The sequence below is a fragment of the Pongo pygmaeus genome, chromosome 12 (assembly GCF_028885625.2).
Source record: "Pongo pygmaeus isolate AG05252 chromosome 12, NHGRI_mPonPyg2-v2.0_pri, whole genome shotgun sequence".
NCBI classification, from domain to species: Eukaryota; Metazoa; Chordata; class Mammalia; order Primates; family Hominidae; genus Pongo; species Pongo pygmaeus.
Genome location: NC_072385.2, coordinates 62,390,511 through 62,508,976, shown reverse-complemented (window position 1 = coordinate 62,508,976; position 118,466 = coordinate 62,390,511). Strand labels below are relative to the sequence as shown.

Below are 118,466 nucleotides of genomic sequence, written 5' to 3'. Positions count from 1 at the left end.
AATATGACTGACCGATATTAATATTAATATTAAGTAATTGCTAATAAAAAGTTTTCAGATTATTAATATTAATATTAATTATTGGGAGCTAATATTACTCTTTTCTAATGAATAAGATCAATATCAGTTATTAATATCAGGCTTCATTAATCATTAATATTAATCATTTATTGTGATTGTTAGTATAACTAATATTAATTATCATTATTATCGGTATTGATTTTAAAAATTATATTATCAGTTATTAATATTGATAATTATTAGTGTCAATTAATAATTAAGATTATTAATTGCGGTAAGTCACATTGCGCCATTCCACCCCTCCCTCGGCAGCTCGTTTACGACCCAAAATGGGGATACAAATGCCCCTGAGAGAGCAGCAGTATACTGGGATAGATGAGGATGGTCACGTGGTGGAGAGGCGTGTTTTTGGCTACCAGCCCTTCACCTCCGTCAACCTTCTCAACTGGAAAACCAATACACCGCCTTACACCGAAAAGCCACAAGCCCTAATTGATTTGCTCCAAACTGTTATCCAGACCCACAACCACACCTGGGCTGACTGGCACCAGTTGCTCACGTTCCTCTTTAACAGCGAAGAAAGGCGGAGAGTCCTCCAAGCAGCAACTAAGTGGCTAGAGGAATATGCACCAGCTGATTATCAAAACCCCCAAGAGTATGTAAGGACCCAGTTACCAGGAACCGACCCCCAGTTGGACCCACGTGAAAGACAGGATATACAAAGGCTAAACCGAGACAGGGAAGCTCTCTTGGAAGGATTAATGAGGGGAGCTCAGAAGGCCACAAACGTTAACAAGGTCTCTGAGGTCATTCAGGGAAAAGAAGAAAGTCCAGCACAATTCTAGGAGAGACTGTGTGAGGCCTATCGTATGTATACTCCCTTTGATCCCGATAGCCCTGAAATCAGCGCGTGATTCACATGGCTTTAGTCCATCAAAGCGCAGAAGACATGAGAAGAAAACTGCAGAAACAGGCTGGGCTTGCAGGGATGAACACATCACAATTACTAGAAACAGCTAACCAGGTGTTTGTAAACAGGGATGCAGTAAGCCGTAAGGAAAACGGCAAAGAGAATGGATGTCAGGCCCGGCGAAACACCGCCGGCGAAACACCGACCTGTTTGTTAGCTGCAGCAGTCAGAGGGGCCCCCCCAAAGAGGCAAGGGAAGGGTGGCCCTGGGAAAGAAACTCAGCTTGGCTGTCAGAGTTTGCAGCATAACCAGTGTGCTTCTTGTAAGGAAATAGGACACTGGAAGAACAAATGCCCTCAGCTCAAAAGAAAACAAGGTGACTCAGAGCAGGAGGCCCCGGACAAGGAGGAAGGGGCCCTGCTCAACCTGGCAGAAGGGTTATTGGACTGAGGGAGACCGGGCTCAAGTGTCCCCAGAGAGCCTCTGGTCAGAATGACAGTCGGGGGTACAGACATTGATTTTCTTGTAGATAGCGGTGCTGAACATTCGCTAGTAACCACCCCGGTCGCCCCCTTATCCAAAAAGACTATTGATGTCATCGGAGCCACGGGGGTTTCAGCAAAGCAAGCTTTCTGCTTGCCTCGGACTTGTACTGTAGGAGGACATAAAGTCATTCATCAGTTTCGGTACATGCCTGACTGTCCCTTGCCTCTTTTGGGAAGGGACTTGTTCAGCAAGCTGAGAGCCACTATCTCTTTGACAGAGCACGGCTCTTTGCTGCTAAAGTTACCCGGAACGGGAGTCATTATGAGCCTTACGGTCCCCCGAGAGGAGGAATGGAGACTTTTCTTAACTGAGCCAGGCCAAGAGAGAAGACCAGCTCTGGCTAAGCGGTGGCCAAGGGTATGGGCGGAAGACAACCCTCCAGGATTGGCCAGTTAAGACTGGGGCCCAGCTGGTTAGGCAATAACAGGACCTGGTCCCCAGAGAAGCTCTTCAAGGTACCCAGGTCCGTCTCAAGCACCTAAGAACTTTTGGAATTATTATTCCTTGTCAGTCTCCATGGGACACTCCCCTCCTGCCTGTTCCCAAGCCACAGACCAAGGACTACTGGCCGGTACAGCATTTGCGCTTGCTTAATCAAGCTACACTGACTTTACATCCAACAGTACCTAACCCATCCGCATTGTTCGGGTTGCTGCCAGCTGAGGACAGCTGGTTCACCTGCTTGGACCTGAAAGATGCTTTCTTTCCTATCAGATTAGCCCCTGAGAGGCAGAAGCTGTTTGCCTTTCAGTGGGAAGATCCGGAGTCAGGTGTCACTACTCAGTACACTTGGACCGGGCTTCCCCAAGGGTTCAAGAACTCCCCCACCATCTTCGGGGAGGTGTTGGCTCGAGACCTCCCGAAGTTTCCCACCAGAGACCTAGGCTGCGTGTTGCTCCAGTAGGTTGATGACCTTCTGCTGGGACACCCCACGGCAGTCGGGTGCGCCAAGGGAACAGATGCCCTACACCGGCACCTGGAGGACTGTGGGTATAAGGTGTCCAAGAAGAAAGCTCAGATCTGCCGACAGCAGGTATCTTACTTGGGATTTACTGTCTGACAGGGGTCGGAAGGCAGCCCGGGATCAGAAAGAAAGCAGGTCATTTGCAATCTACCGGAGCCTAAGGGCAGAAGGCACGTGAGAGAATTCTTAGGAGCTGTGCGGTTTTGTAGATTGTGGATCCCAAACTTTGCAGTATTAGCCAAGCCTTTGTATGAGGTCACAAAGGGGGCGGGGACCGGGAACCTTTGGAATGGGGATCCCAACAACAGCAAGTCTTTCATGAGTTAAAGGAAAAACTTCTGGCAGCCCCAGCCCTGGGGCTACCCGATCTGACAAAGCCTTTTCCATTGTATGTGTCAGAGAGAGAAAAGATGGCAGCTGGACTTTTAACCCAAACTGTGGGGCCCTGGCCGAGGCCGGTGGCCTACCTCTCTAAACAACTAGACGGGGTTCCTGAAGGATGGCCCCCCTGTTTGAGGGCCTTCGCAGCAACTGCCCTGCTAGTACAAGAAGCAAATAAGCTGACTCTTGGGCAAAACCTGAACATGAAGGCCCCCCATGCTGTGGTGACTTTAATGAATACTAAAGGACATCATTGGCTAACGAATGCCAGACTCACCAAGTACCAAACTTTGCTCTGTGAAAATCCCCGTATAACCATTGAAGTTTGCAACACCCTACACCCCGCCACCTTGCTCCTGGTATCAGAGCAGCCTGTCGAGCCTGATTGTGTAGAAGTGTTGGACTCAGTTGACTCTAGCAGACCTGACCTCCGGGACCACACTTGGGCATCAGTAGACTGGGAACTATACGTGGATGGGAGCAGCTTCTTCAACCCCCAAGGAGAGAGAGGTGCAGGGTATGCAGTGGTAACCCTGGACACTGTTGTTGAAGCCAGATCGTTGCCCCAGGCCACTTCAGCCCAGAAAGCTGAACTCATTGCTTTAATTCGGGTCTTAGAACTCAGTGAAGGTGAGACTGTAAACATTTACACTGATTCTCGGTATGTCTTTTTAACCCTTCAAGTGCATGGAGTGTGATAGAAAGAAAAGGGCCTATTGAACTCTGGGGGAAAAGACAGAAAATATCAACAAGAAATCTTGCAATTATTAGAAGCAGTATGGAAACCCCACAAGGTGGCAGTTATGCATTGCAGAGGACACCAGCGAGCTTCCACCTTGCTGGGTTTGGGGAATTCCCACGCTGACTCAAAGGCTCGAAAAGCAGCATCTGCCCCCTTCCGGGCATCAGTGCTCCCTCAAGCACCTGATCTTGGACCTACTTCTTCTAAAGAAGAAAAGGACTTTCTCCAGGTAGAGAGAAGGACAAGTGATGGAGGAAGGATGGATTCGGTTTCCAGATGGGAGAGTAGCTGTGCCACAGTTGCTAGGAGCTGCAGTTGTACTGGCTGTGCAAGAAGCCACCCATGTAGGTCAGGAGTCACTGGAAAAGTTGTCAGGCCGGTATCTCTACATCTCGCATTTGTCAGCCCTTGCCAAAACGGTGAGGCAGCGGTGTGTTACCTGCCAACAGCATAATGCGAGGCAAGGTCCAGCCGTTCCGCCCGGCACACAAGCTTATGGAGCAGCCCCCTTTGAAGATCTCCAGGTAGACTTCACAGAGATGCCAAAGTGTGGAGGTAACAAGTATTTACTAGTTCTTGGGCGTACCTACTCTGGGTGGGTGAAGGCCTATCCAACATAAACTGAGAAAGCTGGTGAAGTAACCCCTGTGCTTCTTCGAGATCTGATTCCTAGATTTCGACTGCCCTTATGGATCGGCTCAGATAACGGGCCTGCATTTGTGGCTGACTTGGTACAGAAAATGGCAAAGGTATTGGGGATCACACGGAAACTGCATGCCGCCTCCCGGCTTCAGAGTTCCGCAAAGGTGGAGCGGATAAATCGGACTATCAAAAATAGTACTCTTGTCTTCCCCGCTGGATATTTAAAACAACACCATGAGGGGCGTCAAACCACCTGCTAAATTTGAGGGAATGTTATCCTCTCCCCCCTCCCTCCGGCCCCGGATATTAGAGACAATAACACAGGGGTAATGTACACCCACTGCTTTATTGGGAGTAATATCATCCTCTCCCTTCTTGGATATTAGGAACAATATCACACTGTGCGTGTACGCCTGTCGCCAAATTCAATGGAATGTCATCCTGTGCCTCCCTGGATATGACGAACAATATCACGGGGGATGTACAACTTCTGAGGTATTGGGCGTGATATCATCCTCTCCCCTCTGGAAGTCAGGGACAATATCACAGGGGGGTGTACACCTTCTGTGATATTGGAAGCAATATCATCCTCTTCCCTGCTGGATATTAGAAAAAAAATCACTCATGGTGTACACCCACTGTGATATTAGGAAGAATATTACAGGGTGTACACCCACTCTGACTTTAGGAGAAATAGCTCCCTAAAATGTCACAAATAATATCACAAGGTATACAGTAATATCTCCCTAGGATATTACAAATACTATCACAGGGTGTACACCCACTGTGATAACAGGAGTAATACGTCCCAAGGATACTACCAATATTACAAGGCCGTACACCCACTATGACACAGGGAGTGATATCTCCCTAGGATATTATGAATAACATCACAGAATGTACACCCATGGTGTGCACCCACGGTGATATTAGGAGTAATATCAACCCAGGACATAACTAATAACACCACAGGGAGTACAGACATGATGTACACCCACGGTGATGTTATGAGAACTATCTCCCTAGGATAATACCAATAACATTACACAGTGTACACACATGGTATACACCCACTGTGGCACTAGGACTAATAACTTTCTAAGATATTACGAATAGCATCAGAGAACATAAACACATGGTGTACACCCAGTGTAACTTTAGGTGTAATTTCTCCCTAGGATAGTACGAGTAACATCTCAGTGTGTGCACACGTGGTGTACACCCACTGTGACATTAAGGGTAATATCCCCCTAGGATATGACGAGAAACATCACAGGGTGTCCACCCATGGTGTACATGCACTGTGATGTTAGGAATAATATCTCCCTAGAATATTATGCATAATACCACAGGGTGTACAGAAACTGTGATATTAGAGGTAATGTCTCTCTAGGATATGATGAATAATATCACAGGGTGTATACCCACTGTGATACTGGGAGCAATATCTCTCTAGGATAGTATGAATAATATCACAGAGTGTACACCCACTGTGATATTAGGAGAAATATCTCTCTGGGATATTACGAATTATATCACAGAGTGTACACACATGGTGTACATCCACTTTGATATTAGGAGTGATATCTTCCTAGGACATTACAAACAACATTGCAGAGTGTACACCCACTGGAATATTAGGAATCGTATCTCCCTAGGTGATTACAAATAATATCACAGGGTGTACACCCACTGTGATATTAGGAGTAATATCTTCCTAGGGTATTATGAATAATTTCACAGTGTGTACACACATGGTGTACACTCACTGTGATATTAGGAGTAATATCTACCAAGTAGATAACAAATAACATCACAGGGTGTACACCCACTTTGATATTAGCTGTAATATTTTTCTAAGCTGTTATAAATAATGTCACAGGGTGTACAAATAGGGTGTACACTCACTGTGATATCAGGAGTCGTATCTCCGTAATATATTATGAATAATATCACAGGGTGTACACCTACTGTATTATTAGGAGTGATATCTCTGTAGGATATTACAATTAATATCACAGGGTGTGCAGCCACTGCGATATTAGGAGCAACATCTTTCTAGGATATTACAGACAATATCACAGGGTGTACGCCCACTCTGATGTCAGGAGCAATATCTCCCTAGGATATCCAAAATAATATCACAGGGTGTACAATCTGTGCCTTCCGGGTTCTAAGGGATTCTCCTGCTTCAGCCTCCCGAGTCGCTAGGGTTACCCGTCACCACGCCCAGCTAATTTTTTTTATTTTCACTAGAGACGGGGTTTCACCACGTTGGCCAGTCTGGTCTGGAACTCCTGACCTCAGGTGATCCGTCAGCCTCGGCCGCCCAAAGTGCTGGGATTACAGGTGTGAGCCATGGCGCTCGGCCAAGAGTTATATATTCAATTAATTTGGAAACACAGCTCCCATATTTGAGTGTGCATGCACTTTTATGAAGAAATGATGTCAGAAAACCTAAGGATGATAATAAATACGAAAAGTAACTGGCATGTTAAAAGGTCTTCCGATTAAGAACTATAAGGTTCGATTTCGTTTTTAGATAATGCGGTCCTAGCTCTTGTATCATCCTTTTACATATTCTACATCAAAGGAATTTGTCGCATGGTGTCAGATAAAACAGAGTGTATTTCACTGCTTCTTAATTTCTTTCAATTAGACTGAGATCTTTTTCTTAAAGAGAGAAGAGCATCTTCATTGCATTTTATTTTTTCTGGAAAGAGTATTTTACTGAGATCACGGATTTGTTATATATTACGTTTTGGTCTTCTAACATTCTTCAGTGGATTTTCTCTAAAGTAGTATGTACAGAAGGAGTTGAATAGCAAAAAAGTAAATCATGTAATAATTCTGAGATTTTTGGGTTTGTCACAACTGAGAAATATTGCTGACGGTGTATGGTCCTCAAGTGTGAAAATGTTCCTTGTGAATTGCTTGCATCCAAAATATACACACAGCATTAAGGGCTGGTTTTTATCTTTTATTTTTCCAATCCTCTTTTCTTCTCAAGGTGTCCAAGTCACAAAGAGCCACGGAATCTCACAGGTGTCTGAGAATTCCTCCTCCTGGGACTCTCAGAGGATCCAGAACTGCAGCCCATCCTCACTGGGCTGTCCCTGTCCATGTATCTGGTCACGGTGCTGAGGAACCTGCTCATCATCCTGGCTGTCAGCTCTGACTCCCACCTCCACACCCCCATGTACTTCTTCCTCTCCAACCTGTCCTGGGCTGACATCGCTTTCACCTCGGCCACGGTCCCCAAGATGATTGTGGACATGCATTCGCACAGCAGAGTCATCTCTTATGCGGGCTGCCTGACACGGATGTCTTTCTTGGTCCTTTTTGCATGTATAGAAGACATGCTCCTGACTGTGATGGCCTATGACCGATTTGTGGCCATCTGTCGCCCTCTGCACTACCCAGTCCTCACAAATCTTCACCTCTGTGTCTTCTTAGTTTTGGTGTCCTTTTTCCTTAGCCTGTTGGATTTCCCAGCTGCACAGTTGGATTGTGTTACAATTCACCTTCTTCAAGAATGTAGAAATCTCTAATTTTGTCTGTGAGCCATCTCAACTTCTCAACCTTGCCTGTTCTGACAGTGTCATCAATAGCATATTCATATATTTCGATAGTACTATGTTTGGTTTTCTTCCCATTTCAGGGATCCTTTTGTCTTACTATAAAATTGTCCCCTCCATTCTAAGAATTTCATCGTCAGATGGGAAGTATAAAGCCTTCTCCACCTGTGGCTCTCGCCTGGCAGTTGTTTGCTTATTTTATGGAACAGGCATTGGCATGTACCTGACTTCAGCTGTGGCACCACCCCCCAGGAGTGGTGTGGTGGCGTCAGTGATGTACTCTGTGGTCACCCCCATGCTGAACTCTGTCATCTACTGCCTGAGAAACAGGGACATTCAAAGTGCCCTGTGGAGGCTGTGCAGCAGAACAGTCGAATCTCATGATCTGTTCCATCCTTTTTCTTGTGTGGGTAAGAAAGGGCAACCACATTAAATCCCTACATCTGCAAATCCTGCCCCTTAGTCACATTATTGTTGTTGCTTGATGGCTTTTATTCCTTTCCACGTTTCCTATGTGAATATTGCTTTCATCGTTATGCCTTTAACTGGAATGGGTGAGTATTCTGGGATCCTTTGTTTAGCATAAACCTCATGACTGAATCCTCTATACCTGGCGGCCTCCTTTAGTTTCTGACCAGTAACCCTGTCATCCAGGTGGAATCACAACCATCTTTTTATATACAGGAAGTCCTCACTTCATTTTGGAATTCCCTGAAAATTGACTTTCTGGAAGCAATGTACAGCAGGTCCTCCAACACCATTGTTGTGTTCAAAGTTGTTATGATGTTGATGAGGAATAAGTGGTTTCACTATACACAATTTTGCTTAAAGGTGAAGTTTCCAAGAGACTTTCAAAGACGATAAGTGAGGACATACTGTACATCAAATTCATATCCTCTTCCAGAGTTCATGTGGAATTTCTCTATAAACTGCTTCTAGAGAATCTATTTAGGCAGGTTATGTGTAGAGATCCATGTCACCGGTCCTCAAGCTTGTCTTTGAATCAAATCACCTGGGGAGCTTACAAATGATAAGGCCTGGGTCTCATTACGTGACAGTCTGATTTACTTGCACCTGTGTAGGTATGTGGATTTTTTTTTTTTTTTTTAAAAGCACCAGAGGTGATTCCAATGATGAAGTTTTTAGAGGCATCAAGCTCCAATAAGTAAGAAAAGAAGTTAATTGTAATTTGATTTCTTGAAATATTATCTTCAAATGCGTTGTCCTTCAACACCATACAAATTTTTATCATGCTGTTTTTTCTTACCATTTAGCATTTTCTTTTTTCTTTTTTTTTTTTTTTTTTTTTTTTGAGTCAGAGTTTCACTCTTGTTGCCCAGGCTGGAGTGCAATGGCACAATCTCGGCTCACTGCAACCTCTGCCTCCCGTATTCAAGTGATTCTCCTGTCTCAGCCTTCTGAGTAGCTATTACAAGCATGCACTACCATGCCCGGCTAATTTTTTTTTTTTTTTTGTATTTTTAGTAGAGACAGTGTTTGTCCATGTTGGTCAGGCTGGTCTTGAACTCCCGACCTCAGGTGATCCGCCTGCTTCGGCCTCCCAAAGTGCTGGGATTACAGGCGTGAGCGACCGCGCCCAGCCACCACTTAGCATTTTCATTTTACATCTGTTGAAGTTATGAATTTACTTACCCATTGATTTCTGCTTTATGATACACTTGCATATACATAAAATGGGAAACAGAAAAGAATAAAATGGGCACAGTATCCCTAAAGTTTCACATTCTGAGACATTTGAAAAATATTTGCTTTTTTGAAATTTGTTTCAATTAAAAAACTGGTATACACACACAATGAAGTATTATTCAGCCTCAAAAGGAATAAAATCCTCTCCACTGCAGAGAAAATGGATGAGATTGCAGGTCTGTATATTAAGTGAAATAAGCCAGGCACAGAATGACAAATATTACATGTCCTCACTTATGTGTAGGAAGAAAAAAGAAAATCTTGGCCAGGTGTGGTGGCTCAGGCCTGTAATCCCAGCACTTTGGGAGGCCGAGTCGCACGGATCACCTGAGGCCAGGAGTTCGAGACCCGCCTGGCCAACATGGTGAAACCCCATCTCTACTAAAAACACAAAAAATTAGCTGGGCGTGGTGACACGTGCCTGTAGTCTCAGCTACTCGGAAGGCTGAGGCCCAAGAAGCGCTTGAACTCGGGAGGCGGAGGTTGCAGTCAGCTGGGATTGTGCCTGTATGCTCCAACCTGGGCAACAGAAAGAGACTGCCATCAGAAGAACACCCCTCCAGGTCAATCCTTGCTCTCCCTCGAGGCTTCTCTTAAAGTGCACAGCCCTAACTGGGGCGGGGTCCTGAAGGGTGGGGAGAGGAAGGCCCGCTCCCTGGAATACACACTCGATCCTTGCAAGTATCCACTGTCAGGTCTCTGAGCTTGATGCTGTCATGTCCCTTGACACTGCTTCCGGGGCTTTTTGGTGGATGGCTTTTGGGGTGGAAGTGGCAGCCCCTGCTTACCAGCCATCATGCTCACGTCCGGGATCTCAGTCCTCTGGGGAAGGTGAGGTGGCTTTTCCTCAGCCAAGGCTGGGATCCTCAGTGGGTGCTGGTTCATCTGACTTTCCTCCCAATGGGGTTTGAAGGTGGAGAGGGGGACAGTGCCTGGGCCACAAGAGAGCACAAGACCTGGCTTCCTGTGGAAGATGCCCACTCCACTCCCACTTTTCATGCCTTCAGAGCCCAACTTGTACCACTTCACAGTTTTACCAGGGTTCAAATACCCTCCTAGTTTGGGACTAGAACACCTCTCACTCTCCAAGCCATCCTCCAATCCTGCCTTTTCCACTGCTTCTCTTGCCTGCTCTTGCACACTATGACTACATCCTTGCCCCACCTGCCCCAGTCAGGGGACTGCAGAACTGAGGGCAGATCTTGGGTAAGGCCCGCCTCTCCTGCCTTTCTTCTCCCAGTGCTCCAGCTGGGGGTTCATGACTGCAAAAAAAACCCATTGTGTCAACAACTCCAATGGCCTCCCTTGATACAGTCCATCATGTAGACAGATGCAGGATGTGGGGAGGGCCCATGAGAGACCCTGGGTGACACCTCCTGGCCCTGGTCTGGCCCCAGCCTGGGTCTGGAGAACTGAAAGCCACCTGGCTTGTTTTCCACAGGGGCCAGAAAAGGCTGGAGCAGCCAAAGTCTTTCGGAAACAGTATCTGCGGTATATTCAGGGCTGACTCAGAAAAGAAGGTAAGGGAAAGAAAGAGTGGAGGGCTGCCAGCACCACTCTCCTACGCTGCCAGGCCTCAGCTTGGTGCATCTTCCTGAGGCCTTCAGAAGTGATGAGCGGCTCCAGGGCATGGATCCTGCCGCTGCTGCTTGTCCCAACCTGAGGGAAACAAAGCCCAGGCCTAGGGCTTTGGTATGAGGCATGTGGGGAGTTGAAATTTTGTGGCCTTTGAATAGGATCCAGTATTAATCCAGTAATAATCCAGCCAGTGGATTATTAAAGAGAAAAAAATCGAACAAGAATAGAAATTACACTTCTAGCTGATTTATCCTTAAAACCTGGCTGTGGGATTATTGAGCTGATACAGGGACTCCAGGGCCATAAAGTGGGTGGCAGCCTGTAGATCTATGTTCACTTCCAGAGTTTTCCAAACTGGATGGAAGAGAAAATCTGTGGTGTGTGTAGCAGGGAACATGTATTAGGGACTCAATACCACTTGAGAGACCAGACTACATCTGTGCAAATAACCTTGTTTCTTTAGCCATCAAACAGGAAAAAACAAGTTTCTCTCCTTTGGGGCTTTCTGAGCCTCAATGTACTGATGGGCAGTAGATTGTGTCTCTCCAGGGTAAGGGTGGGACAGGTGGATTTGGGAAGACTCAGTGTTCCCAAGGAGCATAAGAATCCTGTGTTCTGGAGATACCCATTAATATCTCTTGAGGAAATACTGGGAAACACTGCCGAACTGATCTATGGATCAGTTTAATCCATTTTATTAATAGCTCATTTTATTACTTGCAGTAACATATAAATCCTGCCCTAAGTTATTGGAAGACAATTTTATAAAACTGAAAACTAAACATTTCCCCTCCTAAAAACACTCAAGTCATATTACCGATAGCATGGATCACTGGGTTCGCTCCCTCAGCCTTGCTCTGGGCCCCCTCTCTGGAAGAGATTCCTTCACAGAGTGACCAACTCCTCCCATTTTAAAAATGGAAAAGTCCTATGTCCCAAGAGCCCTCCTCAGTTCTGAGCAAACCAGACTATTGGGCTCACTCTCCTCTAGCAGGTACTGGAAGAGCCAGGACTGGCTGCAGTCAGCCCCAGGAACTCTCTGAGACCTATAGGTCATGATGCAAGGGGACTGGTATCACTGATTAAGCTACTGGCCGGCCTGTCCTCTTTCTTCTGTCCAGTGTCTTGCCTGCAGGTCACTGTCCAGCTCTCCTGGGCAGGTGAAGGGAAGGAAAGCTGCCTGGCCCTGCCCACCACCCACAAGCACCCAAGCATGACACTCTTGAGTTCCAGCTCTGACCCCGTCTCCTGCACAAACCCCTCCTCCACCCCACCCTTGCTTCACTCCAAGTGCCCTTCCTGCTCCTTCTCTCTATGCATTCATTTCTCACCAGTCTTAAGACTACTGCCTCCAGGAAGCCTTCCTGATTGCTCCAGTCCATTCTAACCCCTTTCTTTTCTAGCCTCCCAATGCTCCCAGCTGGTTGACTCTCCCAGCCCCCCTTTCTCACTTTCTAGCTTCAGAGAGTGTCAGAGAGGGAGTCATGCCTGTAAACCCAGGATTTTGGGAGGCTGAGGCAGGAAGATTGCTTGAGGCAAGAGTTCAAGACGAGCCTGGGCAACATAGGGAAACTTTGTATCTATAAAAAATTAGCCAGATGTGGTGGTGTGCACCCGGAGTCCTACCTACTGGGGATGCTGAGGTGGGAGGATCACTTGAGTCCAGGAGTTCGAGTCTGCAGTGAGCCATGATCACATGGCTGCACTCGAGCCTGGGCAACAGGGGAGGAGGCATCCTGAGAGAATCAAGTTAGATGGGAGCAGGCTTTCGCTCATGTACACACGTAACTGTGACGGATGGAACTGCTAAGTTGGAAAGGGGTTGAGAACCCTCAGGATTCTGGGAGGAGGCACTCTGGCTGGAAGTAGAGTCTTCTGGGAACCTGGTAGGGAGTGACAAAGCCAGTGGAGACAGTTGCCTGGAGAAAGTCTCACAGCCTCTGCTTTCTTCCTTCCCCCAACAATCCTTTCCTCCACCCACCAGGGACTGTCCCTTGTCTCAGCAGGAGCTCTCCCAGAAGCTCTCACTCAGCACCAGGCTTGGGCTGCTTCCCAGATGCCCAAAGGCAGATGGGGAAGGCAGGTTCCAGCCAGGCTCAGCTCCAGGAGCTGAAAAGAAAGCTCCAGAAGTGACTCTGTCTTGCATTCTTCCTTAGGCTCAAGGATTCGCAGATAAGGAGCCATGACTTTATAACCTTTATGTAGAGTATATAGAGATGTATATGTGTGACTATGTCACTAAAAAAGGCACTACATCCATTCCGTGGAATTCTAATCAGCAATGAAAAGGAATGACTGCTGAGACGGGCAACAAAACTTGGGTAAATCTCCAGAGAACTAAGATGGGTAAAAAAAAGGTTACATATTCTATGATTCCATTTATAATTTTTAAATTCATTTTTATTTTAAAATTATACAGGGAGATGGGGAGATCGCTATGTTGCCTAGGCTGAACTTGAACTCCTGGCCTCAAGTGATCATCCTACCTCCCAAAGGGCTGGGATTGCAGGCATGATCCACTGTGCCCAGCCCAATTCTATGTATATAACATTCCTGAAATGACTAAAGTTTGGAAATGAGGAGCAAATTAGTTGCTGCCAGGGTTCAGGGCAGAAAAGGGAGTTTGAGTATAAAAGGAGGAGAACTGGAGGAATACTGCTGGAGATGGATTCCAGCTCGGTATCTCAACTGCGGTGGTGGATACATGAACCTACACGTGTGATAAAACTAGAACTAAACACACACGTATTTATAAAAATGGGTACGACAGGCTGGGCGGATGGCTCACACCTGTAATCCCAGCACTTTGGGAGGCCGAGGCGGGCAGATCACCTGAGGTCAGGAGTTCGAGACCAGCCTGGCCAACATGGTGAAACCCTGTCTCTGCTAAAACTACAAAAATTAGCCAGGCGTGGTAGCACGTGCCTGTAATCCCTACTCGGGGGGCCGAGGCAGGAGAATCGCTTGAACCCAGGAGGCGGAGGTTGCAGTGAGCCAAGATGGCCCCACTGCACTCCAACCTGGGCGACAAGAGCGAAACTCCATCTCAACAAACAAAAACAAAAAATGGGTACGATAAAAAATGGAGAAATCTGAAAGACTGATGGACTGTATCTGTTAATATCTGAGTAGTGATATTATAGTTGTGAAAGATGTTACCACTGGGGGAAACTGAGATCTCTTTGTAGTATTTCTTTCAACTGTAGTGAATCTAAAATTATCTCAAAAAATTATAATTTTTTTTTTCAAAAAATAAATACAACAAAGTGCAGTGGCTCACTCCTGTAATCCTAGCACTTTGGGAGGCTGAGGCAGGAGGATCACTTGGGGCTAGAAGTTCAAGATCAACCTGGGTAACAATGCGAGACCACATCTCTACAAAAAATTTTAAAAATTAGCCTGCTGTGCTGGTGCATGCTTCTAGTCCTAGCTCTTTTGGAGCTGAGGCAAGAGTATCACTTGAGCCCAGGAGCTGGAGGCTACAGTGAGCTATGATTACACCACTGCACTCCAGCCTGGGACACAGAATGAGACCCTATCTCTTAAAAAAATACAATTTTGTAAAAGCGGGAACTATGGGTTCCGCATACTTGCTAATGGGCAAGGCAGAAGCCTGGAAGAGATCACCCTCCCTCTATCCCTTGCCCACCGTTTCCTTGCAGCAACTTCACAGGACCTCTTCCGGAGGAGGTCTGTTCTGGAAAAATCCACCCCACTGCTGTAGTTCTTTGCCTCTTTCTTCTGGGACACACAATGTTGGTAGCTCAGTACTAGAGCTCCATCTAGAAGCCAGATAACTAAATCCTGATAAAGGAACCAGACAGGCTCGGGAGGGGAGGTCCGTGAAACTTATTCCACTGGTTTTACATGGCACAGAATTCATATTGGTTCAACCTCACAGCCCTCTCTCCATGTACACTTATTTTTGGGTTTCCTGCTACACCATAGCATAGGAGACGTCACAGTTGGTGCAGGGCCCAATGATGGGATTCTGATTATTCAAGCACCATTGTCCTAATATTACCATCATTACCAAAAGCGTCATTACCTAATCCATCATTAGTGCACATAATTCACAGGGTGTTGTGGCAATCTGGTCCCTAACCTCTGAGCATTTCTGCCACTATAAAATGGACATATACTTTATCTTACAGAGTGTTGTATAGTTAGGCACTATGAAAGACATATAAACATCCCTGACACCTGACAAGGAGACACATTCCCAAAATGGCAGTATAGACTGGGCAATTGGAGGGCTCATGGTACCTTGGGAATCTTAGGAGATGTCAGGAGACCATGTGGGAAATGCCCCAGTGGGAAAACTGTGCATCTCAGCAGAGGCTGGTGGATGCCTCTCCACAGTGCTGCTGCAGTGGTTTAACCCTGGCTGTCACGTCACCCTGGTGAGCCAAGAGGAGGAGGACAAGTGTTGGACCTAACTTGAAACCCGAAATGACTGAGTTCACCTGTAAGTAATTAACTAGATTAAGCTTTTCTGCTTTTAGGGAAGAGTGGAGGATTGAGTCAGAAATCAAGTTTAGTTGTAGAAAAAGTTATCTTTTTGTACCCGAGTTTGCAGTCTGTAAAACATTGGAGCCGCTACACAGATACACACTTTTCATATACAGTGCCTGCTTAAACACTGATATACACAGACCGTGGGCATTCTCACGGGCATATACCCAGTGGTGTGCTGGTAAGTGTTAACAGCCAGCTTGCTGGAAAACAACAATAACAACAACATAAGTTGTAGCTGTTACTGATTTCTGTGGTGTAAATACTCCCACCACGGTGATTTCAAGCTACCAACATAATTACACCTCATGGAAGATGGACAGTTGTACATAAAACTGGGTCTTTGTGAGCTGTGTGAGCTGGCTCCAGCATAAGTTACAGGTGCACATTTATGCATCTGCCTAAAGGTGCCTAATTATGCAGGCTTGCTTAGGTTTCTTCAAGAACTGAAACGTTAATATGAAATCTGTAGACACATTAGTATAGAAAAATACATGAGGACATCATCTCAACTATATGCATCTGTAGACACATTCAGTCACTTAGAAACATATACAAAGAGAAGTTCGAATATATAAAAAAATACACACCTACGCATAGACTGATACAGGCTAGGACACACATATAAACTCACACATAGACACCCACATGCTCAGAAAACAAGAGGGAGTAAACCAACCAGATTTGCTCGGGTTGCTGCCCTGGCCTGAGGCCCTACATCCCTCAGAACAACTTAAGATCAAGGCAGGTAAGGTCCCTCTTTTTCTTTCAGTTCCCTTACATGGCTGAAGAGACTTGAAGGACAGAATGTTTACGCCAGCTGTCTACAGCTGCCTCTGTGCTCTGGAGACCCCATGCACCCCTCGTCCCTTCTGGGTTGGGCCTGGCAGTCCCGTAGGCCGTCTTTCCCTTGCTTTGCAGATGCCAGCCCCAGAGTCCCACCTCCACCCTTGGTAAGGAAGCCCCTCACCCCTGCCTCTTTCATCGTGGGAAAGTGAACTCTAGCCTCTCTCTCCTTCCTCATCCCAGATCAACAGCAGATGTTAGCGTGACCCCCTCCTGGCTCCCTCCCTGTGACTCCAGCTCTGCCCCCCACCTCCACCTCTACCACTTGCTTGTTCATCTCTCACCTGGGCCAATGTCCAGCCTTCTAAGTGTTTCCCTTCTCCAAACTCTCCCTTCCTATTTGTCACCCTATAATTAACCTGCCAGATTATCTTAAAGCACAGTGCTGAGGTCACACATGTACTGGCAACTTCTAATGCAAGACCGACTAGGGCTAGATCTCTTTGAGGCTCCCTGACCACATGTCCAACTCCTCCTCCCTCAGTTCACGATGTCACTTCTCCTTATTTTCTCTTTCTCTTCCTGATCTGTTCTGTAAATTTAGTTTCTGCTGAGGAATTTGCTTGCTCCCTTCTTTAGTTCAGATCAGGCATTTGCTACCCCTCATGTCTGTGACAGCGTGTTCATAGTTTATAAACCACTCTCAAAGCTATTTGTGGAGTACTGAGGTTAGCCCTGGACATACTGTGGTGAGTAAAAACAGATGTGGCTGTGTTTCATGAATAAAGTCAACAAAATCTGTTGAGGACCCTGACCAAAAGTCATCTGTCCCAAAATCCTAAGTGGATTTGCGAGGAAAGATACTTTCCCATTGTCTCTCTTACCACTCTTCCCCCCGACTCCCAAACTATGGCCTCCCTGGGGTCATAGAAACAAAGTACAGAAGACAGAGAAGACGACTGTGACTTGCAGATTCTTAAAGAACTTTATTAAACTTGTGAGCATCATAGAAGCAGCTACTGGGATGTTGCAAGCCCAGTGCAAACTGGTATACCTTGCTATATTGCAACATCTTGAATTTCCTTCCCTTTATATTAACTACCCACACATAATAAGCCACATCTATTATTTGTGTGAGCCTAGGCTTTTTACTTCTATTTTAGAGCCTCTCGTTTCCTCATTTGTAATATGTGATTAGAAATCTGTCATTCTCGGCCTGCCACAGTGGCTCACCGTTATAATCCCAGCACTCTGGGAGGCCAAAGCAGGCGGATCACTTGAGGTCAGGAGGTTGAGACCAGCCTGGCCAACATGGTAAAACCCTGTCTCTACTAAAAATACAAAAATTAGCTGGGTGTGGTGGCGCATGCCTGTAGTCCCAGTTACTTGGGAGGCTGAGGCAGGAGAATCACTTGAACCAAGGAGGCATAGGTTGCAGTGAGCCGAGATCAAACCACTGCACTCCAGCCTGGGCCACAGAGTGAAACTCTGTCTCAAAAAAAAAAAAAAAAAAAAAAAATCGGTCATTCTCATAAGGTTTTTAGGATGATCAAACAAGATAAAGGTACATAAAAGAGCTCTATAGAATTATAATGTACAAGGCCGGGCACAATGGCTCACGCCTGTAATCCCAGCACTTTGGGAGGCCGAGGTAGGCGGATCACAAGGTCAGGAGATCGAGACCATCCTGGCTAACACGGTGAAACCCCATATCTACTAAAAATACAGAAAATTAGCCAGGCTTGGCGGCGTACACCTGTAGTCCCAGCTGCTGGGGAGGCTGAGGCAAGAGAATGGCGTGAACCCAGGAAGCAGAGCTTGCAGTGAGCTGAGATCACGCCACTGCACTCCAGCCTGGGCGACAAAGCAAGACTCCGTCTCAAAAAAAACCAAAAAACAAACAAACAAAAAGAATTATAATGTACAACATAAATGTATTTTATTTATTCAATGCTTTTTTTTTTCTTTTTTTGAGACAGAGTTTCACTCTTGTCGCCCAGGCTGGAGTGCAATGGCACAATCTCGGCTCACCACAACCTCTGCCTCCTGGGTTCAAGTGATTCTCCTGCCTCAGCCTCCCAAGTAGCTGGGATTACAGGCGCCTGTCACCACGCCCAACTAATTTTTGTATTTTTAGTAAAGACAGGGTCTCACCATGTTGGCCAGGCTGGTCTTGAACTCCTGATCTTGGGTGATCCACCCACCTCGGCCTCCCAAAGTGCTGGGATTACAGGCATGAGCCACCGCGCCCAGCTACTTTCTTCTTTAAATCAATTATATGGCCATTATTTATTTCATAAATAGGCACTCAGTGACTTTGAAATATTATGGTCCAGATAGAGACAACTGGTTGTACAACAGAAATATGTAGGTCAAAATTTTAAATATTCTAGTAGCGACACTAAAAAATATAATAGATTGTCAAAATTAATTTTAGTAATCTATAATCTTGATCTACTACATCCAGAATGTTATCATTTCAACATGTGATTCATATAATAGTGACTAATGAGGTATTACTTACACTCTTTTTTTGTACTAAGTCTTTGAACTCCTGTGTGTATTCTACATTGACAGGACATCTCATTTTGGACTAACCACATTTCAAGTGCTCAGTATTCACACATGGATACTGTGCAGGACAGCACACACTAATTGGTAACATAAATACAAGTTAGTGAAGATTTGTGAAGTACTTTATGGTTTCCAAAAGTCTTTTGGCATTTAAATCTTGCATCAGCCCCAGCAGGTGGATGCTTATCATTTCCATTTTGTAGAGAAGAGGCTGCAGCAATTACCTGTAGGTCACCCAAGCTCATCCAGCTAGTAAATGGTGAACTCAATTCTTGTCTTAAACCTGGGCACTTTCCCTTTTGCTTGCTTGCCTAAACAAGCAATACAAAGACAAACTTAATATTATCATACACATACGTCCCATGGCTCATTGCAGTAGTACAGGAGAGAAACAATTATTTCAAAATCCACCTACAATCTAGTCTCCAAAAATCCTGCCCAGTTTAATTGCACCACAATCTATTAACTGTAATTCTAAAAACATGTGTGTTGGATAATCTTCCAGCTCTAATGTGCTGTGAATTAAAAAAATGCCGTAGGCAGGCATAAAAAAATCCTACCCTCCTCTATTATATTCTCCATCTGATATAGAATATATGATATACACATATTCTATAAATGAATACATGATAGAGTCTATCATGTAGTGATTTACTTTTTACTTTTGTGAACTACAACGTGGTAGGGTAGGAAATGAGAAAGCTTAAAAAGCCTAATTTTCTCACTAAAGCATAACCAGACACAGCAGCCTATTAGGGGTTTCTCCGCCAGAAGATGGCAGGCAGTCAGGGGGGACAGAGTTCGACCCGCGACAGGCCAACTGATTTCCCCAAAGAAATGCCAAGGGCAGCTAACCGCCCTCCTGGCCCTCGAAACTACTCCTTGAGGGCCCAGAACTTCCCGGAGGAGCCAGACGAGGCCCTCAGGAGCCACAGCTCTCCCTGACTTGGCCTGTATTTGCACCCCTAGGGATCCTATTCCCTTTCCCGACGCAGTGCAAGGAATAGGAGCGGAATGGGGGCTGAAAGGCAATAAAAACTTGTAAAGCCGTATCTGCTAGTTCTCTCGGTGGGCTATGTTCCTGCAAATATCCTCCACAAGAAGTAAAATGGGTGGCTAGGAAGAGGTTAAGGCTCCCTCCTCAGGGCTGCCGGGACGGCCTCGAGGGCTTTTCTGTTTAGGTCCCAATTCCTCCCGGATCCGTACATTCACACGAGCGCAGGGCAACAATCTGAGCGAGTGTTCGTGTGTGCCCGTGTGACTCGCCATCGCATGGCAGATGTTCAGTAGAACATTACAGTAATTTCTGTTACAGGCCCATGGGCGCAGGTCCCTGAGCCCACAGCTTCGCGGTGGTCTGGCCGAGCATGCGTCACAACCTACGCGGCCAAGAGCAGTGCGCACGCGCAAAGTAACACGGGACTGCCAGCAACTTCCGGGCGTTTGCAGGCAGGGCAGTGACGTGTCCTAAGGGTCCGACCGACCTAGATACCCCTCTTTGGTTCCTCCTCTTGGGATTAGTGTCCATCTCTGGAAACAGGATCCAGGAGGACGGGAGGGGCCGCTGCGGACCGCAGTCGCTCCACCTGGAGGAGACACCAGCTATCTCTGGAGACAGCCTGAGGGACGCAGCGACCCACGGCTCCTACCGCCGCCCCGCCTCGCGCATGCGCAAGCGCACAGGGAGTCAGCTGGCTGCGCGGGAGGTCACGGGAAGCGGGGCGGTGCCCAGACAGCTGGAGGGAGGGAGGTGTCAGGCGGGGAGAGACGCAAACGGCGGGACCAGCAGCGACGGTAGCAGCAGCATGGCCGCGATCTGTGGGGGTGTAGAGGGGTGAGTGCGGCCCGGCGGAGGGAGCCTGGGCCCGAGGGCGGGGCGGAAGGCCGTGGCCAGCCTGGCAAGCTGGTGGCCTTGATCCTCGGCGTCCGGGCACTTTGGGCGGCGGGACCTTGCGGAGAAGAGGTGTGTGCACGCGCAGGGGCGCCCTGGAGCGCACGGCTGTATGCCTTACGGGGACTCTGCCTGTGCAACAGCCACACCCCGGGTTGGGGATCCTTTGTGTTTCTTGGCGGAACCACGCCCCTTTCTCCCACGAAACACCCACTCCGCTGTCTTCAGCTGGAGAAGCAGCTCCTTTTTCCTATTCCTGACCTCGGACAGAGTTTTGCAGAACAGGTGTCAGGTGTGAAATTGCTGAGCGCGGGCAGGGTGGGGAGTGGGAGTGGGAAGAAGCGGGACAAAGATCTTGGCTGGAGGTTATCCGGGAGCTGGAGCAGCTGCGAGCCAGAGTACTAGGTTGTCCTGATGTCTGAAAACCGCTCCATCCCTGTTGGCCTTCCATGCTGCTTTCACTAGATTGCATTTTTCTGCTCAGAAGCTTGTTTACTGAACTTTTTGTAATAGCTCTGCCCCTGGGTATGACTATGGACAAGATATTTACCCTCCCTGGGCTACAGTTACCGTATGTGCAAAGTGAGGATAGGGATAAATAAGATCGCTACGTCCCTGCCAGTGGCAACATTCTGTGAATCTGAGTGTGTCAAATCAGGGAATAATGGGGGTCGCTGTCCTCTCAGCCAGGGCACTGTACTTTTGAATCTGTGATTGTTTTCACTTCTCTGGCAGCCACACCCCACTGCTGATTCACAGACCCCAAAGTCTTTTCACATGAATTGTTAGAAATGATCTTTCCCATCCTGTATTTGTAGCACTTAAAAAAAATAGTATAGGAGTCTGCATTCATCCTTGTTATAGTCATCTGTAAGATATGACCCGTTTCTTCCAGTTCGTCGACATTCTTTTGGATGTGGAATCTGCCACCTCATGTATTAACTACCCCCTTGAAATTTCATGTCCTCTTTGAGTTTGATGAGCGGTCTTCAGTGTCATCTTCTGCCATTCCTAAAAGTAATGATCAATAAAGAAACATATATCTCATCACCACAGATCTCCCTGTGAACTACTGTGACCCCCAGTAATCAACATTTGAAGGTTTAGTTGCTTAAGTATGTATGAAGTCACCCTGCCATCTGGTCAGCATTTCTAGCAAAGGTGTCTTGAAGACCTTGGCAGCTGGATCTTGAAAGGCAGTCTTTAGCTATTGTGAGGGAAGCGGAGAGATGTGCCATTTTTCTTAGGAGTGTTTGCTGAGCATTGCCTGTGCCAGCTCCTGTGCTCGTTCTGAGAGGGTAAGTAAGTGATCGGGAGCTTGACCCAGTGGAGTTTGAAGTCTAGTGAGAGGCGGACACAAAGCCTCTGAACACACTCTTCATACAGAGGAGACTTTAATAACTTTGGAGGCACTGTGAAGGTTTAACTAACGGAGACTTAACTAATTCGTTGGGGTGGGCCACACCTCAGAAAAGGTTTCGAGGACTAGGTGAAGTATAAGTAGAGTCTTGCAGGATAAGGAGGACATCCCCAAGGGAAGAGGAGTGAGAATTATGTTTCAGTTAAAGAGCACGCAAACGCTGAACCACAGAGGCGGGTTTGGGAGTGGTGATTGAGTTTGTTGAAGCTGTCTCCTCCATCACACTGGGCTCTGCCAGTGTGGACAGCACAAGCTTAGCTCTCTCTGCGGGTTTTTCCGAGCAAGATCAAGTGCCCTCTTGTGTTCTGTAGGGGAGGCACACGGTCCAAGGTCCTTTTAGTCTCAGAGGATGGGAAGATCCTGGCAGAAGCAGATGGACTGAGCACAAACCACTGGGTAAAAACCACACTGAGGGGATCAGAGGGCTTGGTTCTGATTTTATTCTCTGTAATTCCTGTTGAGGTGGTGGCTGGGGCTCACAGAGCAGCCTGTGGGGGCAACATAGCTTCTGTAAGCCTTTGTAACTCCTTCTTCCCTTGATTGGGGCCAGCTGATCGGGACAGACAAGTGTGTGGAGAGGATCAATGAGATGGTGAACAGGGCCAAACGGAAAGCAGGGGTGGATCCTCTGGTACCGCTGCGAAGCTTGGTGAGTCTGGGGTGGAGCCTGGGAATTCAGCCATCAGTGACACTGAGACAGCTAGCAAGTTTGGACTAGATGAGTTTGATGACTGTAGAGGGAAAGACTTCCAAGACTTAGTCCCTGGTGTCAAAACTGTCATAATCTCACCCAGTCTCATGGCTTCAGTTGCCACCTACAAACTACAAATGTGTTGGAAGAGCACAGGGCTTTGGAGAGCTGCTGAGACCTTGGTTTGAATCCCAGCTTTGCTGCTGAGTATCTGCGTAACCCTGTGTAGGTTACTCATCTTCTCTAAGCCTCAGTTTCCTCATTTGGAAAATGTGAATAGTAGCTACCTCAGAGTTGTTGGGAAAGTAAAATGGCATGATACATTGCAAAGTGGTTAGTATACAGCCTGACCCATAAGCACTCACTAAATGTTAGCTATTATTACTCCTGGTTCAGATCTTTCTCCCAAGTTGCGGTAGCTCCGGCTACTCCCTGGACATATATGTGAGATGTTCTGCAGACACAGGCAAACCCCATGTATGCCAAACCAAGCTTACCTCTCCATCTCCCCTCACCTTGCCCCGCTGCCTGATCTTTCTGTTAAGAGCACTACTGCCCTTCCAAGCTCCAAAGCTGGCATTGTTGAATCCCCTCTTTCTTCTGTCCTCCCCAGTCCAGGTTGTTCTTATAACCACAGCCTTCTGAGGGGTCATTGTGTGGGGAGAAAGGAGGACTGAGGCTGGGTGAACAGGGTATGGCCAGATGGGGAGAACAGGAATCAGGCATCAGGAGGGGGCGGGGGTTGAGAAAAGAGCTGGGGCTGGGGCTCTGCACACTCGCTCACCTCCCGCGTGGCCTAGGGCCTATCTCTGAGCGGTGGGGACCAGGAGGACGCGGGGAGGATCCTGATCGAGGAGCTGAGGGACCGATTTCCCTACCTGAGTGAAAGCTACTTAATCACCACGGATGCCGCCGGCTCCATCGCCACAGCTACACCGGATGGTGAGGAAGTGGAGGGAGGGGTGAGAGTGAGAACTGGTTTTTTTGGGAAAGCCCCTTAGATATAGCTGACAAAACTTGTTCTGCAAATATCCAGAAGGCAACTCCTTCAGTAGTTTAAGTCTCTGCCAGAGCCAGGACCAGGCAGCAGGAGGGAGGGCAAGAAAGGTCTCTTGATGGGAATCAAGGAGTGGGGTCAAACATATCTCCCCTGCAGATGAGGGACCACCTGGGGGCGGTGTAGTGAGGAAGGCAGGCTGGGGGAGCCGTCAGTGCTGAGGAGGAAGTGGGGTGGCCCTGTGATAGTGTAAAGAGTGTTGGTGTCATGGGATTGGTGTTTGAATCCCAGTTCCTGTTTTGCCTGCTATACCATGTTGGCGAAGTTCCAAAACTCTGAGTTTCAGTTTTCTCATCTATAGAATAGAGGTAGTTGTATTCATAAGATGGTTTAGGGTATGAGTGAATATCACTGTGAGAACAGGTCTAGCACAATCCCAGTAAAGCAGGTAGAGTCACTGGAAGACCGGCTGGGCAAGGAGCCACATTCCCTCTAAGAGGTGCAGGCTTGCATTTCTCTCTGTCCCCCTAGATGAGGGCATTATGGTCTTAGAGTTTTTCTGAGACCCAGGCCCTCACCCTCAGGCAGGAAACTAGCTGGGCTCAGTTTTCTCCTCTACAGGACTGGGTGGTGATTCCCTTGCCTGGGGCTGGTTTCTGTCCTGTCTTTCCACAGTGGCAAGCTGTTGCTCTGTGCCAGGCCTTGGCCACACTGAGCCTCCTATTCCCTTTCCCCAGGTGGAGTTGTGCTCATATCTGGAACAGGCTCCAACTGCAGGCTCATCAACCCTGATGGCTCCGAGAGTGGCTGCGGCGGCTGGGGCCATATGATGGGTGATGAGGGTTCAGGTGAGCTCACTGACTGGCCCAGCTCCAGGTCCTGGATCTGCTCCTTCCTTCACTCCCTGTCTTTCTCTCCTTACCCTTGGCTCACTGAGCCCTTGGGGCTTCCTGGGGACAACTCCTGAACCTGGCCATTCCATGTGCAGGATCATGACTGAGATCATAGAGGTGCAAATGCTGGACGAGCTGCTGACCCTGCTCTCCAGCAGTGACTTGCACCCAGGACTCAGATTCATCCCTCAGCACAGGGGCCTGTCTGTGTTGACTTGCTGTCCTTAGGGAGGAGTTGAAACTGAGGGTAAGGCCATAGATGCCAGGAGATGCCATACCAGTCTGCTAGGGGAAAGGGTGTAGAAGCCCTTCCAACATCACCTCTCTCTAGGTAGTGTGTGCATATTTTCATAGGGGCCCTTGAGGTCCAGTTCATGGCAGTGACTCCGGTGGTATTTGTGACAACAGACTGACCTTGTCTTATCCTTGGGTAGGAGCTGGTGTGACACAGCCTCACCTATTCTGTTTTCCCCCTCCAACTTTCCCTTATCTTGGTCAGTCAGATACAGTTTGATAGAGACCCTCCCACCCCCCTCTCCCATCCCCTGCCACCCCTGGCTGGGAATCAGGAAACCTAATTTGTATAAAACTCAAGCAGATCACTAACCTGTCTGGATCTGAGTTTCCTTCCTCGTGAGCTCAGGATGACTGCTCCCATCTTCTTAGCCCTCTCTGCTCCCTGCAGCCTACTGGATCGCACACCAAGCAGTGAAAATAGTGTTTGACTCCATTGACAACCTAGAGGTGGCTCCTCATGATATCGGCTACGTCAAACAGGCCATGTTCCACTATTTCCAGGTACTCCTCCTGCTCCCAGTGAATGTGCGCACCTGGGGTAGGGCAGTGAAACACTCCAAGTAAGAGTGGATGCAGGGGAGGGCCTGGGCGGGCCGGCAGGAAATAGGATGAGTTGTGGGTCTGAGTTGCAGGGTGAAGTCTTAGGTGAGGACAGGGTGCATTCTAGGAAGTGCATTCTAGGACAGGGCAGTGCATTCTAGGAGGGTGTCAGTCATGAGGAAGAGGTGGTTTGGGGACAGGTGATTAGCCAGACATCATTCTTGGGCAGCTAGAACCTGCTGGGAGGTGAAAGAGATGGCATTCTAGGCTAGAATGAAAAGTGCAGGATGAGATCACAGGGCAGAGACAGCAGGTAGAGTATGAATGCGTGCACTGGGCTGTGAGCTGCTTCTGGCCTGGATGGGTCAAGAGAGCCCTTGAAGAGGCGGACAGGGAGAGTTCTGGGGGAGATGCATCTTCCTCCTCTGGGCGTTGGGGATTGACTCCTCCTTGTCTGTGCTGTGTTCATTTGTGGTAAGTTAGGAAACACCTGCCTTTAGTGGAACCAGAGGTAAAAGGCGGGAGAGAAGGTGAAAGGGAGAGGACAAGGTTGATGAGTTTGATAGTTACCTGTGAGGCCCAGTTAGTCTTCCTGTCCAGCCATTTAGGTGGGCTGGGGCTGGGACCAGGACCAAGGAAGGAAAATAGAGATGCTAGGAAGTAGGGCCTGGATTATCAGGGCTGAGGGATTGATGATTAAAGAGGAGCCCCGGCTAGGCCAAGGTGAGGAATAGGAGGGGACCAGGAAGAGAAATCACTTGATGAGCAGTTGTCGTAGGAAGTGCAGTTAGTAACTATTAAGCTATCCGGACTCAGCCAATTGGTTCCAAACTCTACTGATATGTCTACTGCTCCCTCTTCTATCCTTTAGTCATTCTTACAGGGTTGTTTCAAAGATCAGATGAGATAGTATATAACATGCTTACTACATTGCTGTAGGTGCTCAAGTTTTACCACCCACCCCCTCAGACATTTACTTAAAATGTATTCTGGGGGCCAGGCACGGTGGCTCACACCTGTAATCCCAGCACTTTGAGAGGCCAAGGTGGGCGGATCACTTGAGGTCAGGTGTTCAAGACCAGCCTGGCCAACATGGTGAAACCCCGTCTGTACTAAAAATACAAAAATTAGCCAGGCGTGGTGGCGGGTGCCTGTAATCCCAGGTACTCAGGATGCTGAGGCAGAGAGAATTGCTTGAACCTGGGAGGCGGAGGTTGCAGTGAGGTGAGATCACACCACTGTACTCCAGCTTGGGTGACAGAGTGAGACTGTCTCAAAAAAAAATAAAAAAAATATTCTGGGGAACCATTGGTTCCTCAGGACCTTAGAGGTGTTAAAGATGTATAAGTTTGTTGGGATTGGAAGGACCTACCTTCTGTGGTCAAATAAGTTTTGGGAGAAACAAATTGATTTCTTGATTGCAGGACTTCTCAGAGCCTTTAATTTGCTAATGTGCATTGTGACTCCCCAAGGGAGAGTTACAATATGCAATATTTCTTGGATTCCTTTGACCAAAGAAATCTTTTCAAGAGCACCCCAACCCAGCTACTCAGGAGGCTGACGTGGGAGGATTGCTTAAGGCCAGCCTAGGCAACAGCAAGACCTTGTCCCTAAAAAGGAAAAAAAAAATTACAAAAAAAGAGCACCTCAAGAAACTATAGGAAACACTTTGGTGAACACAAATCTGTTCTCTTTGCTGCCTTCAAACTAATCTGTAAGAAATAATGAAGTCCATGTTAGGGAACACAAATAACTTTTCTCAAATGAGAAATCTCAAATCTTTGTACTTTGGAGTTAAAAAAAAATTCTTCTAGCTTTTCCAACAGTAGAGACATTAGGAAGGCCAACTTTGGTGGGCAGATTGGGGATTTTCCTTTGCTTCTGATGACTCTCTTGTGCCCTTTCTCCTCTCAGGTGCCAGATCGGCTAGGGATACTCACTCACCTGTATAGGGACTTTGATAAATGCAGGTTTGCTGGGTTTTGCCGGAAAATTGCAGAAGGTACTGGAGGTGGGGGGTGGGGTTTTATCTGGCTTTGTTCTCCAAAGATCCCCAGTTGGGAGATTGAGTGGGGTTCAGACAGGACTGACAACAATTTTCCTCTCACCAAGTGACCTCAGTTCTCTGCCACCACTGGCCTTGGTGGTGGTGGTGGGCCTTGGGTTGGAGGCAGAAGGGCACGTGGGTCGTGTTGACAGTTTTGTATTACCTGTGTTTTTTTCTTTAATAGCTATTATGGCTTGCGTAGGCTGTATACCTGTTTCTGAGGAATTTATGAAGCAGTTGTCCTTTGGACAAATCTATAAATTTTTTCCTAGCCAATTATACTCAAAGAACTAGGGGATTATAGAGAGGTTAGGCATATTTTGTTGGGTGTCAGGAGAGCTGAACAGAGGGCTTGTATATCTGTACATTGCTCTTTCTCCACTGTGAGGTCCATCCTGCCTTAATTTGGGTTCCTGTAGCCTCAGGGCATTCTAGGGCTCTCTTAGATCCTGCTGGACTGAGTCCCCTCTAGAAAAGAACCAGGAACATGCTAACCAACAGCAGACTGTTAGAAGTCGGTGGAGGGCACTGACAGGAGTACCAGCCAGCTGTTCAGCTAGGGTCCTGGCTCCCCAGAGCTGACAGCCTCATAGGAACAGACTTACAGTAACTCAGTGTGAGCTGGATGCATACTAGGTGCCAGTACATTCCTTTAGTGGGTGCTGCCCTCCCTTCCTGAGTTGGGGGCCTGAGTGAGCACCTCTGTACAGGGCACCCCTCTACAGAGGGAGGTAGCTGGTATGTTTGTCAGTGGAGACTTGCTTCTCCACCTGCCACGAGGCGGGCATCCACCCTGAGTAGACTCCTGCTAGCTCAGGGTGCTCCCGTGATGGCTGCCTTGCAACAGAGAGAGGATAGCCCAGGAATGGCAGCTCCCTTCTTTCTCACCAGTTCCCTTCTTCCATCCTGCCTACCCCAGGTGCTCAGCAGGGAGACCCCCTTTCCCGCTATATCTTCAGGAAGGCTGGGGAGATGCTGGGCAGACACATCGTAGCAGTGTTGCCCGAGATTGACCCGGTGAGTTGAGGTGGGAGTGAAGGTGGGGAGCTGCTGGGTGAGGGGTGGTCCTTTCCCACTGTGGATGGGACTATCCCATCAAACCCTGTGTAAATTGGATACTATTTTAAATGAACTTAGGGTCTGAGAAGCATTCTGCAGAATGTCTGTAACAAAAAAGTTCTTTGGTCAAATGCCGCCCTCTGTAACTGGCCTGTAATCTGTATTTATATATGGTAAATTAGTTTAATGTACGTGTGTGTGTGTGTGCTGTCCCCTTTCTTTTTATTTTATTTTTTATTTTTTTGAGACACAGTCTCACTCTGTCAGCCAGGCTGGAGTGCAGTAGCGTTATCTCAGCTCACTGCAGCCTCCACCTCCCACTCTACCTCCCAGGTTCAAGTGATTCTCGTGTCTCAGCCTCCCCAGTAGCTGGGATTACAGGCGCGCATCACCATGGCCGGCTAATTTTTGTATTTTTGGTAGAGATGGGGTTTTGCCATGTTGGCCAGGTAGGTCTTGAACTCCTGACCTCAAGTGATCCACCCACCTTGGCGCAAAGTGCTGGGATTACAGGCATGAGCCACCGCGCCCAGCCTGTCCCCTTTCTTTCAGTTAATTTTAGTTCAGTCATGTTTCTGTTCATTTCCCTCACTTCTGTCTTTCCTTCCTCTCTATTGTTGCATAACGTTTTTTCCTTCCTCTTCTCTCCTTGGCATGTATGAATGTCTTCTGTTTTCCTCCCTTTTTTTTTTCCCCTTTCCTGAGTCTGTCTACTGTTTCTTGGCTTGAGGGCGAGTAACTGGGATAGGGTGGGTTGGTCATAGGAAACTCCCACCTTCAGCACTGGAGAGACTAGGTTGGCCCCCATATCCATTTTCTGCTCTCCACCCAGGTCTTGTTCCAGGGCGAGATTGGACTCCCTATCCTGTGCGTGGGCTCTGTGTGGAAGAGCTGGGAGCTGCTGAAGGAAGGTGAGCCTGGGGGGAGGCTGGAAGGGCAAGGGCAGGAGACGGGGCTGGAAAGGAGGTGGCCCAGGAAAGCTGCTTGCCCCAAAGAGAACCTGCTTCCTGGACCCTGAGGCCTAGACAGGCCACTGATGCTCCCGTCTAAGGCCCTCAACCTCACTCTGCCATTGAGCCCTTTAGTGATGTCCCATCCACCTTGCTTGAACTCTTGAAAAGATGTTGTGTTCCAAATGGTTTATTGAATAATAGCTACTTTTAAAAAGTTAACGACAAATCAAACTTAAAATCGGAGCACTGACTGGCGTGTGATAACCTGTAGGGACATCCCTAGTCAACATAATTCTAGCTAGAAGAAAAGAAGCCTGGCTTCTTAGCCCTGGCAGCCTTATGCCAGGCAGTTGGACGGTTTCTACTGGACATTCTGAAGTAGCTCAAGGACTCCCATTGCTACCGTGGAATTCCTGGCATTGGGTCCTTTGGAGCTGAGAGGAGGGCAGGCCCCCTATGCTGCTGGCTCCAATACCCAAGATTTTTCAGGCTCCAATGCTCGAGTACCCAGTGCACCCTGTGTGATGGGGACTTGGCATGTAGGCCCCTCCAGCATCTCTACAGGAGTATCTCAGGGTCTGGGCATCCTTGCCTGTCTTCCTTCCTGGCCCCAGTACAGGTTGCTGTTCTCCTCTTATCTCTGTCCTTGTGTTCTTCCCTCCAGGTTTTCTTTTGGCGCTGACCCAGGGCAGAGAGATCCAGGCTCAGAACTTCTTCTCCAGCTTCACCCTGATGAAGCTGAGGCACTCCTCCGCTCTGGGTGGGGCCAGCCTAGGGGCCAGGCACATCGGGCACCTCCTCCCCATGGACTATAGCGCCAATGCCATTGCCTTCTATTCCCACACCTTCTCCTAGGGGGCTGGTCCTGGCTCCACCCACTCCAAGCTCAGTGGACACTGGGTCTGGAAGGAAGGAGTCTTTTGCTTCCTTTCTCCTTTTTACAAAAACAAACATAGAAGAAAATAAACGCACTTTATCCACTCCCCAATTGGACTGCATTATCAAACACATGTGCTGTGTACATCCTCAGTGCACCTGCCAGCAGATATCCCAGAGGGCTCATGAGTGGATTTAGTCCAAGGTTTAAAGCCCCGCCCCCAGGTGCTCAGCCTGTGATCTGCATCCACTCAGCATGCACTTGGGCAGATGATTTGTCTGTGTGCTACCCTTCCCCATACATTACCACAGATGTGCACTATGTGACTGCCAGTTAATCTGTGACCTGTTTTCTCTTGTCATGTCAAGTGGGTAACGATCCCTGTGTGACCACAGTCACCAGAACCAAGTGCTCACCATTCAGAGCATCACAGGGAGTAACCTTAGGTATGTCACACCCTCTCCTGAGACTCCCAGCAAGATTTAGGGGCTAGAGTACAATTCTAGACTGGGAGCATCTTTGCCTCACTGGATTTAGTAACTGGAGGTAAGCAGGACATTTTGCAGTTTTTCCTATGAATGAGTTCTTGAAAGGTTATGAGGATGGCTGAGATCCAAGAAGACCAACTAGGTACTGCTCACCTCGGTGGCCGACCTATTCCTGGCTACCACTAGCCTGGCTCTGCTTACAGCGTGACACTGTGTTGTGTGTTCCTGGGAATGAGGAGCATCAGTGAAGAGCAGACATGATTCCTGCCCTCTGGATACCATAGTTCGGCCAGTGAAGGCAAACCTGAAGCTTCGGTTCCACAGCCTGTGCTGCTTGGTGAAGACTAAGGACAGGAGTCTCGATCCACAATAGCCGCCTCTCTGGGTGTTTTATTAGAGGCATGTGGATCATGTCCTGCACATCAGTTCTCCAACTTACAGACATCAGTTATTCTAGAGTTTGTTTTAAAACAGGGTTTTGGCCGGGCACGGTGGCTCACGCCTGTAATCCCAGCACTTTGGGAGGCCGAGGCAGGTGGATCACGAGGTCAGGAGATCGAGACCATCCTGGCTAACACGGTGAAACTCTGTCTTTACTAAAAAATACAAAAAATTAACTGGGCATGGTGTCACACGCCTGTAGTCCCAGCTACTCGGGAGGCTGAGGCAGGAGAATGGCATGAACCCAGGAGGCGGAGCTTCCAGTGAGCTGAGATCACACCACTGCACTCCAGCCTAGGCGACAGAGCGAGACTCCGCCTCAAAAAATAATAATAAATAAATAAAAATAAAATCAGGTTTCTATCTACTCCCCTCCCCTGCCCTGCCCTAAGGTATCTGATGTTAATAGGTTAAGGGTGGGATGGGGAATTTTCATTTCTATTATACTGAACAGCTTGAGTAATTTCTGCTGCAGAGGTCCAGCATCTGCACTTGAGGGAGCTCTATGCTACAGCTGGTAAGTTCTGATTAGGCCTTCTAAGACGTCTTGAATACTACCTTGTTGCCCAAGTCAGATGACAATGTTCTTTCACAGTGTAGCATTCATGTAGAACACAATGGTAACAGCTCTCCTCCCATCAGCTCTAGCCCAGTGCTGCAAGCTGGAGCTTTGAGCAGTAAGAACTCCAGCCAGGTCTCTTCTGAAAGAACAGCCAGCCGTCTTCACATCCAGCTATGACCAAATCACTGTGGTCTAGCACTCAGCAAGTCTCTGGTCCAGCACCTGGTAAAAAGCTTGCAGAGAGAACAAGGACACAGCAGAGGCATCTTTGCTGTATCTCACAGTCTTGAAAAACTGTTAGATTATTAATGAGTGGTGAGCTTTGGAGATTTTTTTAAATAATGCTCTCAGGATGAGGATCAAACAGCATTTTGGTGAAAAGAGTTTATAACTACTGAGACCTACTTATGTTCTTCAGAATATGGCCGTCACTTTTCCTTAAAATTCTCTAGACTGCAATTCCAACTGGACAGTGGAGGTTTTAGTGAAGGAGCACATCTTGATTTTTTTAGTCCCAGCATAGAAGTGTTGAAAAAAATGCTGAAAAAAGGCAGTATTAAAGTGCATAAGGTCAGATGTGTTCCTAGTTCCTGTCACATTTAGGAGATGTGATGAGGTCACTTCCCAGTTATTAAAGCTCTATTAGGCTGCAGTGCAGAAAATCACAAGTGATTTTTTTAAATTTATTTTAGAGGTGGGGTCTTATTCTTGCCTAGGCTAGAGTGCAGTGGCACTATCATAGCTCACCGCAGCATTGAATTCCTGAGCTCAAGTGATCCACCTCAGCCTTCCAAGTAGCTGGGAGTACAGACATGTACCACCACACCTGGCTAATTCTGTCTTTTTTTTGTAGAGATGGGTCTTGCTATGTTGCCCAGGCTGGTCTCAAACTCCTGGCTTCAAGCAATCCTGCTGTCTTGGGCTCCCAAAGTGCTGGAATTATAGGTGTGAGCCACCATGCCCAGCCCAAAAGTGATTTTTGCTGAGTTTCTCTCCTTTTATTTTATTTTATTTTATTTTTTTTTGAGACGGAGTCTCTGTTGCCCAGGCTGGAGTGCAGTGGTGTGATCATGGCTCACTGCAACCTCTGCCTCCCAGGTTCAAGTGATTCTCCTGCCTCAGTCTCCCAAGTAGCTGGGATTACAGGCATGCAACACCACGCCCTGCTAATTTTTTTGTATTTTTTAGTAGAGTTGGGGTTTTGCCATGTTGGCCAGGCTGGTCTCAAACTCCTGACCTCAGGTGATCTGCCCGTCTTGGCCTCCCAAAGTGCTGGGATTACAAGCGTGAACCACTGCGCCCGGCCTTCTCCCCCTTTAATTTTAAACTTATAGTGTCCCCCAACAAACTATCAGAAGCAATTCATGGGATTTTGTATTACCAAGGCATTAAGAGATGTATACATTCCTCTCATCTGAGCCTGTAACAGCCCTGTGATGAGACGAGAGCTTGGAACAAGCATTGGAATGAGGCTAGCACTGCCTTATCTCCGTGTGATCGCAGGGATAGTACAGCTTCATCTGTCCCTTTCATTCAGCAAACATTTATTGAATGTCTTGTAGGTGTGATGAGTACTCTAAGCATTAAAAATAAGTACACCAAGGCCAGGTGAGGTGGCTCATGCCTGTAATCCCAATACTTTGGAAGGCTGAGGCGGGTGGATCACGAGGTCAAGAGATCGAGACCATCCTGGCCCACATGGTGAAACTCCATCTCTACTAAAAATACAAAAATTAGCTGGGCGTGGTGGTGCGCGCCTGTAGTCCCAGCTACTCAGCAGGCTGAGGCAGGAGAATCGCTTGAACCCAAGAGGCGGAGGTTGCAGTGAGCCGAGATCGCACCACTGCACTCCAACCGGGTGACAAAGTGAGATTCCGTCTCAAAAAAATAAATAAGTACACCAGGCCAGGCACAGTGGCGCAAGCCTGTAATCCCAGCACTTTTGGGAGGGTGAGGTGGGTGGATCGCTTGAGTTCAGGAGTTCAAGACCAGCCTGACCAACATGGTGAAACCCTGTCTCTACCAAAAGTACAAAAATTAGGCGGGCATGCTAGCAGGTGAGGCATGAGAATGGCTTGAATCCAGGAGGCAGAGGTTGCAGTGAGCCAAGATCACACCATTGCACTCCAGCCTGGGTGACAGAGTGGGACTCCATCTCAAAAAAAAAAAAAAAAAAAGAATATATCATCCACCTCTTCAAGGAAGTTACATTCTGATAAACCCTATTTACACAAAACTACATGTAACTATAGGATTTTAAAATGCTGTAAATAGGCAAGTCAACTCAGGATCCACCAAGCCCCCCGCCCTGCCCCGCCCCGCCCCCTTCCATTTTTAGGAAGGAGGCAAAGAAATGATAGGGCTCAGAGCAAAACCCGTGGGTCCTGGGCTGGTCCTATATCGTCTTTTACCATATGATAAAGCCCCTCAACAAATCACTGGGCGATCTGAGTAAGGTTTCAGTTTAAATAATTAGGCATTGCCAAACCATAATCACAACAGCAGGGACTGTGGCTGCTTGGTAACCCCCGTAACCCTTGTGCCTAAGACAATGCTTGACATATAGCAGGATGTGAAACTTGTTCAATAGTTGAAAGGCAGATACGGAATCCTTGTTTTCTAGGTAGTAAGAGCCCCAGTTTTGCCCAGAAACAGGAAAACAAATGCCTAGTTTCCCTTCTAGCCCAAAGATGCCACTGCCTCTTTGTTCAGAGCTGTACATATCATTGCCACTATTGGCGACCATGTATTAAGTGCCTATTATGTGCCAGGCAGTATTCTAAAATTCTGTCATTATAGTTCCAGGGGACAGGTGCTGTACCTTTACAAATAAAGAGGTTATTTGTAAATAAAATGGAGGCCAATGGCACAAAGTTGTGAAGGTGGAATTCACTCAGGTCTGTCACTTCCAGCCCATGTTTTACTACTTTGTAACCCTATTTAGAAAGAAAACCGCAACTAAGATTATGACCCATCCTGACACAAAAAGTTTCACACATATACACCACACATACCGCACACCACACATAACCGCACACCCCCGCCCCCCCCACAGTATGATGGCACAGTGACCCAACCTCATGCAGAAGGGTACCACTGCCAGCAAATGCACTTAACATTTTATTGAGATTCTCGACAGCTGCCATTTGGTTTGTATAGCAAATTTTTGACAAAGTAATTTTTTTCCATTTTTGATATTTTTATGAAAATTATTTTCTTCAGTTTTAAAGCCCTGTCCCTCCCCCAAAGAAGGATTAATAACTACCAAGTAATGATTATTTAGGAGAAAAACAAAAGCAAAAACAGCTTTTAAACACTTGTGAAACAGGGTAAGTGTCCAAAGTCAAGACCTTCTGGGCCCAGTGGAGGTGCTGGGCTGAGCAGCCCTGCACAGACCCTGGGGGGCTTCCTATTCCACAAGCTCCACTCCCTTTTTCCTCTCCATCTTTGCTGTTGGGCCTCACCTCCAAATCTGCCTAACAAAGGCAGCACGATCTTTAATGCCTGTGCAGCTTTGTAAATGGAGACAGGATACTCTATTTTGAAAGTTGACAGATTCCCTGTCCAGTCTGGGGGAGGAAAAATTATCCAATGTAGCATGGATGGTTTCACTTTCTTGTCCACCCAGACACATGCTCATACTTATTATATGGATTTATCAGACACTTCAAAAGTCCTGACATGTAGTAGCACAAAAGTTCCTTGTAAAAAAGAAGTTGCAAAATTATAAAAATTTCTGCAGCAGTTCTGGCTCCAGATGACAAAGTTCGTTCTAATAAGTAGTTTTTTTGACATGCACAGCAGCTTCCCTTACAAGTCCTTCGTTCGGAGGGTTCTGTTTAGACCACAGAAAGTTCGAATCCAAGTTTAAAACGCTCTTTGCTGACAAAATGTGGTACATCCATCAACAGAATTCTACTCAGCAATAAAAGGAACAAACTACCAAGACGTTATCTGTCATGGACAAACCTCAAAAACATTAGCTAAGTAAAAAAGCCAGACACACGGCCGGGCACAGTGGTTCACGTCTGTAATCCTAGCACTTTTGGAAGCCGAAGCGGGTGGATCACCTGAGGTCAGGCGTTCAAGACCACCCTGGCCAACATGGTGAAACCCCATCTCTACTAAAATACAAAAATTAGCTGGGCATGATGGCAGGTGCCTGTAATCCCAGCTACTCGCGAGGCTAAGCCAGGAGAATTGCTTGAACCAGGGAGATGGTGGTTGCAGTGAGCCGAGATCACGCCACTGCACCGGGCAGTTGAGCGAGACTCTGTCTAAAAAAAAAAAAAACAGACATAAGACCACATATTGTATGATTTCATTGATTCAAAATGTCCAGAAAATGCAAATTTATATATAGAGAAAGTAGATTGTTGGTTGCCTGGAGCTGGGGTAAGAACAGGATTAACTGTAAAAGAGCATGAAGGATCTTATCAGGAGGGATAAAATTGTTCCAAAACTGAGTAATAGTTATGGCTACACCACTGAGGGAAGTTACTAAAATCACTGAATTTTATACTTGAAATGGGTGAGTTTTATGATATGTAACATATGCCTCATTAAAGTTTTTTGTTTTTGTTTTTGTTTTATTTTGTTTTAAGTGAGGCAGGAAAATAGGGTCTGGAGGCAGGGAACATAAGGCCAATTCACACTTCAGCTACGACAGGAAAGATCCTCTCCATAGGGCATAGACCAAGTAAATGACTTTGTAACTTTACTTCATCCTCTCCATTTACATAGGGCTTACCCCAAGTAACCAATGGAATCCTCTAGAGGGTATTTAAACTCCCAAAAATTCTGTAACTATGCTCGGGCCCACTCCCACACTGTGGAGTGTACTTTCTTTTTCAATAAATCCCTTTCTTCCTTGCTTTGTTTGTGCATTTTGTCCAATTCTTTGTTCCAGATGCCAAGAACCTGGACACGCTCCCCCATTAACAAAAGGACTCCCTGCCTCCCAAACCATCCTTCAAGCATTAAACATTTTTGAAGGCTCATAATCAACAGGACAGAATAACTACTTAGTGATGATTTGCAGAGTGAAATATTTTACTGTTTCATAGTAAGCACATTTTAGTAACTGTACACTAGTAAAATGTTTTTAAGATTTTATCTCATTTTTATCATATTAGCCTAAAATGTTTATTATTTTTATATAAAAGTCAATAGGAAGGTAGGATTGGGGAGAAAACTTAGCAAATGTCACAAAGGAGACTCCTAGTAACAAAATCTGTGGGAGCCTTTTCTTTTAAAATAAAGATGGTGTATCTGTCCCTTTACAGATTTCTCTCCTGTCCCCTGGGACTGGGGAAGGTGAATCTCCTGCCTGACACCCTGTAGAGATTAGTGTATTCAGCTGTTCTATTCCTATGATTCCTCTAAAAACCAGACTGACTGGGAACAGCAGTACGGGTTTGGCCAGTGAGGGTAGGTGGCCAAGTGGTATGCAGGAAACTCACATGTTTCCCTGGGTTGGCTTCCTGCTCCCCTGTCCCTGTCACTGATAGCAGCTTCATTGTGAGGAGATTAAAACAAAGGAAAAAAACAAAAAACCGTTTCCAAATTATAACCAACCAAGTCTATGGAGGAAATTCACAAGGCAGCAGAGCAGAGGCTGCAGAAGGTGCTCTGTCTACCAGGAGAACTAATGATCCCTGTGAGCAATGCAGGGTGCAATGAGTCACACGGAGAAATGTGGACACAGGCAGAAGGACATGAAGGCCCCCACTACATGCCAAATTAGAGTCAATCCTCCTGTTCTCCCCACCCACTTCACAAACTAATGACGTCCACGTTATCCCAGAGGAGAGCGGCTAGGGACACTCAGTCTTTCCCGATATGTGGACGTCTCCAAATGTTGGTCAAATCTGTCAGATTTCTAACAGTTCCAATACCTCAATATCACCTAAACTGAGAAAGATTATTAGCCCATGATTGTGGGACCCTTATTGAAGGCCTGCCCCCTCCTCACAGTAGGGTAGACTCCTGGATTCCGAATGGTTCAAGAGCCTGGGCTGTCATTTGTCTACCTGGGGTTTGCAGCAGCCCTAGTACAAGAAGATTCATTCATGCTGTTTACTTTGGCGACCTCTTCACACAACTTTCCTCTCTAACACATGTTAATTGTCAGAGTATTCACCTCACCTTCTTACTTCCCCGCTTCTCCAAAGTCAAGGCAATAGCAATAAACAATTTGGAAAATGTTGCTTAGTATTTTAAGCCATGGTTAGCATTATAATCTTAATTAAAGAGACCCCAGGCTGAGGTGGCCCACCACACCCAGCCTATAATCTCAGCAATTTGGGAGGCTGAGGTGAGAGGATCACCTGAGCACAAGAATTTATGAACAGCCTGGGAAATACATCAAGATCCAGTCTCTACAAAAAATTTAAATAAAAAAAAATTAGCTCGGCGTGGTGGTGCATACCTGTTGTTCCAGCTACTCAGGAGGCTGGGATAGAAGGATAGCTTGAGCCCAGGAAGATTGATGGAGTCTTCATGCATGAGATTAGTTTTCCTATAAAAGAGGCCTCAGAGAGCTGCCTTGCCCCTTCCACCGTATAAGGATGCAGGGAGAAGCTATTATCCAAGGAGAAAGCACCAGCTAGAAAGAAGCTAACCTTCACCAGACACCAAATCGGCCCAGCCTCCAGAACTGAGAAATTTGTTTTTTTATAAGGTACCCAGTTTATGGTATTTTGCTTGGGCAGCCTAAATGGGCCAAGGCAGTGGGTAAAATTTATGACATTGTGTCCGGAATTGGTGGGTTCTTAGTCTCACTGACTTCTAGAATGAAGCCACAGACCCTCGCCGTGAGTGTTACAGCTCTTAAGGTGGCGCCTCTGGAGTTTGTTCCTTCTGATGTTCGGATGAGTTCGGAGTTTCTTCCTTCTGGTAGGTTCGTGGCCTCGCTGGCACAGGAGTGAAGCTGCAGACCTTCGCGGTGAGTGTTACAGCTCTTAAGGTGGTGCGTCTGGAGTTGTTCGTTCCTCCTGGTGGGCTCGTGGTCTCCCTGGCTTCAGAAGTGAAGCTCCAGACCTTCCCAGTGAGTGTTACAGCTCATAAAAGCAGTGTGGCCCCAAAGAGTCAGCAGTATTAAGATTTATTGCAAAGATCGAAAGAACAAAGCTTCCACAGTGCGGAAGGGGACCCCAGCGGGTTGCCACTGCTGGCTGGCAGCCTGCTTTTATTCTCTTATCTGGCCCCACCCACATCCTGCTGATTGGTAGAGCCGAGTGGTCTGTTTTGACGGGGCGCTGATTGGTGCATTTACAATCCCTGAGCTAGACACAAAGGTTCTCCACTTCCCCACTAGATTAGCTAGATACAGAATGTCAACACAAAGGTTCTCCAAGTCCCCACCAGAGTAGCTAGATACACAGTGTCGGTTGGTGCATTTACGATCCCTGAGCTAGACATAAAGGTTCTCCAAGGCCCCACCAAAGTAGCTAGATACAGAGTGTCGATTGGTGCATTCAGAAACCCTGAGCTAGACACAGGGTGCTGATTGGTGTGTTTACAAACCTTGAGCTAGATAGAGTGCCGATTGGTGTATTTACAATCCCTGAGCTAGACATAAAGGTTCTCCAAGGCCCCACCAGAGAAGCTAGATACAGAGTGTCCATTGGTGCATTCACAAACCCTGAGCTAGACACAGGGTGCTGATTGGTGTATTTACAATCCCTGAGCTAGACATAAAGGTTCTCCAAGGCCCCACCAGACTCAGGAGCCCAGCTGGCTTCACCCAGTGGATCCCGCACCAGGGCTGCAGGTGGAGCTGCCTGCCAGCCCCACGCCGTGCAACCGCACTCCTCAGCCCTTGGGTGGTCGATGGGACTGGGCGCCCTGGAGCAGGGGGCGGCGCTAATCGGGGAGGCTCCGGCGGCACAGGAGCCCACGGAGTTGGGGGGAGGCTTAGGCATGGCGGGCTGCAGGTCCCCACCCCTGCCCCGCGGGAAGGCAGCTAAGGCCTGGCGAGAAATCGAGCGCAGCGCCGGTGGGCTGGCACTGCTGAGGGACCCAGTACACCCTCCGCAGCCGCTGGCCCTGGTGCTAAGCCACTCATTGCCCGGGGCCGGCAGGGCCGGCCGGCTGCTCCGAGTGAGTGCGGGGCCGCCAAGCCCACGCCTACCCGGAACTCCAGCTGGCCCGCAAGCGCCGCGCGCAGCCCCGGTTCCCGCTCGCGCCTCTCCCTCCACATCTCCCTGCAAGCTGAGGGAGCCAGCTCCGGCCTTGGCCAGCCCAGAAAGGGGCTCCCACAGTGCAGCGGTGGGCCGAAGGGCTCCTCAAGTGCCGCCAAAGTGGGAGCCCAGGCAGAGGAAGCGCCAAGAGCGAGCGAGGGCTATGAGGACTGCCAGCACGCTGTCACCTCTCAACATGATAGCTCTGGGTCATTGGGAACAGTGAGGCAAGCTTCTTGAACAGCTTTGGCAAGCAAGTTGTAAGTCTTGAGAAATAAACTATTTTAGTTGGTTCACTCCCAGAGCAAGTGTTTCCTGGAGTAAGTACTAAGTTCTTTTTTCCTGATTCCAGTAATGTGTAGTACAAGGACAGGAAAGTATTTTGGTATCAGTTATCCCAGCTGAGTGCAGAGGACCACACTCAACCATACTGGAGCAGGTCAAAAGGCTTTAGGAGGCACATGTTAAAGATGCTGAAATTGGGGCTGGGCGTGGTGGCTCACACCTGTAATCCCACCACTTTGGGAGGCTGAGGCAGGCGGATCACAAGGCCAGGGGTTCAAGACCAGCCTGGCCAACATGGCGAAAACTCGTCTCTACTAAAAATACAAAAATTAGCCGGGCATGGTGACACACACCTGCAATCCCAGCTACTCAGGAGGCTGAGGCACAAGAATCGTTTGAGCCCAGGGGATGGAGGTTGCAGTAAGCTGAGATCGTGTCACTGCACTCCAGCCTGGCAACAGAGCCAGACTGTTTTTTTTTTAATAAAAAGAAGATGAAATTGATAGCATCATTTAAGAAACAGTACCTCTTGAGATAGGGTAAAACAGTTGAGAGTTTGGGGTACATATATAACTAATCAAGTAAACAAACAACAAACTTATTTACTCCCCCCCTCCCCCCAGCCACAAATAAATTATTTGCAGGGAAGGAAATCATAGTATACTACATGACCCTGCTGTAATCATACATGGTAATAACAGAGTATAATAATAAAAACACCTAATATACATCTAACCAAAATTATTATGTTTGGAAGACGGAAAGAAGGGAATAGGTTGAGTGTGTGAGAGATAACACACCAGGAGAAAAGAAGTTATTGAAAGAGAGACAAATGTTATCTTCCATAGTGGGGAGTCAATAGAAAATACAAGGAACCAAAAAAATCAAGAAATAGTAATAGAAGCATGTTATTTAGTGATATGAAGGTAATTTTTTTCTTTTTTTTTTTTTTTTTTTGAGACAGAGTCTCACTCTGTCACCCAGGCTGGAGTGCAGTGGCATGATCTCGGCTCACTGCAACCTCCACCTCCTGGGTTCAAGCAATTCTCCTGCCTCAGCCTCCTGAGTAACTGGGATTACAGGCACGTGCCACCACACCTGGCTTTTTTTTTTTTGGTAGAGACAGGGTTTCACCACATTGGTCAGGATGGACTCAAACTCCTGAACTTGTGCTCCACCCGCCTTGGCCTCCCAAAGTGCTGGAATTACAGGTGTGAGCCAGTGTGCCCAGACGAATGTAAATATTAATACTTAAAAAAGGAGTTAAAATATTTTAAAGGGATTGTGTCTGGAGAGGGCAGAATGGGAGAAGGGGGGATTAGGCAGTGGTACTCAAAGATTGCCTTTTTTCCATTAAAATTCTTGAGAAGTGTTTTATTTAAATTATGTGCACACAAACTTTAATAAATTTTTTTTAAAAAAATTTAAACCTGAAAGACAAAAAAAATTGTCATTTGTAGTCTCAAGCTGAGATTTGGGACCAGGACTATGAGAAATAAATTTGTGTTTTTTATAAGGTACCCAGTTTATGGTATTTTGTTATAGCAGTCTGAATGAACTAGGACAGTGGGCAAAATTTATGACATAATGGCCTTGGATCACGAGTCACAGTGAAGCAAGCTGTGGTCTAATTATTTTGACCCACTTTAGCACATCTTTTGTTACAAACAAACTTTCTTAGACAAACTGATGTTGAGCACACGTCAAAGTTTATTAGCTTTTTAGCAAGGGAATCTGAAAAGAGTGCCTGGTGCCATGTCTGAGAGGGCATGGAAACTGGAGGGCCATATATTTGGGGAAGAGAATGCTTACATAAGCAGCCAATTTTTAAAATTAAGCAACTTATTAGATTAAAAGTGCAGTTTCATTTCATATGGTCGTAAAAACACTATGTTTGTAGAAAGGAAATCGAGAGCAAAAAGCCCAAGAAAGAAAAGCAGATGATAAGGAAACACCAGTGTTCATTAAGTGAATAACCAGGGTTTGGTCCCCTGATGATTCAATTTACATGGAAGCATGAGTGGTCCCCAAACAGCTCAGAAGCAGAGTGTGGAGGAGGCCTGTCGTTGCACAGTGAATGCACATGTTGCAAATGAAGTTGAAGAGTCAAACCATTTGTCCGTTCTCTAATCTTGGGACAAATATTTTTGATACTTCACACAAAAGTAGAACCAGACAACTAGTAACAGTAAAAATCATTTTGGGTTTCCAGTTTCTACAATGATAAAACTATAAAACAAAGACCAGGTGTGGTGGCTCATGCCTGGAATTCCAGCACTAGGCCGAGGTGGGCAGATCATTTGAGGTCAGGTGTTCAAGACCAGCCTGGCCAACATGGTGAAACCCCCGTCTCTACAAAAAATATAAAAATTAGCCAGGCGTGGTGGTGGACGCCTGTAATCCCAGCTACTTGGGAGGCTGAGGCAGGGAGAATTGCTTGAACCTGGGAGGCAGAGGTCACAGTGAGCCGAGATTGTGCCATTGCACTCCAGCCTGGGCGAGAGAGTGACACTCCATTTCAAAAACAAACAAAAAACAAATGAACGACAATCCTCAACAATCAGATTAGTATTTTAACAATTCCATCTTGCAGTGTGCTGTGCAGATGCCTCTTAATGGGGAATTTGTATGTAACCCTAATTCATGCTGAATGTAATGGATTATGTAGATAGAGTATCTGATTTTTCCTGATACATTCCTGAATTTTATTTGCTATGTTTTTAAATTTTATTTTTCCTTTTTTTCCTATGCATACCCATTTATTTGCTATTTTTAAATTTAGGATGTATGCATTTAAAAATATTTTTGCCAGGTTTTGACTTGAAGTTCTAGGGCAGCATAAATGAACTGGGAGAGCTTTGAATCCCGTTCTATTTTCCTGGAACTGTTTAAATACCATATGAATTATCTGTTCTTTAAAGCCTATGTAAAATTCAGTCATGGACTTACTATTCTATAACTGAATTTTACATACATAACAGAATTTTACATTCCATAACTGTTCTTGGTGACTTTTCAATGGCAGAATTTTAATCACAATTTCAGTCTCTTCTGTTGAAATTGATCTATTCATGTTTTCAACTTCTTCAGATAACTTTCATAATTCATACTATGCTAGGAAATAATCTATTTCTTTTGGATTTTCAAATATATTGCTATGGAGTAACATGTACTATTGTACAATTATTTTATTTTATTTTACTTTATTCTATTTGAGACACAGTCTCACTTGTCACCCAGGTTGGAGTGCAGTGAGGTAATCACGGTTCACTGCAGCCTTGACTTGCAGTGGCACGATCACAGCTCACTGCAGCCTCGACCTCCATGGCACAAGTGATCTTGCCACCTCGGCCTCCCAAGTAGCTGGGACTACAGGTGTGCACCACCATGCCTGACTAATTTTTCTATTTTTTGTAGAGATAGAGTTTCACCATGTTGCCTAGGCTGGCCTCAAACTCCTGAGCTCAAGCAATGCACCTGCCTCGGCCTCCCAAAGTGCTGGGGTTACAGGCATAAACCACCATGCCTGGCCAGTTTGTACAATTAGTTTATAATCCTCCCTAGATTTTTATTATGTCTTCTTTCTCATTCCTATTAACCTATATTTTTGTATTGTCTATTCCTAGAGATGGGCACGTATCTCATTTTTAAGCATCTTTAATTACTAAGATGTTTAGGTTTATAATATTTATTGTATTGTACATTAAACATTCCCTGTGTCCCATAGATTTTGGCATGGAATGTCTAACCTTTCATTGTTTCTAGACAGCTTATAATTTTCTATTGCAGGATCCAACTAAAGCAGTACTTAGAGCAAAATTTACAATGCTGGGTGCCTATAAAAGAAAAGAAGAAAGGTCTCAAATCACTTACTTCAACTTCCACCTTTAAAAACCAGAAAAAGAAGAGCACGGCTAGGCACAACGGCTCATGCCTGTAATCCCAGCACTTTGGGAGGCCGAGGCAGGTGGATCACTTGAGGTCAGGAGTTCGAGACCAGCCTGGCCAACATGGTGAAATCCCGTCTGTACTAAAAATACAAAAGTTAGCCAGGCATAGTGTCACCCTGTAGTCCCAGCTACTCAGGAGGCCGAGGCATGAAAATCGCTTGAACCCAGAAGGTAGAAGTTGTAGTGAGCCAAGATCCCACCACTGCACTCCAGCCTGGGCAGCAGAGCAAGACTCTGTCGAAAAGAAAAGAAAAGAAAAGAAGGAAAAATAAAGGAAGGAAGGAAAGAAGGAAGGGAGGGAGGGAGGAATAGAAAAAGAAGAGCAAATTAAACCCAAGATAAGATGAGGGAAGGAAATAAGATCAGAGTGAAAGTCAGTACAATAGAAAACAGAAAAATAATAGAATCAATGAAATCAAAGTCTCATACTTTGAGATCAATTTGATTGATAAACCACTCATCAGACATTATCACACAGTTATTGAGAAGTTTCTGTGAGTCTAGAATCTGAATGTGACCTCAAAGTGTGCAGTCAAGGTGTCAGCTGAAGGCTCAACTAAGAGAGAATGTACTTTTTTTTTTTTTTTTTTGAGACTGAGTCTCGCTGTATTGCCCAGGCTGGAGTGTGGTGGCACAATCTCAGCTCACTGCAACCTCCGCCTCCTGGGTTCAAGTGATTCCCCATCTCAGCCTCCCGAGTAGCTGGGATTACAGGCGTCTGCCACTATACCCAGCTAATTTTTGTATTTTTAGTAGAGACGGGTTTTCATCATGTTGGCCAGGTTGGTCTCGAACTCCTGACCTCACGTGATCCACCAGCCTCGGCCTCCCAAAGTGCTGGGATTACAGGCGTGAGCCACCACACCCGGCCTGAGAGAGAATGTACTTCTAAGCTCATGGGGTAGTTGGCAGGACTCAGTTATTCCCAGGCAATTGGACTGAAGGCCTGAGCTCCTCACTATTGGCTGGAAACCTCCCTCAGTTCTTGGCCACACACACCTCTCCATAGGGCAGTCCACAACATGTCAGCTGGCTAGAGCAAGCCAGCAAGTGTGGGAGTGGAAGAACACCGGCAAGACAGAAGCCAGAGTCTTTATGCAACCAAATCTCAGCAGTAATATCTCATCACCAGTGTCACATTCTGTTAACTGGATGATCAAAATAAGACTTTCAAGCATAAAAAATAAATAAAATTTGTAAAGTTAGCCGGGCGCGGTGGCTCACGCCTGTAATCCCAGCACTTTGGGAGGCTGAGGCGGGTGGATCATGAGGTCAGGAGATCGAGACCATCCTGGCTAACGGGGTGAAACCCCGTCTGTACTAAAAATACAAAAAATTAGCCGGGCGTAGTGGCGGGCGCCTGTAGTCCCAGCTATTCGGGAGGCTGAGGCAGGAGAATGGCGTGAACCCGGGAGGCGGAGCTTGCAGTGAGCCGAGATTGCGCCACTGAACTCCAGCCTGGGCGACAGAGCGAGACTCCGTCTCAAAAAAAAAAAGAAAAAAAAAATTTGTAAAGTTACGTGGGAGAGTTGGAATGGAAGTTAAATTTCAATAGGTAAAATGCACAAGGTACAATTTCTGACCCTTAATGAAGAGCTTGTTTATGGTATTTTATTTTATTATTTATTTATTTATTTATTTATGAGACAGAGTTTCACTCTGCCGCCCAGGCTGTAGTGCAATGGCGTGATCTCCGGCTCACTGCAACCTCCACCTCCCAGGCTCAAGTGATTCTTGTGCCTCAGCCTCCTGAATAGCTGGGATTACAGGCACCCGCCACCACCCTTGGCTAATTTTTATATTTTTAGTAGAGATGGGCCTATGGTAATTTGTAAGTGGATAATGGAGGGTTTCAAATTGCTATTGTATTAATATTCTACTATACATGTAAAAAAGACTGATGAGACAGTTTTGTTTTAAAATGTCAGTGTTTACAGTACCCCAGAAATTATATACTTCATAATTATTTGAACTTGTGATAAAACAATTTTTTGTCACATTTGTTAAAATGAGAAAGGAGGCACACAATTTTTTCCTAGTAATTTTATGAGGTGTGCAAGTCTATAACTTTGAAGCCACTGCTCCAAACCACCATGCCATGTTGCCTGGTTGTCTTGAAGGGTATGGCCAGGCTGTTGTTTACACAACAAACATCTTAACTTCCTAAAATAGTCCTTGGCCCATCTGCTCCCCAAAGTTTGCACAGCAGTTACTCCAGCGTCTCTCTCATTGGGCCCCTCGTTGTGACTCCCGCACACAGTGTTCCTCTCTTGTTCTCCAGCTCAGCAGCCCCTGCACTGTGCTCCTGACTTCTGTCCCTCAGGGCGCTCCTGAGAGGCAGGGCCTGGTCTCCTACTCTGACAGCTTCTCTCCCACGGGAGTAGCCCCTGAAGTCCTTCACAATGACATTTCTCATTTTATTTCATGTGGATTGGGGAGTCTTGATGCCTCATAGAATTGCTTTTTACTGGACTGCATAGTATGCCATTAGTCTGCACAAAGAGACATTACAAGAAAGAAAGCACTATTTGAAATGTGTTCCTTATTTATCATAGGGGTGCTGTGGAGAACACTTTTTTTTTTTTTTTTTTTGAGACAGTCTCACTCTGTTGCCCAGGCCAGAGTGCAGTGGCACAATCTTGGCTCACTGCAACCTCCACCTCCTGGGTTCAAATGATTCTCCTGCCTCCACACCCAGCTGTTGAGAACATTTTCTATACGCTCAAAGTGTCTTCTCTATGGGAACCTGAGGAAAATACTCTCTCGGCTCTATTGGGTAGAGTTGGCTTGTCTTAGACAACAAGCTAGCTTTTATCTTTTGGAACCCATTAAATTTGGAATTAATTGTGCTCCTGTGTCTGGCTACTAAGATCAGAGACAAATGTATGGCTGTCCTTTGGAAATTGCACAGGCACTGATAAAGTATGTTACTTTACTATCATATCCTAAATTTCTATTTACTGTGACATCTAAAATCTATTTAATTGTTGCATTGTATGTATCTTTGTAATGTACATACATACATAGTGTTGCCCTCAAATGAGGAAATGTTGTATAAAATGCATTCAGAGCCAAAAGCGAGTGAAATGTTGAACTGCATTTTCCATTGTCTTCTGCTGCAGTTCATATTAAGCTATGTCGCAGAAATAAGTACTGACTGAGAAGACCAGCACTTTAACTGCCAAGAGTCTTGGAAGCGACATTTACTTTGGTCTGTCTCCCAGCCTGCTAGCTCAAAAGACAGATTTGGGCATAGCCTGACTGATCTTGTCTTATGGGGTAGATTCACATTAACCAAGCTCATTAGAGATGGATATATAAACCAGAATTTCATATTATGAGTTTGTAATGAAAGATGTATCTGTCAAGTAGACCTCAAATGCTGGCACTGACATGTTTGATGAAGATGCAATGACAACAAAGGGGGTTAATATCATGCCCAACAATAGGAATACAAAAACCCCAGGGCACAGGACACACACATGGGATGGTGTGCTCAGGGATGGTGGTTAGAAAGGTCCTGCCAACCTCCAGCTCTCTGGGCATCTCTCTTCTGGCTCCCAGTGGATTGACCTTATTATGTCCCTTTAGTCTTATTCCAAAAGATTAAATTTTTAGTTGGTAAATTATGTCTACATTGCCGTCTTCCACTTTGAGCCTCAGTCTCTATTCTTATCACCTTAACAGGAATTTGGGGATAACGACTTAGTCAAACATTTGAAAACAATCTCTTGGTTTATTCCCTGAAAAGGATCACCAGTCACTTCCATTCCTTGTAGATGTTCCATGTGTACCCAGCAGAGGGCGACCCTACTTCCCTCATCCCCAGGTTCTCAGGAGGCACTTCTTGGAACCTCGCCAAAAACATGGCAGCCGTCTTCCCTTAACAAAAACTATTTCTTGTTGTTTATAAAAATGTAGTATAAATTTGGCTTTTAAATAACTAAGGTTTAAATTAAAACTGAGAGGTAGCTTTCTGAATACAATATGCATTTTAAAATAAAATATATGTCCAATAGGTGAAAGGCACAGCACTAACAGCTATTCTGGCTTAAAACTCAGCAGAGCCATGTGATCTATACTAGCACACCTATAGTGCTGGTAATCTGTGTCACATTTATAGGTCACCTTGAGACACAGAAACCTGTTGTTTCTGTAACTTCCAGGTGAATGTGGTTATCTGACTGAAGAGGACATACAAATTCATAAAGCTCTCAGTTCATCTTGATAATTTTATAGCTGCTTCAACATTTCTGAGACAGGTAACTTGGAATACATTTTGGCAGAGATATAGGAAAAAAAGTTTACTCTCTTACCTCAGACTCCAAGGATACTTTTCAAGACTAGATCTCTTTCATTAAAATGTTACTTCTGGAGGCCATGGCGGGTGGATAACTTGAGGTCAGGAATTTGAGACCAGCTTGGCCAACATGGGGAAACATCGTCTCTACTAAAAATACAAAAATTAGTGGCCAGATGCGATGGCTCGTACCTGTAACCCCAGCACTTTGGGAGGCCGAGGAAGGTGAATCACCTGAGGCCAGGAGTTCAAGACCAGCCTGGCCAACATGATGAAATCCCATCTTTATTAAACATACAAAAATTAGCCAAGTGTGGTGGTGTGCACTTGTAATCCCAGCTCTTCGGGAGGCTGAGGCAGGAGAATCACTTGAACCCGGGAGGCGGAGGTTGCTGTAAGCCAAGATCACATCATTGCATTCCAGCCTGGGCAACAAGAGTGAAACTCCGTCTCAAAAAAAAAAAAAAAAAATCAAAATGTCACTCTGGTCTTGTTCTCTTCTAGGAACAAGAAGTACCTGCTTGTTTGTTTGTTGCAGGAGTAACTGCATCCACCCTGGGCCCATCATCAATATAAACAGCAAGGAACTGCAGTTTTATATTAACTATCTAGAGATGAGCAGGTCTAGATTCTGGCCTTTAAATAGGTATAAAGACCTCCTCAGACATTTCATTGTTTCTTCCCTGAAGGTAGAAATAGTGAAAGTAGCATGGTTGGAGGACATCAGACAGAAGCAGGCTTTTACTCCAGCTGTTTCCTCATTTGTAAAATGGGGTTAATATTAAGGCCTAATCTCGTAGAGCTGTTGAGTTAAAATGTTTAGCATAAGTTAGGGGATGGAGCTTGTGCCCACATGAAAATAATCTTTAGGAGGCAGGGGACCCAGAAAAGAAAGAAGGTAGGCAGGACATGGGACACCTAAGGGACAAAAATCCCTTCCACAGTGAAGAGTCTGACAGCTGGAACTGACAGTTAAGCTTTTACCTGTTACAACACCTACGCTTCGCAGAGCGGAGACAGCACTCAGGCAAACAAGGGCAAGGAAGAGCCAACTCCAGGACAGCTTCCCCTCAGTTCCGAGGACAGCCTCTACTTGTTTGCTCACCTGCCAAGTGGCATGGTGCTGCCTGGGTCTCCTGACACTTTGAGGGGTCTCCTTCCTTTACCAACACCAAGGGAGCCAATGGAAAAGGGGTCACCTCCAGACAACCCCCACCTCCTTCCCATTCGCAACAGTGAGAGGAGCAAGTGCTCACTCACGGTTAAAGACATGGTTATAGTAGCAGAAACTCTAAGAAAAACTGAATTGGGTCTTGAAATTCAAGTCCAGTTATTCCTCCAAAGAGCCATTTTAGCATGTCTTTAAAACCCTTCTCATGCTTCACCATAGCTTCTTTGGATGGATTTTGGCGGTGAAAATGCCAAACATCAGAAAACTTGAATACATGCGTATCCAGATTTAGCAAAACCAACCTGTATTGGTTTATATCCATTGTGAACACCGTGTGTAGCTTGTGCTTCCCCATGTGCCACTGCTCCTGGCTCATCTTAATTCATCCCTGATTTCTGGTTGTTATGAACCTTTAATCTGGCTGGCTTTCTCAGAAGTTTTAACACAGAAGGGCAAGGAAGATACGGAAATTGTTTTGGTAATTCTGGAACAAGTTATATTGAAACTCCTTTAAAAAAATCATTTTAAGGCTGGGAGCAGTGGCTCATGTCTATAATCCCAGCACTTTGGGAGGCCTAGGCGGACAGATCACGAGGACAGGAAATCGAGACCATCCTAGCAAACACAGTGAAACCCCGTCTCTACTAAAAATTCAAAAAAATTAGCGGGGCATGGTGGCCGGCGCCTGTAGTCCCAGCTACTCGGGAGGCTGAGGCAGGAGAATGGCGTGAACCGAGAGGCGGAGCTTGCAGTGAGCAGAGATCGCGCCACTGCACTCCAGCCTGGGCGACAGAGTGAGACTCTGTCTCAAAAAAAAAAATCATTTTAAAAACCAGATGCCTTTATGTATTCCCCTACATAAAGGGTGAAACGTTCAGATGATCATCAAGCCAGTGTCAAGTGGAACTGCTTACAAGTATTTGCTTTGTGGGGAGAGGGGGCATTATTTGGTCTGAACTCAGCAACCTTAACACGCTGAGATCAGTGTCATCACCTTAATTTACAGCAGTAAAGATGTGCACCTGCTACAGTAATACGATGCCCAAGCAGGTCAAAGAAATGATTTAGTTGCCTTTACTTGCTTTAAGTAAACATCAGGACTAAGAAACCACACATTTGCATTTTATTAACTGCTTTGTAAAGAGGTTAAACCAACAAAATTAATTAAAATTAACAGAAATTTATTGAGCATTGATTAGGGGCAAGGAAATGATGACCAAAACGGCTCACACCGAAAAACGTTCTTGCAATGCTAACAAAACCACTGCAATTAACCTTTTGAAAGAAAGTTTAAAAACATAATATATAATATTTATTCTTATTCTTATTTATTTATTTACCTTTTTTTTTGAGATGAAGTCTGGCTCTGTCGCCAGGCTGAACTGCAGTGGCGCGATCTTGGCTCACTGCAACCTCCACTTCCCAGGTTCAAGCGATTCTCCTGCCTCAGCCTCCTGAGTAGCTGGGATTACAGGCACGCGCCACCACGCCCAGCTAAATTATATGATATTTTAAAACCTATTTAAATAAACTCCAAGAGTCCACTAACTTTTTTTTCTCAATGGCTTAGGCACACAGCAAATGTGTGGTTTCTTAGTCCTGATGTTTACTTAAAGCAAGTAAAGGCAACTAAATCGTTTCTTTGACCTGCTTGGGCATCATATTACTGTAGCAGGTGCACATCTTTACTGCTGTAAATTAAGGTGATGACACTGATCTCAGCGTGTTAAGGTTGCTGAGTTCAGACCAAATAATGCCCCCTCTCCCCACAAAGCAAATACTTGTAAGCAGTTCCACTTGATACTGGCTTGATGACCATCTGAACGTTTCACCCTTTATGTAGGGGAATACATAAAGGCATCTGGTTTTTAAAATGATTTTTTTTTTGAGACAGAGTCTCACTCTGTCGCCCAGGCTGGAGTGCAGTGGCGCGATCTCTGCTCACTGCAAGCTCCGCCTCTAGGTTCACGCCATTCTCCTGCCTCAGCCTCCCGAGTAGCTGGGACTACAGGCGCCCGCCACCACGCCCGACTAATTTTTTTGGATTTTTAGTAGAGACGGGGTTTCACCCTGTTAGTCAGGATGGTCTCGATTTCCTGACATCGTGATCCGCCCGCCTAGGCCTCCAAAAGTGCTGGGATTATAGGCATGAGCCACTGCGCCCGAGTTAGTCAGCCATGAGTACTTGGTCTTTTGTTCTGTATTTGATACTAATTAGAGCTTCCTCACGTAATTGTGAGGGTTTTTGTCTCATTTTTATGGTCAACTGTACTTTATTGGAATGCTTTCAGTTTCAAGTTACCAAAACCTCAACTCGAACTGACTTCAAAAAATAAGGAAATTAGCCCATATAAAAAGCAGTTCAGAGAGGGTGATTTCAGGACTGAATAATCCAGCAGATTAAAATGCCATTGAAATCCTGATCTAACATGTAAGGACTTCAAAGATGCCACTCCATCCTAGTATGTCAAAAGCTGGACAAACTGAAAAATCAACAACTCTTCTCAGATCTGTCAGGGAAGTGAGGTCACAGGGCAAACTGTTGCCCCCAGACAGAGAAACAGACAGGTGGACACAGAGAACCACAACTTACTGGGGAGGAAACTCACAAGCAGAAAGCTTTGTGGGAACCATTCCAGGGCAGGAAACCTGCCCTGTAATTGACAAATCGTTTACGGTTCTGTGTGGACAAGTCTATGAGTTTAAAACTCCAACATGACTCAGTCATAGCCCCCACCCTCACTGCTCTCTTGTGACTTTTTCCTCTGGGACCTCTACCAGGTTCTCTCAGTGCATAGCAGAAAAATCCCCTCTAGCTTCCAGCAGAAACAGTGGGAAGTAACCATTTAAAAAATATACCAGAGCATTCTGTTCTTTTTTTTTTCCTTTGAGACAGAGTCTCGCTCTGTCGCCCAGGCTGGAGTGCAGTGGCATGATCTCGGCTCATTGCAACCTCCGCCTCTCGGGTTCAAGCGATTCTCATCCCTCAGCCTCCTGAGTAGCTGGGACTACAGGCGTGTGCCACCACATCTGGCTAATTTTTGTATTTTTAGTAGAGACGGGGTTTCACAATGTTGGTCAGGCTGGTCTCAAGCTCCTGACCTCGTGATCCGCCCGCCTCGGCCTCCCAAAGTGCTGGGATTACAGGTGTGAGCCACTGCGACCAGCATTCTGTTCTTTCTTAAAAGGCCTGTCCTCAAGATAAACTAGTTTACCACAGCCTAACCTATTGGTGTTTTATCCGGGTCTAACTAACCTAGGGGAAGGGATACCCAACTTCAGCCCCCCATCCCACCTAAGGTGGGGAAAAACTGACAGGCACTTCAAAATGTATAGCTTAGGTACACAGGGTCACTAAAAGACTGACTTAATCATAGGTCTATGACCCATCAAGCACATACAAACACATTAGTAATAAAGATCTATTTACCAGAGTTCCTTTTCACCCAGCCCATTATGTCCAATTTTCAATAAAAAATTACAATGCACACTAAAAGGCAAAAAACACAGTTTGAAGAGACAGAGCAAGCATGGAACCAGACTTATACATGCAAAGGATGTTGGAATGATCAGACTGGGAATTTAAAACAACTTTAATTGCTTAATTAAATTAATATGCTAAGGGCTCTAATGAGAAAATTGGACAAACTGCAAGAACAGATAGATAATGTAAGCAGAGAGATATAAATTCTAAGAAAGAATGAAAAAGAAATGCTAGAGATCTGCTATGGTTTGGGTATTTGTCTCCTCCAAATCTCAAGTTGAAATGTGACCCCCAGTTGTTGGAGGTGGGGCCTGGTGGGAGGTATATGGATCATGGGGGTGGATGCCTCATGAATAGCTTAGCACCATCCCCTTGGTGATGAGTGAGTTCATGAGAGATCTCATTGTTTAAATGTGTGTGGCACCACCCTCCTTGCTTTCTTGCTCCTGCTCTCACCATGTGACATTCCTGCTCCAACTTCACCTTCTGCCAAGTGTAAAACTTTCCTGAGGCCCTCACCAGAAGCCAAGCAGATGCCAGCACCACACTTCCTGTAAAGGCTACAGAACTATGAGCTAATTAACTCTCTGTTCTTTATAAATTACTCAGCCTGAGGTATTCTTTATAGTAATGCAAAAACAGCCTAACACACAATCAAAATTGCTATAAACAACAATGAAGAATGCCTTTGATGAGTTCAAGGTGATAGTGACAGCAGGCAGCCAAATTCCTGGGCAGATAGCGGTGGATCTCCAGTGAAACCCCACCTCCAAGCTGAAGACAGTTTAAAGCCTGAAAGCCAAGCTACAGGTTAAATCCTCGGAACGGAACGGATTGAGAAATCATCTTCCTGTTTGGCACACTTTCCTCTGATTGGACCCCACCCTTCACCTATTTTACATATACCTGTCAGGCCTCTGAGCCTAAGCTAAGCCATCATATCCCCTGTGACCTGCATGTACACATCCAGATGGCCGGTTCCTGCCTTAACTGATGACATTCCACCACAAAATAAGTGAAAATGGCCTGTTCCTGCCTTAACTGATGACATTGTCTTGTGAAATTCCTTCTCCTGGCTCATCCTGGCTCAAAAGCTCCCCCACTGAACACCTTGTGACCCCCCACTCCTGCCCACCAGAGAACAACTCCCTTTGACTGTAATTTTCCTTTATCTACCCAAATCCTATAAAACGGCCCCAGCCTTATCTCCCTTCGCTGACTCTCTTTTTGTACTCAGCCCGCCTGCACCCAGGTGATTAAAAGCTTTATTGCTCACACAAAGCCTGTTTGGTGGTCTCTTCACACAGACGCGCATGAAATTCGGTGCTGTGACTCAGATCGGGGGACCTCCCTTGGGAGATCAATCCCCTGTCCTCCTGCTCTTTGCTCTGTGAGAAAGGTCCACCTACGATCTCAAGTCCTCAGACTGACCAGCCCAAGAAACCAATTTCAAATCCGGTAAGCAGCCTCTTTTTACTTTCTTCTCCAGCCTCCCTCACTATCCCTCAACTTCTTTCTCCTTTCAATCTTGGTGCCACACTTCAATCTCTCCCTTCTTGTAATTTCAATTCCTTTCATTTTCTGGTATAGACAAAGGAGACACGTTTTATTCGTGGACCCAAAACTCCGGCGCCGGTCACAGACTGGGAAGGCAGCCTTCCCTTGGTGTTTAATCATTGCAGGGACGCCTCTCTGATTATTCACCCATGTTTCAGAGGTGTCAGACCACGCAGGGATGCCTGCCTTGGTCCTTCACCCTTAACGGTATCCTTTTCTAATAGGTTTTCTACACTGTCATGCCCACCTTTTAGTGGAGGCTTCACTTTAACCTTTCTTGCATACACACAAGCCAATCAGCATCCACTCCCCATCCTGTGCCTATAAAGACCCCAGACTCAGTTGGAAGAGGAGGAGATGGCCTGACTTTGGGGAAAAGATGACCTAACTCCAGGGAAGACGACCTGCCTTTCCCATCTCCTCTCCAGCTCCCCTCTCTATTGAGAGCAGTTTTCATCACCCAATAAAATTATCTGCCTTCACCATCCTTCATCTGCATGATCTCATTCTTCTTGGAAACCGGACAAATGCTCAGGACCCATGGAATGCAAGTCCCCAGAAAGGCTGTCACATCAGCCCTTTGTGCTTGTCAGTGCAGGGCAGCCACCCCACATGACAAGGCAAGGGGCCAACTGAACTGCTAATACACCACCATCCACGGTGCAGAACTAAAGGAGCACTGTAACACTTCCTTGGGACTTCAGGAAGGAAGGTGTGGGCATCCTCACCTGGGTGCCACCATGTTCCCCTCAAGGCGACACACCTGGTCTGTGCAGGCCCTGCACAGAGCTTGCTCGTGTCAGTGCCTGAAGCAGCCAGCCAGAGCCTGCACTCACTCTCTCACGTTCTCCCTCCCACAAGGGGTTGAGCATGGTGGGCGGAGTAGATGGGTACCCCTTCCATGAGTCCAGCAAAGGGGCTGAGAAAAATCCTGCATCAAAGGTAAACTGAACATGGCTGAGGAAAGAATTTCTGAACTTGAGGTTAAGTCAATAGAAACTAAATAGACATTTCTCAGAAGACATACAAACGGCCAACTGTTATATGCAAAAACGCCCAACATCACTAATCATCAGGAAATGCAAATCAAAACCACAGAGATATCACCTCATACCTATTAAAATGGCTACTATTGGCTGGGCATGGTGGCTCACACCTGTAATCCCAGGACTTTGGGAGGCTGAGGTGGGCAGATCACTTGAGGTGAGGAGTTCAAGACTAGCCTGGCCAACATGGTGAAACCCCATCTTATCTAGAGGATAAGGATGGGAACCTAACCAAGTCAGAACTCTATGAAAGATGAAATAGTGGATGGGTGCTAACACCAGCATCTACTAAACATACTGTTTTGCATTTCTTGTGATCACATTTCATTCTTCTTATGAAAGCAAAATTTTATTGATTCACGGATTAAAGCAATAAATAAATTTTATAAAAAATGATTGTTGTATTTCCAAGTTCATTCAGCTCAGGATGTATTTTACTTCTCTTGAGACTTCCTCTTTGACAACTTACAAGTTTGGGGAGATTTTTCTGTTGTTATTGATCTCTGGTTTGATTCATTTATGGTCACGTTTTACATGTTTCACTTATTTTAAATGTGTTAGAGTTTGTTTCATAACCCAAGATATGGTCTTGGTGAATGTCCCATAAATGCTAAAAAAATGTGTATTACGTATTGGCTGATGGTACTGTTCGGTTCTCCCACACACTTACTTTTTGTCTAGTGGGTTTATCCATTACTAAACAAGGGGTGTTGAAGTCCCCAACTGTAAACTGTAAACTTGTCTATTTTTTCCTTTTAGTTCTATCAATTCTTAGATCATATACTTTGCAGCTGTTATTTGGTTAATGCACACCTGTTGTCTTTTTGTGATCTGACCTTTTCATCATATTTCTTTGTCCCTGGCAATTTTCTTTTGTCCTAAAGTCTACTTCGTCTGATAGTAAGTCATCCACTTCGGCTTTCTCTGAATTAGCGTTTGCAAGGTGTATCTTTTTCTATCCTTTTACTCTTAGTTTATTGAGATTTACTGATAAATAATTGTTAATTTACCAGTATTTTGAGTTTCTTGTAGTTAGCATTTGGTTGGGTCAGGTTTTTAAATTCACTCTCATAATCTTGGTGTGTTTAGACCATTTACATTGAATGTAATTACTGATATGTGAGGTTATAGGTCAGTCATTTTATTGTTTTGCTTTTTTCCTGTTTCCTCTTACCTGTCTTCAAGTGGGTTATTTGGGCATTCTTTAGCAGTCCATTTTGATTTATCTACATTTTTGAGTGTATCTCTTCGTATAGTTTTTCAGTGGTTACAGACTGCAATACACACATGCAGTTTATTGCAGTCTACTACTATCAACATCTACCACTTGAAGTGGAATGTGGATATTTAACCACCATTTAAGTCCCTTTTACTGCCCCCACTCTGTGATGTAATTGTCTAAAATACTTCCTCTACATACACTGAGAACCACATCAATGTTGTAATTTTTACTTTAACTTTTAAATGACAAGTATCATTGGATATTATACTTGGCTTCCCTAACAAGTTCAGTGTCTACGTATCTATTTACTCAACATCCACTCATCCATGAACTTGTTAGCCACTTTTCCATCCACTATGCATTCAATGCATCCATTTGTAATCTTTGAAATTCATCTGAAACTTGTTTCTAACATATTTGAGTCTGACCATCCTCTGAGATCCATTCTCTCTTTCCTTTCCTTTTTAATTCATTCAGATGTTGTTTTGTAAGTGTTTACATTTATTTCAAGTAGTACTCTCCCCAGCTGAACCATAAACATCTTGGCAGTGGATTTCTATTCATTTTGTATATTCCCCTAGGACCTGTTGTGGTGTTCTAGCATCTACGTGATACCTAACTCTACAAATTACTACTGATTTAAAAAATAATTCAGCCATCCACACACCTACTAGATGACGCACCAGGTTTTCCACAAAACTTCCTATACATCTAGCCCTAGCACCCAAAACACCTGGACCCTGAGGAACCTGTGACCACGAGTTGTTTTTGAAGAGCAAAACTTCTGAGATCAAAATTCCCTAATCTTAAACAGTTTGCTCCAAAAAAGTATTCCAAAACATTCTTAGAAAGTTTTGCCCCAAATATTAGCCACAAAATTGTCATACTTTCATAACTCCTTTGTGTATCCATCCATCACACACATACCCTTGTACACAGCTAACACATTACATTCAATTACCCCATTGTAGAAGAGGAATAATTTATTTCTATATGATTTTAATAATGTTCCCTAAGTAATTAGTAATCAAGATTTCCTTCAAATTCAAATTAACAAATGTTTGTTAATCTAAATAATATACATATTTATGTATTTATATATGTATATATTTTAATCTTTCTGTAATTCAGTTTTTAACTGTGAACTTTTACATGATGGAAGCAGTGAAGGACTCAATGTCATAGTACATTTTGATAGTATTTGATAGGCTTTTTCAGGTCAATTAATTTAGTTGCTTGCAAATATAAATCAAGCTTGCTCCAGTTCCACAAGGACTCCACCACAGTCTTTAGGATGGAGAAAAATCACTGGTTTTCCATGTGCTCCTATTTTGACCTCTTCACTTAGACTGCGGATCTTCTTTTTTTTCAAATCCATCACAGCTGCATTAATATTATCCACCTTAAGAAAAGGAAATAAATTGAACACATTTGAGATCATAAAAATACCAACTTATAGTATCATAAGACTTAGAAAAAACTTTGAGAGCTCATGCAGTCTATCTCCTCTGCCTGTGGGCAGGACCATTCTTAAATCATCATAAAAAATAAGCTTAAAATTTTCAGAGAAGTAAAAGAAGTTACCAAATTTTTCTAGGTAAGCAACCACAATGCTTAGAATTTTCACCATTAGTAAATGTTTCTTCTTATAATCTAAATCATGTATGATATACTTTATAATACTTTATTCTGGCAGTACTATTAGTGAGATTGAAGACATTGCTTTTTCCTGAGAACCGTGGGTGCTCATCTATAACAGGCAAATGAGGTCTACCATATAAATTGACTACAGATTAAAATGAGGTAACAGATAAAAAGCTTTCAGTACAGTTTATGGCATAATAGGTACTTAGCAAATATGAGGGTTTCCCTGATCCCCAAAACTTGCCCTGCCAAAACACCTGGTTATTACCTTTGACATTATCAAGATACACATGAAAATCACTATTAAATTGCCATCAAAATGTTATTCCCCATCCAAAAAAAAATTCAAACTTTAATGTTTTTTGCAGCCTCTTCTAAGTTATTTCTATTTTCTTCATACTTATGGACACTCTAGGAGGAGCAGATGTGTCTCTCTATACTTGATGGAGAAATGATCTGCCTCTATCTTGGAAAGTCACCCACTTAGACTGGGAACCTAAGAAATGGATGAAAAGGTATGATATGAATGGCCACATTCCTAGGCAGTCATAAATCACTAGTTTAATTAAAATCACTAGTTTAATTTAAAAAAACACAAAAGCACAGAGACTAGTATAACACCCATGTACCTACCATTCAGGTCTAATAAATATTAATATTTATACAATTTTATTTCCAAAGAGCCAAGGATTATAAGCTGAATTCTAAAACCAGTCAAACAGCTAATGAGGATACTAAATGTTACATAAATAAGCTATGATTTCTTCATATGGCACATATTCTACTTGTATTCCTGATATTTCTTTTTTAAACCTCATAGGTATATCAAAGTCACAGGTGCCTAGATTCTGAACACGGCTCATTTCATGACATCTTGCACTGTAGCTGGTTAATTCTCATTCTTTTCAGAATAGAACATGCACTAGAAGCTCGTGGCAGGAACGGCCCGACCCACTTAGTGAGGAAAATTGGTCCTCACTGACGTCAGACATTGTCAATTTCATCTTATTTTTAAATTCATTTCAATATTATTAAGCTTTTTTTCTGCTGTGTTAGGTGGGATTGGAGCAGCTTTTAGTCTAGGACTAATTTTCCTCACTACCAAGCCAAAGCCCTTCTGAGTACTCTTCCCAATGTTACGGAAATTACTATGACTAGTAAGAAAAAACTATCCCCACCTCTGTGTGTGGATTATTCCCTCTAATCCTTTCAAGGGGTTCTATTCTAGCTTCCTAACATGCGTGCAATACTCGAAGCTCAGATTAAGACATGAAAGGTACTACAGATCTTTAGAGTTCACTCTCTGTGCAGCTCTCCTTTCCAGGAGAGAGCTGTGAACTCTAGCAACATGGCCTCCTCAGACTTCCAACTCCTATCTCCTCAACTCAGGGAGACCACTAAGTTCTGCATGGATTCCCCCTTCCTGCACTGCAGTCTGGAAACTCTCTACAGCCAGTAAACTGGGTAATTGTAGGGCTCATCTTGTTTGTTTACCCTCTCTCAGAAATCAATTCCTGTGCTGCCTGATGTCCAATGCCAGAAATTCATTATTTCATGTATTTTGTCTAGGTTGCTTGTTTGTTTCAGGGAGGAGGATAAACTGATCTCTTTTACACCAACTTGGCCGGAATCAGATTTCTAAATTGGCAGGTTTTTTCTGTCAGCAACTAAAAACTGTCATTACATGTCATTCTATAATATGTCTTTTTTACATTGATGGCTTTTAAGATTTTCTTGTCATCTTTGATTTGCAATTTGACTATGGCGTGCTTAGGTGTGGTTTTCTTTCTTTCGAGACAGAGTCTCACTCTGTCACCCAGGCTGGAGTGTAGTAGTGCGATCTCAGCTCACTGCAACCTCTGCCTCCAGGGTTCAAGCAATTCTGCCTCAGCCTCCAGAGTAGCTGGGACTACAGGCGCACGCCACCATGCCCAGCTAATTTTTATATTTTTAGTAGAGACGGGGTTTCACCATGTTGGCCAGGATGGGCTCCATCTCTTGACCTTGTGTTCTGCCTGCCTCGGCCTCCCAAAGTGCTGTGATTACAGGCGTAAGCCACTGCACCTGCCCTTTTTTTTTGAGACAGAGTCTCACTGTCACCTAGGCTGGAGTGCAATGGCACGATCTTGGCTTACTGCAGCCTCTGCCTCCTGGGTTCAAGCGATTTTCCTGCCTCAGCCTCCCGAGTAGCTAGGATTATAGGCATGTGCCACCATGCCTGGCTAATTTTTGTATTTTTAGTAGAGGCTGAGTTTCACCATGTTGACCAGGCTGGTCTCAAACTCCTGAACTCAAGTGATCTGCCCGACTTGGCCTCCCACAGTTCTGGAATTACAGGCGTGAGCCACCGTTGCCCCGCCTGGTGTGGTTTTCTGTTTGCCCTACTTGGGGTTGCTGACTTTCTTGAAACTATAGGTTGATGTTTTACATCAGATTGGTAGTGTCCTTGTCAACTATTTTTTCAATTATTGCTTCTGTTCTATTTTCTCTCTCTTTCTTTTCTGGGACTCCAACTATATTCTGCTAGAACTTTTGACTATGTCCTACATCTGTCTTATGCTCTATTCTGTTTTCTTTTTCTTCCATATTTTTTACCTCTTGATTTTGGAATTCTAGTTTCTAGAACTGTGAAAAGAATAATTTCTGTTTTAAGCCACTAAGTTGGTGATCATTTATTATAGCAGCCCTAGAAGACAAATACAACTACCACACATCATACCAAAATTGAACAACGAAGTAGATGGATGGCTGATAGTGGGAGCTAAGTTTCTCACTGTTGGAATGAGAAGATAAAGGCTAGTGTGGTCTATGTGGTAATGGATTAGAGCTGGAGACGTCAGTATGCACTGAGGAGTTTATGACATTTCATGAATTCTATAATATAGTTATATATAGAAATGTGTATAGATATGTGTATATACACAGTATACACACATCTCTCCCTGTTGTCCTGGCTCAGTAGGCCAACAACCAATGACACCCCCAGTAGCAATAAGCACACTTAGAACCTAGATCTTGGCTTCTAATACCATTCTCCAGTAATAGGAACCAGGGCCCCTAGATGAAATGTCTAATTATATGGCTATTGAAAAGAGTAAAGAAGATGAATTTGGAGCATCTTATATAGAAGATGAATTCGGAGCATCTTACAGTGCCAGAAAAAGAAAGGAAGTGCTTAAAAAACAAACACAAAACCAAAAATGATGGGGGTATGTCAAAGGGACACAAGAATCAACTGAAAGAGCTCCTAACAGCCAAAGCTGGAACAATCTGAGGGGAAAAAAAATAGTATTAGATTGTAATGCAAGTCATAAAATAAATATCCACAAGTCCATACTCATATAACTCTCTATTCCTTAAGTGTGGGCCTTGCATAATGACTTCTTTCCAAAAGAGGATAGTATGGAGGAGAAAAAAAAAACAGCTTTCCAGTGGAGAAACCTGACAACACCTCCTCACTTGGGAGATTGAGGTTAATATCAACAATAAGTCAGGTTGATAGTATGAATCCTTGATATGATGTGATGAGAATGACACTTTACCTCTATGGTCTTTCTCCCCAAAATCAATAACATGAGTCTAATAAGAAAAATATCACACAAATCTCAACTGAGGGACAGTTTACAAAATAACTGACCAGTAATCTTCAAAAATGTTAAGGTCATCAGAAACAAGGAAAGGAGATCCTAGAAAAAGGTTAGAAAACAAAACAAAACAAAAAAACAAGGAAAGTTTGAGAAACTGCCACATGCAAGAGGAGCCTCAGCAGATATGATGACTAAATGTGATGTGCTAGGGGTGGAGGAGTGGGGGAAGGGAGAGCATCAGGATAAATAGCTAATGCATACAAGGCTTAATATCTAGGTAATGCATTGTCAGGTGCAGCAAACCACCATGGCATACGTTTACCTATGTAACAAACCTGCATGTCCTACACTTGTATCCTGGAACCTAAAATAAAATAAAAAATAAAAAATAAATGTGATGTGAAATCCTAGATGGGATCCTGGAATAGAAAAGGGACACTGGGTAAGAACTAAAGGAATCAAAATAAAGTACAGACTTTAGCTAATAATAATGAATCGGTATTGGTTCACTAATTGTGATAAATGTATCAAACTATTATAAGATGTTCATAATTTTTTTAAAGCGTCTGACGAGATTAACCACCGTTTATAATGAGTGGATCTTGCTTTTATCCTGATTAGGGCAAATCAACTATAAAAAGACATTTGTAAATCAATCTGGGAAATTTAATTTATGAACTGTGTATAGATGGTGCCAAAAGATTTACCTTTAATTTTGACTGAAGTGCCAGAAAATAAAGATGATAATGTCACCGTGGTTATTTTTGTATTTCTTAGAGACCCAAACTGAATAAGGGTGAAATGACATGTTGTTCATTTAAAATAATTTAAGGAAAAAAGAAAAGATGACGTGTAGCAAGAGCTTGAAAACTGTTGAACCTGGGTGATGAAAGTACTGACATGATTTTTTTTTCTACTTCTCATATGTTTGAACAATTTCATGATATAATCATGACTTTTTCCCTAGTGCCCTTTGGGATACTCCTATGCTACATGTGATTATATTTCCATTTATGGAACATTCTATCCAAGTACAAGTATCTATAATTTTGACATTGCAACCCAATGTTTTAGTATACTCCTTCTTCAATATCCCTCAATCATGAATTACTTCAAGGCTGGGCACAGTGGTTCATGCTGGGCAGAGTGGTTCATGCTGGGCGGAGTGGTTCATGCCGGGCAGAGTGGTTCATGCCTATAATCCCAACGCTTCAGGTGGGGCCAAGGTGGGAGGATGGCTTGAACCCAGGAGTTTGACACCAGCCTGGGAAACATAGTGAAGCCCCATCTCTGTAATCAATCAGTCAGGTGTGGTGGCACACACCTGTAGTCTTAGCTACTCAGGAGGCTGAGATGAGAGGATTGCTTGAGCCCAGGTTGAGGCTGAAGTGAGCCATGATGATGCCACTGAACTCCAACCTGGGTAACAGAGTAAGACCCTGTCTCAAAAAACTAATAAATGTCTAAATGACACTGCACTAGCATCTATTTCTAGTTCTGTTACTATTTCTATCACTAACTTCGATTTTAAAGCTCTTTTACCATATTTATCCTTCTGTTAGTGTTGCTATACATTTCATGATTCTTTTAAGAGTACTCCTAATGCTTTGTTTGGCAGTAATAAAAAGAATAAAATTAAAATGTCTTAATTTTCTGAATTGAAAGCAGATGCAATAGTTGTAAGAAATGCAGGGCAATTTGATTTGGGAAATTAAATCAGTCCCTCTAAGTAATGAAAGTAACACATCAGTAATAACCCATATTTTAAAAAAAGGGAGGTTTTCAAACACTGCATGTTCTCACTCATAAGTAGGAGTTGAAGAATGAGAACACATGGACACAGGGTGGGGAGTCACATACCGGGGCCTGTTGGGGGGTGGGGGCAAGGGGGGGGATAACATTAAGAGAAATATCTAATGTAGATGATGGGTTAATGGGTGCAGCAAACCACCATGGCACATGTATACCTTATGTAACAAACCTGCACGTTCTGCACATGTATCCCAGAACTTAAAGTATTAATTTAAAAAAGGAGGGGGTTATGGTTTTTTAAAACTGCTTTTATAGTCCTTCAAACAATTACAGAGTGTACCATATAGTTCTGGAAGACTTTGCATGCCATTAGTGAAAATCGGGGCTATTTACTTTTCTTATTTTTTTTTTTTGAGACGGAGTTTTGCTCTGTTGCCCAGGCTGGAGTGCAGTGGCACAATCTCGGCTCACTGCAAGCTCCGCCTCCCAGGTTCACGCCATCCTCCTGCCTCAGCCTCCCGAGTAGTAGGTGCCCACCACCACGCCTGGCTAATTTTTTGTATTTTTAGTAGAGACAGGGTTTCACCGTGTTAGCCAGGATGGTCTTGATCTCCTGACCTTGTGATCCACCCGCCTCGGCCTGCCAAAGTGCTGGGATTACAGGCGTAAGCCACCACGCCTGGCCCTTTACTTTTCACTTCAACTTCTTACCAGCTATTTCCTTTCTCTTTCTTTCTTTTTTTGGTATTTATCTGTATCTGAGAGTTTATCTTGATTTTGCCCTGTCACCTGCAAATTAAGAGTGACAATAACCCGAATAAAAAATGTTTGGATTGTCACAATCAGAATTCAAAACTTTTTTTTTGAGACGGAGTCTCACTCTGTCACCAGGCTAGAATGTAGTCATGCGATCTCAGTTCACTGCAACCTCCGCCTCCCAGGCTCAAGCAATTCTCCCGCCTTGGCCCCCCGAGTAGCTGGGATTACAGGCGCGTGCCACCATGGCTAATTTTTATATTTTTAGTAGAGATAGGTTTCACCATGTTGGCCAAGCTGGTCTCCAACTCCTGACCTCAGGTGATCCTGCCTCGGCCTCCCAAAGTGCTGGGATTACGGGCGTGAGCCACTGCACCCGGCCAGAATTCACAATCTTCAGGTATATCTCACAACCTCTTTGGTCCTCAGCTTCCCCATCTGAAAATGGCAATACAATCTTGTTTGTTTGAAGCCAAGTAATTGGGCTAAATAACTCTAACCTTAAGGTATGTAATCCTCAATGACCAAATTTTATGAAAAAGTAATAATGTACCCCTCTTAATTGTGCATGACATTTGGACAGATTTAACAAACATAAGCTTTTATTTTATATAAAGTTGTAACGGTGCTGATATAATGAATGACTTCAATCCTCAAATTGGTATAAATCCATGAAAGTTAAAGTGAAAAGTCTGGATTAAATATTTGTTGTATTTGTTCCAACTGTATCTCCTCAAAAGCTAAAAGCTAAGTGAATTATGCAAGCCTAACACTGTCTCACTTTACATAGGGTTCAGATGGTTCCTGTCTTCTTGGATTTATTTCAGAAGGGCACATGTTACCTAAGCTTCCATACTGGCTATATAGTCTAGTGGGGGCTATGTGGAGTATCCCTCAAATGCTTGTCTCTGCTGAAATTTTCACAGTTGATAGTAAAATATTTTTTTTAAGTCCCTAGTTTATTGTGAAAAGCCAAAATGAGAATAAAATTTTTTAAAAAGGAGAATATTTTCCTTTCTTGATCGAAGAACAGACATTACCCAGTATGTAGGAAATGAGTTACCTCACTAGCCTGTTACTTTAAAGTTATAAATTTTTTCTTTCCTAAGGAATATATGCTGTTAAAAAAGATCTGCCAAACATATAAAAGCACAAACAAGAAAATGAGTCATCTATTGTCTGATCACTCAGAAAATAAAACTGTTACAATTGCTGCATTTCTCTACCTTTTGTCTTTGTTTTAAAATACTATTAATATTTTTCTCATGTGCTTTTCCCCAGCAGCCTGCAACAGTAATTTCAAGATTACCTTGAAATCAGATCCAACATCCCTGTCTGCCACTGGGAAGCCAGGCTCCCACGATCCTTACCACCTACTCATCTAACCAGCCCCTTCTCTGTCACCGGTCCCTATGGTTCTGCAGCCCCTCCCTCAGCCTCAGCACTGCACTCATCACCCTCCATGTGCTCCAGCCGCAGGGCTGCCCTCTTCATCCCATCTGAGCTCCCACTCACGATTTCAGGCCACACCACCCCTGCACAGAGGCCTGTTACCCCATGTGAGCTGGGCCACTCCCTGTGCTGCAGTCCTCCTTGCCTTTTGTGGGACTCAACATCCCACCCGGAAGCATCCCAGTGGATACACATCCTCCTCACCCTGTGTGGCTCTGACTCCCCATACCTGCCCCCGACCCCATGTGAACATCTGCCTCACCCTTCTCAGGCCCTGCTCCCATACCAGGCCACTCCCTGCGAGGACACCCAGCTTATCCCACCTGGGCTTCAACTCCCCACATTAGTCACCATTTTCCCCTGCAACGATGCACTCCCCACGGGACCAGCCCTGACCCTCTGTGTTGGGTGTGCCCTCCCCACACTGTCGGTGCCCCTGCCCCCCACAGGACCAGCCCTGACCCTCCATGCTGGGCATGCCCTCCCCACAGTGTCGGTGCCCCTACCCTGCTCTGGCTCTCCCACTCCTTGCTGCCCCTGCCCCCCGCCCCTCAGATGGACGCCCTTCTCAACATCCTTGGGCTCCAGCTCCCTGCTCTGAGCTGTGTCTCAGTCCATTTGGGCTGTTAGAACAAAATACCTAAACTAGGTAGCTCAGAAAAAACAGAAATTTGTCAGTTTGAGAGACTGGGAAGTCCAAGATCAAAGTGCTGGCAGATTTAACATCTGGTGGGGGATTCGTGGTTCACAGACAGCACCTTCTCACTGTCCTCCCGTAGCGGAAGGGGCAACGGGTGTCTCTGAGGCCTCTTTTATAAGGACACTAATCCCATTCATGAGGGATAGGCCTATTGCTCATGAATCATCTCCCTAAGGCCCCACCTCCTAACACCATCACTTTGGGGGTTACAATTTTGACATACGAATTTTGAGGGGACATAAGCATTTAGTTCTAAGCTGGCCTCCCATGCTGATGCTCTCCTCACTCTGACACTGCAAGCCAAGATGCTCCCCTGGGCACAAACGCACAAACCCTGCTCAGACTCGGACACCTTGCACTGGAACTCCCCACGCATGGGCACTCAGTCTCTGGCTTCCCCGTGGCAGGCAACTCTCACTCACGGATGCCCTCCTCACCTTGCCAGGATCCCAACACCCTGCTTTAGGCCAGTCTGGTTCTCCCCATCAACATAAATGACTCTTCTGCTCTGTCCTACCTGAAGTCTTCAGGAAGGGAAGGAATGGGGAGGAGTCATAGGTACTCAATACTGTTTATTTCCCTTTTTGTTTTTGGTAAGTAAATACAGTCATGTGTCACTTGATGGGTACAAGTCCTGAGAAATGCATCACTAGGCAATTTCATTGTTGTGCAAACATCACCACACCTGGATGGTGGCACCTACTACACACCTAGGCTATAGGGTACAGCCTATTGCTCCTTGGCTACAAACCTGTACAGCATGTTACTGAAAACTGTAGGCAAGTGCTGTCTAAACACATTTCAACACAGAAAAGGTACAGTAAAAATAGTGTTATAACCTTATGGGACCTCATGTGGACTCATCACTGACTGAAACATTGTTATGCGGTGTGGGACTGTATTTGGCTAAACTAGTAAGGTATGCTAATCATCCCTCATAGTTCCTCTTTGTTTCAACTAGCACTATTACTTCTGTTTATCCTTTTGTATTTTGTAGGCTGTGTTTTAGTCAGTCACCTTTAATCCTCTCTGGAAAATGCGGAGCATGTGTGAATAAATGAAGCAAGCAGGCAAGCTCTGGGTAGACAGGGACTTTCTACTTGTTCAGCCACATATCCCCAGCACCTTGTACAGTGAAAGACAGAGTGATACCAAAAATACTTAACAATCAGGAAAATACAAAGATACTCATCAGATAGAATTGTGCGGCTGAGCATGGTGGTTCATGCCTGTAATCCCAGTGCTTTGCAAGGCTGAGGTAGAAGGATTGCTTGAGCCAAGAGTTTGAGACCAGCCTGCGCAATATAGCAAGAATTTGTCTCTTAAAAAAAAAAAAAAAAATTAGCTGGACATGATGGTGTGCTGCTTGTAGCCCTAGCTACTCAGGAGGCTGAGGTAGGAGGGTCGCTTGAGCTCAGGAGTTCCAGGTTACAGTGCGTTATGATCGTGCCACTGCACTCCAGCATGGGTGACAGAGTGAGACCCTCTCTCTGAAGGAAAAAAATTGTAGAGGGAGAAGGGTGTCTGAAGGGTCCCAGAAAAGGGTCCTTCTGGAAAAGGAATGTTACTCGGGGGTTACAGAGCAGCAGCTGTTTACCAACCCGCAGGGAAGCATTTAAATATTTTTACAAACTCAGTACAAATTTGAGTAAGTAAGTATTTCCAGTGGCCCTTAAAGTCGTCACTGTGACACACTGTGCTGTCTGGGTAAGCTCTCTAGAGAAAGCATGGCCAGCTTTGTCTCCTCAAGCAGAGGCACGCAGAAGGCCGGGAAGGTGACCCCCTCTTGCCATCGCAGGCAGCAGGTTAGGAGCACAAACACAAGCTGTGCCAGAAAACAGTGCGTGATTCAGTCCATACTTGAGCAAGAGAAGACATGGGACAAGATGCCCTCTAAACTTCCTCTAGTGAGAGGCAAAGACACACAAGAAATATGGGTAAACCTCACAAGAGAAAGTAGAAATCAACTCAACCTCGACAGAAAAATGCTAATTAACTAGTGGGATCGTAATCCACGTATGAGAAAGGGACATTTCGTCAAGTGAGTCAACAAAAACTATGGAGCATGCACAAACAGATATATGCTAAGTCGGAGGTTTTATAAGATCCTGGTGAAAAAGGACAAAAAGTATCCCTGTGATAATTACAGAAGGGAAAACCAATTATCTGATGAGTGGTTCAACATTTTTTTTTTTTTTTCTGAGACAGAGTCTCGCTCTGTCACCCAGGCTGGAGTGAAGTGGCATGATCTTGGCTTACTGCAACCTCTGCCTCCCAGGTTCAAACAATTCTCCTACCTCAGCCTCCCGAGTAGCTGGAATTACAGGTGTGCACCGCCATGTCCAGCTAGTTTTTGTATTTTAGTAGAGATGAGGTTTCACCGTGTTGCCCAAGCTGGTCTCGAACCCCTGAGCTCAGGCAATCCACCCACCTTGGCCTCCTGAAGTGCTGTAATAAGCATGAGCCACTATGCCCAGGTGATGCACCACTTTTTAAAAATCACCAAGCGTGGCATCCATTGATGGCCTCCAGTACCTTTCTCCTTTTCCTCCTTTAATTACAGCAACCCCCAAGTTTCAGCAGGGCATATAACTGCCTAGCTAGAGACTACATTCCCCAGCCTCCCTTGCAGAGGAGTGTGTCATGTAACTAAGCTTGGGCCAATGGGATAAGGACAGAAGTGATCCTAGAGCATCTCCTTAAAGGCACTTGCCAGGTATTCCCGCTCCACCTTCCCTTCCCTTCCCTCTGGCTGGCAAATGGTGATGCCTGGAGCAACCTTGTAAGTCATGTGTCACGGACAGCAGAGCTGCCCATCAGCCTGGGATAGCTAATATTAGACGGAAAACAGGAAAATAAAATCTGATTAAGCCACTTTATTTTTTTGTGGAGGGCAGAGAATGATGATGGGGGTGTTATACTAAAATAGCACCTAACTAACCACTTTTCACACCTTTTTCTCTTACCTACCTTCATTTTATACCCAATACATTTGCATGTCCCCCTTCTAATCTCTGCTTTTGAATCTGCCATTACTGAACTTCCACTATTCCTTACTTAACTGAACTTCTAAATCACATAGCCAGCCTCCTTTGAAGGCATGGGCTCTCTTGATGGAATACTGATAGTGCAGTGTGGGAGAGAAGGGAGTGGATTCAAAGGTCCTGCTTCTCATCCTGGGGGGTGGGGTAGGGCTTAGACAAACCCTCAGGTCCACTGACAAAGACCTGCAGCCAAAAGTAACTCCCTAAAAATAAAATAAAGGCTAATATTAGGCCTTGTTTAGTTCCCTGCTTAAGGTCTTATAGCTTCCCCACCACAAATTTAAAACTCAGTTAATATAATGAAGGCAACTGGCATCATGGGTAAGAGTGCAGACCCTGGAATCAGAACCAATCTGGGTTTCAGCCCCAGCCTCGCTACCTGCTATTGATATGACTGTGGGCAAATTAACTACTCTGTCTCAGTTTCCTTTCCTGTCAAATGGGGATAATAGGGCCCTCACAGGGTAGCTATGAGAATTCAAGAAAATAGTATGTGTTGAGTTACTTTGTAGACATACTACTAGAGGACTCACTAAATGTTAGTTCTTTTTTTTTGAGACAGGGTCTCGCTCTTTCATTCAGGCTGGAGTGCAGTGGCATGATCACGGCTCACTACAACCTACACCTCAGCACTTCCTGGGCTCAAGTGATGCTCCCACATCAGCCTCCCAAGTAGCTGGGACTACAGGTGCATACCACCACACCTGACTAGCTTTTTGTATTTTTAGTAGAGACACGGTTTTGCCATTTGGCCCAGGCTGGTCTCAAACTCCTGGGCTCAAGCAATCTGCCCACCTTGGCCTCCCAAAGTGCTAAGATTACAGGTGTGTATTAGTCCATTTTCACGCTATTGATAAAGACATACCCGAGACTGGGCAATTTACAAAAGAAACGGGTTTAATGATTTACAGTTCCACATGGCTGGGGAGGCCTCACACTCATGGCAGAAGGCAAGGAGGAGCAAGTCACATCTTACATGGATGGCAGCAGGCAAAAAGAGAGAGATTGGGCAGGGAAAATCCCCCTTATAAAACTGTCAGATCTTGTGAAACTTATTCACTATCACAAGAACGGCACGGAAAGACCTGCCCCCATGATTCAATTACCTCCCACTGGTCCCTCCCACAACACGTGGGAATTCAAGATGAGATTCGGGTGGGGACACAGCCAAGCCATGTCAAGACATGAGCCACCACACTCAGCCACTAAGTGTTAGCTGTTATGATAACTCTATGCCTTTCCATATGCAATTCCCTCTGCCTGAAATAACTTTCTCCTTTTGTTCACCTAGGGAATTCCTTCACATTCATTGTAACTTATGCTCTGTGAGGCCTTCCCAGCAACTCAGTCTGCCAGGAGCAATCAATCTCCTTCATCTGTGCTACTGCGAAGTCACATATATCAATTCTGCTTATCATAGTATATTGCACTTGGGTGTTTAAATTTCTGCCCCTCCTCACTATGGACATGACTCATGTCTTATTCACTGCTAAATCCCAAGTACTTGGCAGAATACACATTGTAGGGTCTCATACATGTTTGCAATAATGAACTGAATACATCCTTGAATTCACTCTAGAATCAAATGACCTCTCCTCTGTATTAGAAATTTGGCCTAACAGGCTGGGCAAGGTGGCTCACACCTGTAATCCCAGCACTTTGAGAGGCTGACGCAGGTGAATCACCTGAGGTCAGGAGTTTGAGACCAGCCTGACCAACATGGTGAAACCTCATCTCTACTAAAAATACAAAATTAGCCGGGCATGGTGGCGCATGCCTGTAATCCCAGCTACTTGGTAGGCTGAGGCAGGAGAATCACTTGAACCCAGGAGGCAGAGGTTGCAGTGAGCCGAGATCACGCCACACTGCACTCCAGCCTGGGTGACAGAGTGAGACTCCGTCTCAAAAAAAAAAAAAAAAAAAAAGAAAAAGAAATTTGGCTTAACAATTATGTCATTCTTTCTATCAAAACAATTGTCCTAGCAAATTAAATCAATGCATAATTGTCATTGCTGATATTCTAAAAGGCAGTTATCTGAACATGAACATCTATAGAAATGTTCTCTAATGGACTTTTCTTGTCTAACATTTCTTCACATTCCTTTAAAAATTGTTGGCAGGTGCAATTCAGAAGATCTTAAAAATTACAGTAATTGAAAATGTATTGACTTTGTAATAACGAAGAAGTTATTAGCATTTTAAAGAGAGAAAAGAGTTATAAAGAATACTTAGCATGTACATTGAAAGCTTTAAAGTCTTTTCATTCGTTTCTCCTAATTGCCTTGTGACAGTGAAAACAGCTGTATTCCTGTTACATGGGAGGTCAAACACGATCAATTCTAAAGCAGACTCTACATTGTGGCTAACTTTGGTGGCACTTACAGTGGTCACTGAATCCAGACTTCAAAAAAATACATTAATATTATATGTTAGAATTTTCTAAAGGGAAAAGAAATGTATGTAAGGATCCACCTTTGAGGAGGATGAATATTATTCTCCTTAAAGAACTTTACAAAAGTTTCTAATGACAGTGACCATAAGTAGACCTAAAAAGTAAAAGACATTTTTTAAAAGAGAGATTTAAAATACCAGGAATTAAAATAATTAAAATACCTCGATGCAGATGTGATGCATTCCTCCAGCCTTGTTTTTCTGCAGAAAACCTGCAATTGGACTGTCACGTCCCAATGGATGAAGCAGTTCCATCTTGGTATTTCCCAGGTTGACAAAAACAACAGATACTCCATGTTCAGGAAGAGGGACCGCTTCACTTACCTGGGCCCCCAGAATATTCTTATAAAATGCTGCAGCCTTCTCCAAATCTGGTACTGCTATGGCTACATGGTTGAGTCGACCCAGGTTCCACACAGAACCTGCCACTTGTTCCAAGGGCTGTGATGTGGAAGAAGCTCTTACTGTTGGAATGGGAGCTTGCAGTCTGGAAAAAAGCCCTGAAAAATTCAACAGCCATTGATATCCTTCTTTTGAGAATTAATGCACTTCTAAATTGAATTTTAAAAACTAAACAAATAATGCATGCAAAAATTCATTATTTATATATCTGTTCTTTTTAATTATTGAAATGAAACCAGGAGATAAATGGAAAAACTTACATCAGAATTACTCTGCTCTGCCCATTCAAATAACTGACTGGAATAAAAAAGCTAATTCTGAGCTGCAGTTAGATTTAAAACACAGAATAACATTTTTTCATAACGATTCATATTTACTGGTAACACTTAAAGAATAGTGGCATATTAAGAATTACTTGCTATTCTCTGCATTTCACAATGAAACAACATATATTTAATAAGAGCAAGCAATTTCTCTACCTGTACCCAATTTTTTGTCTTACATTTTGTAATAAGTTCATTAAAGGTATAAACATACATTAAAAGAGCACATACAGTACTCTTTAATGCTCTGTTGCCCAGGCCGGAGTGCTGGACTGCAACAGTGCGATCTCAGCTCACTGCAACCTCTGCCTCCTGGGTTCAAGTGATTTGCTGGCCTCAGCCTCCCAAGTAGCTGGGATTACAGGTGCCCGCCACCATACCCAGCTAATTTGTGTGTGTATGTGTGTGTGTATATATATATAAATAAATAAATATATATATTTATACTTTTTTTTTTTTTTTTTGAGACGGAGTCTCACTCTTTCGCCCAGAATGGAGTGAAGTGGCGCGATCTGGGCTCACTGCAATCTCCGCCCCCCAGGTTCAAGCCATTCTCCTGCCTCAGCCTCCCGAGTAGCTGGAATTACAGGCGCCTGCCACATGCCCGGCTAATTTTGTATTTTTAGTAGAGATGGGGTTTCGCCATGTTGGCCAGGCTGGTCTGGAACTCCTGCCCTCAGGTGATCCACCCACCTCGGACTCCCAAAGTGATAGGATTAGAGATGTGAGCCACTGTGCCCACCCTAATTTTTGTATTTTTAGTAGAGACGGGGTTTCACCATGTTGGTCAGGCTGGTCTCAAACTCCTGACCTCAGGTGATCCACCCACCTCGGTCTCCCAAAGTGCTGGGATTATAGGTGTAAGCCACCATTCCAGCCAGCTTTTAGCATTTTTAAAATTCACCGTCACTGTGTCCTCATCAGATAGTTTCTTGATCTCCACAGATAACTCTGCATTCCATTCATTTAGCAAACGGTCATTGCATGTCATTAACAACAAGAATGGCCTGAATTTACTGTGCACCTACTGTCTGGCACTGTATTTATTTTTTTACACCAACTATCTAATATTCACAACAAACCTACAAGTTAAAAACTTTGTAAGTTTCATTGTTATCATGAAATCCAGCCAGGCATGGTGGCTCATGCCTGTAATCCCAGCACTTTGGGAGGCCGAGGCGGGCGGATCACGAGGTCAGGAGTTCGAGACCAGCCTAACCAACATGGTGAAACTCCGTCTCTACTAAAAATACAAAAATTAGCCAGGCGTGGTGGTGTGCGCCTGTAATCTCAGCTACTTGGGAGGCTGAAGCAGGAGCATTGCTCGAATCCGGGAGGTGGAGGTTGTGGTGAGCTGAGATTGTGCCATTGCACTCCAGCCTGGGCAATAAGAGCGAAACTCCGTCTCAAAAAAAAAAAAGAAATTCAAGTGGATTACAACCAAGTACACATATACATAAATATACAATTGAAACTAAATTGCAAAAAAAGAATACCTTCCACCTCAGCCTCCTGAGTAGCTGGAACCATAGGCATGAGCCACTATGCCTGGCTAATTTTTGTACGTTTTGTAGAGATGGGGTTTCACCATGTTGCCCAGGCTGCCCATGTTGCTCCTGGGCTCAAGCGATCCTCTGACCTTGGCTTCCCAAAGTGCCGGGACTACAGATGTAAGCCACCACACTAGGCCAGTGAAAATGTTTTGAAATAGACAAATGTGATAGTTGCATTAACCCAGTGAATGTAATAATTACTGTTAAACTGTACTTTATTTATTTTTTTTGATACGAAGTCTTGCTCTCTCACGCAGGCTGGAGTGCAATGGTATGATCTCGGCTCACTGCAACCTCCACCTCCCGGGTTCAAGCGATTCTCCTGCCTCAGCCTCCTGAATAACTGGGATTACAGGTGCGTGCCACCACACCCGGCTAATTTTTGTATTTTTAGTAGAGACAGGGTTTCACCGTGTTGGCCAGGCTGGTCTCGAACTCCTGACCTCGTGATCCGCCCACCTCGGCCTCCCAAAGTGCTGGGATCACAGGCATGAGCCACTGTGCCCAGCCTAAACTGTACATTTTTAAAGGGTTTTGTTATGTACATTTTACCAAAAAAAAAAAAAAAAAAAAATCCAACAAGAAAAATCCAAAGGTGAAATTGTGTAGACCAAGCAAACTGGGTAGAGAACACTGAATAAAGGAGTTAAAATAAGATAAAGCTTTATATTTAATAAAAATGTGTTCCTGAAAAGTTTGTTGTGAATTGAACTCTTAATTATTATATTTCTCCTTTGACTTGTAGAAACTTTTTTCCAACTTGAGGTATGATGACTAATAGAAATGGTGTATCTTTAAGGTATACAATGTGATGTTTTGATATATGCATAAATTATGAAAATGATTACCAACACTGAAGCTACCTTTTTAAAGCTATTTTTATTTCAGGTTGCCCTCCAACTGGTAGGAATTCAACAGCTCTTTAGTTTTAGGTTTCTCTGCCTCCCATTTCAGAATAGTGCAGCAGAATTGCATTATTTTGAATTCTGTAATGTTTAATTTGTGATTATTCCAATAAAGGTTGCTTTGCATGAATACACTACAGTGTAAAACCATGTGCGAATAAATGCATAAGATATTTAAAAACAGAAGTGTTAATAAAAAATGCGTGTAAACATGAATACAGATTTAAGAAACTATTTTCACATATGTCAGGAAGCTGGTATACAAGTAAAAGATCAAAATCGGATGTGTATGTTAACTCTCATTCCAATCTTCCTTTCGATATCAATTCTCGTTAATCACTTTTAGTGTCCTGATTTAAAAATAACACTGCATTTCTTTCAGTTCAGATTTTGCATTTATTTCAGATCGCACTTTTTAGACACTGTCCCTGAATACATAAAGGTTTAGCTGCAAGGATCTATACTCAAATGCATTAAGAGTACTTACTATTTAAAGACATTAGATGTTAAATTTGTATAAAAAGTATTATAAAAGTGAATAATCACTTGTAATAGGTTTTTTTAACAGCTTTATCTCTTAAGAGTTTTTAAACAGACTTAAAATTTATATACCATAAAGTTCACCCATTTGAAGTGTACAATTCATTTCTTTGCATATTTGCAAAGTTGTGCGACCTTCACATAATCTAATTTTAGAACACGTAATAAGTTTGTTTGTTTGTTTTTTTGAAACGAGTCTGGCTCTGTAGCCCAGGCTAGAGTGCAATGGCGCAATCTTGGCTCAGAGCAACCTCTGCTTCCCAGGTTCAAGCAATTCTCCTGCCTCAGCCTCCGGAGTAGCTGGCATTACAGGAGCGTGCCACCACGCCCGGTTAATTTTTGTATTTTTAGTAGAGATGGGTTTTGCCATGTTGGCCAGGCTGGTCTTGAACTCCTGACCTCAGGTGATCCACCTGCCTCAGCCTCCCAAAGTGCTGGGATTACAGGCTTGAGTCACTGCGCCTGGCTGAACATAAGTCTGAATTTTCACATATCTGGTTTGAGGAAACAAACATACGTATTTAGAAAGTCATTCATTAGAAGTGCTTTCAAGTTAGTCTGGTAAGTTTTCTCTTAAACATTTGACCAGTTAATTTCACAGCGCCATATACATATCTTCAACTTGTTTCAGACTATGATCAAATTTTTTTTATTCATTACAGTAAGTAAACAGATTACATTTCTGTTAGCCCATTTACAGACGATTAATGAAAGTAAACCTATGCAGTCATGTAAGTTGGTCATTATTGTCTCCCACCTAACAGATTCAATTTCCATTTTCAGAACTTTTCTACGTGTTCACTCTGATTTTTCTGTGCTTTTGTTTTTCGGCGAAATTTTATGTTCCTTAAAAGAGGGGCCATAACATAGAATTAGCATGTAATCCAGCAATTCCACTTTTTTTGAGTATACACACCCCCAAAGAAGCGGGAATTCAGAAGTATTTGTACACCCACGTTCATAGCTGTATTACAATAGCCAAAAGGTGGGGATAACCCAAATGTCTATCAAGAGACGAATGGATAAACAAAATGTAGTATACACACACAATGGAATATTATTCAGTCTTAAAAAGCAAAAAAAATTTTTTTTTTTTTTTGAGACGGAGTTTCGCTTTGGTTGCCCAGGCTGGAGTGCAGTGGCGCGATCTTGGCTCACGCCAACCTCCGCCTCCCGGGTTCAAGCGATTATCCTGCCTCAGCCCCCCGAGTACCTGGGATTACAGGTGTGTGCCACCACGCCCGGCTAATTTTTGTATTTTTAGTACAGAAGGGCTCACGCCTGTAATTCCAGCACTTTGGGAAGCCAAGGTGGGCGAATCACCTGAGGCCAGGAGTTCCAAACCAGCCTGGCCAACATGGTGAAATCCCGTCTCTACTAAAAATGCAAAAAATTAGCCGGGCGTGGTGGCGGGTGCCTGTAATCCCAGCTACTCGGGAGGCTGAGGCGGAAGAATGGCTTGAACCTGGGAGGCAGAGGTTGCAGTGAGCTAACGCCACTGCACTTCAGCCTGGGCGACAGAGTGAGACTCTGTCTCAAAAAAAAAAAAAAAAAAAGGTACATTTTACTTTATGTATATTCAACCACACACACACACACACACAAGTGGAGCCATTAAGCTTCAAGTATCTTAATAGGACAAATCAAAGGCAATCTTTGGAATACACTATCTTCATTTTTCCTTTATGCCAAGATGTGTATGTAAGTTACAAAACAAACACGCACCTTTATCTGTATTGAGTTCTTGCAGTATGTATATGACCTGTTGGAAGTCATACTTTTTCCCAAACTGTCAATCATTAAAGTGTGCAGTTCTAAAAATAGACATAAAAATGCCTTTTCCTAAATATTCACTTATTTATATTTTTACGTTCCTATTTTGTGTATCACCTAAGAGGAGGGTATGCCTTACGGTTAAGAATGTGGGCTCTGGTGCTAGAAGGATTTATCACGAATGTCCCGGAGTAACTCTGGGGCATTACCACTTGGCACCTTCTTCCTAATAGGGAATCTCAGATTAAGGGAAATACTTGCCCTCTCATAAAAGGAGGAGGAGAAAAAAATAAAAAAGGATAAAAAGAGGAGAAAGTGAGAGTCAGAATACGTGACAATTATTACAGTTATTTCTGTCATAACTGATTCTATGTACACATTTAAAAAAAATGAAGGGGGAGAGAACTCAAGAAAGTTTCCAAATCCACATGCTTTTATCTGTGTACGCGATAAATATATTAGTGCACGTGGAAAAACCACTCCTTTTGTATTCTTTACACCACTGACCTTTGAGTGTTCCCAACAGAACGCTGGTCATGCTTGGAGTTCGGCCGACTAGTAGTTGTTGTTTTTACAGAACGTGCTCTCCTTTCTGGTTTCTCCCCAGTCTCTTTATTGGTGCGCGGTAAAATAACTTACCGACCCGGTTCTATTTACTTCTGTCCCTGCCCTGCCTGACCTGCCAGGCAAGTTCCCTCGACCCTCCCGCCCACATACTGGAAGGTGCAGAGCCCAAGGCGCACAGCTCTCGGATGGAAATGGGACTCATGCACAAGGCAATCCCCGCTACTAAGCGGTGGCGCTTCTGGAAGGTACCCTCTGCCTAAGTGCCAGCAGCGGCCGCGGAACGCGCCCCCGGGGGAGGACATTAGATCAAGGTGCTTTGGCCACGCCGAGGCCTCCTCCGCCCCCGACCGCCGTTCCCACGCGCCCTGCCCCATGGCGAAGGTCGCCGGTGCCTTGTATTCACCTAAGGCATTCGCGGCTGCAGCCTTCAGCGCGCGCGCCATTTTGGAAAGCAACCCGCCACGTCCAGACTAGCCACGGATGGTGATAGACGCACGGCAGAGGGCGGGGCGGGAGGCAGAGGGGGCGGGGACAGACAGGTCAGGGGCGTGGCGAAGGTCGCTGCTTTCCTGCTACAACGCGCCTACTTTAGCTAAAACAGAAACGTAAGGCCAGGACGGGTCACCCTCTGTGGGCCCCTGAAAAATACAAAACGAAGTTTGGAGACAGTCGAAAGGCGTTTGGGCTGACCATGGAGATTTTTGTTTCCCACCCCCCTGCGAAAGCGCTCGCGCTGCCATTGGCTCAGGCTGAGGGCGAGTCCGGAACCTGTGCGCCGCGGAACTTTCGGCTCTGAAATCCAAGTTGCGCTGGGCGCATCTTTGCACGCGGTTTCCGGGCGGCTCCCTTCCCTTGCATGCTGCATTGTGTCGGGAGTTGCTGACAGCCATGGCGCCGCAGGTCTGGCGTCGACGGACCCTGGAGCGGTGTCTGACGGAAGTCGGCAAAGCCACGGGTCGGCCCGAGTGCTTCCTCACGTAAGTGCGCAGATCCCGGGCTCGGGGTGCGACCGGGGTCTCACGTGGACGCGGGTTGCAAGCCTCCGGCAAATTGTGGAGCTGGGGGAAGGTAAGGGGAAACGTAAAATCGCTTTTCCCCAAATTTCAGAGTTTGTGCTTTCCTAGGCTATCAAAATTTTAAAAACTGTTAAAATTTGTATAGATGGATCTCTCAGTTGAGTGTTATTGAAATCACTCTAACCTCAATTATTAACGCCTAGAAGCTTCCCTTGGGCTTCTTACTCCCCCGTCTCTCTACACACAGACTGTTGGTTGCTCCTTCCTCCTATGTGCTCCCAAAGCACTTAGCGCTTAGCATACTTAATTGAAAGTACGAACTTGTCACTTGTCTGTCCACCCCCCATGACTAAGCTTCTTGAGAAATAGAACTTCCATGTCTCTTCCCAACACAAGCGTTTTATATGTATTTTGTTGAAGAATTTAAAATGTGATCTATGAAATTATTACTCATTTATGTTTCAAACCCAACCTCTCCCTGAGTTCCCAGCTCACAGCAACTACAGACTGAGCTTAGTCTGAATTCCGTAGCACACAAGTGGGATATCCGCACTGTACAACTTTTAACGATTTTTAAAATTTTGGTACTGTCAAGCATCTCAAATTCACTGCGTCCAAAATAGAGCTGTTGTTTCTGTTTAATAGAATTCTTGTTTCTACCCACCTATACTCTGCCATCCCGTGAAGTCCTTTTCCCATGCTCCACCTGTCAAGCGCGTCCGTGTGAAGAGACCACTAAAACAGGCTTTGTGTGAGCAACAAGGCTGTTTATTCACTTGGGTGCAAGTGGGCTGAGTCTGAAAAGAGAGTCAGCGAATTGTGATGGGGAAGGGGTTGCTTTATAGGAGTTGGGTAGGTAATGGAAAATTACAGTAAAAGGTGGTTATCTATTGTTAGCAGAGGAGGGGTTCACAAGGTACATGGTGGGGAGATCATAAGATTTATTGTCCGGAAGAAGAATGTCACAAGGTCGATTGATCAGTTAAGGTAGGGCAGGGAAAAGTCACAGTGGAGGAATGTTGTAATGGTTAATCAGTTAAGGCAGGAACTGGCTGTTTTATTTCTTTTGTGGTTTTTCGGCTGCCCCAGACTTCTTGGCTCCTGCAGGCCATCTGGACATATATGTGCAGGTCACAGGGGTTACAGTGGCTGAGCTTCGGCTCAGAGGCCTGACACCACCACGCAAGCCTTCCCTATTTCAGTAAATGGCACTTCTGTCTTTTCAGTTACTCAAATATAAAACTAGGCTGCTACTTTAATGTCTTCATTTTTCTCTATTCTATATGTAATTCTTTAGCAATCCTGTCAGTTCTACCTCCAAACTATACTCAGCATATTCACTGCTCTAACTCCAGTCTAAATCACCATTATCCTTTGGCTGGAATGCTGCATCAACCTTCTACCTTCTAATCACTGTACTTTCCTCCTCCTCCCTCCTCGCTTTCTTCTTCCTTCGTGTAAATCATCATTTCATCCCTCTGCCTAAAATGTTTTCTCTTTACACTTTAAATGACAAATTCTTACTCCTGAACCATGCATAATTTGGCTCCCATCAGTCTCTCCAGCTTCACCCTCTGCCTTCTTCACACTCTAGCCATGCTCACCTTTTTGTTCCTCAGGCTCACCTCTAGAGGATTTGCATCTTAGAGGATTTCTTCTGCCTGCAATACATGTTTCCCAATCTTTATAAGACTATCTCCTTATCTGTAGGTTTCCTCTCAGATGTGACATCTAAGAGAGGTTTTCCTTGACCACTGTAGCCAAAGCAAATGTTGATCATTGAAGGAATAAGTGAATGAATGAATGGAGTGGTATATAATGTAGCAGAATTGATAATTTAAGGTTAATTCACTGTATATCTCCAAGCAAATAGATTTGTAATGGTTTTCCTGCCTAAAATCTATACAGCCGATTCACAGATACTTGGTTGACAGGTTTTATATATCAGTGTAGCTCATCAGCTTATATGTTGTTGGGGGCCAGAATCTATACTTACACTTCATTCAAATTTTATTTTACAAAAGAGTTGGGTTTTTTTATTTTTATTAAGAGTGCTGTGAAATTATTACCTATAATTCTAAATCTCACTTAATTCCTTCCAATAGGATTCAAGAGGGATTGGCATCAAAGTTCACTTCTTTAACAAAAGTGCTTTATGACTTTAATAAAATATTAGAGAATGGTAGAATCCATGGAAGCCCCTTGCAAAAACTTGTGATAGCAAATTTTGATGATGAGCAGATTTGGCAACAACTGGAATTGCAAAATGAACCAATTTTACAATATTTTCAGAATGCAGTTAGTGAAACAATTAATGATGAAGATATCAGTCTTCTCCCAGAGAGTGAAGAACAGGAACGTGAAGAGGATGGTTCAGAGATAGAGGCTAATTATGGGGAGGACCTAGAAGATTTAGAGGAGGAGAAGGAAGTGTCAGACATGGGTGATGATGATCCTGAAGGGGGTGAGAGAGCTGAAAACTCAAGCAAATCTGATCTGAGGAAAAGCCCCGTTTTCAATGATGAGGATTCTGACCTTGACTTTGATATCAGCAAATTGGAACAGCAGAGCAAGGTGCAAAACAAAGGACATGGAAAACCAAGAGAAAAGTCCATAGTAGATGATAAATTCTTCAAACTCTCCGAAATGGAGGCCTATTTAGAAAACATAGAAAAAGAAGAGGAACGAAAAGATGATAATGATGATGAGGAGGAAGATATTGATTTTTTTGAAGATATTGATTCTGATGAAGATGAAGGGGGACTGTTTGGAAGTAAAAAACTTAAGGTAAAGTTTTGAGAGAGGAGAGAGCACTTTCCTCCTCCTCAAATTAGCTTTTCTTCTGTTTTTCTAGGAGAGATTTAATTGTAGTTAGAAGATTTAGTGATAAGAAATATTGTGCTCTATCTTATCAGTTATAAATGAATCTGTACTTCCATTCAATTTATGTTCCAGTTGGTTTTATAGTTTTCTGGTAGTGTTATTAGTTGCCATTTTCACCTAATAATTATTTAGTTATTAGTTTAGTTATTAGTTATTAGCTTGTAGTGTTATTAAGTCAGAAAGTAATATATACATACAATATACATGCAAATCTATATGCATGTGTTAATATATTTTTCTATCCCTAATTAATAGTTTATAAAATCTTTTTATTTTAGTCAGGTAAAAGTTCCAGAAATCTGAAATACAAAGATTTTTTTGATCCAGTTGAAAGTGATGAAGACATAACAAGTGTTCATGATGATGAGCTGGATTCAAACAAAGAAGATGATGAAATTGCTGAAGAAGAAGCAGAAGAACTAAGTATTTCGGAAACGTGAGTATTTTGAACCATCCTTTACATTGTAAGCTGGAATTGCCCAATCATGTATGTGTACTCGTAGTTATCAAATGTGTTTGTCTTAGGAAGTTGGATTCTCTAATATCAGATATTCTCAAGATAGCCAGAGGTAAGTCTCTGAATGTAAAGGGACATTAGAGATCACTTAATGAAGAAAAATATCTCTGGTAGTAGCAATCAAACCTTCCTTACCAGGAACTTTGATTTGGTTTTGTGTCAATAAAATCCTGTTATTTTTGTGAGATAAGAGATTTGTATTATAGATTGATGAATAATGTATTTTCTATATGTTGGACACTTTTTGTTCTGTTTCTTACATAGCGTTTTACCTAAATAATACCTTTTGTTCCTTAATAACAATGATTTTGGAAGTTCTGAGTATTTGGTTGCATTAGGTATATAAAAGAAGAACTTCATTAAGGGAAAATTTGTTTCCTTTTGTTTTTCTAATGGAAAGTAGTATATTTCTTTTTATAAGAGTTTTGGTATTGTAGGGATGAAGATGATGACCTTGAAGAAAATGAAGACAATAAACAACATAAAGAAAGCTTGAAAAGAGTGACCTTTGCTTTACCAGATGATGAGGAAACTGAAGATACAGGTGTTTTAAATGTAAAGAAAAATTCTGATGAAGTTAAATCCTCCTTTGAAAAAAGACAGGAAAAGGTAATTAGTAATTTAAGGAATTTTTAATATACTTGATATTAACCATCCTTTGAAAACTATTAACCATCCTTTGAAAACAAATATCTTGGCCAGGTGCAGTGGCTCACACCTGTAATCCTAACACTTTGGTAGTCCGAAGCAAGAGGATCACTTGAGCTCTGGTGTTCAGAACCAGACTAGGCAACATAGTGAGACCTTGTCTCTACCAAAAATACAAAAATTAGCTGGGCATGGTGATGTGTGCCTGTAGTCCAGCTACTCTGGTGTCTGAGGCGGGAGGATCACTTGAGCCTAGGAGGTTGATGCTGCGGTGAGCTATGATTGCATCACTGCTCTCTAGCCTGGGCGGCAGAGCAAGACTTTGTCTTAAAACAAACAAAAAACCAAAAGTCTTGCCATATGGAAAGCATCTGATGTGCAAAAGTCAGTGCCTGCATTTCAGTTTGGGGCCTGTGAGTAAAATAGTTGCTTCTGCTGGGCGTGGTAGCTCATCCCTGTAATCCCAGCACTTTGGGGGGCTGAGGCAGGTGGATCACTTCAGGTCAGGAGTTCGAGACCAGCCTGGCTAACATGGTAAAACCCCATCTCTACTAAAAAAAAAAATAGCCAGGTGTGGTGGCGGGCACCTGTAATCCCAGCTAATCGGGAGGCGAGGCAGGAGAATCCCTTGAACCCAAGAGGCGGAGGTTGCAGTGAGCTGAGATGGTGTCACTGGACTCCAGCCTGGGCGACAGAGTGCAACTCTGTCTCAAAAATAAAAAAATTTTTAAAGATAGTTGTTTTTTTCTCTGTCCCTAATGTCTTTATATGTATAGCATGTGTCTCCTGATAAAGCTGTCCTGTGAGCATCTTAACTGTTTTGACTGTTTTGGAGGATTCCGCATATGTCTTTTTTTTTTTCTTTTTTTTGGGGGGGGACGGAGTTTCACTCTTGTCACCCAGGCTAGAGTGCAGTGGCGTGATCTTAGCTCACTGCAGCTTCCACCTCCCAGGTTCAATCAATTTTCCTGCCTCAGCCTCCTGAGTAGTTGGGATTACAGGCGCCCGCCACCGCGCCCAAATGTCTTTAAGGTGCTCCGCAGATTTTTGTGAGTGCCAAATAGCCAGAATTTTAATTTATACCATCACAAACATATCTTCCAAAGTTGGTAAAAATTGTTTCTTTGTGTCATGATTTCAGACAAGTGAAATTTCATTAAATTTTTGTAGATGTAGTCTGGCTCTAATAATTTGGCTCTATCATTTGTTTACCTTAAAATTTTTATCACAATAAAAATGAGAATAGGGCCAGGCACAGTGGCTCACACCTGTACTTTGGGAGGCTGAGGAGGGAGGATTGTTTGGAGCCCAGGAATTTGAGAGCAACCTGGGCAACAGGGCAAAAGCCCATCTCCACTAAAAATTAAAAAAATTAGCTGGGAATGGTAGTGTGCGCCTATAGTCTTTGATACTCGAGAGGCTGATGGGGGAGGATCTCTTGAGTCCAGGAGTTCAAGGCTGCAGTGAGCTATGATTGCACCACAGCACTCTAGCCTGGGCAACAGAGCTAGAGACTGTCTGAAAAAATAAAAAAATAAAAAAAGAGAATAGGCAGATAATAAAAGATACCAAGAATATCAAAAGAATTGTTTTTAAAATCTAAGAATCTGAATTAAATCCGTGGATGTCAGATTGTCCCCAGAAGATAGAGAAATTCTAAGGGAAAAAAAGCACCATTATAAAATATCAATGAGTTAGTATCCCTCCACCCCACTCCTCCCGCCCTCCCCCAACAAATAAAGAAAGGTTTGGTTTTATTGTGAAATTACATCAGACCTTCAAGTTAAGTTTCAATAAATCACAAATAATTATTTCAATTTCCACATATAAAGAATAAAGTACAACTTTCAACCTTTTTTTTTTTTTGAAACTGTTAGGACATGAAAACCCAAACCTCATAGAGGTAGCATTAAAACAGACACACACACACACACACACACACACACACACACACACACACACACACACACACACACACACACACACACACACACACACACACACACACACACAGAGCACAGAGTCTCATTCATGAACAGTGATGCAAAAATCCTACAGCACAGTGGAAAAATTATGCCACACAACTGCATGAACCTTATTCTCTTGAATCAGTATTAGGAGATCTAGTATGATTCCTGACTGCAAGACATTAAGGAGAAAAAACATATAGTCACCTCCATATATGTCAGAAAGACATTTGATAAAATTCAATATTCATTTCTAATTTTTTTTTTTTACTCATAGCGGAATATAAATACATTTAAGCCAAAACTGCTATCATGCATGATGCGTGAAATTCTAGAAACATCCCTTTAAGATCAGGAATAAGACAAGATGTCCAGTATTACAATTACCACTGTTGATTAACATTCTTTTAGACGCATAGGCCAGTGTAACTACAAAAGATAAAGTTAAGAGATGAGGAAAACTGCCAGGTGCGGTGGCTCACGCCTGTAATCCCAGCACTTTGGGAGACCAAGGCAGGAGGATTGCTTGAGCTCAGGAGTTCGAGACCAGCCTGGGCAACATGGTAAGACCTCGTCTCTACAAAAAATATAAAAATTAGGCGTGGTTGCACGCGCCTGTGGTCCCAGTTATTTGGGAGTCTGAGGTAAGAGGATTACTTGAGCCTAGGAGGTGGAGGTTGCAGTGAGCTGAGATCATGCAACTGCTCTCCAGCCTAGGCAACTGAGCGAGACTGTCTCAAAAAAAAAAGATTAGGAATACTGCAGATGTATTATATTCCACTAGGAGTGAAAAATGAAAGTGTTAGTATTTGGAGAGGAAACCGAATGGATAAACTGAATTGATATTAGGAAAACAAGAGAATTCTGTAAGGTAGCTGAAAAGGCTGGCATTTTATACACTGAAGTCATCATTGTTGTCTTTTAGAAGTTAGAGATAATGGCCAAGTGTGGTGGCTCACGCCTGTAATCCCAGCACTTGGTGAAACCCCGTCTCTACTAAAAAATACAAAAATTAGCCGGGCGTGGTGGCACACGCCTGTAATTCCAGCTACTCGGGAGGCTGAGGCAGAAGAATTGCTCAGGAGACGGAGGTTGCAGTGAGCTGAGATCACACCACTGCACTCCAGCCTAGGCGACAGAGCGAGTCTCTGCCTCAAAAGAATTTAAAAAAAAGAAGTTAGAGTAAGAATTTGAGTTTGGAGTCAAAAGGTTCAGACTCCATCAGATACTAATATTCTAATCAAAGAATTACTTGACTTGCAAATAGATAGATCACTTGAATAGAATAGAGCCCAGAAACAAACCCAAAAGCTTCTGGGGGAGTTTAGTATATTATAAACTTGGCATTTTAAATTAATCAGGAAAAGAAATTGTTTGCAGCTCACCCCACCATAGGCAGCAGAAATAGGAAGTCATTGACAGAATAAAAAGATGGCAAGAACAGAATTGTAGAATGGTACGTTTCTTGCTTTCCCACTTTTTAAATTATTTTTTGCTTTTACACAAATAGAAGATTTTTATTTTCTAAATGTATACTAATTATTTTATCTCTTTCTTAGATGAATGAAAAAATTGCATCTTTAGAAAAAGAGTTGTTAGAAAAAAAGCCGTGGCAGCTTCAGGGGGAAGTGACAGCACAGAAGAGGCCAGAGAACAGCCTCCTGGAGGAGACCCTACACTTTGACCATGCTGTCCGGATGGGTACGGTGCCCTCTTCTGTAGTTTTCATGTCTGTGCTTTTTCCATGGTTCCATTTCATACAAAGATTTGGGGTGATGTTTCTTTTCCCTCAACTTTTTATTTTAAAAACTTGTAAACACATGGCTTAGCATGGTAGCTCACACCTGTAATCCCAGCACTTTGGGAGGCCAAGGCAGACGGATCACCTGAGGTCAGGAGTTTGAGACCAGCCTGGCCAACATGGTGAAACGCCGTCTCTACTAAAAATACAAAAATCAGCCGGATATAGTGGCGGATTACAGAATCCCATCTACTCGGGAGGCTGAGGCAGGAGAATCGCTTGAAACCAGAAAGGGGAGGTTGCAGTGAGCCAAGTTTGTGCTGGTGTGCTCCAGCCTGGGCAACAGAGCGACACTCTGTCAAAAAAGAAAAAAACAACTTATAAACACAGAAGAGTTGAAAAAATACTATAGTGAACACCTATATGCTATTCAATCGGATTCACCAGTTACCATTTTGTCATATTTGCTTTCTCTCCCTAGCATATGTAAGATTGTATATGTGCCCTTTTTTTTTAATTAAGTTGCCAATCTCATGGCACTTCACTTTTAAATACTTTTGCAGATATCTTCTAAGAACTAGGACATTCTCCTATGTAATCACAATACCATTAATCCACCCAAAAAATTTAACAATACACTAATGATACCTAATGTATAGTTTGTAATCAACTTTCTTGTAGTAATCTGTTTCGAAGGCTTGCATCCTGTCACGGTCCACTGATTAAATTTTGAATTTCAGCCTGAAACCGTGGTCATCTCATTGACTTCTTTCTTGTACCCATTACATCAAAATGAGTTTTCATTTTATTTCAATGGAAGAGAGAATGGAAAAGAGGGGAAGAGTCCCTGGGTACCTTGGGTAAAGTATTAGCACTTACTACCATATGTATCCTAGTTTTGTGGTTTTCAAACTTGAGGGAGCATCACAAGGCTTGTTCAAGCACAGATAGCTGTCCCTCTTCCCCACTTTCTGATTCAGGAAGTATGGGGGTGGCCCAGGAATTTGCATTTCTGACAAGTTCCTACGTGTTGCTGATGCTGTGGGTCCAAGGACTGCACTGAATCAGTGGTCTAGTGGATATCTACCTAATGAATAAACGTTGTATATCCTTTAGCACCTGTGATTACAGAGGAAACCACCCTTCAACTGGAAGATATCATTAAACAGAGGATAAGAGATCAGGTCAGTAAGAATTAAATTTAACTTAATCAAAATGTCACTGAAATTTTTAGAATAATGTGAGAGTACTCTGAGAGTAGGACTATTGCTTTTTATTTTCACTTAGTGTTCACAAACCTTAAATCTAGGCTACCTAGTCAGCTTTTGTTGTGTGAGGTACTGCTCTTCAGTAGTACCCAGGAAAGACGAGTATTGTGCCTGAGAGGAGCAAGAAGCCATTATCCTTTCTCGTGAGTCTTGCTGACCTTTTGGGCGGTGCTCAGTGAAGCTGGTGGCTGACCTGTGATGGTTGCACCCAGAACCCTTGGCTTAGGCACAGTATCTGGTGTGGCAAATTATTCAGTATATATGTCTTAGTCTTTTTTCTGTTACTTATAACAGAATATCTGAAACTGGGTAACTTAAAAGGAATACAGTTATGGAGGCTGAGAAGTCCAAGTTGGAGGGGCCTTCTTACCAGTGGGGATTCTGCAGAGTCCCAAGGTGGTGCAGGGCATCACGTGGTGAAAGGGCTGAGCATGCTAAGATGCTGGCTCAGGTGTCTCTTGCTCTTCTTAAGAGCCACCATTCCCCCACTGATGATAACCCATTAATCCATAAATGCAACTGCCATTCATGAGGGCAAAACCCTGGTGATCCAGTCACGTCCTAGAAGGCCCCACATCTGAGTGTTGCCACATCAGGGATTAAGTTTCCACATGAGTTTTGGAGGGGACATTCAAACCCTAGCATTGTGGTAGTACTACAACTTTAAAACCATTTCTCAATGGTGTATTTTTTTCAAATGTTAAAAACCTAGTGATTTTTGTTGAAGAATTGATCTGATTTTGTAAACTTAGAATAAAACTTAGATATATGGCATGTACAGTAAGAGATGGCTTTATAACATGTGTATAATGTTTGCCTACACTTGTGGGTCTAAAATAGAAAGGGTTTGAAGGGTGAGTATCATGTGCAGAACATCTTAAAATTTGAAATGAAACATGATAAACTAACTCAAGGCTTGACTTTTAAACAAACTGTGATGGGGAAATGTGGAATTAAAGTTGGTAACCAGATAGGAAGACTCATTTAAATCAGAAAAAGATATTTGAGTAATGCTTTCTTTGCTTTCCTAATGTTTATTCTTTGTGACTTGAATAGTTATTTCAGGAGTTGAAAATTTTCTTTTTGCTATAATTTGCTTACTCTGTAATAATAAGTAATAATAAATATTTATTATAACAATGATATAATTTACTGTTAATATATTAATATATTGATCATATTTATTATAATAATATTCCAGAGGAAGATTCTTAAGTGAACCTAGAAATAAATTGTAGGTTTTGTTATGTTCTACCTGCACTTTATGTTTCAGGCTTGGGATGATGTAGTACGTAAAGAAAAACCTAAAGAGGATGCATATGAATATAAAAAGCGTTTAACCTTAGACCATGAGAAGAGTAAATTGAGCCTTGCTGAAATTTATGAACAGGAGTACATCAAACTCAACCAGGTGAGGAAGCCTGTAAGGCAAAGCCATTATTATTAAAGAAATAGAAGTAGAGAACTAGGCTTTTTGTGACTGTTGAAATCGTGAAACAGAAATCTTGAGCTGTTCGGCTACCTCATGTAAGTATGAGACAGAGCATGCTAGGAATAGAAGGGTTCTAATATTCCCACTGGATGTGAGGGGTTGAGGGGGGTTGCTTTGCAATTAGGCTTTGGTCACGTGATACTTCTACAACTCATTAACTTTCTAGCAATTATGGTGGTGCTACAACTTTAAAACCATTTCTCATTGATATTTTGAAGTAACTGATATATTTTACATGATTATGAATTCATTCTGATTTTTAGGTCTGTTTTTTCTTTCACTTAACTAAAATCTCTGGGCTGGGTATGGTGGCTCACATCTGTAATCCCAGCACTTTGGGAGGCTGAGGTGGGCAGATTGCTTGAGATCAGGAGTTTGAGACCTGTCTGGCCAACATGGTGAAACCCCGTCTCTACTAAAAATACGAAAAAATTAGACGGGCGTGGTGGCATGTGCCTGTAATCCTAGTTACTCGGGAGGCTGAGGCAGGGGAATTGCTTGAACCAGGGAAGTGGAGGTTGCAGTGAGCCCAGATCGCGCCACTGCTCTCCAGCCTGGGCGACAGAGTGAGACTCCATCTAAAAAAAAAAAGAAATAAAGAAATCTCTGGTTAAATACTAGGACAAGGTCCTATTCCTAGGAATATTATATGCTGATATAATAATTGAATTATTCCTTCACATTTGATTTATTGGGAATGTGCTTAATATGTACTTAGGGATCAGATGGCATTTTTCTTCTGCAAAAACCATTTACGATTCCCACCAGATTTTGTTAATGACTGCCCCTCAGTTAGCAACAACAAATTGCCCTGATGCCACTGTGAAATTGAAGAACTGAAAAGATTTGAATTAAAATTCTTCCTGGCTGCCTTGCAATCCAAGGTGGTAGCTGAAGGAGGATGTGTACAGTTTCATTTGAATCTTTGAGGAGATTGAGTAGATACAGAAAGTATTTGGTGACCATGAGAATTAAAAATTAGATATGTAATGCAATAGCTTATGCCAGCTCTAAATGTTAGTTTCATTTCTCTCTTAGAAGTCAACAGCCAGTTCAGAAGTTTTTGAGGATGGACTTGGAGTTCTAGTAGCTAGGCTAGTTCTAGAAGTGAAATGATGGTAAACAGCACATGTAGGAGGAGCCTTTACTCACATTTGTGCATGTAATGTGGCTCAGAAAAATGCTGTATAGCCAATATATAGCTATATATTTGATTTTACAGATATTGTTACCTAGAATGAGGTGAAAGGACATGTTTAGGATTTTTTAAAGTATGAGGTAAGTTAAAATAGTAAGAAGCAGTAGTAGCGTGATGCCTGACTATGGCTGGAAGGTGGGTGCGGATGATGGACTTTGGAAACAGACCTGAATGCATTTCTGTCATCAGGATCAGGAGACAAAGAGCCTATCGTTTCCTAGTTCTGGTGGGTTTCTTTTTTTCATGTCTTAATAACAAACAAAAAGCCCTCTTAGGCATTTAGAATAAGCATTTGGGGCCAAAGAGGACAGAGAGAGAAGCATGAAATTTTCTTTTTCTCTTCAGTAGAATTAAAATTGCTGTCAATTTTTTCAATGTGATTTGTGAGAATAAATCTTTAACACATTACATGTAAATAAAAGAACAAAAAAGTCCCTACCATCCAAATGGATATTTGGATAATTTTATGAAGTCTATATTAACACTTTACTTCTTTTTTTTCTTTTTTTTTTTTTTTTTTGAGATGGAGTCTTGCTCGGTTGCCAGGCTGGAGTGCAGTGGTACGATCTAAGCTCACTGCAACCTCTGCCTCCTGGGTCCAAGCAATTCCCCTGCCTCAGCCTCCTGAGTAACAGGCGCATGCCACCAAGCCCGTCTAATTTTTTGTATTTTAGTAGAGACAGGGTTTCATTATGTTAGCCAGAATGGTCTCGATCTCCTGACCTTGTGATCCTCCTGCGTCGGCCTCCCAAAGTGCTGGGATTACAAGCATGAGCCACCGCACCCAGCCAGCCACCATGCTGGGCCTTTTTTTTTCTTTTTAATTGATGTGAGATTTATATAACATAAAATGAACCACTTAGTGAACAAATTGGGAGCATTTAGGACAGTGTTATGTAACTACTAGCTCTCTCTAGTTCTCAAACATTTTTATCAGCCCACAATAAAGCCCCATATGCATTAAGCAGTTGCTACCTTTTCCTTAACTTGCCCCAGCCCCGACAAACCCCAGTCTGCATTCTATCTCTGTGGATTGGCCTATTTTGAGTATTTGATATAAATGGAACCATACCATATGTGGCCTTCCATTTCTGACCTCTTTCAGTTAGTGTTGTGTTTTCAAGACTGGCACTTGTCAGTGCTTCATTTCTTTTTTATGGTTGCACAGTATTCCATTGTATGTATGTACCACAGTTTATCTGCTTATCCACTGGTGGACATTCAGGCTGTTTCCACCTTTTGACTGTTAATAGTGCCATGTACATGTATTTGTTTGAGTATCTGTTTTTAATTCTCTTGGTTGTACACCTAGGAGTGGCATTGCTGGGTCAGATGGTAATTCTCTATGTAGTTTTTTGAAGACCTGCCAAGCTTGTTGCCACTGTGGCCACATCATTTTACATTCCTACCTATCAACAATGCACAAGGGTTCCAGTTTCTCCATCCTTGCCAACACTTGTTATCACTTGCTATTTTCCTTTTTAAAAAAACTGTAGCCATCTTAGGAGGAATAGCTTAGTTTTTGACAGAAGTAAATACCAAGGTAATTAAATTTTTAATTTCTGAATATTAGAGGTAATAGTTACTGTAGCTCCTAAAATGCACATCACATCTCTGGTAGGTGCTGGAACCCTCATGGTACTGCTGCTTTTAATTTTGCTTTTGGAATGTTTCTTTGTAGCTGAAGCTTTAGTGATGAGAAGATGGAAATACCCTCATTGACCTTTAGTGTTTTCTCCTGTGATATATATCAAGTCGCTTAGTTTGACATTGTTGAACTTATTTCCTAAGCAAAAAACAGCAGAAGAAGAAAATCCAGAGCATGTAGAAATTCAGAAGATGATGGATTCCCTCTTCTTAAAATTGGATGCCCTCTCAAACTTCCACTTTATCCCTAAACCGGTAAGTGTGTTAACAGTTCAGTGTGTAGCTAGAGCAGGGTGACCTTCATAGCTTTGATCCTTTGTGAGACTAGCTCTTTATTTTGTTTCAGGATACAAACTTGTAGTTTGCTGTAAATTCCAGGCAGGGTCTCCATGAGGAAAGCTCACTTCTGGTCCCATGACAGTTCTGGCTCTACCCAGATCTTCAGTGAGCCCCTGCCAGCTGGGGCTGAGCATAGTCAGGCATCATGCTAGTACTGCCTCTTACTATTTTAACTTACCTCACACTTTAAAAGACCCTCAGCCATAGCCACAGGGACTCCTCTTTTCCCTACCCTCTCAGTCTTCTGTTGCATTTTCATTGTATAATGGGTTTGGAGACGTATGGATATCTATACCAGCATTTATGGAGCATCTGCTATGTGTCATATTAGTTTCTTTACATACACTAACACTTAATGCACACAACACTGAGGCAGGTACTATAGTTTCCATTTCACAGGGGAGAAAACCAAGGTTTAGGAGGTGGGAGAGTGAGAACTAACTCTGGGCCCAGCTGTCTCTGCATGATGTTCCCTCACCAGGCCCAACCCTCTCAAATGCTCCTCCCTTGTCTGTCTGTCACCCAGACTTGGCTCTACCTGTCTATTCCTTGGAGCCTCATCTCCTGCTTACCAGCTTCTGTGAACCCATAAAACATGCTTGTACCATCCTTTGGTACTTGTTCACCTGTTGCCCTTTGGTGCCTGTGTTGTTGTCTGAAATGGAATGTCATGAATTAAAGACTAATCTAGAAGTCAGAACCTGAGTTGAGTTCTGCTCCTAACTAGCTTTATGATATAGGCAATCGCTTTACGTTTCATCTGTGCAGAAGAGCTAATCTCCAAGATCCTTTATTATTAGTTGATGGCTAGGTGATTCCCATGCAAATATTTTGTCTTCTCAGACAGTAAGCTTTTTTACCTGGTTTTTTTTTTTTTTTTTTTTTTTTTTTGGTATATATGTACGCTTTTAATCCAGTTGTAATTACATGCAAGTAAATTCTTGATGGCAGGAGCCATCTTTAGATTCCCGAAGTCCCTAATATGGTCTGTGTAAAATAAACAGGTGAAGAGGTGAGTGGAATTTCTCAACTCCTCTTGTCCAGCAGGTCTTACTGAGATGAAGGACGTGGACCTTTCTGAGCCTTACCTGTGTGATCTGGCTCTTCCCACCCCTTTAGTCTCCCTTGGCTTGCTACCCCTACCCCACTGATCTTCTGATTCCTTCAGCAGGCCAAGTCCCTTGCGCTTTCTCGCTGTGCTCTTCCCCTGGCCCAGTAGGCTGCACTTCCTTTTTGGCATGGCTGGCTCCTTCTTATTGCCCAGGCTAGATGCCTTCCCCTCCTTGCAGATGTTCCTTGGCTTCTTACCTAGGGTAGACTCCCCTTCCCGCCTTGCTGCATGTCTCACCACTTGGCTCCTTTTCCTCATAGCTGCATCGCACATTTGCAGTCATTCGCTGGTTGTTCATTGCTCTCTACTTGTCTTCAGGCAGCACAAAATGCATCTACTGTTCCACTCTGTTCCTCGCACTAGCTAGGATCTAACACAGGGAAGCCTTTAGACATACCTTGGAATACTGGGAAGTGAAGGAGAAGTGAATGCATATGTGTCTATGTGCCCCAAATGAAACACCTTTCTTTTTTCCCTTAAGAAATGTAGAATTGCTAGTGTAGGTTCCCCTTGATATTACTTTTTTCATGTTCAGGTTGGTATTTCACACCATCTCTGTAGACTCCATTTACTAATCACAGCCATTATTTTTTGTGGCTTTTTTTTTTTTTTTTGAGACAGAATCTCACTCTATTGCCCAGGCTGGAGTGCAGTGGCATGATCTTGGCTCACTGCAACCTCTGCCTCCCAAGTTTAAGTGATTCTCCTGCCTCGGCCTCCCAAGTAGCTGGGACTACAGGCATGCACCACCAGGGCTGGCTAATTTTTTTGTATTTTTAGTAGAGACAGGGTTTCACCATGTTAGCCAGGCTGGTCTCAAACTCCTGACCTCAAATGATCTGCCCGCCTCAGCCTCCCAAAGTGCTGGGATTACAGGCGTGAGTCACCGTGCCCAGGCTTTTGTGGCTTTTTGGACTGTCTTCTTTTTCTCCATATTTCTCTTTAAATGCTAGAATGGAACACAGTGTTTTTAATAACAGTTGAATAGTGGTCCAGTGGAAGAAATGATTTCTTTCACACTCTCATTTTTCTCTCACTTAGAATCCAGGATCCTATTGTGTTTATGGCTTGTTTTTGTTCTTTGTGAAGTTTCCTTGAGCAAATAACTCCATGGACAGGATGGTGATAAGGAAGAAAGAATGCTAATGTAACTGCAATATATAGTCACCATTTTAGTTGCAGGATCAGTATGAAACCTGTTTTAATTACTGAATTTCTTGGGTAGTTCTTTCAAAAAAAGACAAAAATCTGAAGCAGATGGTCCTTCAATTAACATTGCATTCTTTCCCCTTTTTTGTAATTGATAGCTTTGATTTATTTTGATACTGTTTTAGTTTTTCAGTATTATTTCATATTTGTTTATAGAGATGTTTTCAGTAGTTGAAAGATGAGGAAATTTATCAGTAGTCTATTTTTGACTCTTGTTCCCATAAACATCTTTCCTTGCATCTTTTTCCATATACTTCTTAGAGCTAGCTTTTTTTTCTGTAAGCAAAGTCAAGATAATATTAATAGAAATCAGTAAATCTTACCAAACAGCATTAATGGTTGTTTGAGAATGTCCTCATGCATGGTAGATAGGAATAGTTGAGGAAGAGATGGAAGAACTGATGTTTGAAGATGGCAGAAATGTTATGTAAAAATGTAGAAATACGCCGGGCGTGGTGGCTCATGCCTGTAATCCCAGCACTTTGGGAGGCCGAGGCGGGCAGATCATGAGGTCAGGAGATCCAGATCATCCTGGCTAACAGGGTGAAACCCCATCTCTACTAAAAATACAAAAAATTAGCCAGGTGTGGTGGCGGGCGCCTGTAGTCCCAGCTACTCGGGAGACTGAGGCAGGAGAATGGCATGAACCCAGGAGAGGGAGCTTGCAGTGAGCTGAGATCACGCTAATGCACTCCAGCCTGGGCAACAGAGCGAGACTCCGTCTCAAAAGAAAAAGAAATACATGCCGTTGGAATGGTTTTGAGACAAAAAACCCTGAAATACCCAGGTCTCTGGGATCCTGAAGCAGTGCCGCCCCTCAGCACTGCCGTCATGCCAGTCCACTTAGGACTTTGGCTGTCACCATATCTGACATTTTAAATAGTCTCCATTAGGTTTGCTGACTTTCAAGCAAGTGAAAGAAAGACAATCTCCATAAAGTATTTTATATATTATACTTTGATAGGTTCACAGTTCACACGTTTTGTGTTAGAGTCCCTTCTGGCTTCCCATTGAATGTATTATCTCTTTTCTAGCCTGTACCAGAGATTAAAGTTGTGTCAAATCTGCCAGCCATAACCATGGAGGAAGTAGCCCCAGTGAGTGTTAGTGATGCAGCCCTCCTGGCCCCAGAGGAGATCAAGGTAAGAAGCCAATGTTGACACCTTCAATGTCTGTTGCTAGTTAGTTCATCATAGCCAGACTCCATTTATTTAACGTTATTTGCCTTGCACTTGTAGTTCTTATTCCAGTGTATCTCAGCAGTTTCTAAGTATAAGCAAACTAGTAATGTTATAATACTCAAATACCAGTCTCCTATATTCTGGCTTTATTATGAGGTGCAGGTTTGAGAGTTACTGTAAGAGCAGTTTTAAGATAGCTAGTATCAATATCTTGTTATAATCCAATCCGAATACTAGCAGTGATGTTAAGTTTAAAACAAATTGCTTGCATTGCATATATACTAGCAATAGTTTAGTATCAGCATTTCCCCCTTATTTTATTCATGTAGTGCTAATTAGTAATGGAATCTGAATCCAGAATCGAGCATTTGGTTATCAGAAGAGGTTGGATATATCAAATGCAGCAATCCCTGCCATGTGAACATTGAAGCTTATGCCTTACACAGTAATAATGGTTTCTGCCAGGTCCTCATCTTCCTGGCTGGCTTAGCAGCAGGGCCTTCTTTTTCCCTCCTCACTTGATTTGCTACACCTACACTCACCCCTTCTGTCTGAGCCTCTGCCACCTCAGTGCAGGTGACAGCCCTGGCAGGATAGGCTGGCAGCTGAGGAGTAAAGAGATAGAATTGATCCTCACTAGAGAGATGTTTCCCTTCCCTTTCTCTGTTCCTTGGTCTCTGCCCTCTGGCCTCAGCCCCGTTGCTGTCATTAGCAGCACAGAGCTGAGGCTGCCTCTGGCATGTCCCTGAAGCCCTTTGGAATCTAAATGCTGTGGAGGGCTGGCTCCTCTTGTGCTGTTAGGTTGAGAACCCAACTCTCCATGTTGCCTTCTTGTGAATTAGTTTGGGAACTGAACCGTCACTATAAGAGTCTGTGCCTGTCAAAGAATGCATTTCAGATTTTAAAGAGCTGAGTTACCAACGCTCATTGGAATGCAGGTAGGGATTGCTCTGCATCTTCGTGCATTTGGCCACAGATGCACAGCCTGCTTGCTGGCTACCCTGCAGTTTCTTCCATTCCAGTTTCCTAGTTGTTAAACTTGATGAACGAATATGTTGGTGGTTATTTTTTTAATAGGAGAAAAATAAAGCTGGAGATATAAAAACAGCTGCTGAAAAAACAGCTACAGACAAGAAACGAGAGCGAAGGAAAAAGAAATATCAAAAGCGTATGAAAATAAAAGAGAAGGAGAAGCGGAGAAAACTGCTTGAAAAGAGCAGTGTAGATCAAGCAGGGAAATACAGCAAAGCAGTAGCTTCGGAGAAGTTAAAACAGCTGACCAAAACTGGCAAAGCTTCCTTTATAAAGGTAAGGACAAGGGAAAGAAAACTGCTCAAGGGGACCTTTGTGGGGGAAGTGGATAGCAAGTGCTGGGTGACTGGAATGTCCGAGCCAGCCGACAGCCCACCTGCGGGATGGAGATGCATGATGCTGACTGGCTGGAATTGCAACCTTTAATGTTCTGGAGTTTTTCATGTAGGGTCCTCACAATAACCTGGGTCCTGGCAGCAGCTTCTCTTCCACTCCTTTCTCTCTTAGATTATAAGAACATTGTAGAAGTATAGAATACCTCTATGCTAACTGATTCAGTTTTCTGTAATTCTAGTCCTTTTTCATATTTATGGTTGTATACATTGTTGTAATGGTGATGTACTATTTCTGGCTTTTTTCACTTATAAGTACATTTTACAGCATGAGCATGTGGTGTTTTTAATTGCAGGATGAAGGTAAAGACAAGGCCTTAAAGTCCTCTCAAGCATTCTTTTCTAAATTACAAGATCAAGTAAAAATGCAAATCAATGATGCAAAGAAAACAGAAAAGAAAAAGAAGAAAAGACAGGATATTTCTGTTCATAAATTAAAGCTGTAATATATTTTGAATATAATGTAAATATTGATGTGTAAGCTTATATTGTGTCATTGTTCTGTTTTATAATAAAATTCTTGAGAACCTTTCTTTGCATCGATGACAGATATTTGAGGGTTCCCTAGTGTGAAAAGACAAACCCCTAACCATTTGCAAAGCCCTTCCGGTTTTCACTGGTGTGAAGCAGGACCTGGCTCCTCCCCAGGTCCTTCCTGTTGAGGCACTGCCTGAGCTGATCCTGCTGTGCTCTTGCCGTGGCCCAGGCCTGTGTGAAGGCCAGGCCAGCTTGTCCACATGGGCTGGTGAGCAAGCACTGGCCTGCAGGCTGAGAAAAGAACAGAGCCAGCCAACCCCCTCACAAGCAGCTGCCTACAGCAGAGGTCCTCACTCTTTGGGCTCTTGATTTCCTTCTCCCATTGCCCTGTCATTTCATAAACAGTAGCATTTTCATACCTGTGCCTTACTTCCTTCCCCTTTGGGAAATGATCTCATGTCATCTGAACAAAGGTTTAATGTAGGCTGTAGAGCACTATCCACAATCAGCTGCAGAGGACAGGTATGAGGGAGAAGTGAATCTAGAAGCAATAGAAGCTCAATACAGCCAGGAATGTAAACTGCAGTCTGCAGAATGTTCTGTGACCACCAGGTGCTCATTGTTTCAACCTCCCCATCCAGGGAAAAATGCCTTTTGTCTGATAGGCTCTCATACTGATTTGATGGAAATGCAGTAAGCCTTAGTCCAGATGGGTAGAGAATGTGGACTAAGATTCCACCAAAGCAACAGGTAAAGCCCTTCTGGTTTTTTTTATCTACAAGGGGTCAATCAGTGGTCAAGAAGAGCCTGTGGAAGTTTGCACTCTGCATTCCTGTTACTGCAGAAGCTGGCTGCAGCAGGGTAGAGCTAGGCTGGGGCTAAATTAAGTGCTGGCTTTTGTCCATCTGTGCTGCTATAGCAAAATACCTGAGACTGGGTCATTTATAAACGATAGAAACATTTCCTACAGTTCTGGAGGCTGGGCGGTCTGAGATGAAGGTGCTGGCAAGTTGAGTGGTAAGAGCTGCTCAGCTTTAAGGTGGTGCCTTGTTATGTCCTCACTTGGCAGAAGGTGGAAGGACAAAAAGCCATCAAGCTCACTCCGTGAGTCCTTTTATAAGGATGCTGATCCCATCCATGAGGGGTCTGCCTTCAAGACTTAATCATCTAAAGGTCCTACCTTTTAATATCTCATTGGCCATTAAGTTTCTACACAGGAATTTTGAAGGACACATTCAGATCATAGCATAGCATTCCACGCTTGGCTTCTCAAGTTCACATTCTTAAATGAACACATTAATTCCATCCCAATAGCTCCCAAAATCTTAACTTGTTCCGGCATTAACTTTAAATTCTAAGTCCAAAGTCTGTAAACATGGGTAAGACCAACTCAAGGTATAATTCATCCTGAGCCAAATTTCCCTCCAGCTGTCAAATCAAACAAGTTACGTGCTTCCAAAATACAACAGTGGAATAGGCATAGGATAGATACTCCCATTTAAAGGGGAGAAATAGGAAAGAAGAAGTAGCTTAGTCCTAAGTAAGTCCAAAATGCACCAGGTAAACAACATTAAAACTTGAGGCTTGAGGATAGTCTTTGACTTTATGTCTCACCTTCCAGTCACACTGGGGTGAGGGTTGAGTCCCCAAGGCTCCAGGCAGCTCCACCCCCATAGCTTTTACTGGGTGCAGCCCATGCCCTGGCTCTCACTGGTTGGAGTCCTGTGCATGCAGCTCTCCCAGCCTAGCATTGCACACTGGTGGCTGTATAGGTCCAGGGTCTCGGGCAGCCCTGCCCCAGTGGCTGTGCTGGGCATTGCCTGGGAAGGTGTTCTCTGTGGTGGCCCTGCCCCACAGCATTTCTCTGCCTGCATTTGATGCCCCTCAGTCCTTGACATATATCACTCACTTGGTTTTCTGGCTGCCAAGTCTCTTTTCCTCCTACTGCGCTAGCTCAGTCTCCTTTGCAGGCTCCTTCTTACTGCCCTGCCTTTTGTTAATGAAATGCTCAGTCTTTTGACCTCTTAGTTCTCTATCTACAGTCAATCCTTGGTCCCATATATTAATACCATTTAAACCCCAACAACTCCCAAATTTATATTTCCAGTCTGACCTGACTTGATTACATCAGTTCAAGGGTTTTCATCCTCAAGAATGTCTAAGTGGTATCTCACATTAACATGTCCAAAACTGAACTCTTACTCTTTCCGCTCCATCCTGCCAGTTGCTAGGCTAAAGTCCTCAGAGTTTCCCTTGACTCTTCTCTTGTACGTTACCACCTTTACCATGAGCAAATCCTGCTGGCTCAGTCTTCTAAATATATTCAGAATATAACAATTTCTTATCAATAGCAATGCCAACATCCCGACCCAAAATGTCACCATCATCTCCCCTTGGACCACTGCATCAGCCTTCTGTTTTCCTCGCTCCCTCTCTTGCTTCCATCCTTGTGTACCCCGTGATCTATTCTTAATGCAACAGAGAAAGAGGTCCTTACAGAGCTTATGCTCAAAATCTTTGTCTCCCCTCCTCCCATCTCACTCAAAGTCGATGCTCACATCCATACAATGACCTGCAGGGTCCTACATCAGGTGCTGGCAAACAGTAGCTGGATGGCAAGTTAGTCAGCTGTTTCTGTAAATAAAGTTTCATTAGAACACAACCACACTCATATGTTACGTATTGTCTATGGCTGCTTTCACACTACAATAGCAGTGTTGCCTAGTTATGATGGAGGCCACGTGACCCCCAAAGCCTCAAATATTTACTATCTGGCCCTTCACAGAACAAATTTGCTAACACTTGCCCTCCATGATCTGGCTCTTTGCTGCCTCCCCTGCTTTGTTTCTGCTCTAGTCTTCCAGCCTCCTTGGTTTTCTTAGAGCCCGCTAGGCAATCTTCCACCTCAGGGCTTTTTTTTGGGGCGGGGGACGGACAGAGCCTCACTCTGTCACCAGGCTAGAGTGCAGTGGCACGATCTCGGCTCACTGCAACCTCACCTCCTGGGTTCAAGCGATTCTCCTGCCTCAGCCTCCTGAATAGCTGGGATTACAGGCGCGTGCCACCACACCCAGCTATTTTTTGCATTTTTAGTAGAGACAGGGTTTCACCATGTTGGCCAGGATGGTCTCGATCTCTTGATCTCATGATCTGCCCGCCTCGGCCTCCAAAAATACTGAGATTACAGGTGTGTGCCACTGCGCTTGACCCATCTGTCTTTTAAAAAATGTTTTTAATTTGAGGTATAATTTATATTCAGTGAAATGCACAGATGTGAAGTGTACATTTTGATCAGTTTTAACAAATGCATTACCCATGTAACCTACCTCCTTTCAAGATATAGAGCATTTCTATCATCCAGAAAGTTCTCCTGTGCTTTAATCCTGTCCAGCACTCCCCCAGCAGCTGCTGAAAGTGCCTGAGGACATTGGTACAGGACTCTGGCCTCCCCAAAAGAGCTGCTTGGACAAGTCTGCTTGGCTTACCCTAAATCCCTGCCTGCATTCTAAAAATCTCCATCTTTAAACTGGTTGTACCTATAACCCTCCCTCATCAAATAAATAAACAAACCCTGAAAAATAGGAGGACAACACCCCTTCCTGGCCCAGCAGCCCAGGACCTAATATTTACTGTATACCCAAGCTTTTAGAAGTACGACTTGCACGGGTGGGGGCTGGCAGCTCCATCCCGTTCTCCTCCTGGTAGTCTCTATCAGCCTACAGGGCCCTCAGAGCAGATCTGGCCAGGCAGCCTGAGCCTGAAAGTGCGGTGCAGCCTCCTGCTTGTTCACTCTTACTAGCGTGGCAGCTGCGGCAGCAGCTGGGCTCACCCATTAAGCAAGAAGGTGAGGGTGGGAGCAGGATGACCATTGGCTGGACAGTGACACTCAGACCCCAGCCCGGGCAAGCCTGTCTGAAAGCCCCCTTCCTTCCGGTCCAACTGTGGAGGGAGGGGGCAGAGCATACAGGGTTCTACTGCCCTCCCCATCCTTTAGACGTCCTTCCTCCTAGGAGAGGGAGCTGCTCATTAATTGGCCAAAGCCTTCTTGAGAGCTGTAAGTTTGACAGGCTGGGTGTGGGGGCCAACCATGCTAAAGAGAGAGGCTGGTGTGTCAGAAGGCAGCCACCTCGCCAGAGGAGGGTCAGCCCTCTTGGTGACCTCCTTCCCCTGCTGGACACAGCGCCCTGCACTCTCCCCATGTGAATGCTCCCCTCAGAGCTGCTTCCAAGGGCAGGGTTCTAACCTTGTGAGTGGGGACATTGTGTTCATTTACAATGGGCCATGGTTTCCTCTGACATCTCCAACTCAGAGGCAGTAGAGAGGAGAAGAGAAATTCCCTGCACCTCCTCCCTCCTCAGCACCCCCACCTCTGCACACGTCCACATATGGAGAGCCTGACAATGGTCCCTGGGAGTGCCTTCATCTGCGCCTCCTTTCCATGCCTGCAGCAGCCACGCCCACTGTCCAGACCCTCACCCACCTGGCTCAGCAGGTGCTGCACTGCCTCTGATCCTGCCCCTACACCTGGGCCTCTGTACCCGTCTCTTCCTCCAGTCTGGTTCTTATTTCCCCCAACAAGTAGGCAGCATGTAAGGTCATCTGTTGAGCAGGGTGGGGGGAGATAATAAGGTGGGGCTGTGAGGATGAGGAGAAGCTTATGGTCATGCTGGAGACTCAGCTGAGCAGGCCCATCAGCTGCCTACCCAGTGGTCATCCTGCTCCCACCCTTATTTCTTCTTTGTAAACAAAACCTTGACTTCATTAAATGTTGGACACCTATGAACTTCATGGACCCTTCTGCAGCCTCCCTGCCATGTAATGGTAAGTCTAAGTCAACCCTAGTAATTTCATTCCTCTGGCCAATGATTGCTGGGGGTGTGGGCATGAGCTGCCTCTTCGCCTGATCCTGAGCCACAGCTACCCTCTGCACCTACCATGCTGACACGCTGGGCCAGGGAGAGCTCCATCCCAATGGAGATGAGCTGTGAGGGCCTCTGCTGGTGGCTGGGTGGATCAGGTAGCTATAACGGGTTTTATTCAGAAGGGAAGGTCATCCATCAGCTTCTCCTCAGCATTGGCCATGCGGCAGTCCCCTGGGAAAACACACAGACCTGCTGGGCCCTTGTGCAACTGATCCCCACGGCAGCTGACAGCCACAAAGGGGAGAGTTGAGACGGCCAGGGACCACAGGTGCCCAAGGGCTGGCTGAAGCAGTTCATGAAGGTGCTGGCAGGCCTCTCTCTCCTTGGGGACTTCAAGTGACATTCAAGAGAGAGCTCAGCTATCTCCTCCCATGCCATACCTCTTCCTCCTCCTCTTCCCTCGAGCAATAAATGGCATCCCACACTCTACACATCTGGTACAAAACTGGGTGTCTCTTCCTGACCCCTCCCTTGGTTCATCTAAGTAGCCACCAAGTCCTGTCTGTTCTCCCATCTCCACCACTACAGCCATGTCCCTACCTCCCCAGTCCTGTCCTCCTTCTGGTCTCTCCACCCGCACTCTTCCCCTGTCATCCATGTACAATACAGTGCCAGACTGGTCTTTCTACAGCAAAATGGACTAAGGCCCTTCCCTACCCACAACTCTCGGAGCTGGAGGTGGAGTTAAAACTCACATGTTTTGGCTTGGCATTCAGAGCTCTTTCCCTCTTGGCACTGGCTTATCCAGAGCGCTCATAGTGTGGGTTTGGTGCAGAACTGGGTATGAGGTAGTGCTTTCCCTAAGAAGAAACAGGGCTGAGATGGGGGGATTTTCTGGGTTCAGAGTTAGACCTATGGAGTGCAAGGTTCCTCTGAGACACCAAATGAAGTGGTCCAGCTGGCAGCTGGCTCCTGGTCTGGAGCTTCAAGGAGAGGTCTCAGCTCAGAGCCACATTCAAAAGCCAGCTTAAATGGAGCCTCCTGCAGGGAGCCCCCGGAGCTTCCACAGCCTCAGATCTGCCCCCTGCATACCCCAGATCGCTTGCCAAGTGGCGTTCGGGTCTTCATGTCATCTCTCTCCCATGTCTGGGAGTAAAGGTGAGGTGCAGGAACTTGAGGTTGTGTACTCTGGTGTCTTCAGGGAGAATGTGTTAGGTAGAGGGGAGGCAGCTTGGAAAGAGGGAGACTCAGAGGAGAGTCAAGGACATCTGAGCAGGTGACCCTGGGAGCAGGAAAAGGGATGAGAGTGAGCAGAGGAAACTACTGGGGCAGGAGAGCAGGTGGAAGGATCAGGGAATAAGGGGGGCTGGAAAGGTGGGGGTGGGGATCCTGGTGAGGGGCTGCCTGCCTCCCGCAAGGGCCAGTTCACCTAGTTACCCCAAACCCCTCTCTCTGAGGGTGGGGCCAGAGGGCCCAGAGCACAGATCAACCCAATTGAGCAGGCCTGAGGTGGACTTGGGTGGGTGCTGGGCTGGACTCCTGGCCCTGGGGAGCAGCTGCCACCCTGCCTATTCCATCCACTTTCCAACTCGCTGCCTATTGGAGCAGATGCAATATGGGGTGCCTTGTGAAAGATGCTCCTAGTGCACTTGCTGCCTGCTGACCCTCCCCCAGACTGCCCTGAGCTCTCCAGAGGGGGTCCTGTGGAGGCTTGGCCTAGATTCTGAGCCCTGCCTCTCATACCTGGGACCCCTTCCCCAGAGGCAGCTGCTTGAGTACCCTGGAAGCCAGTCTGTAGCCTCAGGCTAGAGCTGGGTCCCTCCCACAGCCCTTCTTTAGCGTATCTATTTGGACTGACTGCTCATTTCATAGAGAGGGGTGTGTCTTGCCCCAGCCCATCTAGCATATCTAAGGCAGCTGTGGTGTCAGAATCCGCAGCTCCCATCCCCCAGCTCTGCAATACTAGGGGAGGCTGGATCCCACATCTCTGAAGTCCCACCGGACTGGTGCGATGGGACTCCCGCGTCCAGGGCTGCTCTGCAGGCTTTGGGGCTCACCTCCAGCTCCGAGCCCACCTGGTGTGCTCAAGTTGCTCACCTTTGGGCCTGTCCTGCCTCTCAGGCATTCAGCTGACCCCGAGGGACTCTCCCTCATCTTCACCACCAGTTACGGGCTCTGAGTTAGAGGTTCCCAGAACCTTAGACCATTTGGCCCAACCCTCCATTTCTCAGCTGGGCAAACTGAAACCAAAGAGGAGAAGCAACTTCCTCAAGGACCCCCAGGAAGTCAGAGGCAGAACTGGGTCTAGCAGCCTTCTCCCGACAGAGGTCCTCCCTGACCCCTGAGCCTTTACTGCCTCGTTAACTTCCCTATAAGGAGACTGCTCTGCCGAGGCTGGAAATGGTGCTCTCCGGGGCGGTGTGTGCCCGTGACTGTGTCTGTGTTTGTACTTGTGAGTGTGTATGGGGGTGGGGGTGAGGGGTGGGAATAAACAGCAGGGATGCTGGGGGCTGGAATGCACTCTGCCTCACTCCAAAAAGGGGCGCAGGGGAGCCCAGCCCAGCACATGCTTAGACTTTCCAATCTGCTGAATGCCTGTGAGGCCAGCTGGGCTCAGAAGACAAGGGACGGGTCTTTCTCCACAGATGGCAGGGGTGGCCCAGGATGGGTGAAATCTTCTGCAGCAGCATTGGGGGTCACACCGCAGCCCATGGGCTGACAGTTAAGCAGAAAAGCCGCCACTAGGGGTCAGTCATGATCCAGCGATTCTGATGAGCGGGGGTGGGTACCACTAGCCTCTGTCCAGGGTCTTGTCTTCCAGGCCTCCTTGGGAAAAACTACTCCCTGGCAGAAAAGGGCTAATAATTCGAGAGGAAGCTTTCATGCACGTCCTTATGAAGAGACCACCAAACAGGCTTTGTGTGAGCAGCATGGCTGTTTATTTCACCTGGGTGCAGGTGGGCTGAGTCTGAAAAAGAGTCAGCGAAGGGAGATGGATTATCATTAGTTCTTATAGGTTTTGGGTTAGGCGGTGAAGTTAAGAGCAATGTTTTGTGGTCAGGGGTGGATCTCACAAAGTACATTCTGAAGGGTGGGGAGAATTACAAAGAACCTTCTTAAGTGTGGGGGAGATTACAAAGTACATTGATCAGTTAGGGTGGGGCAGGAACAAATCATAATGGTGGAATGTCATCAGTTAAGGCTATTTTTACTTCTTTTGTGGATCTTCAGTTACTTCAGGCCATCTGGGTGTATATGTGCAAGTCACAGGGGATGCGATGGCTTGAGTTGGGCTCAGAGGCCTGACATTCCTGCCTTCTTATATTAATAAGAAAAATAAAACAAGATAGTGTTGAAGTGTTGGGGCGGTGAAAATTTTTGGGGGGTGGTATGGAGAGAGAATGGGTGATGTTTCTCAGGGCTGCTTCAAGCGGGATTAGGGGCGGCGTGGGAACCTAGAGTGGGAGAGATTAAGCTGAAGGGAGATCTTGTGGTAAGGGGTGATATTGTGGGGATGTTAGAAGAAACATTTGTCATATAGAATTATTGGTGATGGCCTGGATACGGTTTTGGATGAATTGAGAAACTAAATGGAATAAGAGAAGAAGAAAAACAGGTATAAAAGGTCTAAGAATTGGGAGGACCTAGGACATCTGATTAGAGGGTGCCTAAGGAGATTCAGCATAGTCCTGCCAGCAAAGATTATTTATTTACTTCAAGAGTTTAGAGTGGCAGTTTGGGGATAGCACCAGGAGATATCAGCTGTGATGGCTTGGAGCAACAGTGTAAACCGGCAGTGTAAACAAGAGCAGGGCATGTATGAGTAGTTGAGAACGGTGAATAGGAGTATGACTAGACAGAAGATAGTAGGGATGACAAGTTTTTTGGGGCACAGTCTAAGTTGGTCTGGTGTCGAATGAGACTGGGGCCTAAAAAAAAGGAGCGTCTATATAGGAGCTTAAATGGGCTGTACCTTGTAGCATTCTGAGGACAGGTCTGACTTCTGAGAAGGGAAAGTGGTAAAAGTATTTTCCAGTCCTTTTTAAGTTGGTGACTGAGCTTGGTGAGGTGTGTTTTTAAACGACCTTTAGTCTGTTCTACTTTTCTTGAAGACAGAGGACCATAAGGGATATAAAGGTTTCACTGAATACTAAGATCCTGAAAAACTGCTTGGCTGATTTGAAGCTGGTCTGTTATCAAACTGTATAGAGGTAGGAAGGCTAAATTGAGGAATTATGTCTGACAGAAGGGAAGAAATGACTGCGCTGGCCTTCTCAGACTCTGTATGAAAGGTCTCTATTTATCTAGTGAAAAAGTGTCTACTTAGACTAAGAGGTATTTTAGTTATCTGACTCGTGGCATGTTGAGTAAAGCTAATCTGCCAGTCCTGGGTGGGGGCAAATCCCTGAGATTGATGTGTAGGGAAGGGAGGGGGCCTGAATAATCCCTGAGGAGTAGTAGAATAGCAGATGGAACACTGAGAAGTTATTTCCTTGAGGATAGATTTCCACGATGGAAAGGAAATGAGAGGTTCTGAGAGGCGGGCTAGTGGCTTGTACTATAGCATAGCCTGCCTTTGCTGGTGTGTGGCGATTAGGCCTGGTGGAACTGCCATCAATAAACTAAGTGTGATCAGGGTGAGAAACAGGGAAGAAGGAAATATGGGGAAATGGGGTGAATATCAGGTGGCTCAGAGAGATACAGTCATGGGGATCAGGTGTGGTATCAGGAATAGTGTGGGAGGCCAGATTGAAGTCCGGGCCAGGAACAATGGTAATTGTGGGGCTTAACAAAGAGTGAGTACAGCTGAAGGAGCCGGGGAGCAGAAAGTATATGCATCAAGTATGAGGAAGAAAATAGATTTCAGAAGTTATGAGAAATGTAGGGAGTGAGTTGAGCATAGTTTGTGATTTTTAGGGCCTCTAAAAGTATTAAAGCAGTGGCAGCTGCTGCACGCAGACATGAGAGTTAGGCTAAAACAGTAAGGTCAAGTTGTTTGGACAGAAAGGCTACAGGGTGCGGTCCTGGCTCTTGTGTAAGAATTCTGACCGCACTAACCATGCCTAGGAAGAAAAGGAGTTGTTGTTTTGTAAGGGATTGAGGTTTGGGAGATTAATCGGGCATGATCAGCAGGGAGAGTACGTGTGTTTTTATGAAGAATTATGCCAAGGTAGGTAACAGATGGGGAAGAAATTTGAGCTTTGGAGGGGGATACCCGATATCCTTTGGAGAATAAATGCTGAAGGAGCAGAAGTGTGTCTTGTTGAGAAGATTCAAAGGAGGGGCTACAAAGAAGGTCATCAATATATTGAATAAGGTGAGAAGCGGAGGGGTGGAAAGAAAGTAAGTCATGAGAAAGAGCTTGGCTGAAGTAGGGCTGTCCCTTGAGCCTTGCGGCAGCACAGCCCAGGTAAGCTGCTCGGACTGATGGGTGTCAGGGTTAGTCCAAGTGAAAGCTAAGAGAGGCTGGGATGAAGGGTGCAAAGGAATAGTAAAGAAAGCATGTTTGAGATCTAGAACAGAATAATGGGTAGTAGAGGGAGGTATTGAGGATAGGAGAGTATATGAGTTTGGCATGATGGGATGGATAGGCAAAACAATTTGGTTGATAAGGCACAGATCCTGAACTAATCTGTAAGACTTGTCCGGTTTTTGGACAGGTAAAATGGGGGAATTGTAAGGAGAGTTTATAGGTTTTAGAAGCCTATGCTGTAGCATGAGAGTGATAACAGGCTTTAATCCTTTTAAAGCATGCTGTGGGATGGGATACTGGCATTGAGCGGGATAAGGGTGATTAGGTTTTAATGAGATGGTAAGGGGTGCATGATCGGTCGCCAAGGAGGGAGTAGAGGTATCTTATAGTTGTGGGTTAAGGTGGGGGAATACAAGAGGAGGACGCAAAGGAGGCTTTGGATTGGGAAGAAAGGCGGCAATGAGGTTTGGCTATAGCCTAGGAATAGTCAGGGAAGCAGATAGTTTAGTTAAAGTGTCTTGGCCTAATAAGGGAACTGGGCAGGTGGGGATAACTAAAAAGGAGTGCTTAAAACAGTATTGTCTAAGTTGGCACCAGAGTTGGGGAGTTTTAAGAGTTTTAGAAGCCTGGCCGTCAATACCCACAGCAGTTATGGAGGCAAGGGAAACAGGCCCTTGAAAAGAAGGTAATGTGGAGTGGGTAGCTTCCGTATTGATTACGAAGGGGACGGACTTACCCTCCACTGTGAGTTACCGGAAGCTCGGCATCTGTGATGGTCTAGGGGGCTTCCGAGGTGATTGGGCAGCATCAGCCTTCAGCCGCTAAGCCGAGAAGATCTGGGAAGGAGTCAGAGAGCCTTGGGCCAGAGTTCCAGGGGCTCTGGAAGTGGCTACCAGGTGAGTTGAACAGTCCAATTTTCAGTGGGGTCCCACACAGATGGGACACGGCTTAGGAGGAATCCCAGGCTGCGGGCATTCCTTGGCCCAGTGGCCAGATTTCCGGCATGTGTAGCAAGCTCCTGGGGGAGGAGGTTCTGGAGGAACGCTTGGCTGCTGCGGTTCAGGCGTTTGGAAGTTCTCGTGTGCTGGAGATGTGGCTGGGGTTTGTCTCACAGTGGAGGCAAGGAATTGCAACTTTTTTCTATTATTGTGTACCTTGAAGGCGAGCTTAATTAAATCCTGTTGTGGGGTTTGAGGGCCGGAATTTAATTTTTGGAGTTTATTTAATGTTGGGAGCAGATTGGGTAATAAAATGTATATTAAGAATAAGATGGCCTTTTGACCTTTTAGGGTCTAGAGCTGTAAAGCTTCTCAGGGTTGCTGCTGAACAAGCCATGAACTGGGCTGGGTTTTTTATGTTTGATGAAAAAGAGCGTAAACACTATCTGATTTGGGATAAAGAAAAAGGAGCATTAACCTTGACTATGCCTTTAGCTCCAGCCACCTTTTTAAGAGTAAATTGTTGGGCAGGTGGGGGAGGGCTAGTCATGGAATGAAACTGTAAGCCAGACCGGGTGTGAGGAGGGGAGGTGATAAAAGGATTATAGGGTGGAGGAGCGGAGGCTGAGGAAGAATTGGGACCTAGCTCAGCCTGGTGAGGAGGGGAGAGGTCAGATGGGTCTGTAGAAAAGGAAGATTAGAAAGACTCAGTGATGCTTGGGGTTGGGACTGAGGGGACAGGTGGGAGGGAAAGAAGGAAGATTTGGGATGAGTTGCACTGGGCACAGAGACTAGAGAGGGACCGATGTGTAAAAGAATGCCTGGATGTCAGGCGCCTCAGACCGTTTGCCTGTTTCACAAGAAGAATTATTTAGATCTTGCAGGATGGAAAAACTCAAAGTGCCATTTTCTGGCTATTTGGAACTACTGTCGAGTTTATGTTGGGGTCAAGCGGCATTGCAGAAGAAAATAAGGCATTTAGATTTTAGGTCAGGTGAGAGTTGAAGAGGTTTTAAGTTCTTAAGAACACAGGCTAAGGGAGAAGGAGGAATGGAAGGTGGAAGATTACCCATAGTGAAGGAGGCAAGCCCAGAGAAAAGAGTAGAGACACGGAAAAGGGGTGGGGGTTTCTTGCCCTCCAGAAAAGCAGAGAAGGGGTCGGGGCACAGAGATACGAGGTCGGGGTGTGGAAATAAGGGATCGGGGCACAAAGACACTAGGTTGGGGTACTTGCCCCTCCCCCAGAAAAGCAGAGAAGGGGTAGAGACATGGAGAGAAGGGGTTGGAGTACTTGCCCCTCCCCCAGAAAATCAGAGAAGGGGTAGAGACAAGGAGAGAAGGGGTTGGAGTACTTGCCTCTTTCTCAGAAAAGCGGGACTTGCCGCTAAGGGTGAAGGAGAAGGGGTTGAGGGGTTCTTGCCCCTGCTCCAGAAAATCAGAGAAGGGGTAGAGACAAGGAGAGAAGGGGTTGGGGTACTTGCCCCTTCCCCAGAAAAGCAGAGAAGGGGTAGAGACAAGGAGAGAAGGGAACAATGGTAATTGTGGGACTTAACAAAGAGTGAGTACAGCTGAAGGAGCCAGGGAGCAGAAAGTATATGCATCAGGTATGAGGAAGAAAATAGATTTCGGAAGTTATGAGAAATGTAGAGAGTGAGTTGAGCATAGTTTTTGATTTTTAGGGCCTCTAAAAGTATTAAAGCAGTGGCAGCCGCTGCACGCAGACATGAGGGTTAGGCTAAAACAGTAAGGTCAAGTTGTTTGGACAGAAAGGCTACAGGGTGCGGTCCTGGTCCGAGTCACAGCACCAAATTTCATGCACGTCCTTGTGAAGAGACCACCAAACAGGCTTTGTGTGAGCAACATGGCTGTTTATTTCACCTGGGTGCAGGTGGGCTGAGTCTGAAAAGAGTCAGCAAAGGGAGATGGATTATCATTAGTTCTTATAGGTTTTGGGTTAGGTGGTGAAATTAAGAGCAATGTTTTGCGGGCAGGGGTGGATCTCACAAAGGACATTCTGAAGGGTGGGGAGAATTACAAAGAACCTTCTTAAGGGTGGGGGAGATTACAAAGTACATTGATCAGTTAGGGTGGGGCAGGAACAAATCACAATGGTGGAATGTCATCAGTTAAGGCTATTTTTACTTCTTTTGTGGATCTTCAGTTACTTCAGGCCATCTGGGTGTATATGTGCAAGTCACAGGGGATGCGATGGCTTGAGTTGGGCTCAGAGGCCTGACATTCCTGCCTTCTTATATTAATAAGAAAAATAAAACAAAATAGTGTTGAAGTGTTGGGGCGGTGAAAATTTTTGGGGGGTGGTATGGAGAGAGAATGGGTGATGTTTCTCAGGGCTGCTTCAAGCGGGATTAGGGGCGGCGTGGGAACCTAGAGTGGGAGAGATTAAGCTGAAGGGAGATCTTGTGGTAAGGGATGATATTGTGGGGATGTTAGAAGAAACATTTGTCATATAGAATTATTGGTGATGGCCTGGATACGGTTTTGGATGAATTGAGAAACTAAATGGAATAAGAGAAGAAGAAAAACAGGTATAAAAGGTCTAAGAATTGGGAGGACCTAGGACATCTGATTAGAGAGTGCCTAAGGAGATTCAGCATAGTCCTGCCAGCAAAGATTATTTATTTACTTCAAGAGTTTAGAGTGGCAGTTTGGGGATAGCACCAGGAGATATCAGCTGTGATCGCTTGGAGAAACAGTGTAAACCAGCAGTGTAAACAAGAGCAGGGCATGTATGAGTAGTTGAGAATGGTGAATAGGAGTATGACTAGACAGAAGATAGTAGGGATGACAAGTTTTTTGGGGCACAGTCTAAGTTGGTCTGGTGTCGAATGAGACTGGGGCCTAAAAAAAAGGAGCGTCTATATAGGAGCTTAAATGGGCTGTACCTCGTAGCATTCTGAGGACAGGTCTGACTTCTGAGAAGGGAAAGTGGTAAAAGTATTTTCCAGTCCTTTTTAAGTTGGTGACTGAGCTTGGTGAGGTGTATTTTTAAAAGACTTTTAGTCCGTTCTACTTTTCTTGAAGACAGAGGACCATAAGGGATATAAAGGTTTCACTGAATACTAAGATCCTGAAAAACTGCTTGGCTGATTTGACTAATAAAAGCTGGTCTGTTATCAGACTGTATAGAGGTAGGAAGGCTAAATTGAGGAATTATGTCTGACAGAAGGGAAGAAATGACTGCGCTGGCCTTCTCAGACCCTGTAGGAAAGGTCTCCACTTATCTAGTGAAAAAGTGTCTACTTAGACTAAGAGGTATTTTAGTTATCTGACTCGTGGCATGTTGAGTAAAGCTAATTTGCCAGTCCTAGGTGGGGGCACATTCCTGAGATTGATGTGTAGGGAAGGGAGGGGGCCTGAATAATCCCTGAGGAGTAGTAGAATAGCAGATGGAACACTGAGAAGTTATTTCCTTGAGGATAGATTTCCACGATGGAAAGGAAATGAGAGGTTCTGAGAGGCGGGCTAGTGGCTTGTACTATAGCATAGCCTGCCTTTGCTGGTGTGTGGCGATTAGGCCTGGTGGAACTGCCATCAATAAACTAAGTGTGATCAGGGTGAGAAACAGGGAAGAAGGAAATATGGGGAAACGGGGTGAATATCAGGTGGCTCAGAGAGATACAGTCATGGGGGTCAGGTGTGGTATCAGGAATAGTGTGGGAGGCCAGATTGAAGTCCGGGCCAGGAACAATGGTAATTGTGGGACTTAACAAAGAGTGAGTACAGCTGAAGGAGCCGGGGAGCAGAAAGTATATGCGTCAGGTATGAGGAAGAAAATAGATTTCGGAAGTTATGAGAAATGTAGAGAGTGAGTTGAGCATAGTTTGTGATTTTTAGGGCCTCTAAAAGTATTAAAGCAGTGGCAGCTGCTGCACGCAGACATGAGAGTTAGGCTAAAACAGTAAGGTCAAGTTGTTTGGACAGAAAGGCTACAGGGTGCGGTCCTGGTCCGAGTCACAGCACCAAATTTCATGCACGTCCTTGTGAAGAGACCACCAAACAGGCTTTGTGTGAGCAACATGGCTGTTTATTCCACCTGGGTGCAGGTGGGCTGAGTCCGAAAAGAGTCAGCAAAGGGAGATGGATTATCATTAGTTCTTATAGGTTTTGGGTTAGGTGGTGAAATTAAGAGCAATGTTTTGCGGGCAGGGGTGGATCTCACAAAGTACGTTCTGAAGGGTGGGGAGAATTACAAAGAACCTTCTTAAGGGTGGGGGAGATTACAAAGTACATTGATCAGTTAGGGTGGGGCAGGAACAAATCACAATGGTGGAATGTCATCAGTTAAGGCTATTTTTACTTCTTTTGTGGATCTTCAGTTATTTCAGGCTATCTGGGTGTATATGTGCAAGTCACAGGGGATGCGATGGCTTGACTTGGGCTCAGAGGCCTGAGAGAAGCCATAGCTGGAATTCTAAACGGTGTGCGCGTGTGTCCCATTTGAAAAAGCACATCCAACCTAAACATTTATATTGAAAAAATGGAAAGATATACCCATTGTTTTGGAATACAAACCGCAGAAAGTAGCAGTTAACAGAATCTTAATGGAAAGATAAGATTCTGCATCTGGAAAGGCAGAGTGATTTTCACCTGGGTTGTGTGTCCTTAACTGAGGAAGGGAAGATGAAATTTATGTTTATTAAAAGGCAGCTATGAATTTACCTTTTATAAAGAGCTTACAATATACTATTAGTGCTTCTTCAATCATGTGTCAGAATCACCCGGATGCCTGTGTAAATGCAAATTCCCAGAGATTCTGATCCTGTGAGCCTAGGATGGGGCCCAGAAATCTCTATGGGGTGGTGCAGGCTGCCCCAGGACCACACCTAAGAAACACTGCAACTGGTCCACACACACATCCAGGTCCCCAGATATGTAGGCAGGCATATTATCTCCATAAAACAGATGGGGAAACTGAGGTCCAGAATGGGGAAATCACCCAGCAAGTAGTAGCAGAGCCATGATACACCCACTGCCTGCGGACACCATCTCTGATGACAGCTTCACCTCCCTACAGGAACCTTGCCTATCCCCACCCCTACGTCCTGCCACCCCTATGGTGGGTCTCTGTCCAAGGAAGATGTAGCCCTGGTCCTCTAGGCTGACTGGGGCTCAGAGGAAAAGCCTGGCCCAGAGTGTAGGAGCTAGAAGGGCCCTTGCAATTCAGATGGGGAAACTGAAGCCCAAAGAAGGCAGTCCTCACATTTGAACTCTGCCTGGAGAAGGGCTGGGTCTCCTTCCTGAGTGGTGGGTTTGACTTCATCGTCCTGGCCCTCAGTCAAGGTGACTGTCCAGGCCCACCACACCTCGAGGTGGGTGACCAGAGGTGGCGGTGCCATAAAATGCATTTCCTGGGAGATCCACCCTGAAAGTGCAAAACATTCCAGGGCTGGTGATTTGGGCAAGCCCCCTTCCCTCTCGGCCCAGTTTCCCCATTTCTGCAATAGCTGTGTTGGAGGAGACTTCTCTCTGAGACTGAGCCGCAGATTTGCTCCTGGGTGCTTACACTGCCCAGGTTGCCGGCTCCTCTGTCCCCACTCTTCAAGAAAGTCACCTCTTAGGTGAGGAAGGAGCCTCGGCCCTGTTGGGAGTGGGAGTTGGTGCACCCCCAGCCTCCCAGACCACTGGGGATGACCCGGGCTGCCTGCAAAGATGGTGTCATTCATGGCTGCTCCCCAGCCCACAGACACCCACCATGGAGGGTGACACTGGCTCTCGGTGGCTCTGAGAAGAGGCAACCCCCACTCCAAACCTCGCAGAGCCACCCACACCTTCCCTCACCCCAAAGAGGCTTTTAGGAAAATGAATCATCTCAAGTTCATATCCATGGGGGTTGCTGAAAGAAAGGACAGTGCTGGGTGAGCTGGCACAAAGCAGTGCTGCTCTCTGCAGACTTTGCAGGGAGGTCACTTAGGAAAAGGGAGTGGAATCTGGGAGAGTGAATAGCTTAGGGTTAAAGGGAGGGGATGGGGCTGGAGTGGGCTGGCCCATGCTCCGCCTTGGGCCTTCCAGCCTGGGCTCAGTTGATTCAAGGGAGCAAGCACATCCCTCTCCCAGCCAGAGAGTTCTTGCCACATTTTGGAATCAGTGCCATCCCCTTGGGCGTTGGGGGGCAGCCCCCACCTCTGGACCTGGCTGGAACTGCTGCCTCAATTCTGGATCCAAAAGGGCCTCTGGCAGATTCTCCATCTCCCTCTCAGTCCAGCCCCCTATCTCCTTCCCCGTGTGGACCCCAACAGACAAATCTGACAACTGGAGGAACAAGGCAGGAAGGGTAGGGTCTGAGGGGATGACCATCTTAAAAAGGCAGCTCTGCCACCTCCTCTCCAGGACTCTCAGTCTTGCTTTCACATTGCCCCTTGGATATCATTTTGCTATAATCTAACATGTTGACTTATGGTCTTTAAAAATAATAACATTGTTGACGTGGAGCAGACTTCCCCTTTGGGATGGTTTGGAGAAGTTAGGTTTGAGGGCATCCTCTCTTCTGCAAACTGCAGCAGTAATAGGTGAGATATAGAAAGGAAATAAAGGTCAGGTGCAGTGGCTCACGCCTGTAATCCCAGCACTTTGAGAGGCCGAGGCAGGAGGATCACTTGAAGTCAGGAGTTCAAGACCAGCCTGGCCAACATGGTGAAACTCCATCTCTACTTAAAAAAATACAAAAATTACCTGGGCATGGTGGTGAGTGCCTGTAATCCAAGCTACTCAGGAGGCTGAGGCAGGAAAATCTCTTGAACCTGGGAGGTGGAGGTTGCAGTGAGCCAAGATCATGCCACTGCACTCCAGCCTAGGCGACAGAGTGAGGCTCCATCTTAAAAAAAAAAAAAAATGAAGGAAATAAAAATTTTAAGTTGGAAAGAAAAATTCCTGTATTTGCAGACCATATAATTGTCTATGAAGAAAATCCAGAAGAATATACAGATAAATTATTAAGACTAGTAAGAGAGTTAGCAAGGTTGTTGAATTCAAGATCAACTTAAAAAAATGAATAGCATTCCTATACATCAGTAATAACAAATTAAGAAAATGTAATAGAAAAAGAGATTCTATTCACAATAGCAACAAAATCCTGAGAATATATCTAGCAAAATATACACAAGACCTTTAATGAAGAGTATTGCTATAGCCTGAATGTGTCTCCCAAAATTCATGTGTTAAAACTTAATTGCCAAGGTGATAGTATGAAGAAGTGGGGCCTTTAAAAAGTGATTAAGTCATAAAGGCAAGCCCTCATGCATGAGATTAGTGCCTTATAAACGGGCTTCGGGATGGTGGTAAATCTGCCTTCTGCCACATGAGACCATAGCATTGTCTGCTCCAGAGGAACCAGCATTCAAGGTACCATCTTGGAAGCAGAGACCAGGCCCTCACTAGACACTGTACCTGCTGGAGCATTGATCTTGTTCTTCCCAACTTCCAGAACTGAGAAAATAAACTTCAGTTGTTTGTAAATTACCTAGTCTCAGGTGTTTTGTCATAGCACTACAAAGGGACTAAGACAAATATAAAAACTACCCAGGGACTTAAAGGAAGAACTGACTAAATTGAAATATATACTGTATATATTATGAATGGTAGGACTCAATGTTATAAACATATTACTTCTCACCAAAATAATCTATAAATTCAAGCAATTCCCACACAAATCCCAATAGAAGTTTTCGTGGAATTTGACAGGCTGATCCTAAAATTCATGTAGTCATTGAGGGGCCAAGAATAGTGTAGCAGACACCGTTGGTGCCCTCCCCATAGCCCTCGGCATTGCCAGCCACATACAGGCCTTCAAGAGCACCCTCAGTGTATTCATCATTCCTTTTCATTTCCTGTATTTCCTGATGTTTTGACAGCTGGGGCCTTGCTGATCCTGGAGAGACTCCTCCTCCCAGGGCTAGCCAGTTCCTAGAGATAGTAAAGGACTCACCTGCAAGTGCACCTTCCATATGCAAACCAGCCAATCCAAAGCCCATAGCCCCAACCACCTCCTTCATCGGGCTCTTACACTGGGCCACTGTCCATCTGCTCTCATCATCCCAGGGCCATGAGCCAGACAACTGGGGAGAGCCCTAGGCCCCAGAGCCGAGTGAAATTATTCAAACTATTAATAGCTAATCCTGTGCCTGCTTACCCTGCCTTGCCTTGTCTTTCCCTTGGATGCCACAAATAAAGCTCTTGCCCATGTTTTCCCCTCACTCCTTTGACTTCTTGACCAACCCTGGTGCCTCCCTATGTATCCCTGCATAGCATGCCGTGGCTCTTGTTTCTAGGAACCTTTGAGTATAAAAAAACTCTTTGCTTCAGGACAGTCAT

The 118,466-nt window shown here is 44.7% G+C and overlaps 3 protein-coding genes and 2 pseudogenes across 7 annotated transcripts; 3 read left to right on the top strand and 2 right to left on the bottom strand.

Annotated features, from left to right (window-relative positions):
* Positions 1–7,248: 7,248 nt before the first annotated feature.
* Positions 7,249–8,217, top strand: LOC129030085 (olfactory receptor 7E24-like; annotated as a pseudogene).
* A 10,594-nt stretch (positions 8,218–18,811) lies between these two features.
* NAGK (N-acetylglucosamine kinase) lies at positions 18,812–30,720 on the top strand. 3 transcript variants are annotated; one of them, XM_054474950.2, is made up of 10 exons: positions 18,812–20,778; positions 22,567–22,651; positions 22,806–22,904; positions 23,747–23,888; positions 24,681–24,791; positions 25,522–25,634; positions 27,588–27,675; positions 28,640–28,737; positions 29,612–29,690; positions 30,397–30,720. In XM_054474950.2, the coding sequence occupies exons 1-10, from the start codon at positions 20,612–20,614 to the stop codon at positions 30,585–30,587; spliced, it is 1,173 nt and encodes a 390-aa protein (XP_054330925.1). In that variant the 5' UTR covers positions 18,812–20,611; the 3' UTR covers positions 30,588–30,720. The 3 variants fall into 3 exon arrangements, with proteins under 3 accessions (XP_054330925.1, XP_054330926.1, XP_054330927.1); XM_054474952.2 differs by lacking the exon at positions 22,567–22,651 and having other exon boundaries at positions 20,669–20,778; XM_054474951.2 differs by lacking the exons at positions 27,588–27,675; positions 28,640–28,737.
* Positions 30,721–58,224: 27,504 nt separating this feature from the next.
* MCEE (methylmalonyl-CoA epimerase) lies at positions 58,225–79,246 on the bottom strand. Of its 3 annotated transcripts, none has more exons than XM_054475437.2 (3): positions 79,151–79,244; positions 73,009–73,184; positions 58,225–58,700 (listed from the first exon to the last, which is right to left on the bottom strand). In XM_054475437.2, exons 1-3 carry the CDS (start codon positions 79,188–79,190, stop codon positions 58,548–58,550), a joined length of 369 nt encoding a protein of 122 aa, XP_054331412.1. In that variant the 5' UTR covers positions 79,191–79,244; the 3' UTR covers positions 58,225–58,547. The 3 variants fall into 3 exon arrangements, with proteins under 3 accessions (XP_054331412.1, XP_054331410.1, XP_054331411.1); XM_054475435.2 differs by having other exon boundaries at positions 58,266–58,700; positions 72,847–73,184; positions 79,151–79,246; XM_054475436.2 differs by lacking the exon at positions 79,151–79,244 and adding an exon at positions 78,688–78,826 and having other exon boundaries at positions 58,266–58,700; positions 72,847–73,184.
* A 49-nt stretch (positions 79,247–79,295) lies between these two features.
* On the top strand, positions 79,296–98,919 carry MPHOSPH10 (M-phase phosphoprotein 10). Its single transcript, XM_054475434.2, has 11 exons — positions 79,296–79,724; positions 81,869–82,550; positions 82,925–83,082; positions 83,601–83,772; positions 87,338–87,479; positions 88,636–88,703; positions 90,061–90,198; positions 93,269–93,379; positions 96,818–96,925; positions 98,042–98,272; positions 98,685–98,919. Exons 1-11 carry the CDS (start codon positions 79,636–79,638, stop codon positions 98,832–98,834), a joined length of 2,049 nt encoding a protein of 682 aa, XP_054331409.1. The 5' UTR covers positions 79,296–79,635; the 3' UTR covers positions 98,835–98,919.
* Positions 98,920–104,754: 5,835 nt separating this feature from the next.
* LOC129030010 (uncharacterized) lies at positions 104,755–118,147 on the bottom strand (annotated as a pseudogene).
* Between the last annotated feature and the right edge of the window lie 319 nt (positions 118,148–118,466).

What these genes read in the sequence shown, in the direction of transcription:
- MPHOSPH10 (XM_054475434.2), top strand. Translation starts at nt 79,636, where the DNA reads ATGGCGCCGCAGGTCTGGCGTCGACGGACCCTGGAGCGGTGTCTGACG. An exon ending in TTGAAAAAAGACAGGAAAAG is followed by an intron (nt 83,773 to 87,337) that starts GTAATTAGTAAT and finishes TCTCTTTCTTAG; the next exon opens with ATGAATGAAAAAATTGCATC. An exon ending in TGACCATGCTGTCCGGATGG is followed by an intron (nt 87,480 to 88,635) that starts GTACGGTGCCCT and finishes TATATCCTTTAG; the next exon opens with CACCTGTGATTACAGAGGAA.
- NAGK (XM_054474950.2), top strand. Translation starts at nt 20,612, where the DNA reads ATGCGCAAGCGCACAGGGAGTCAGCTGGCTGCGCGGGAGGTCACGGGA. An exon ending in ATCTGTGGGGGTGTAGAGGG is followed by an intron (nt 20,779 to 22,566) that starts GTGAGTGCGGCC and finishes TGTGTTCTGTAG; the next exon opens with GGGAGGCACACGGTCCAAGG. An exon ending in CGCCACAGCTACACCGGATG is followed by an intron (nt 23,889 to 24,680) that starts GTGAGGAAGTGG and finishes CCCTTTCCCCAG; the next exon opens with GTGGAGTTGTGCTCATATCT.
- MCEE (XM_054475435.2), bottom strand. Translation starts at nt 79,190, where the DNA reads ATGGCGCGCGCGCTGAAGGCTGCAGCCGCGAATGCCTTAG. An exon ending in TGCAGCCGCGAATGCCTTAG is followed by an intron (nt 73,185 to 79,150) that starts GTGAATACAAGG and finishes TGAATTTTTCAG; the next exon opens with GGCTTTTTTCCAGACTGCAA. An exon ending in TGCATCACATCTGCATCGAG is followed by an intron (nt 58,701 to 72,846) that starts GTATTTTAATTA and finishes CCTTTTCTTAAG; the next exon opens with GTGGATAATATTAATGCAGC.